Below are 121,896 nucleotides of genomic sequence, written 5' to 3' on the forward strand. Positions count from 1 at the left end.
GTGAGAAATGATGGAGGCAGAGATTTGAACTCAAAGGCTTCCTTGAATAAGCGCCGCAATATTGGAGACACTTCTCGCTTGAAGGTCGTGTAAAAGCTGCGTTAAGCCCGTCAGGGCCAACATACTTTCCTGGATTTAGGTCATCGATCGCTTTCTCTACCTCCCCTACCGAGATTGAAAGTTCCAAGCTAGCCTTTGTTTCGTCATCTAGCTGTAGCATGAAGGACAGGAAATTCACTTTTAAAACGGTCGCTACCTACCGTACCTAATGAAAACAAAGCACTATAATACTCGTAAAACGCTTGCTCAATCTCGTGTTTCGCGCTTGTCACGACACCATTATATACGATATCTGCTATTGTATTACGTTGCGCATAACCTTTTCCGTACCTAGCGCGCGCTTTGTAAGCCTTTTGGCGATTACCGCTTTCTCTGCTCTCGCTCTTACAATTGCACCTCGAAATCTTTCAATGTCTATCAACTCCAATTTTTCTTTCACCCCACGGATATCTGACTGAAAGGTACCATTCGTTAGATTATCTTCTTTGTCAAGGGATTGCAAGTTGGAAGGTAACAGTTTCTCATGAATTCGTTCTTCATGTTTAAGTAAGCTGCTCCTTTCTATAGCTTTCATTTCAATATTTTGCTTAAACGTTTCTCAGTTCGGCCCAATCTCCGAGTTATTGTCTTTGTACAGTTCTTGCATGCCCTCAAGTGCTATAGATTTAAAAACATCGTCATCAAGAAGTTTATTATTAATTTTCCATGACTCCCAGTTAAGTTTTCCTTTATTTTTTACTGCAAATGCGAAACATCACGAGGCAACGGTCAGTGAAGGAGAGAGGGGTTGCGCAATAATCCTTACACAGAGGCACAATATCCATCGACACATATGCAGGATTTAAATGTGCGTGACTAGAACCTTGAAAATGTGTGAATTGGACGTCATGCGCACTGGTAATACATTCTCACACGTCTCCAAAAGCGAAGTCGTTGATGACATCCAGTAACTTTACCGTGCTAGTCTCACGATGCGGCGTAGTGCTCGTTTTGTCTCGTGATGAGCATACACAATTAAAATCGCCTAGAAGGATGAGTATACGATCAGTGTTGCAATACTCACTAATGCGACAGAAGAAATTTAAACGCTGTGCAGCGTCAGCTGGAGCATGCAAACAAACCACGCACCACTCATTGCAGGCAAAAGCAATATCACAGACTACAAAGCGGCCCATTGGACAACTTGTAACCAAATGTATAACAATCCCTAAGGAACTATGTACAAATAGGACAAACCCTCCTGACTTCTCAACTGCATGACTGACGCACACATAATGCGCCGAGAACGGGCGCAACATGCCCTCGGTCTGGTCTTCACCTTCAACTTTTTTTTCCTGCACTGCGATTAACTCTAATTCTTGTTCCGTCGCAATACGATACAGCTGATTTTGCCTACTTTTAGCCGCTAATCCTCGGAAATTAATTGTCCCTACGCGCGGGGCCTTTCCAACGACATGTTTTTTCCTGCCGGACGAGACCGCCGGCAAGACAGACAGGACCTCATTATCCATCTCGGCGCTTTGTGCACTCGCCATAGTGGCGTCTAAAGGTTAGCCTCTTTGCCGCCCCTTGTAAGGGATGACGCTCGCGTCAGAACGGCGCTGCGAGGTTTCTTCTTCATCCCATTCGCATCCAGCGATGCTTCAACCTGTCTCAGACGCTGCTCCTGCGACACCGACACCACATCGTCATGGCGACGCTTAGCCGAGGTTGACTCCGCGCCCGTTATTACCACAGCACTTTCCTCGACCACTGGCTTTGTGCTTGCTACCTGCCGCGTCTGAGAGACGCTGGACGCGTCCATGGACTCTCGTTGGTTCCTCATCCTGAAACACCGGACCGACGCCGGCCGCGTTCACTGTAGCGGTCTCTTGGTGCACACCAGCGCTAGGCCTCATCATGGCCGACGCTTGCAGCCCGGAGACGCTGCCTTCCTTGACTGCTCCCTGATCGGTTCCGCACTTGTCAGCTGTAGCGGGTTCTGCAGCTTGCTCTGCCTCTTCCTCATCCATAACCAGCGCACTTTGGTCTACAACCGCAGATCTGCCAACAGCTTTGACATAGCTGCGAGTACATGCCTCCTGTCCGTGGCCGAACGCGTAACATTCGTCGCACTTCGGAACCCTACAATCTCGCCGTATATGACCCTTGTGCTTGCGACGAAGGCACAGAGGGGCTCGACCTGGCGCCACAATGAGCACTGTGCCGCTGCCAAGACGCATTTGGTGGGGCACGTGATGCAGTGCGATACCCTCCTTCGAAAACAATCGCACAAACTTAGTCAGAGTATCAGCACATTCGAAGCCCTCCGCTTTCCAGCTATCGTTGGTCACCTCCTTCACTTCACCATATTCACTGAATGCCCTCCGAATGTTATCGTTCGTGACATCCAAGCCACCCAATGCAACTTCAGATGCACCTCTTGCCTGTTGGGATCTATGACGATGCAAAGACGGTACGTCCTTGACGACCAAGCGTCCTGCTTCTATAAGCTTCTCTTTAGCTTCACCCGTCCGTAGGTTAACGAGCCAGACGTGGGACATCTTGTAGGCACCTGTCACAGCAACGTCCTTGATGAAGCCGGCGTCTTGCAAGGGCTTTAATTCGAAGGTCTTCATTGCGATGCGGATGACCTGAGATGCCGCAGTGCAGCATGACCGCACGCTTCATAGCTTCACCTGATGAAACATTGGGCAGGATAATCATGTAGTCCTTGGGCACGGAAAAATACAGGCTTCCATGGCCGTTGACGACCGCTGTCGCAGCTCGCTCAAAGCCAACCATCCTGCGTCCGCACACGTCGGTGACCGGAAGCAAAATGACGCCATGGCAGCTCTACGGTTCTGGTTGACTATAGATGTGCCTAGTACACGCGTCATTGCACACGTCACGTCTAAATGTGCGACCTAGTGCGTGCGTCATCTGGCACGTCACGGCGCAGCCACTGGGAAGGAGGTGGCGCCACGTCATGTGCATAAAATGAGTTTAAAAATAAAAAGGGTTTATGTCCAATTAAACGCCACTGAGTAATCCTTCAAGTTATGAACTTCTCACGAGAAGGCGATCATGTTGACACACTTGGCACGTTTTGATTTGGGCTTACCGGGGCACAGTTAGAACGCAAGCGAGAGCTTGCATGGTCAAGGAACGCGTGAAACAAAAATTAAAAAAATGAACATTTCACCAAAGCAATTACAATGCTTTCGAATTCTCACACGTAAGCAGTGTTAAGTGTCTCTGCCGACCCCCCCCCCCCCCCCTTTATCTTAACGACTTGACGTTTCGCCGCGCTGGTAGTTAAGCGCGCGCCTGTTCATAAATTTAACGGCTGGATTTCTGCACTCCAGACACGCTTTAACGACTCAGTGAGAACAAGCTGCGGCGATAAATTCTCGTTTCAGAGCGCTCGTTTTTACTTCGCAGACATCTGCGCGCCCATCGGCGAAGCGCCGCACGGGCGACTACTGCTTTTTCGTCTTTCTAATGACGCAGCACGTGTCGGCTTCGGAACGGAACGGAAGCTGCGAAACGCATCATAAATTCTCCCCACATCCGCGCGTCACGAAAGACGGCGACAAAAAAGTCGTGTCGTAAGCGCAGACAAGACGGAGTTTTCGCGTTGCCCGCGAGTGGTGCATATTTGCACGTGAGGCGGAACCCCACAAAGCTCCTGTAATCTTCCTGAGCACCAGATACTCCTTGCACCATTGTGACAATAGGCTGCGTTTCTTAGTTACGCATCGAAATGCTAAAGACTTTGCTCGTTTTCGATACAATTCAGTTTATTCGAACGTTATGTACAACATGCGCACGAGGTGGTACAAAAGGAGGCAAGCACTGCGTGCTTCCTGACAGAGGTCAACAACCCGGGTCAGTCAGCGGCTAAGCGAAACAACAGAAATATAAGAAGCAATGATATATATATAGAGAGACAAAATAATGCAGAGAAAGGCAGGGAGGTTAACCGGAGGTAGTTACGGTTGGCTACCCTGCGCAGGGGGAAGGGTTAAGGGGGATAAAAAGAGAAACAGAGTGGAAGGGGGAGATAGAAAGAAAGGGAGACAAGCACGAACAAAGCGCGTACACTACAGAGCGGTAGGGGGCGGCATTCTTAGAGTCTGTCGTGAAGCCCCGTAGACCGCAGGAACCTTAATAACGCGAGTAAGGCCTTCAACGCGGATGTTCCTTCGGAGCATTGGCCTAAAGCTTTCAGTTCTGATAGTGGACGATTGTCCAACTGGTCCAGTACTCTGCACATCACTTGTCTCTGAGCACTATATTGCGGGCAGACAAAGATAATATGTGCGAGCGTCTCGTCAATGTTGCATGTGTCGCACGTGGGGCTGTTGGCCATTCCAATGAGGAAAGCATATGAGTTCGTAAAGGCAACGCCTAGCCACAGACGGTAGAGCATGGTCTGTTCACGTCGTGGTAACCCAGGCGGGAGGTGCATCAGTATGTTCGGAGACAGCGAACGCAACCGACACATGGTGAAAACATTTGAGTCCCACAGGGGCAAAGTACACTCACGGGACATCAATCGCAGCCCAGCCGCAGCGTCTGTTCGCGAAAGCGGAATGAAGACTCGTTGACCACTTTCATGTGCAGATCGGGCGGCTTCGTCTGCGTGGTCATTCGCGCTGATGTTACAATGTCCTGGAAGCCAATGAAAGATTATGTTGTGTCCCTTGCCATGGCTTTGATGATATATGTGCCGAATTTCTGAGGACAGTTGTTCATTGGCTCCGTGGTGCATTGGGCTTCGTATGCACTGAAGGGCTGCCTTGGAGTCACTAAAGACTGTTGTTAAGAACGGCCAGCTGAAGTGCAAGTTTTGCCTGCCAGTTGCGACAGCAGCGGCAACCTTGTCTCGGAACGCCACCGTTACGCTCTAGCCTCGTCGCCATTGTGACTAAACGGGCTCGGCGGACCAACTATTGTTACTGATCCCGCGGGAACGTCTACTGAGACCCCTTCCCACGCGCCGACCAAGACACCAGACAATGGGCAGCGGCGGAGGCCACTGTGCGAGGTCCGCTCTGGAATTTAGAGGCGCCCGCTTGCGTCGGACGTGACCACCTCGCTACGGGGACGCAGGACAATGGACAACACGACGGCCGCGTTGCGAAGGTCAGCTCCAAGTGCAGTGAAAGTGCGTACGTGTGTGTGTAAACCGTCCCGCGGAGAGGCGGCTTGTTTACGATGTCGTCGAACGTTTTGCCTCACCTAGGGACCTAGGGAACACGAAGTGCTTAAAAACCGCTGTTGTGCGGCTGCTCAGGACACTCTTTCTCAATCAGTCATGTTAGACTGATGTACTTTCTCTCGCAGTCATGCTAGACTGATGAACTGCATGTAGATACTGTAAATAAACCCATATTCCTCGTTCTCGATGAGAAGCAGTCCTCTTCATCAACGTCCTCAGCGGGGAGAAGTTGGACGACGGCATGGGCCAGCTACCTCCTAGTTCATGCCGGGCTCCAATCTTGACAACGGGTTACGAGCGATGGGATTGAGCTCCCAATCCTAACACTGTCCATTGTTGCGGTGGCTTCTGCTCAATGAAATCAAGTGCAGCACGGAGCGACGCGAGTTCTGCACCCGTCGATGTGGTCACACATGAAGTTCTTAATTGGATTTCCTCAGATTTTGCCGGAATGATGACTGCAGCAGCAGAGCTGTTGATTTTTACTGAACCATCTGTGTGTACATGTTGCCGGAATCTGTGCACGTTGTGCATGTGCTCCAAATTTGCTTGTTTCAAAGCTTGCAATTGCGATCCAGCTTTCTTTCTGATTCCTGGAATTGTCAGTTGCACTTGCGGCCGGTGCAGACACCACAATTGATCTGACAATCGTGTAGCCGGCGTAAATTCTGATGGCAAGTAGGACTGATGTCTTACAATAGTTTTGGGAAAAGTTGAAAGTGGCCTTTTTGCTGGCAAGCAAGCAAGATGGTGGGAGGGAATCCGAGTCAGGTGTCGGATGTGTGTTGTCAGGATATCTGTATCAATGTAGACTGTCAAAGGAGCGTCTCTGGCTATGGCCACTGTCGCAATCGATGACGTAGTTTTGGGAAGACCGAGACAAGTCCTGAGTGCTTGGGCTTGCACGCTCTGGAGTTTGCGGATATTCATAGTGCAAGTATTTCCTAGTACAGGTAAGCTGTACCGCAGGAAGCCCAAAAACAGTGATTTATATAGTTGCAACATTGACGGTACTGTCGCGCCCCAGGACTTCCCGCCGAGAAACGCAAAAAGGTCCACAATGGCGGCCAAACGCTTTGTCATGTACGAGATGTGAGGGCTCTTCGATGAAAAAAGGAGCGTCCATACGAGGATCTCGGGAGCAAGGGGGCACAATGGGAATAGGTGCGCAAGGTGAATACGTGAGCGCTGGACCCGCGAACCTTGCGCAGTAATCTTCGGCTACCTCAACTTCTCGGCGTCCTTGATGTAGGGCTAGAGACTTAAATGGACGATGCTGTTGAGGAGCTGTTCAAGGTCCACGGATTGTTCTCCAGACAACCGACAGAGGTTTACGCGGGTCGAGAGACTCACAAAACGATTTCCAGCGTTGATTTTGCAGTACAGCAAGGCGACTCTGAATTTTCTTTTGAATGCGTCTGGCCTCTCGAAGGTCTTGGAACGATTTAGTCCGTCTGTACCGTCGCTCCGCTCGCCGGCGGATTGCACGGAGGCTCTGTATTTCCGAATAAAAAATCTGTGTATTTCTCTAATGGCCGAAATGAGCGCATAGCATCCTGCATAGCCTTGGCGATCTCAAGTTCTAGTGTGGACGAAATGCCTTCGTGGCATGCATCTTCCATAAGTGATTTAAACACGGGCCAATCGATTGTTTGTTTAAAATTTGATGGAACGGATTTGGTGAGGCCTTTTATCTTCAGGTAGGTAGGTATGTGGTCGCTTCCGCGGGTTTCTATATCTGCGAACCAATGGACGCAGCGAGTTAGGCATCGCGAAACAAATGCTAAGTCTAAACAACTACTGTACGTCCGGCCGCGCAGAAACGTAGGACTGCCATCATTTAGACAATAAAGTTCATGGTCGCAAGCAAAGGACACGAGGTTTCTTTCTTTGGAATTTATCGTGTTGCTTCCCCAAAGTGAATGATGCGCGTTGAAGCCCCCAACAACAATCCATGGACCAGGTGTCGCATCTATGTCACTCAGTCTCCGCCTATCGAAACGACTTGATGGAGAAAGGTAAGCGCCCACTAAAGTAAACGCAAGTTTTTGTTTTTTCACGGTCAAACACACATACTGATTACTGTCATGTGGCCGCACTGGATGAATACCGTAAGTTAGTTCACATCGTATGTAGATGGTCACTTTGCTAATGTCAGTACAAGTCGATGAAACATGAGGTTCATAGCCTGAGATCAGGACGGGTTTCTGTAGCTTCGGTTCACTGACGACAACAATGGGGAATCGATTGGTGAAAACATAATGGCGAAAATCAACGCGGGATTTCAGGCCACGGGCATTCCATTGCGTAATAGATGCTTCCTTGACTTGTCTGAAGAACGGCTGACGCGGTAGAGCCATTGTGCTTGCTACTCGATGCTCGCAAGAACCGGATCCAGGCCGTCCAGCACTTGTAGTGCACCTCGAGCCGATAGCGTCTGCATGTCATTTATCAACACGCGCATGACTTTCATTAGAGATTTTATTAGGGCGATTACTTGCTTGTCTTGACCTCGCACGTGATCTGTGCCCTCATTGGTGCGTCGGTAGTCCACCGTCGACCTTTGTTGGGCTGGAGGACTTAATGTCGGAAGTGCAGGCCAGTTGTTTGCAGTAGAGGTATTCACTGAGTCATCAGACACCGTGTTGTTAGTGTGGCTGAGCACCTTGGGAGCACCAGCCTCAGAAAGTAGCGTCTGTCTTGCGACGGTATCAGTATTTCTAGTAGACGAGGATCGTCTGCGGTGACGGCGGACGCGACGCCGTCGCACTTTGGCGGCGGCCTCTTTGTGAGTTGAGTTGTCTCTCACCATTTGTTACAGGACTTTCCGCTCTGTCTTGTGTCTCGGGCAGTCTTTCGACGATGCTTCATGGGGACCAGAGCAATTGGCACACTTGAAGTGAGTCGCACGGCAAGCATCAGCGATGTGCTGCTCGGAACATCTAGCGCACACAGTCGGATTTTTGCATATGCCACTGACATGCCCGATCTTCAAACAATTACGGCACTGAAGCGGTCTTGGAACGAACGGTCGCACTGGATGACGAAAAAATCCAATTTTCACGTGCGACGGCAAGCTACCTCCCTTGAAAGTTATCCTCACGCAGCGTGAACCTCCCAGGCGACGGATTTCAATAATAGTTGCATCTGCTGTGGCGGGTTTGACCAAAATAGGCAGACCGTTGTCGTCGATTGACTCATCGACATCATAAATCACACCTGATATAGTATTGCTGTCCTGTGGTATTATGGTGCGAACATTTATCTTGCCCAGCATTTTCACTGTACTCAGTATATCCAATGCTGCTCTGTTCTTGACATCAACCGCGAGAATGTTCTTACGGGATTTAATTCTCATATCCGTAATCTCATTTGGAACAAGAGCCTCCAGTGTGACAGATATGGCTTGCCTGTTTAGCCGATTCAGGTTGTCGGTCGGCGTCTCGGGCAAGAAGAGGATGGTATGAGCCGTGTCGTTGGCCCTTGCTGCCGCCGTCGTCCTTGTTGAAGACGAGGAAGCAGTGACGATTCTCCTCTTTCCTTTTTGCCTCACAACTGTCATGTAGTCGCCGTCATCCGACAGATCTTCTTCTGAAGCAGAGTAGTACAGCAAGGTGTCCTCGCTGCCTGTGTCGCTCATCAGGTGATTGCGCTTCCTCGGAGCGCTTGACACTGTGACGTCGGTCTCCTCCGGACATCTAGCTGGCTCCGCTTCCATCGCCGATGGTCTCGGGAGCGGCGCCTCCCGAAAACACGCAAAAATACTCGCAAAATGAGAGCAGTGGAAAACGGGGTTCCACACAGGAGCCACTTCTTCGTCTCCTAATATAGTAAGCAGTAAACCAGTTCAAACAAATAATAAAACTAGGGGAGAGAGAGCGAGAGATGCAAATGAGAGAAAGGCAGGGAAGTTAACCAGAGTTAGAGCCTCCGGTTTGCTACCCTGCACTAGGGGAAGGAAAAGAAGAAGTAAGACGGAAAGAAGAGCGGGGACAAAAAAAGAGGACGGGATCACTATACTTCCTCTAAAACTAGAGTGACTATATATAGCAAGATTACAATAGAATGGCATGCAGAAATTAATATGATGGATTTCATTTCGGACAAGTAGGATCGTTTATAAGAAACGTGTACAGGAATACATGAAATATATTGACTAGTACCTTTAAAAAGATAATACATTTAGTGGTATAGCAAAACTAAGCGACAATAAAAGTAACTACACGGTCGTGGGTCATGCAAGAAATTAACAGGGAACATGATGACATGAGGAAGTACACACACGATTCTATTACATGCTTCAGAATAGAATTAAGAAGAGCTCGAATTGTTCAACTGGGATCAAAAAATAGTCTCCCCTTTTTCCTTAGACTAAAACACAATTCTACATGCTTGAGACACGTTGAGTAAGAGAAAGAGAGAGAAAAAACAAAAAGTAATATGCAGAGAGGTTAACCAGATTAAGTGTCCGGTTGGCTACTCTGCACAGAGGAATGAGGTAAAGGCAGAAAAGATGAGAAAGCAAGAGAAGATAAAAAACAGGAAAGAAAGCATCAGCTCGCACACTATAGTTTTTCGATCAGTCCAGTTTTGTTTCTATTTAAAAGGACACTAATGCTTTTAAAGTACTTAGGGACGACGTCGGCTAGGACCATGCAGCGTCCAAGAATTCTGGCTTCCCTAAAAGGGTGGTTGTCAGTCTTGTCGAGCGTGGTGGTGGGGATTTCGCTTTGTGCAAATGAAATGACGACAATCACACAGAAGGTGCGTTATCGTCTCTTTGCACCGACAAACTTCCTATTCTGGACTTGTAGCCATTCCGATGAGGTAGCAGTACGCATTAGTAAATGTTACCCCAAGCCATAATCGACAAATGCGAGTTGCATCCCGTGGTGGCAAGTCGTACGGTAGACTGAACTTCAGATGTGGATCCAGGAAACAAAGGCAAGACAGGATACTTATTACGCAAACCTAATACCTGGTTATCGCTTGAATGAGCTCCATATGAAGTTCGAGGCCGTTCAGAAATGAGCGAAGTAACACATTGGTCGTGCTGCAGATTACGAAAGATGTACTCGTAAGTATTACTAGATGATTTAAAGTCCTGCATAATTATGTTACATATGTAGACTTCCACACGAAGTTTATAACATTCTGGGAAGGGAAGGATATGAACACTCTAGGTAGGTTGCTCTCGTGAATCGGGTATTTCCAGAGAAAACTTAAAATTCTGTTTCGCATGGCAATCAGACGATCGGAATCTCTTTCCTTACATGTCCTCCATACTAGGAGACAATAATCGAGATGAGAATGGGAAAAGGAAAACTGTAGTTGTGTTTTTCACAGCTGAAGGCAGGAGGATCTTAATGCGATTTAACATACCAATAGAAAAAGCTACCTTCTCTTTAACATCGTTTACGTGATCACCCCAGCTTGAATCGCTGCTAAAGTTCGCTACCAAAAATCGACATGAATTCGCGCTTAGAATTCATATATCCTAAATAAAAAATTTGTTGACATTATCATTAGTTGGTTTATATTTTGCACAAACAATTATGAACTGCGCTTTATTAACGTTTAATTTCATTTCATTTATATACAACCAAACTACAGACTCCTTAAGCGAAGCATGAGAACGCTATTGAAGTAGTTAAATTAACGTTTACTACATCATTGATATGCATAAAGAGAAAGTAGGGCTCCCAGACTAGGTCCTTGAAGTATGCCGTACTTCACTATACTAACGTCATGGTGGAAGTCATGTAGCTCTGTAAACTGCATGTACTCTGTTCGTCAAGTAACAATGTATAAGTGATTTAGCTACATCGTGAATTCTATAAGTATGTAACTTTTAAAGCAAAATGCTACTTCAACGGGATCAAACGCTTTGCAAAAATATTTTCAAAAGGTAGATTATGTAAAGTCTTTGTTAATTCTGTGTTCTGAATCAATGTATTCTTCATTTGCACAGCTTATCCTTATGAACGACACATGTTGCTAAATACTTAAAGGCCACGAGGATCGCGTGTCCGAGATGTCTGCTATCTGGTGCATCTCCAGAACAGCAGGATCAAGAAAAGATCAGGGGCGCGTCTGTTCTTGAATTTTCAGACAAGCACCGATTTCTGCAAGTGACAAATATTCGTCTAGAAGCCTTTATAGTCTTCTGCGTGCCACTATATAACTTTGTTGGGTAGAAAACTGCAACCTAAGGTTCCGCTGCTGCTCCCCAATATGAACCGTCCCTGCCATACCGGAGGAGTTGACGTAATCCCCACGTGATCTCCCTCTCTGCCACTCTCTCTGAATCAGCCAATTCTGACGACACATGGGAGCTGGCAATCATAGCCCGCTCCTTAACCTTCCCGGACACCCGTCGCGGTGGCTTAGCGGCTATGGTGTTTGGGCCGAAATGCAAATACGCCCGTGTTCCGTGCAATGGGGACACGTTAAAGATCCCTTGATGGTCAAAGTTAAGACGGAGTCCGCCACTACGGTGTGCCTCATAATCAAATTGTGGTTTTCGCGCGTAATACGCCAGAATTAATTGAACCTTCCTGGACAAAAGCGGAAGATCCGGAGCAGAAATGTACGCAAGCAAAGAACTTAATAAAGTGCTTTAACGTGCGTAATATGCATTTTTATGAAATAATTCACCTCAGCAGCGCTGCTATTACAAATAATCAATTTATTTATGTATTTATTTTTACATACATACTGCAGCCCTGTTACGTGGGTCATGCAGGTTCACTTTACTGGCATAGAAAATACAGAAAGCAAGGCAAGGAGGCAGAATATGTTAGGCAGATTGATGACGACTGCTACTTCATCATGTGTCCACACGTCTACTCACACTCGACGACACTCACGTTTCAAAATCATAACAAGGTCTTGAAATCGTACATTCGAAACTTCGAACAGGGGGTCCAAAGTAATAAAGTTCTTCTTCCTAACTTACGTTGAAAAAGGAAGTACACATTCTAGACAGTTAATCGCTGTGCTTTTTTGTAAACTGATTATCACCTGCGTCGCGGGCCGTTTCTTCCTTTGTGTAGAAGGGTCCAGCAAAAATGCAGACAGAACAACGTTTATGTGCTCGGAGGCAAGATGCTGGCATTGGCGAAAAGAGGCACTCCCGAGTCGCCAGCCAGGGGGAGCTGAGAGACCATCAAACTCAGGCCAGCAAGCTATTCGCGCTTTTTTTTTTTTCTTCTTACTGAGCGACCCAGCTGCCCGTGGCATTCTCGCTCGCGTATACCTTGCGCTAGCCGGTGATGTTGGGCTTCGCAACGCAAGTGAAAACTGAGGAAGGCACTATTTTCTTCTTTCTTTCTTTGCTTTTCTCTTACGGTGGTTTTCATCTTGCTCTGGTTTCGCAAATGAACGGCATTACAGACCGTCTTATTCTGCTTTGTCAGCATCCTCTTGCAAATATATCCTCACGGCTACGTGCCATACTTCTAGGACACGACAACATTGGTCTTTGTCGCATCAACTGCAAAGTTATTTCTACTGCTATCCAAAGCCTGTACACGTGCCTAAGCCCAAAGCAAGGTTTGAAGTAGTATCTAAAGCTTGCTACGCGTGTTGCGTGGAATAGCTGACGTCGTCGGGAGTTGGAGACAGTTTCTTTAGCTGAGTATCCGCTGATATGGCGAACGCACATGTGAAAGAGAAAGACGACTGAAAGAAGAAAGGCAGGGATCTCAACCAGAATGGAAAATCCGGTTTGCTATCCTACACAGGTCAATGGAGGATGGGGATGTAGAGATGTAAGATAGTAGCGAGACAGAGAAATAGGGACCGCTGACACATGGTCATACCTGGTCACGATCGCCGCACAATATCCAGCAGAGGGTCACGGGCAGCACAGAGAACACTAGTTCTGACAAGAGCCCTTCATGCAGGCCCATTGTCCTTAAAAACTGCATAGCAGTGTCTTGGGCAGGTCAACCACGTTCTCTGACCACACAGTGATGGAGCACAGATCACCAAAGTCACCTCACTAGCAGAACTTGTTGCTGGACGAGCTAAGGTATGTAGTACATGTTGAGAGGACGCTTTAGCTCGGGTGCTCCTATCTAAATACATGTAAAAGCAGAATTCATTTTTCTCGGCAACCACTACACCAAATTTGACAAGGTTTATTGCATTTAAAAGAAAAACTTAAAATTTAGTGACTGTTGGTTTTGTATTTTTGATTTAGGTCATCAATTTTTTATTAAAACTTGGTAAAAATCGAAACTTTTCAAAAACGATGCTATCAAGTTTACAACTCTGTAACTCAGCAACAAAAATTTATAATATAATTCCGTGAATTGCATCTAATAGTACATCTAAAGCGGACAAAATTGATATGTTACACATGAATGTCAAGAAATTTAATAATACGGAAATAGAGGTTTTGCAGAACCCTTGTAAACGACGTAACAAATTCACGTAAGATATAAAATTACGTATCGAATTTGTCCGCTTTCAATGATTTAATGGATCCCCTTTACAGAACCGAGATATCTGCTTTTTATGCAGAGCTATGAATCTGTAAACTTCGTGCTTCTATTTTTTCAAACTTTAGAACTTTTGAAAATCTTTTTAACAAAATTTAGGACCTAAATAGAAATTCCGCGACCAACAGTCACTAGAATTTAACTTGCTCTCTCAAATGCAACAAATTTCATTAAAATAGGTCCAGGGATTATCTCAGAAAAACGTTTTTTTTTTCGTTTTTACATGTATTTGAATAGGCCGCATTGGAGTTGGGCCCGAGCTAAAGCTTCCTCTTGAGAACAGCTGAAGGGCGCAAGCACATGTACATACAACCTATAGCGTACTCAAAGGTGCTTGTTTGGTGCTTTGTTTTGCGTTCACTTATTTTGTGTACGCAATAAGCTGCATGTGCATGTGTTTGCGCCCTTCACGCTGTCACCTCACTATGTCGAAACAAGTTCATTTGCTGATCTGCAATTGAGTTTATTGCGCTCAAAACTAGCGCTTATTGTTTTTGTTCATTGTTATTGCTCTATGTACAACGCACACTAACGGGGACAAGAGGAGCGCCGACTATAGGAAGGAAAAGACAAACTGACGCGAAAAACTGCAAACGCATATTTCGCTTCTCTGTGCTAATTCGTGCTTTCCTTCCCTGCTAGTGTGTGCTGTACAAAGTGCAAGAACAATGAGCGTGCGCCCGCTAGTCAAATTCATCGCTCCGCTTAAGCGACGGAACTTGTTTTTTTCTGCTCAAATGGTGGTAACTAAAATGTTTGTGGGCACATATTACAATGAACCATCCTACCAGCTTTTGCACGAGTGTGAGTGCGGTGGTATTGAATGTCTACTTCATGATTACGGGCTTCAGCCGAAATAAGCAACTTCAATTGCCGAAGAGACTCGCAGCATAATAGCCACTGCTTGCTACTCGGAACATATGACGCAAGAGGGATAAATTAAGTTACTGTAAATGTATGCCATCAATAAAATCTTCGAAAACTAATCTTGAGTCTTCAATAAAACTTTCTGGGCGAGTTGGTGCATACTTTATTTGAAAATTATAACAGCCCTAACACATTCAACCACAAAAGAACAAGGACGAGACACAAGCGAAGAATCTGGCCTTCAATCTATCGTCAAATGGAAGGGACGAAGGGGCTGCTGTGTGTCTTGAGTGCCTTGACCCATGGGACACACAAGAACTATATTTTTTCTCTATCTCGCACAAATAAACATACATACAAATGAACAATATAGGCAAGTTTCGTCAAACCTCGTCATCTCACAGTGTTATTTTATATAGCTATACAGCAACGCTGGTGATTGTGCTCGTAATGAGGTACAACTGCGATGCGGCTGGTGAAGTTCTCCATGCAATATGATCATTTGTCTATAGTAAAGTCATTACATCATGCTTGGCTGAATAAATAATTGCGTCACGTAGAATAAAAAATCTACCTTTCGTGAAAATATCCGAGAGCAAAAGAGCCTTGTGGTACAGACAGCTTGTAATAACGAAAACGGTCTTGAAGTGGACAGACACGTACGGCCTCATCGTAAGTATAGCGAGACGCTACGTGGAATCTGAGTGAACAAAATGCCTCCATAGCAAGATAAAAGCATGATGGTGTTGTTTGAAGGCGTTGCTAAAACACGTATGAAGAAAAAGAAAGAAATCTGGCTATGTCATAGAAACCAAACTTCACTGGCGCCGTCGGCACATCTAACTTACCGTCATCCCCTGCATGTAGGCATGTGAGCCCTCGCATTTGTGATAACCAAGCAAACAAGCAAACACAGAAACACAGAAACATAACTAACAAAACAAATATAGCAGTTACACATTATGCTCTTGTCTCTTGATCGAATTAGGTACAGCATAATTGCGATAATACTGCTGTTCCTCACCATTCTCGTTAATGCTTAACCCAAGAACATCCTGTCGAGAAAAACAAAACTGAATGTTTTTTTTTGGTCTTCCTTCTGTAACTAATTAATATTGAGATGTTCTCGAAGTTACAACGGAATAAATATGAAATCTTAATCTAATTTAATACTGGGGACAAGTCGGCCGCAAGTCTCGCTTTCTTCTGCATTGCTTTGTTTGACAGCTTTCAGCAGCTGGTATTGCTCGTTGCGCCTGACTCGTTGAAACAGGTGATAGCATATGCAGTCGTTCCAAACGTTACAGGCTGCACTTTTTTTACTATGTTATGCGAAGCTTCCTAATGAAAATATGACTAGATGTCAAATTGCCTGCGAGATCATACAGGCCAGAAGCTGCTTGCGCCTAATATTAAACTTAGAGACGCAGCAAATGATCGCACGCAAAATTTTTCACTTGACTCGCTTTGCAACACTGCTGTACGAATGCTGGCGCTCGCTGCCGTGCAGGAAGCTTCGACAGTTTCCAATAACATTGCGATGCACGCGAGCAAACTGAGAGCCTCGGGGACAGTTCAGATACTTTTTATTCGTGCCCGTGTATTGTTCCTGCTCCGGCACTTTTGCTTGCAGATCCGTACTATATTTTTGGCCGCGATTCTACTTCAAACGCACCTCGGGGCATTGCAATAATGAATCAGACACGTCTCCAATCCACCCATCCTTAATGAGAAAATTCTGTACCCTTCGCAGACGAGTGCCATCTTGCTTTGCCGTCTCGCCGAATTATTTTTTTTCTTCCCGTCCATACAGCTTCTCAGTCAGAACAGAAAGCGATGCCAGCATGTATCGCCCTTCTACGAATGCTGAGCAAAGCAGGCAGACTACAGAAGAATGTGCGTCGTGTAAGCTTCATCTCCAGGTCAGTGCTGTAATCATGGCTTGTCCATTTCGAGCCGTACTGTACAGAATTCATCTACGCTGTGCGACTCCTTTATACAGGCTGTGGCTTAGGGTAACCTTCCCAGGACCTCATCGAATAAATTGATATAATGATGCATACACCCTCTGTTGTTGAGAAGAAATCATTTACTCAATTGTTGATTAACTGATTTATTTGATAATATTCGAAATGTTCGAAACTTTATTCGCCGGCTTTGACTGCTCTGTTAATAAAATTGTCTTCACTTTTACGCAGTGAGGCTGTAAGAGCATTTAGAATAATGGCGACAGAAATTGAAGAGGAGTGCTGCTATGTTTGTTTTCACCGTCAAATTTGTGCGAGTGTGCTCGACCGTTTGATGCGGTTTCTTGTGCGCGCATGCATCTGCTAAGTACTAATAACTGTTAAGCTAATAACTGTTGCTTATTACGTGAGAGAATATGGACACCGTCTGACACTTTAAATACGTAGGTCTATGCGGGCTTGCTGGTACCAGCTGTCTTGCTCGTATACATGTTGCCGTTGTATACCGTTGTATAATCTCAACGGTACAGCAGCCTAGTCTTACGTGTGTCTTAAGCCTCTCGTGGGCGCACATCTCCTGTCGTACATGCTGCTCTCAAAGGGCTTATAGTCCACTTTGATTGTTTCTTTATCTCCTTGTCTCTCTTTCATCTCCTCTCCTGTCTCGGACATGCCAGGAAGCGCTAATCCCGTTACATCGGCGAGGGGACCCAAGTGTCTGCTGCACTTTCAAGACACATGTGCTCCTTGTAATCCTCCAATGGCCTGACTGCGCAGTAGCCGCACTTCCGGATGTTTTGCTTGCGTCCACGACGTCATTAGCGAAGACGCTTCAGCCTCGAAGTGAAATGCCACCGTCGTTATCCCGGGCAGTCCTAAAAGGCAAAACCTGCGCCGAGTATTAGTTGGTAAGAAGGTGCTTGCCTTCTCCGTAGAGTTCATCTGCCGCAGAATAGACCCTCCACTTCGACGCGGGGGACAGGATGGCCCAATGCTATTCCTTCTATTGACGGTGGTGGTATTAATGCGTTAGCTATAAGAATGTCTAAGTGGAAAAAATTTCATGGCCATCTATTCAGTTGCACTATATATATATATATATATATATATATATATATATATATATATATATATATAATACGCATACGCGCACGCGCATTGTGCGTTAATCTTAAGTATTGGGAAGAAGGTATACCTAATTTCCCATGATTGCTTGTAACACAGAGACATCTATTTTAAAATGACTTGACGTAATCAATACACCAGTAATTATAAATGTATACAAACTTTTTCAGCTAAAAATTCCGACCATTGATTCATGCAAAAGTGAAACCCGTAATCCGAAGCCTTGATAACCGGTTCCTGACGTGCAAAAGGGATATGTTACTCATTCCTGCTGAATTTAGCGAGAATTCGGGCAAATTTTACCCAGAAAACCGAGACTCAACCACCGAACGATGCAACTATTTTAACAGAGGGTCTTGAGTGACCTGACTGTTTACGCCTTGCCGCCAGGCGAGCGTTAGGCGAGCTTCCTTACCAAGCAGTGATATCGCTCGTGTCAGGCTTGCCCTATGGTGAGGCCTAAGCAGCACGTCGTCGTCTGTTAAGTCTCGTTCACACTAGGCCAACAGGACACCGCTTTCGGTCTGCCGACTGTCGCTGACAGCGCTGTTTCCTTCTTGTCGGCGCCTCTGTCACACTGTACCGACGCCGACAACCCGCCGACGGTTGGCGGAAAGCTCATCGTCGGTACAGAGTGACAGAGGCACCGACACGAAGGAAAGAACGCTGTCGCCAATAGTCGGCAGACCGAAAGTGGCGTCGTGTTGACCTAGTGTGAATGAGCCTTTACAGTTGAACTCTCCGACAGTTGACTTTCGGGGGAAGGAAGGGGAAGACGACGCTGTTCGATCTGTTGTCACCTCAGCTCTGTAATTTTTGCATAGCTTTTGCTATCCATTAAGTAAGTTATTTATATCCTTGGAAGACGGCCGCATTTTTAAGGCGACACTGTCCCTATGGGAAGGCTACGGCTGCTCCGGCGCCGGCATCTTCAAAGGGACAGCGCCATACGAAGGAAGCCAGCGTGGCGGAGGCGGCCATGGCCTCGCAAGGCGGGGAGCTGCCAGTCATCAGGGACGATTATCAGTCCAGTGCGTCATCATCGCTCAGTGGGGACGACTCAACTATCGTCGACCCTGACGAGGAAGTGGCTGATATGGCGGAACTGGACAGCGACGGCTTCAAGGTGGTGAGTCATCGGAAGCAAAGAACGGTCGGAATCCCAGTGGTAGCTTTCCCAACAGAGAAAGGTGTTGATTGTAGAGAGCGGAACCCTATCAGGCTCTTCGAAGCGATTAAAGTACTGCTGGGATCTGCTCCGATTCGCAGTCGCTTCACAACGCAAGGTGCTCTTCATCTAGATATCGCAACGGAAGAGCAAGTTGACATTCTTCTCCGGTGCTCTCAGATTGGTGACATAAGAGTTAAAGCCCGGTTGCCCCATTCCTATATGACTAACACCTGTGTTATTAGGGAGTACCAGTGTGGTATTCGGAAAGCGACCTTCTTGACTACATGAAACCGCAAGGTGTCCTCCACGTGAAACGTATGATGCGCCGGGTGGGCACTCAAGAAAAGGAATGGGCAGCGAAACCTACTAACTCTGTTGTGCTAACGTTTGCTCCTGACACCGAGCGCCTAGAAAAATTGACCTCGGTTTTACCAAGCATGCAGTCAAAGAATTCGTTCAAACTCCACCCCGATACATTAAGTGCCAACGCTTTGGGTATGTAGCCAAGGTGTGCATCAAAAATCAACGTTGCAAGCGATGTGGTGGCGCCCACGATTACAAAACCTGTAAGGCAGATTTTGCTTGCGCTAATTGTGGGGGTGACCATCCAGCGAGTTTCGGTGGCGGCTCCTTCCGTGTAAGCGCCTTACACCGTCGAGTGTCCTTCATTAGGGGTCCCAAACCACAACCTACTGAGAAGCCGATACCTGGAAGTGGCGAGTTCCCTGCATTAGAGTCGGAAGTTGAGTTCCCTAGGTTAGAGTCGGAAGTTCGTGGCGTGGTAACAAACAACGTCAGTGAGCACCTGACCCTAGCAAGACGGCAAAGTCCTCCGTGGGTGAGTCGGTTGTTCGATCTGCTGCATCAAAAACTATCCACGTTCCTCAGCGACCAGATCAAAGCCAGACTCGAAGACAAGGAGGACATTCCCTTGCCTCAAAAGAGATGGAGAAGCCAGATGCAGTGGCCAAGAGTGGGTCCCAGTCCGCATCTTCTGTTGAAGTTGTGAGGCAGTGCGTCCAGCAAAATAAGGAGCCAAAAAATCGGGATCTGTCCGACCTTCTGCGAGTTTTGTTTCAAGTCCTCCGTTCATATGTTCAAGCGATGCAGACTGGTACCCTGCAGAACTTTCTACAGCTCATTCTTTCCTTTGAGTCCATGATTACCGCTTTCGCAGCGAACTTTACCTTATAATATGGCTAGTTTTCTTCAACCTCGTGCAACCAAAAATCACCGAAAAGTGCCTTTTATTATGCAATGGAACTGCGCTGGGATTATAAGTCGATTAGTAGAAGTGAAATTATTTTTGAAAGAAACTTGTGTTCCAGTATTGGCCCTCTCGGAGGCTGGCCTACCAAGCGGGAGATCTTTGACTGGATATGTCGCACACAAGAATTGCAGCGTAAAGTCATTTCCCGCAGGAAGTGCCGCCCTTCACATATGAAGAGAGATTCCTCATGTAGCTTTGAACGTCACCGATCTTTGCACCGATAGTATTGAGGTAGCGGCTGTGAGGATACGGCTCGGCTTCCGAACTCTTTCTGTTGCATCCGTATACTTGTCTCCGCGGAAGATGGTAGCAATGTATTTGTTTCTCCAGCAGCTTTGTGACCGTTGCCCAGCGCCCCGAATTATCTGCGGTGACTTCAACGCCCATCACTCTTTCTGGGGTGACAGGAACACAGATTCCCGCGGACGCAAACTTGTAGAAGTTATCGACAGTTTGGACCTGTGCGTGGCCAATGACGGAAGTCCCACTTTCTTCCGGCCTCCAGCCTTAGCCACATCTATAGATCTAACCTTGCATTCAGCTGACGTCCGTGTGAAATGGTCAACTGCACCTGACCGCATGGGAAGTGATCACTATCCAATTTTAGTGTTTACTGCCGACTTCCATATGCGCGGCGCTAAAATGAGCCATGTTGTTGATTGGGACAAATACAGGGAGCAACTTGCAAACGTTTCTGGTGATGTGATAGACAAAATGATTTATGGTAAGATGGCTGCTACCACGGCGGTCAAGTTGCCTAATCATTTTCCGACTCCGGATTTAAAACTCAGGAACCTTTGCGCAGCACGCAGAAGGGCGGAGCGACAACTGATGCGGAAGAAGAACGACAGATCCTTGAAGACGACCTTCAATAGGCTTAACTCTGCCATTCGATGCCATACGAACAAGCTCTGAAGGTCGCAATGGGCGTCCTTCTGCGCTAGCTTGACTGTTTTCTCACCGATGACGAGAATTTGGCGAGTCATTGGTAGCCTTGCTGGTGATTCTCGTCCTAGTAAACCTTTCGAAGCGCTTGCACTGCGCAAGCAGAAACCTCTCGTGTGCTTGGCAGAGGAATTTGCACATGCATTTGTACGTGCAAGTTCAGGACTTCATCCATGTGCTCTGCCTGCAACATCTACGTCTGTTATGGACGCCCAGTTCACACTTCGAGAGCTACAGACATCACTGAGCAGATTGTGGCGTCGATGTGCACCAGGTCCTGACGGCATTACAAACCATATGATGCAGAGCCTACCTCTGGAAAACCGAAAGATGCTCCTAAGCTATCTCAATTGAGTGTGGGAGACTGGCGACGTTCCTCCTTCATGGAAGGTGGCTTGTGTTGTCCCAGTGCTGAAGCCCGGCAAAGAAATGACAGACTTGGCCTCATATCGTCCTATATCACTGACGTCGTGTGTGGCTAAGCTCATGGAGAAGCTGGCAAGTAAGCGTTTATCTTGGTGGCTCGAAGATAGAAGGGCTCTGCCAACATGCATGACTAGATTCCGCACAGGTTTAAGCACACAAGATAGCGTCTTGGACTTGATAAGCCACATTGAACATCAAAGAGCTTTCGGCCTCTCAACACAAGCTATTTTTCTAGACGTATCAAAGGCTTATGATAGCGTCCTTCAGAGCTCAATACTAAATAGTTTGCAGGCCATAGGCGTACAGGGCTATCTTCTGCGATTCATTCACTCATTTATCAGTGATCGTAAAATTCAAGTGCGGTGAGGAAGTACCATAAGCACCGAAAGGGCGGTATCGCGAGGTGTACCTCAGGGAAGTGTTCTTTCGCCAACGCTGTTTAGTGTTGTAATGGCTGGTCTTCCCGCTGAAGTGCAAAAACATTGCAGGCATATCCATATGTCGATATATACGGACGACATTTGTATTTATTTAACCGAATACCAACACAAGCGTTTAGCTCTGATAGCCCGACAGGCATTACTTTCAGTTCAAAATTACCTTCAAGTGTTGGGTTGACTCTCTCGGTGGAAAAATCTGGCTTCATCATGTTTCCAGGTAGAGGGAGACGGTATGCGCGAATGAAGGTAGACCTTGATCAATCTTGCCTTCGTCAATTGAAGCACAAGCGTTTTTTAGGTGTCATTATTGACTACCGTCTACAGTGGAGACGAGCTGTGGACTCTATTGTGACATCACTATCTCTGCGTCTCAATGTGATCCGTAGAGTTGCAAGTGACCAATGGGGAAATCACCCTTCTTCAATGATTAGGCTGTACGATGCACTAGTGACGAGTCAAATGATGTACCAGCTCCCTTTAGTTTCCCCCTCGCTATCACAGCTGGAACGACTTGAGGTTTTGCACAGAAAGGGCCTAAGGAGGGCTCTTGGCGTTCCGCAGACTGCTCCTAACAGTGCAGTACTTTATGAGTCTCTATCGAGACCTCTTAGCCTAGTCGCTTCACAAAGGTTATTGATGCAAATTGGCCACCTAAAACAGATGATAGCCGGGCGAGCCCTTCTACAGAGCCTTCGAAAGAGATCTGAGTCCCGTGCATACTTGGCCCTTAATACTCTTGGCTGCCTGGGTCTTGACGCTAGAGGTCGAACTAAGAGGTTGAAACCACCTTGGTCGTTCGCGAGCCTCGATTGTTCGTTGCCAATTCCTCACGTTCGCGCTAAACGGAGTTCTCGTTTGGTGGCAACGCGTTCGCTCGTACTGGAACATCTTGAGACTGAATATGCACGTCATCTTCAAATTTTTTACTGATGGCTCTGTGGACAAGGTCAGAGGATCTAGTGCAGATGATTTTCACATTCCCTCTTTGAAGTATGATTGGTCGGTTCGCTTCACTGCAGTCGTCTCCTCCACGACGGCTGAAAGCGTTGCCATTGAGGCAGCTCTAAAGAACCTACGGTTTTGTACGCCTCATCCTGTTGTCATTCTTACAGATTCAAAATCCGCCCTTCAAAGGTTAGAGCACGGGTTCGCTACTGATGCCTTATGTCTTAGCTCCCTACACTCGGTGCACAATCTCCATACCAAAGGCTTCTCCATACGTTTCCAATGGGTGCCCTCGCACATAGGTATCATAGGCAACGAGATGGCGGACAGCTTCGCCCATAGAACGCTGTCTAGGAATCCATTGAGAAAAGTGCCTCAAGAGGACAAGAGACCCTTCAGAGAAGCGGTGCTTCTCTGAAGAGTCTCTTCAGTTCTTTGTGGAGCTCACCTCACAAGCCATGTGTGACCAAGGGTCTCAAAAGAAACCAAGCCACTTTACTGCTCCGCATTCGCACGGGCTATGCTCGTACCCCTGCGTGGATGTATAAGACTGGCCTGGCGTTGTCTCCATTATGTTCAGCGTGTGGTGTGTGCGGTGACATAGAACATTACCTTGTGTGCTGCAGTCTGTATAACGCGGAAAGGAGTGTGTTATTCGGATCCCTCAAGAAGACAGGAATTCCTCACAGTTCTCTTCAGGACATTGTTTTCCCGCGCGGGAACCAGTTGTGTAGGAAGGAGGTTTCTCGCCTTCTTTTAAGTTACCTGCAGGACACGGATTTGGCTTCCACATGGTGACCTTAGGAGTGACTATTAGTAGTTGTGAGGTCAGTGTTTGATTTATGTGATTTATGTATTTTAAGTGTCGCTACGATGGAGCAATTGCCGGCAGCAACTGCAAGGCTAGTCCCACCAGTAGCCTGCAACAACTCAACTCAACTCATCTCAGTTGACTTTCGGTTTTCTCGGTCAAGTGGGCTAAAATTCCTAAAACCAGCAACGTCAGCCTTCTGCATGCACGTCTGAAACGTGGTAATATATGAACTCTTCAGATGACGGGATTCAAGTCTTGCATTAGAATCAATAGTTGACTATATTGGTTAAGAAGTAAATTAGTCTAATTTTGATAATTACTTGTGTAATTACAGCCTTAAATTATTCTACAATGCGTGTCTATATGGTAAGAAAAATCCGGAGAAAATCGCTAAGTATTGTACCCTCCCTATGCTTAAGAAATTTCGAACGCATCTTCTAAAAGAACACCCTGTATACCATAACGAGGTTTTTTCATGCATAAATATAGACAAGGCTAGTATATGCAGAGATATATTGACCTGACAGAAATATAACTTTGCTTGTGGCGTCTGTTATCCTCAAGTGAAGGGTCGACACCGGCGGCATTATTATCTTGGTGCGTACATTATAGTAAGGCTCCGCCATGCCAGTATAACTTACGAAGTAAAGAAATATAAGAGTCTGCAGAGTCTGCAGTTACCTGCAGAAATTAGGCTCCTATCGACGAGTAAAAAAAAAGTTCATAATAGCGGCACTGGAATGCCCATAAGCTCTTACAGAACGTAACTGCAATCGTGTGGACGGAACTACTTGATAAAAGGCACTTTTGAATCTCGTAAGTACCGCTTTTACTATATATGCACTTTCTCTTAGCGTGTGTTTATGGTTTTCTTCCACTATAATTATCCATTCCAAGAACCATTGCTCCGAAGCGAGCAGGATGATGTTTCATATGTTTTACGATTGATGTTCGACCCTGCAACCTTATGGGGAAAAAAAGCAACGCTTATAATAGTGACAACGGTATGCCTCTAATCTATTACGGAACGTAATCCCGATTGTGCGGACGGAAATAACATATTTTTTTAATGTTGTTATTGAGGCTCGTTGCAATACAGCTTTAACTATATATGCACTTTCCCTTGTCGTGTGTTTACTGTTTCTTTCCACTGTAATTATCCATTCCAACAATTCATTGTTCTGAAACAAGCAAGATGATTTTCATATGTTTTAAGGGCGATCCGCAACCCTGCAATTTTATGGTAGGAGGAGAGAAAGTAGCATAACCACGGTTTATTATAACCTTGACGGATGAGCTGCGAATGATGGAGAGGAGAACATCTTTTATTTGCTTTCGTTGCTCCCGGACCTTTTTTTTTTTCTCTCTCTCCCGCAACAGACGCCTCATTGCATACTACCTCACACTTGAACACGTAAGCTATAACCGCACATGAGAGTATTATAACCGTCCCGAACATGAGGCACGTGCGTAAAAGTTCATTTGTACCGGTGCGTTCTTTGCGTCTTGTATATGACATCACTAGACAGCAATGTATCACCAGCGAGCGCCTTAGGACAACACTGAACAAACGGCAATGAAAGTACTGTGCGTTCTAAGCGGGGCTAGCCTGAACCGAGCGAGCGCGTCATGAAGGATTTTGAACGACAACCCGGGTCCTCTATACGGCACCTGCTCACGCGGCTTCGACCACTAGCTCTTGCGTGGGTGCTGGTGTCGCTAGGAACCTCGCGATTCATCGAACGAACTGTGCACCCTTCGTGACGGCTCAGAACCTGTAGGACCACGATATTTCCTTTTGGACTCTCGGTCCCGACCTCTCACAGCCGATAGCGATGTTCCAAAACACGTGGTGGGGCGATGTCCAGCTACGTCCAAGCGACTCCTTCGAGCCCAAAGCCAGTCGTTTATAAGGCATATAAAAGGAGAAGCGTCATTAAAAAACTACCAGAATGTTGCTAACAAAAAAATATCACAGTTCATAGCTTTCCGCTTCGTTTCAACTTTCTATCCCGGAACTGGACGGAAGAGACTGGGCATTTCTTGATTGTGACGGCTATTTTCCGGGCAAAAAAAAAATGAACAAATGAAAAATCCCGCGCGATTGCCTTTCACCGTTCGCGCGACGCAAGCACGCAAACGTAAGAAGAAAAAAAAACGAGGCTCCCGTCGGTGCCAGTCACTTTCGTCGTCTCTCAAACGCACTCGCTCCTTGCTTCCTTCCTGTCGCGCATACACTTCCAACCACTCGAAAAGACGCCCCGCAAAGGCGAATGGTGCAAGACGCGCTCGACGCAAGCACGTCTCGGTCGTCCGCTCGTCCCGCAAGCGCGTCCGCAGCGTTCTCGGAACAACCCGCGCGATACATGCCTCGAGAAAGAGGTTGAAGGATGCTCCGAAAATGCTCGCGCGTGCCCTACCTTTTTTTTTTTTTTTCTAGCGTCCTCACGTTCTTCGTCTTCGTCTTCCTCCTCTACTTGCTTCCTTTTATTTATTTCTTTCCGCGGTCTATACGAGGAGGCAAAGCGGGCAGATGCTTAAATCTTGTTTCGTCGTCAATGGATGCCCGCCGCCGAGTCCTCCCGTGCAGTATAGATACACACGCGCGCTTCTTCTGCTCGGCCCTCCCTGACAAATGGCGGGGAGAAGCCACCACCCCGGCGCGTGTCTATGCGGCAACGTTTTCGTGTCGCGCGAACGGCGCCCTCCCTCCTAGAAGAGATAAAGCGGCGGGAAAACGTCGCGCGCCTTGTCTCGCTGTTGTTCATATACCGGTATTTCTCTTCGACGGCGCGCCTCCGTGGATAAAAAGGGTTGGGACCGCCGGGACGCGAAGCTGCGGACGCATACACGCATATATCGTTGGCCTTTATACACTTCCGCGTGGATTGAACTGCGCAGGAAGCGCTATTAGGTTAGTTCGAAAATTGGGTGCCATATATATATATATATATATATATATATATATATATATATACGGGGCACAGCGAGTTCAGCGACTCGCCCGGCAGCCTGCCTTTCGCGTACGTGTCTGCGCGAGCTTCGCGTGGCAGTCAGGCGAAAGAAAGCAACAAAATAAAACGGTTTGAGCAACGGGAAGTGAAAAAAATAAAAGAAACGACGACACGCGTTATTTCCGAGGCCTTGCGAAGTATGGGGTTACGTAGCAGCTGCGCAGGCTTCTTGGGGGTTGCTCGCTTTTAACGTCATCACAATGGAGTGTTTCTCTCGCTCTCTCTCTCTCTCTCTCCCTTTCTTTTTTTTTTGTTTTTTTTTTTGCTCCATCTGGTCTTTCGATATGAGCCCATTGTTGTGGCAGCCATTCTGTGCGACTCTCCTTGCGCGTAATGAATACTGTTGCAGAGGAGAAAAAGAAAACACGATGCATTGTCGAATTAATGCTTCATGTTCTCAATATACATGCCACGCGTCCATGCATTGTACTTGTGTTTCGATGCGACCTTATATTTGTGCAACGGTGCTCGAAGATGTGGCGCCCTTTTGAGCTTAAATCGGCAATTGTGAATGGTACGCTCGCTTATCCCGTAATGGCCTTTTCTTCCAATGTCTGCGATTAGAAAAATAATGGTAAATACTATTTTACGCGCATTATCTGTCTCAACTTCTTTTTTTTTTCTTTTCTTTTTTAGTTGCAGACATGCCTCGCGTTTGACTGCGAAGTTCGAATTGTCTAAACAGCTGGAATGTTTCACTTTAACAATTATAATCCTTAATTTGTTTAACCATATTTAAAGCTGTTTAAGGTATTAAAGCTGTTTAAAGTATTTAAACCTTAAGGCGGTTGACGTGCAGAGGCTGAGCAATATTAATCGTCTACCAGGACGTCTCGATTTTCAGCACAAATTTTGTATCGTTGAATCGGTTATGAGAAGCCACTTCTGGAAATTAGGGCATCAGTCGTCTACTTTGCCTAAGTAAGCTATAATTACTGAGCGCATAGTCAACTTGGAAACTACGGCTAGAACGATGTTTGTTTGTTTGATTTCAGTAAATATAAGGATAACTTACGCATTAATAATATTTTGGGACTTTACAGTGTTTGTTCTTTCCTTCTTTTTATCTCTCTCTTTCGATGTTCGTTGCTGTTTGGTTTTCATTGCAGTTACCTTATGTTCTCATAATACGCACTAATGTTTTCTGTGCAATATTAGTGGTTCATCTTGTATATTACCTATGTTTTGACTCTATTATTATTTTGTGCTTTCTTATTTTTGTATCATTACGATGTATAAGTATAATCTGTGGCCAATTGCCTGTCTTCCCCCCACGTACCCCCACGCCATGTAATACCCTCGTAATGAGGGCCTTTGGTGGTACCTTGAATGAAACAAATAAATATAAAGAGCCGACTCTTCGTCTACCTTACCGCACGTATACATGGCGAACTGAAATAATTTCTTTATCTGCTTTTTTTCTTTCTCTCGTTAAGAACAGGAATAAACAGTAACTTGATGAGTGGGTACTAAAAGAAACATTTGCATCCGCACAAGCTCTCCCATCTTTTACCTCTGGAACAGAGAACAATGCAGACTTCTCTCTTATCTTTCGCAATAGGCTTAATTTTAACTTTGTATGAAGGGTTCCGAAATAAGAGAATATAACCATGCACCGTGATGTTGAACATGGGTGCGCCATAAAATTTCTGTGGCTGGCGGGCCAGTGAGGTACAACCGACAATGACAGTGCCATTGAAGCAGCGCGCTTCGCCGACCAACAAGTACATCGCGTGCATTTGTATTCGTCAAGACCGTGGAGCGAGGCATCTTCGCGAACTTGCTCGTCGCACTCTAGATGGGAACAGCGAACGAGAAGAAGGAGAACCGAGGGGGCTGGATCTTTTCCATCTCATCAAGTCAACTGATAATGAAGCCAAAAAAAGCATACATAGGAATCCCTCCAGCCCACTTCATCCTCTTAATGCTTTCCTCGACTTCAGTGTCTGTCGACTTGACGTGGTTTCATCTTGCATTGCAACAGGGAAAATCAGTTTAAATTACCCACTCCCGCCTGCAATCTCTAGACCCTTCACTGCGCTTTCGACTGCCACCTGGTCTATCTCGTTGCGTGGCAACGTTACTGAGTCGCTTATTGTTGATGATTTTGCGTTCATAAATGCCTGCTGATTTCATATCGGCAGTGGACAGTGAGTGCATCTAACTTTTGCGGTTGAGACGAGACCACCAAACACGGCCCCCTTTACGCGACCTTCTTCACACGGCCTTCTTTTGATGACCGAAAACATTTCCTGCGTGATATTCTAGGCTGGTAGGAGGGCAGACCGCTCACAGAAGATGTCATGACCGGATCTAACGGTTATCCCCACACAAATCCAATATAACACTTTGGCGCGTTTCTAAGAGGACGGGGCTGTGCGTACACGACCGCCTTTGAATGCACAGTGAACACATTTATACATGCGCTCATGTGATTTGTTCCATGCAACCTTAAAAAATTTTGTCGCCGGTTAAAATAAGCGCACTCTCTTTCTCGAATGGCGCGAAGCCAAAGATACAAAAGGTTGTTCGAAGGTCGTATTGGGTACGGAATAAACACACCATAAAGTTTATGCCGAATGCCCCATTGTTTGAGCGAATTTTCATTCAATGCGAAACTGAGATTCGAACTCTGTTTCACCACGTTTTCTGTTGCATCTGGACAAGGCCTCTGCAATTTCCTGAACCTTCTGTTTTCTTCAGGCGATGCCGCCATGCCTTCTGGCAAAAGTAAGCGCAGCGCAAGACGGTGGCTAGAGTGTGACGCAAGTGCCCACCGGAACAATAAGACTCGGGCATCGATCGATCCATCCACGTTCTCTGTCGTCCGCTGGGTCTCCACTCAAGACCCCCGCGGGTCCACCTTCATGCCCATGGGCGTCGCGTGCAACCGTAGAGCTCGGTAAAGAAAGAGGCTCCAGAGAGAGCCTGGTGATTATGTTGACTTTGGCGTGTCATCTCTGCGCGCTCGACAACGCGGCCGACCGCTCGAGAGTCACAGCGTTGAGAGCAATGGCGGCGAGACCGCCGGAGGAGAGTCCCCGGTGCTCGCATATACGCTCGTCTCGGCCCCTTCTAGCGGGCCCAATGAGACGGCGGCGGTCTTTAAGGCTCTCCCGCCGGGTCGTTGTTTGCGTACCTCGTGCCGGAGAGCTAGGCACGGAGCGCTAAAACGTCCTGCATGTACCCGACGTGATCTACGGGCCTTGATGGACGGCGAGTTTGCGCTCGTGCGAATGTCGCGCAGGCTATATACGCACCGCGTGTGCTCGCGCGAGATGCAAGACAGACGAGAACGCCTCCGTGGCTCGCTACGTGCCACGTGCAGACTTGTTTTGTTTCGTTCCTGCGACGAGGCCTGGCGTTCTCGTATTACTTTGCCTCGGTCATTTCCTCCGCTGCGCCGAGTTGAACGGCGCGTCCCGGGAAAGGACGTCGTAAACACGTCGCGGTAATATTTTCCCGCCGAAGAAGTCATGGCAGGAATACATTGGCGCCGTTAGGCGTAGCCGGTATTGTCGCGTTAAGCTCTGCCATGCTGCAGGACCGACGACGACGCGGAACGTGTGTAGGCGTACTGAATTCCCGCCTGAAAGACTGGTCTGAATTAAGATATTTAGAACCACTTCACTCTCTGCGCTTGGGCCATCTGTACAGACGCAAATAGAAGGAAATTATCAGCGAGAGCTGGAGACTGATCACGTCTGTCTGTGAGTGCGGTGCTTTCAAACTTAGACCCCGAGAAATAGAAATTCAACTATCTTGAAGACACCAAATAGAGAGACAGAGAGAGCAGGATAAATGAAAGGCAGGCAGATTACCAGGCCTAATATCAGTTGGCTATCCCTGCATTCGGGACAAGGGAAAGGGGAGAAAAATACTAAGAGAAGGAAAGAAACTTCAGCGTTGACGTCGCCGACGTAGCGCAAATTCTCAACGCTGTATCACAAACGGACGCTCAGTCCGGTTGCCTTGAGAAATTGCAGCAGCGTCTCTGTGGCCTTCTGCAGCTGTGATATGCGAGACTATGGTCCCGAGATCTTGTCCAACAAGAAAGGTTTTCCGTTAAATGACCTAAAGTGGTGCGGAGGGTAAGCCTTTTATTTCGATGGACGGGCAGTAGCACTATGGCGTTCTACAGTTTTCTCGCCACCGCAGGCATTGCATTCGGCGTTCTAGGTCAATCCAATCAGAACTTACTGCCTGCTTACGAATACTGGCCTACTTGCGCAACTCATCCCCCATGGCTACAAGCTATTCCACAAGTAGTCACTTGAATTCCTGGAGTAGGTCGCTAATGTGATATGCCTGTGGTTGCGATAAAGCAATTAATTTTATCACCCCTTTACACAAAGTACGTAGATCGCATTCACGTTCATACCGATGGACCATGCTGGAAACAAAGCTCTACATCTGCCTTTTGTATATTTGCATACCAAGAGAAAGCGGCTTATATGCTTTGCCACTTTACACCGTCCACAACGGAAGAACCTTATGCAATACTTTCTGCTTTACGTTACATATGTCAACAGTCAGAACCACTTTGCTAGGTATTTCTGAGTGACTCAAACGCCTCATTGCTGTGGTTACATGAAATCAGCTTAAGAAAAGCAAACAGCACATTGACATACGAAATACAGGAGACCTACGCCATAGCGAAATTAGATCTACAACACGACATAACTTTCCTGTGGATTCCAAGTCACTGTGAAGTCATAGTAAATGTAACAGCTGATCACATGGCACATGCACAATGTAGAATGAATTATCACTACTTCCTGTAGCGGCGAGTGAGGCGCGATATCTATTGAACAAGCTATGCGGTAGATTGTCCAAGGAAACTTGCTTCATAAATGATGCTCACAACTCTCAATTATATAGTATAGATCCTAGAATAGAATTCAATGTTCCGTCTAAAATTAGTCGATCTGTTGAAACAACAGATCATAGGCTTCGACTAGGCACAGCCTATACTAAAAGCTTCCTGTATATATGATAAGAAAAACAGTGCTACATGCTCTTGTGAAGAGGCTTAAGAAGACACAGAACACCTTCTACACTGTAAAAATCATGATGCTCCCCGCAAAAACCTTTCGAAAAAACTACATGGATTGGATAGACGGCCACTATCCTAAGGCAAAAATTTTAGGTCCATGGCCAACAGAAAAACTTCAAACAATCACTGCGCGCGCCTTAGTACAATTTTTGGAGGAATCAAAAATATAAAAAATATACGAAGTCATACAATAGTTATTGCTCGCATTGTTATTATTAACAGGCACCCTTAACTTAGTTGGGTCTTCGTGTTCATGTAGCATTTGTATTTATTGTATTTAGAGTGCGGCATTCAAGTGCCCAACATCTTCTCTGTGAGCATCTTGGTCTTGTGGACATTTATAGTGTGTGAACTCATGTGTTGCGTGTGTGAACATTTCAGTTTTGTAAGTATTTATGCTATGTGAGCTCTTCTATTGCGCTAACATTTATTTATATTGCAGTACTGAGACTTACTACGTGAATTCTCGTTCATGTAGTAGTCCAGTTTGGAGATTCTCGACAATTTTCCGAAGATAACTGTCATATAAGAGGAGTAGCCTGCGCCACACATAGGCACCAACCTCTCCTTAACTAAATTAAAAAAAAGAACGAGTATGCATTGGTGAATGCTACGGCCGCGTGTAGGCGGCACAATACTGTTTTCTTACAGGCGCTGTTGCATAAGAGGGTCCAGTGAACGTAACCGATGGTGAGCAAAGTCAATTGTGTGCCACTTCTGCAATGTCAAATCATGCGCTAGCTTGCTTAAATGCTGGGCTGCATCAATCCCCGATCAAGGTTTTGAAGCAAGCTTTGTTCCTTCATAAGCTTTTTTGGCAGATTCCTCGGCGAGGTCATTGCCGGAGATATTGCAATGATCCGGCAACCACTGAAACATGGTCAAACACGATTTTCGCAAGATGAGAACAGGTGGTTTTTAAAAGGCGGAGCTACTTTTAATCTATACTTGAAGATAAAAATGGTGGCCCGGCAATTATGGTCTCATTTGAATTGCTTCCTTCTCGATTTGAAGTAATCAACGTAGTTAAAGTGACACATTTCTCAGAGATTTCATCAGCATATAATACTCAACTAACAGCTGCATTCGAATCTCTCGACTAGTAACCATTATTAACTCTGGTAACTGGTCACATTATTTGGAACAGCGATTGAACATTGAGGAGGAAAAAAACGGTTACCGAGTCATATTCAAACATGCATGCCGTATCAGCGTCTAACGTGTAGCTCTCACACCTTGCTCAGAAAGAGAGATAAGGGATGCAAAGGAAGGCAGGGAGGTTACGCAGAGGTGTAGTTCCGGTTGGTTACCCGGCGTGGGCTAGGGAGCAGAGGAATAAAAAGAGAAAGCGAACGGAATGGGGAGAGATAGAGAGAGGGAGGCGATCACAAACAAACCTTGTACACTATAGATGAGTTGGGCGCGGCCTTATTGAAGTCTCTTGTGAAGCCCTGTAGACCGCGGGAATCTTAGAAGCGCGAATAAGGCCTTCTGCGCGGATGTCGTTTGAGAGCACTGACCTAAAGCTTTTAGTTATAATACTGGACGGTTGTCCAACTGGTCCATCGCTCTGCACATCACTTGGCTCTCGGCATTAAAGCATAGGCAGACACAGATAATGTGTGCGAGCGTCTCTTCACAGCCGCATGTGTCGCACGTGGGGCTGTTGGCCATTGCAAAAAGGAAGGCATAAGAGTTATTATTTATGTTGTAAGGCTTCATTTAAGCTCAGCATCGGGACCACATCATAATTTCGGAGTTCTGAGTTCTCTAAGTGCGAAGCCGCATCGCCCGCAACCAAGTCCGAAGCGCCGCCCCTTTCACGCGCTAGAGGCGCAGCTACCGCGCACCTGGCACGGAGGCCCGCACTCATTGGTGCATTGAGTGGACACTTGGGCGCCACTCGCCACTCACCAGAGCTGCTCCTGCTCTCGCACTGCAAACATGCTTCAACCAAAGAAGCTAGGTGAGCGTTGCTTCGTCATTGTCAAAATATGGCGGCTAAGTTAATTGCACACTGCGAAACGGAAGGGGTGGGGCGACAACAAACCCACCCTGCGTGCGTTTGCGGGTGGTTCGACTGCTGGCCGGTGACAAGTTCCACTCCTGACAAACCAACGAGACGAGAGGTGATGTAAAAACAAGCGCAGGGGTTTAATAAAATAAGATTACGCGACCGAACATGAGACACGGAATGAACACATGCAATTGCCAAAACGTCGCTGAAGGCGTGAGGGTCACAAACCACTGAGCCAAAGACGGTACGGCATGTTCTGTTCACGTGGTGGTGGTAGATGCATCTGTATATCCGGAGACAACGAACGCAAACTACACATTGTGAAAACGCTCAGTACCACAGGGGAAAAGTTCATTCGCGGGACATCAATCGCAGGCCATCCGCAGCATCTGTTCGCGAAAGCGGATTTAAGACACATTGACCACTTTCATGTGCAGGTCGTGCGGCTTTGTCGGCGTGGTTATTCCCGCTGATGTTGCAATGTCCTGGAAGCCGTTGGAAGATTATGTTATGTCCTTTGTCATAGCTGCTATGATATATCTGCCGAATTTAAGAGACCATTTCTTTATCGGGTCCCTGGCGCATCGGGTTTTGTATGCAATTCAGGGCTGACTTGGAATCACTAACTAAAAGATCAATTTACTAAAAAGTTAGACCGTCAGAAACAACCGTGGTCATATGAGAGTGCCGAATGTCAACTCGACATTCCGCATATTCGCGCCAAGCGGCTTATACCTGTCGCAAAGGCAAAATATTTCGTGGTAGAATACCTCAACAAAATATATGACAGGCATCTCTAGTTGTACACCAAAGGCTCTGTTGACAAAGAGAATGGAACCAACGCAACAGCGTACATGCTGCCGACTCTAAATGTCACGTGGGCTGCTAGACTTCACCACAATCGTGTCTTCTAAGACATGTGAAAGCGTCGCGATTTCAGCATCCTTGCGGAAGCTCCGAGTCAACTTGTTTTTGTAACCTGGTGTTGTTTAGTCATACTACGAAGTGTTTCAGGACATATCGCGGTTTATAGGTGGCGTTCAGGCGGAGCAATTGCCCGCAACTTTTGCAAGGCTATAGGTCCGCCTGCAGCAAGCAACACTCCTCCTCCTCCTCCTCCTCCTCCTCCTCCTCCTCCTCCTCCTCTTTGTTTTTGACTACTGCGTCAGTGAATATGAGGGCAGAGGTGAACATACGTGCAAATCCTGGATGCTTGTTTAAAAAGCAACTTGACCCCAGACTTCGAACTTGCTGCAAATGTATTTAAAATGCACTAGTTATGCGACAACGTAATATAGATCGTACTAGAGCGCTCGGCGTTCGCAGACTCTCAGCTTCAGCCCTGGCGGGCTGAAGCTGAGAGTCTGCGGGATTCCGAGACCGCATCAACGCGAGAACCCGGAGCCGCAGTTAAGAAGCTAGACTTGAATCATTAGGGTCTGCAATGAGGCGGCGACGTCAAATGACAAGCAATGCAGTTTGCGTCGGCTGCAAATCAATTCAGTCGTCAGTTCGTGGTGAACAATTTGGGCCACGCCTGCAGCGCGTGTGAAATACTGCGCTTCTCATAAAAGTTATTGTTACTCATAAATGTTACGCTAAAGTACTACTCGCTAGAAACCAACCTGAATGAAATTTCCGTAGCATTCTACCAATCAATTACGACTGAACCATCCAGCTGCCATGAAGCACGAATGGCACTGTCGTGGAGAGCAATGACTACTTCCATGAGGAGGAAGTCGGCGAGTCTGTCACAGCTGAAGTTCTTCAGTGTAATGGTGTTGAAGAAATAGTCTTTTATTGGCTCTTTTCCTGATACGGACACTGACATGCTCACGTCTGCGCGTTCACCTGTCTAATGAAGCTATATCGTCGCTTCCGTTTCATCGCAACCTGCCTCTGACAGGAGAGACGTGAACGATGGCAGCGTCAACAGGAACGAAAAAAGCGAGCACGGAAACTATGTATATTTATGGTGTTATGCGCCAGTAAGACAGGAATATTCGATAAATTTTTCCTGCATTGAACGCGATTGAGGCATGCAGTCGTGACTCCAACGCAGCCGGCACCTCGGCATCGAAAAATTACAAAATCCTGCCACTCCACCTCAAGCGCCGGTTTCTATTGGCATCTGAATAACCTTTATTCTCGCTTTTAGTAGATAAACAAGCACACATGGCAATCTGCACTTAAGCCGTAACTCGGTTAGTGTATACTTCTTTATCTTTCTCCCGTTACTACGCTTTTCTTTTTCTCGTGGCTATATTTGTTTGAATTAATCATAAAATCATTCTGAATTCTGTCATCGCTGTCCGATTTCGACTGGTTGCTGTAGATTTAAAAATGATAATTCTACACCTTGCGTCACATCCGTACGCCCCCCAATTTTTTTTTAAATTCCCCCGTGTTTTATATGTACAGAAGAGCGTGAACAAAAATGTACACGAATTTAAGCACAGTACTTTATCTCACCTTTCTTTCTTTCTTTCTTTCTTTCTTTCTTTCTTTCTTTCTTTCTTTCTTTTTTTCTTTCTTTCCTTCTTTCTTTCTTTCTCTATTTCTTTCTTTCTCTATTTCTTTCTTTCTATATTTCTTTCTTTTTCTTCATCTGAGGGCTTTCGGCAATTGTTGTGGAAAGACGCTCCATGGAGCAAAATACTTCCAGCGGTTATGCGACACCACGCTATAGCAACATAGGACAGCAGCTGCCGCACAGAGGAAGAGGAATAAACATTTACTGATAGAAAAAAAAAGGAGGGGGAGGGGAGGCGGGAGGGAGCGGTGCAGAGTGGGTCCCTATTCCAAGACTCCAGTGGCCACCGCGACCCTCCGAGTTGATCCAGGAGGCCCTTCTGGGTCTCGAGGACAGCAAGAGCGAGGATGGCCTCCCAGGGCTCACAAAGGACTTCACACTGAGTGACAATTTAGTAGAAAACAGAGACGACGACCAGTCATTTACTTACTGAGCAAGCCGTAATTCATTGACGCATTATTCGGAATGGCTTTGAGCGGCTTCATTTTTAGTTACACTACAAAATAAACAGTACATATCTTACTCGGGCGTTAGTGCATTGTTTCATTTATGGCCCCAAATGTAAGCATCCTGCCTCCGACTTTAGCCAATATGTGCACAAAACAAGAGGTAGGTGCTTTCGGAAAAGGAAAAAAAAATGGAAGAAAACGGCGTGCGGTTCCGCCATATGCGCGCGTTCTGTGAAGCGTCATGTTGCAGCTGGCAACGTTCGAGCAACCCGTGCTCGTCGCGTCTCTCATTATGCAGAGTGCTGTAATAAGCGTTAATGAATGCTGCGTGTTGTTTGCTACGTGCGACGTTCTTTTCTTTAAGCCTGCATGTCATTAAGTGGGTAGGCCTGCAGCGCACATATAGGTCACGCCACAGGAGCGCATGTTTCCAACCAGCGAACTTAGCGAAGAATCACGCAGACCCCACGCACCATGGCAACCAGTGCAGTCGAAGCTTAGGTTGGCACGTAAGAAGAAAGGACGTGTCACGACAAGAAATGCGCAGCGGATTCTGGCGACGAAAGCGTTCCACAACAGTCTTCAGACACTACGGAGCTCCTTGGATAAACACAGCGCCGTCGCCGACCAAAGCACCTAACTTTCGGACGCCGCAAAGAAAGCTTCACTGAACATGGGAATCGCACAGGCCCTCTCCAGCCTGATTAACACAACTGTTTTTCTTTCAACGCCAGCTGACGCCAGCCAGGTGATGCAAAAGTCACTGCGTTTTCCACCCTGCCGTGCACATTTGGTATTTTGCACACACACACAATCTCCTTAGCAGAGTGGAATACCGTACATACAAGGCGCACAAGACTGCACCGACTAAACCCATCACTTCAACTCAGACCTCCAGCCGGTGTGCACCGGCGTGAAGCGTCTCTTCTGTGTCGGTTATGGCTTGGAGTGGCCTTCACGAATGCCTACTCAGCACTAATTGGAATGGCTGATAGTCCTGCATGTGATGTTTGCGCATGCGAGGAGAACATTGACCACATATTGTGCCATTGTCCTCAATTTCAAGCACAAAGACAGTATTTGTCCGACACATTGAGGAAACTAGACGATCGTCCTCTGAGTGAACAGACAATATTAGAGCACCGTCCCGACCGATCATCGGCTCAGCAGGCAGTGAAGGCACTTTTGTGTTTTCTCAGAACTTCTGGTTTGCTCGAGCGACTTTAACTGAAGTGCTGTCCGTAAACGTACCTACACCTTCTCTCTCCCTTCTTTCTCTTCCCCTTCTCCCTTCCCCCAGTGTAGGGTAGCCAACCAGACTATTGACTGGTTAACATCCCTGCCTTCCTGTATTCTTCACTCTCTCTCTCTTTGCTCAACCAACGAAAAGGCGACAGAGATGCCACCGGCGAAGATCGTCCGCGATCTTGGAAACCGAGGCTTCTCGTGTATGCATTTCAAATTGAGCGCTAAGCGAGGCCACCCAGTCGATGCAGAAGCCTCTTAACTACATCGCCACGTGATGCTACCCTTCTGTCACTGACGGACCCAGAGCTGGGGTCCCAGACCTCCCCCCACCCCCTGATGTTGAAACAGCCTTAGACAGTAAACTTGCCCCCCCCCCCCCCCCTCCTTTACTGTATCTGCTCGTTCCAGTCTTCTACGACAAGGGTTCTGCAATCAGAATGCGAACATAACACACTGGCTGTTCTGGTCTGTGCATGATATAGTCCGCAAAGAGACTGGAATTCTGCTACAAGTTTCCAAGTACGCTTAGGGGGCAGTGTTTTGGGTTTTACCCAGAGCTTAAATTATCCTGAATTAAAGACAGTTATGCAAATGTATTTATCCATAGAAGATCGAAGCCTGCATATCAACTTTAATAGACCATCTCTTCGTGAGCAGGCACAACTCTGTCGTACATGTGTTTCTCTTGGGCACACAAACTCTCAGCGATATTATTGCTACAGCAATTATATACACACCAAGCGCAATACTGCCGTTTCTGTTGGCGTCGCCGTGAGGTTCCGTATAAGTCCAAGGGCGATAAAATTGCCTTGCGCTGTATGCTGTATGTGCGAGTGAAAGCGCGCAAGGGTGAGCGGGGGAACGTGGCTCAATCTCGCGTGTGCGAGCGAGGAAGGCTAAAGGAAGGCCGGGCGGAAGCGCGCCCTGCCCTGTCGCGCGCGAGGCACGGGTGTGCGGCGAGGGTGGCGAACAGCCAATTTTTTTATGCGAATACTCCCTGGCACGCTTCGGCCTTCGCGGCCCCAATCCAGGGGCCGCCCTGCTTACAGCTTTGATCCCCCCGCTACCACTTGGGTGCCCTGGAGATCCTGCGCAGCCTCCTTTATTATAACCTCAGGTGCTCTCCTGAGGCCTCCGTTTGCCGGTTACATATGCCCTCCTGGAGCAGTGCTTGTAAAAAATTCAATCTATCGTCGCGACGAAAAAAAGCGACCGCTAATTATACAACACCAGTCAGAACCTTGCCCTCTCAGACAGCGATCACCAAATGGGGCGTTCGTGCTCATTGCTTCACCGTGCGGGCAGCCAGCGGCTGAGTGTAAACAAACTCGACCGCACTCCGCAATGCCGGCATATCTAGGGAACAAACGCATACAGCACACGCTAAGAAACCTCCTCCGTAGTGCCTAGGCCGAGTCACATATTCAAGTAGTAAAGGCCCCCAGATTTTCTCTCTCGCACCTGCTCTTACTCGCGCCTGCCCAGAAACGTCGAGCGCCGCGAGAAACGCCCCGCCCCGCTGTACCTACTAGCAATTGTGAAAATGTAAAAAGCGTAGTGCCGGTAGTTTCGTGTGCGCTATGCTTTCGATGTTACGTTCTCGTTGACCCGAGAGAATCACGAAGGTCAATTCTATCGCTGTTGCTGCCGCGATTCGTCACTCCAGCATTTTGACAGCGAGTTTTCCCCCCTCATCGAGCGAGCTGTGTTCATGTGCGCGTGACACCGTGCTTGTTAATTTAGTTAGTAATTTAATGTTTACAAGTTTATACGGTCGATAAAACTACTATCTTTACTTCGTATACCTATCTTCTGACTTGCTATCGCAACCGGTGCTTTGCCTTTCGGGCGAAACTGGGGCTTTTTTTAGCTTTTCAAGCGGCCTTGTAAAACTGTTCTATACTTCTGCAATGCTCCTGTCACACTTTTGCTACTCAGCATAGTATATCTAGGCTTTAATGTTCACGTTTGTTCCGACTCGTGACCATAACTTGATGTTGCGTTTTATACGGATAAGAATTGAGCGCTCAGTGAGACCTTCACGCGGGGTGTGCGCGTGCTTGTTCAGAAATATCGGTGTGCGAAGGGTGATTTTCAAAACCGAATCGAACACGAATCAAATAGTGCCAGAAGCGAATGGAATCAAATCGAACATCGAATACTTTTTCCAATAATGAACAGCCGTTACCACAATTGATATGAAACGATGTTCACACCTCAGTATTCTTAACGTTAGCAGGTTTCTGTCATTACATAGTACGTTATGAAGCGTTGTTTATTAAAAGCGCAAATGGAGCATTAAACGCAAACAAGTAGTTCCTTCGCATGCACAGGGCTCTTCAGATTGCGCGAATGATCGCTGTACAGCCTGTAAAGTATGGCTACGTAAGTGACGTACGTAGCCTGCTCCACGACACATGTTCTCATGTTTATATATACAGGGTGTTCAAAGTTAGACTTTCCGGGTTTTTAAAAAAAAATGCGAAAAGGTCTACACAGAAGCCATTTGTCTACCTAGGTTATGCGGCCAGGTGGTCGCAAACTGGGAGGATAACTGTCGTCGTAATGTCAGTATTTAATTAATAATTCGATAATTAACATTTCATTTGCTGCAGTTAGAATCTATGTTTATGTTGAAAATTCAGAGGCGGTGTCATTTGGTGACTATTCCATCTTGTACAATTTTAGTAGCGCGCCTGTGTCCCGAGATATGCACGTCTTAAATTTCAGCCCAAGCCGTCTAATTACGCATGCGAGACTGCGGCGCCGCTATGAGGCCCCTCCCTAGTGTGACGCAGCTGTTGCGTACGACGCTCCGTCTGACAAGAATGCGAGGTGACAGGCGACGGTGATTACTTTTCGTTCTTCACCATCGTTTTCGTTCGTAGCCAGCGAAACCGAAGGATGAATTTGCGTGGCGGCTTGGCCGAGCTCTTCTTTGAAGCAACGACTTGCAGAGTTGGCGACAAAGCGCGATGCCACTGTGCACGTACTGTGCAGGTGGCACCGCAGGATTACGATACTGGCTTTTTTTTTTTTTTTGCATTCCGGAGGCTCAAAGTCATGCGAGCGCTAAGCATGAAACAAAGGTGACAGCTGCCTGGCAGCACCTTAGTTGCCAGCGGTGTCCCAGGACGCTGTACCTGTCCGAAGTGCGTGATTTAAAGGCCCTGCATTGCCTACGCCTGAAAAACTGCTTTCAAATAGAAGGACGACTGTGAACTGGCATGAGTAGTGCACTTCATTGCCTGATAATTCTTTTTTAATTCCTCGCGGTTTTTCCAATGTGCCCAACAGATCAGACATGGCCTTGCAATCGCATCGAGTGAACACTTGAGCTTTGATTATGTGCATTTGCCTTTGCCATTGATTGCCTTGACTAAGCTGGGCCTGTTGAAGGAGCAAGCCCTGCGTTGGGATCTTCTGCGTTGAAAAATGGCTGCTTCGTCTGGGTCGAGGTACTATTCTACGGCTGAAAAAATTGATGTAGTGCTATCAATGGAGAAGATGACGGCAATGCCTCATTAGCAATGAGTCTGTACGCGTCTCGCCATCCGGATCGGCGAGTTCCAACCAAAGAAACATTTGTTAGCATTTTCAGACGTTTTCGCACAACAGGCTCAGTTCACCAAGAAAGACAGCCCAAGAAGAGCATCATTGATGAGCAGCTTGAAATTGACGTCCTTGCCTGCGTGCATGTAATTGCAAATACAAGCATCAGAGAGATTTCTAAACAATGCGGAAAAAGCGTGAGAACAGTGCACAACGTTCTAAAAAAGCACCAATTTCATCCATACCATGTGAGTGTTGATCAGGACCTAAGTGAGGCCAACTTCGAAAAACGGGGAGACTTTTGTAATTGAGCCCTAATAAAAATTGACCAAGATAAGGATTTCGTACAAAGAGTGATTTGGACTGATGAGGCTCGATTTTGCAGGAACGGCAGAGTGAACTTTTACAATGCTTACTACTGGTCGCAAGGATTTACTCACTGGCTGCGACAACACAACTACCAAATTCATATTGTCGCGTATACCCTGCTGGAGTATACAAGCTGAATCAAGATACAGGCGGTTGCACTTTACAAAAACGCAAGTGGCGACGCGCGATGCTGAGTTGAACCTCGTTCTCCTCTTCTTCAGTCTCTTGCTGCTCCACGCCATGTGGCATTACCCCCGCTACAAAAAAAAAGGAAAAGAAGAATGAAAGCATACATAGGCTTGACCTGAGAGCGCCGAGATGGTCTAGGAAGAACACATAGGCTATAGTCACAATCACTGTGGTGTGCGATATAGTCACAAGGCACTGATGGACGAGCAACCACAAAACTAACCGAAGCGGCTGAAAACATCGAATATTAGGGGCTATAGTACGGTTTCAACCGCACAACGTGCACAATCTCAGATTGCGGTTGTCGACGTCGGGGAGGCTGACTTCCGTCAGGAAGGACTTCGTAGTTCACGTCACTAATTCGCAGCAACACTCTGTAAGGTCCGAAGTAGCGACTCAAAAGCTTCTCGGATAGTCCTTTTCGGCGTACGGGAGTCCAGACCAAAACTTTATCACCAGGTTGAAACTCGACATGTCGATAGCGGAGATTTTAACGGTGCGCATCGATGCTCTGTTCTTGCTTTATGTGCACTCGGGCAAGCTGACGGGCTTCTTCCGCGCGTTGCACGAAAAGTTCGGCATCTTGGGCGAGGTCGAGATGATCGATGTTGTCGCACGGCAGCATTGCTTCTAACATAGTCTGCACTTCATGGCCGTAAACGAGGTAAAACGGCGTGAAGCGTGTTGTTTCTTGCGTAGCAGTATTATAGGCAAACGTTACGTAAGGGAGTATCTCGTCCCACGTCTTGTGCTGTACGTCGAAGACAGCATGTCAGTCATCGTTTTGTTCAGTCGTTCGGTCAAGCCGTTTGTCTGCGGATGATAGGCAGTTGTCCTTCCATCGGTCGTGCAGCTGAGTTTAATAACGTCTTCAATGAGCTGTGCTGTAAAGGCTTTGCCTCGGTCTGTGATGACGTGAGATGGGGCGCCATGCCGTAGGACGATACTCTGTATGAAAAACTGGGCAACCTCGGTAGCTGTGCCTCGAGGCAGCGCCTTTGTGTCAGCATATCGCGTTAAATAGTCCGTGGCGACGATTATCCACCAAGTTGCCAGAAGATGACACTGGAAACGGGCCCAGAAGATCCATGCCGACCTGGTCGAAAGGTTTGCCAGGCGGGTCAATTGAATTCGGCAATCCCGCAGGCTTCACAGCTGGCGACTTTCGGCGTTGGCATTCACGGCAGGCTTGGACGTACCGTTTAACACACTCAGCAAGTCTCGGCCAGTAGTAGGATTTGCGCACTCTATCAAGCGTTCGCGTAGAACCCAAATGGCCAGACGTAGGCTCGTCATGACAGGCGAACAAAACTTCGGCACGGAGGTCTGCTGGAACGACCAAAAGGTAGGTCTTGTTGATGGCAGCGGAGTTCTCCTTGTATAAGACGCCATGTCGTAAACAAAAAGACGACATTCCTCGAGCGATATGCCGGGGTATTGATGGGTTTCGTCCTTCCAGATGTTCGAATATAGGCCGTAGTGCGTCGTCTGCGCGCTGCCGTGTGGACAAATCAGTAACGCTTACGGCCCCAAGGAAAGCGCCGTCATCCTCAATGTCGTGGTCGGTAGTGTCGATAGGGGCGCGCGAGAGTGCGTCAGCGTCTTCGTGTATGCGGCCTAACTTGTACACGATGGTTACGTCATACTCCTGCAGACGTAGACTCCACCGTGCCAATCGTCCAGAAGGGTCCCGGAGATTTGCAAGCCAGCATAACGAGTGATGATCAGTTACAACTTTGAATGGGCGGCCGTAAAGGTAAGGTCGAAATTTGGCCAGCGACCATACTACGGCAAGACACTCTTTCTCCGTGGTGGTGTAGTTGGTCTCTGCACGCGATAGTGTGCGACTTGCGTAGGCGATCACTCTTTCAATACCTTCCTGCCGTTGTACAAGCACCGCACCAAGACCAACGTTACTGGCGTCTGTATGAACTTCCGTGTCCGCCTCCTCGTCAAAGTGGGCCAAAACTGGTGCGGACACCAGACGCTGTCGAAGCTCGGTGAAAGCTGTCTCTTGCTCTGAGGACCAGACGAACGATACATCGTTCCTCGTGAGGCGAGTCAGCGGCTCCGCCATCTTCGAAAAATTTTCGATGAAACGCCGGTAGTATGCGCAAGGGCCCAGGAAGCGTCGGATACCTTTCTTGTCGGTCGGTGTTGGAAACGAGGATACAGCGGCAGTTTTCGCGGGATCGGGGCTAACGCCTTACGCGCTGACCACGTGTCCGAGAAACATCAGCTCATTGTAGCCGAAATGACACTTCTGAGGCTTAAGGGTGAGGCTAGCCGATCGGATGGCTTCGAGAACTTGCCGCAGTCGTTTCAGGTGGTCGTCAAATGTCGCCGAAAGAACCTTCCACGTCGTCGAGGTAGACGAGGCAGCTTTGCCACTTCAGACCAGCGAGAACGGTGTCCATCATTCGCTGGAAAGAGTAGAGTGGAAAGAATAGAGTAATCGGCGCCGGTATCTACAAGTGCACTCACTTTTTTTCCGTCGATCAACACAGGTATGTCCAGTGATATCTTGTTCGCGGAAACTGGTTCTGGCGTCATCGTGTTTTCGTTATTCTGCGGTCGGCACGATACGAGGTCTTGAGCGCGTCGAGTATCAGCGGCCTCGCCACGGAAAGTCGCTGACGTCAGTTTTCCCGGCGTGGACTTGGTGATCGCCCTTGCGTCGTCCTCGAGGTGGTATCGCGAGCAGGGAAATATCGCCGTGGTGAGGGTGAGCGTGACTGCCGCTGCGATGGGCCCGGTCTGCGCTGCTGTTCGGGGAATTCTGCGATGTCGGGTGGCCTTTGGCCGAACCTAGGTCGAGGTGAATCGATAGAAAAACCCCGCAGTCCGAGTCATCGGTAGGGGCACTCCCGTACACATGACCAGCTTCGCCGCAGTGGTAGCACAGCGGTCGTCGATCGGGTGCTCGCCAAACCTCTGATTTCCTCGCGGGTGTTCGGCGATCGTCGAAATACGGTAGCGGAGTTGTCGGAGCGGCTTGCGCCGATTGCAACGCGACTGGCGGCGCCACATAAGTAGGTGCGAAAGCTTGGACGGGGCTCAGTAATGTTTCTGTGTACGTCTTGCGCCGGGATTCGCTTGGTAGAGGTGGTGCTTCACTGCTGGAAAGAGATGCCTGCAGTGCCTGCTGTACTTCGTTGCGTACGACGCTGGCCAGGGAGCTGACTGGAGGTGGCGACGTGCCGTGGTGCTTCTGCAGCTCATCGCGAACCACTGAGCGAATCAGCTCGCAAAGCAAGGCGACGTCGCACTCTAAGCCTGCCGGCGTATCCGGAGCGCAGGCGGCATTTACTTGTCGGTTGTACAAGTTCGACCGTTGCTGAAGGGTCTTCTCCATCGCGGTGTCTCCGGTGAGGAACTCCGCAACAGTCTTGGGCGTATTCCGAACCAGGCCGCCAAAGAGCTGCTCCTTTACGCCTCTCATCAGATGACGCACCTTCTTCTCTTCCGACATGCTCGGATCGGCACGCTGAAAGAGACGCGTCATGTCCTCCACGTACATCGTGACGCTCTCGTTGGGCTTTTGAACGCGTGACTGAAGTGCCCGCTCCGCTTCTTCTCGGCGATCGGGGCTGGAGTAAGTCTCCAGTAGCTTGCGCTGGAACTTAGGCCAGGATGACAGGGCACTTTCGCGGTTCATAAACCACGTGCGAGCACCGTCCTGGAGGCTCAAGTAGACGTTCCTGAGTTTGGCGTTGTTGTTCCACTCGTTAAACGCAGCCACGCGCTCGAACTCCGCCAGCCAGTCTTCCACGTCTTCAAATGTGTCGCCATGAAAAGCCGTTGGCACTTGGGGGTTCAGCAGCGTTAGATAAGTTGGTGTCACCCGTTCCATAGAAGTCGCAGTGGTCGCAGTCATCACTTTTTCCTGGAGGTTTCCAACTTCTGAGGCGAGGCCTCGGATTCGCCGGCTTGTGCGGTGAACTGGAGTCAACTCCAACTGTGGGGCGAGGTTCTTGCTGCCCAGTGGGGTCTCCTGCATAAGTTGAGTGTACCCAGCACCTCCACCAAATTGTCGCGTATACCCTGCTGGAGTATACAAGCTGAATCAAGATACAGGCGGTTGCACTTTACGAAAACGCAAGCGGCGACGCGCGATGCCGAGACGAACCTCGTTCTCCTCTTCTTCAGTGTCTTGCTGCGCCACACCATGTGGCAATGTGGTGCGGCATACTTGGGGACAGGCACGTACCCAGATTTTTTTTTTTTCGGGAGGGGTCCAAACCAAGGTAACTTTACTATGCAAATGAGGGGGGGGGGGGGGGGTTACCTTTACTAGTACAAATGTGAATAACGCCCACCATTCGCCATAAAGGCGTGTAAACCCGCGAAAGAGAAATGAAATAAGTTGTTCAAAAGTCTGTGCTACAGTTGATTTCACTGATGAAGTCATGAAACTTCACTATCAACTGAAGTGAAACTTGACAATAAATAGTTTCAGCGAAGCAAGCATTTAATTTGAGTTCAATAAAAAATTAGGTTTTCTCCATTCCACTATAATAAGCGACGGAAAACGTATAAAATTTCGCGCAAATAATTTTATTTTTGTGGTTACCACCTTATTTGGGCAACAGGAAAAGTTTGAAGTACGAATTATTTGCAGCCTCGAGGAGGAACAGTGGCTGGTGGTTATGAGGGCATGGGCGGAGCTTCAATGCAGGCTTAGGTTGTATCCGAGTATAGTAGTGTTTTTTGAATTAGCTCTGGAAGAATTATAGAGAAATATATATCTGCGGAACAATCATAGGAGGGGGGGGGGGGGGTCTTTTGGAGCCCTCATTTACTGCTCTATCAACTGCCAAAGCAGACTCGTATTGCTATTTGGGAAGTTACGTAAATATGCGTGGCCGCCAGTCCCGTACAACGGCGTAGAGTGCATGACGCTGCGGTTCTAGACATACTGCGCCCACCACGTTAGGTTAGAAAAACACCTACATAAGCACAGCAGAGAAGTGGCTACGTCAGGCGGCTCGACTGATAACTGTAGAAGCGTCATTCAAAACACACGGAATTGTTCTCCACTTCCGGCGGCGTTTTTTTCTACTTCCTTTTTAAGTAAAAAGACGTTGATCTATAAATATCTTCATAAACAACGGTTAAATTTGTTAATTTTAGCTTTTCATTCCTGTTTGGCTGTTGCCTCTTCTCTCTCCCTTAGTAGATCGCTTAATTTCTCAACTCCTTGCGACTCTTGTTTCCAGTTGTCAATTTTGCACGAAAAGTGCTGTACAATTAGGCAAAAAGCAGACGAGTTAACGGGTGACAGTCATATTGCTTATGGGTTTACTGGTTATTGCAGGGTTTCATGATGGAGGCTGTCTCGCACTATTTTATTTTCCACCTTATCTAATCCATATCGCGGGTATATGGTTTCGAGGATCTGCCAGCGTCGCGGCGAGCCGTCACTCGAGAAATTAATGAGGCGCAAGGAAAAGTTAAACGCAACTGGCATTTTCTCCGGCCACATACAGACCAGCTCACTACGAACTGAATCCCTTTCCTGGTCCCTGGATCAGTCTAAACAAAGAATGTTGAACTAACGGAGCTACAGCGATGCGCGGGACCATTGCAATAGATGGTGACGACTGAACGCACCTCGAGTTAATCGCGCGGGCACCGAATCAATGAGAAAATTTGCCTTCACAATCTAGGAGATGCTGATAACTACCGCGATCCAAAAGGAGTGAAAAGGGCACCAAACTGTTGACCGCTGAATAGGTGTCAATTCTGAACGTTGATTTGGCGGCGCTTTAGGAATATGTGGGAGGAGTGGTGGCATGGGCAGTGGGGGTGGAGGGGTATGCCGCTTATTATTAAGGGGGGGGCGCTCCCCCCCCCCTGGGGACGTGCCTGCTTGGGCACAGAATCATTGGCCTTCACTTCTTCGAAGGGAACCTCGATGGAAAGAACTATGCGCACGAAATTCTTGCTGGTGTCGTCGATAAATTTGCCTCAAGTCTCCCTCTCAACGAACTGCGGTAAGTTTGGTTCCAGCATGACGGGGCCACACCACATTTCTCCTCCACTGCAAAGAACTGTTTAAAGTGTAACTTTCCACGATAGTGGATTGGACGCGAAGGAGAGATGTTTTGGCCGCCGAGAATCTCCTGATCTCTCTCCACTGGACTTCTTTTTGTGGGGCTACGTGAAAGATCGCGTTTACGCAGTTGAGCCCACCGATGTCAACGTCATGAAGATGTGAATAGTTACCGCCTGAAGAAGCATCGACCCGGAAATGCTGCGCGGAGTTGTCGACTCGATGCGCGAGCAGTTCATGTAGTGTGTTGCGGCGGAAGGCAAGCATTTCGAACATTTCTTGGCGATTATCATAATTCTAAGTTGAGTAAGATTTCATATCACTCGAAACTCATATTGTGTAAGCAATGGTATATTTGAAGCAAATTTCTAAAGTGTGTGTATGTTTTGTTTCTAAGCAGCCCATCTAATTACAATGTACTTGTTGTTGTTGTTGTTGTTGTTTTCCCACTTCTTCCGAAGTAATGCCGGAATCAGACCTGTGTGTAACTAAATAAATATGAATTTGACTACGTGGGCACAATTTCATGCTCCGTCATGAGGACTGGTAGATGCGTTCTAATTTTAAAAAGATAACATAGAAAATATGGGCCATTAACCCACGTTTCCTAAGCGCTGACAATACAGGGTCGTAAATTCTCTTTACGCTTGTGCAAGGCGCCCTGGAATCTTTAGTGGTTAATAATGTGCTGTATGGCAGCTGACGCTGTCGCTTTGTCTTGTGAAATGGCATTAATTTCAAGCAATCTGCAAACAAAGCATCCTATTACTAAAAAGAGGCAGAGCAGTATCACTGCACCTGAGGCATACGAAGTCTTAAGTGGCGCGACGTCTTGTCACCCACTCTACTAGCAATTTCTCAAAGAAACAGGGCTCGTCCAATGTCGCCCGCACAGGCATTCTTCGGTTTCGCTGGCCAAGAACGGAAACGCTGGCCGAAAACGAAAAGTAATCACAGTCGCCTATCCCCCCACATTCTTGTCAGACGGATCGAGCGCCATACGCAACAGCTGCGCCACACTATAGGGAGGATCCTCGCATGCGTAATTAGACGGCTTGGGCTGAAATTTCAGACTTGCATATCTCAGGACACAGGCGCGCTACTAAAATTGTAAAAAATGGAATAGTCACCAAATCGCACCGCCTCTGAGTTTTCAGTATCAACATACATGCTAACTGCAGTAAATAGAAAGTTAAATATCGAATTTAATTAAATACTGACATTACGACGACAATTATCCTCACAGTTTGCTACTGCCTGGCCGCATAACCTAGGTAGACAAATGGCTTCTGTGTACTCCTCTTCGCATTCTTTTTTAACACGGCAAGTCTAACTTTGAGCACCCTCTATATCTATAATATGCCCGCAGGAGTGAAAATTTACTGTAACTTTGCTCTAATTTTATGTTTATTGAGGCACGGTTGATGTGTTGAAATATTCTGCGAGTATTCAAAAAATATTCATATTTAAGAACAGTCACTATTCGATTCAAAAACCGAATCGGACACCAGGCACGTACCAATGAGGGGGGGGATCCCCCCCACCCGAAATTAATCGGCATACCTCGCCCCCTCCCCGCCCCCCCCCCCCCCCCCCCCCACCACTCCTCAGACACATTCCTAAAGCACCGCCAAATCAATCTTTAGACAAAGACAGTTATTCGGCGGTCAACATTTTGTTGCCTTTTTCACTCCTTTTGGATGGCGGTAGTTATCGGCATCTCCTGGGGTGCGAAGGCCAGTTTTCTCATCGATTCGGTTCCCGAGCGATTAACTCGAGATTCGTTCAGTTGTCACCATGTATTCAACGGTCATGCGCATCCCTGTTGCTTCTTTAGTTCAACCTTCTTTGTTTAGACTGATCCAGAGACCAGGAAAGGGCTTCGGCTCGTAGTCAGCTGGTCGGTATGCTCGTGGAACGAGCTGCGGCCGGAGAAAACGCCAGTTGCGTTTAACTTTTTCTTTTGCTTCCTTATTTATTCGAGTGACGTACGGCTCGTCGCGATACTGGCAGATCCTCGGAACCATATAACCGCGATATGGGTTAGATAAGGGGGAAAATAAAATAATGCGAAACAGCGTTCATCATCAAACCCTGCAATAACCGTTAAACACATAAGCAATATGACTGTCACCCGGCCGTTACCTCGTCTAGTTTTTCCCTTAACGACACTTTTCGTGCAAAATTGGCAACTGGAAACAAGAGTCCAAGAAGTTGAGAAATTAAGCGATCTACTAAGGGAGAGAGCATAGGCAACAGCCAGACAGGAATGAAAAGCGAAAATTAACAAATTTAACCGTTGTTTGTGAAAATATTGTTACGGGGATGTTGGGAGTATAGAAGATTGTATTTACAATATATATACAAAATGAGTCAGAGTAGTTAAGATGGCTAACACCAACAACACGCAGTAGCCAGCGCCCCGCGATCTTCTTATTCCTCTCTTCTTTCATCCTTTCGTAACAGGACCCCCGGGTGGTGAAGCGCCGTCTCGGCGCCTGGTAGGCGAAGAATTGCGAGCGAAGTATGGCTTGAGCCGCGAAACGTGGACGACGTGAACAGGCGTTGGACTTGAGGATGCATCAACTGTAGTGGCGCAATCGCGTAATTTACATGGCTAACTTGACGTAGGACTTCGTAAAGCCCTGTGTAGCGAGAGAGAGTAGTTTCTGGGAGAGGCCAACCCGACGACATGGTGACCAAAGGAGCACCCAAGCACCTGGCGCGAACGTAACATCGCGATGGCACCGGTCATAACGTTCTTTTTGCGTATGCTGCGAGGCTAATAAACGAGATCGGGCGACTTGACGTGCCATGTGAGCGCGATCGATGACTTCACGAGCGTACTCAGTTGCAACATGTGGCACAAAAGGGAGGATGGTGTCAAACGGCAATGTGGGGTCGCGACCATACAAAAGATAAAAGGGTGAATATCCTGTCGTGTCATGTCGGGACGAGTTATACGCGAACGTCACGTAGGCCAGCGTGGCGTCCCAGCCGCGGTGATTGTTGGAGACGTACATCGACAGTATCTGTGCGATTGTTTGGTTTAGACGTTCCGTAAGACCGTTAGTTTGTTGGTGGTAGGCGTTGGACAGCTTCTGCTCAGTGGCACAAGGGCGGAGGAGGTCGTCGACAACTCTAGACAAGAACGAGCGGCCGTGGTCTGTAAGTAACTGTCGAGGTGCACCGTGGTGGAGAATGACGTCGTGGAGGAGAAAATCGGCGACGTCTTTTGCCCAACTAGTCGGCAACGCCTTTGTTATCACGTAGCGTGTCGCGTAATCAGTAGCGACGGCGATCCACTTATTCCCTCTAGTTGTCGTCGGAAAAGGGCCAAGCAGGTCAAGGCCTACGCGAAAGAACGGTTCAGAGGGAACTTCATTTGGATGGAGTCGTCCGAAAGGTGGCTGGGGAGGTTTCTTCCGGCATTGACACAATTCGCAAGTTGCGAGATAACGACGCACGGAGCGGTAGAGACCCGGCCAGAAGAACCGGCATCGTACGCGGTCGTATGTAGGCAAAATGTCAAGGTGTCCCGCCGTCGGTGAATCGTGAAGTTTTTCGAGAGCGACAGATCGCAGATGACGAGGAAGGACAAGGAGCAACTCAGGGTCGTCAGGGTTGATATTGCGGCGGTAGAGGATGCCGTCGTGCAGAACTAACATGCGGCACGTGGCGTCAGTGCTGCCAGATTGCACTCCGGCGATGATGGGCTGTAAGGATTCGTCGCGTTGTTGTTCAGCGCGCATGTCGGTCATGTCAGTAAAAGCCATCACGCAGGTCACGGGATCATGCGCAGCAGGATCAGGGGCATCCACGGGGTGACGAGAAAGGCAGTCAGCGTCCTTGTGCAGACGTCCGGGCTTATAGTTGACAACAAACGAAAAGCCTGCATCAGGCACGCAGTGGCAACAGTTCTCTTCAATATTTTTTAGTGCCCCGAGTCATACAGCCAAATTCTTTTTTTACTTCTTGTCTTGTAGGTCCAGCATGTGTGCTGCTTGTCAAAGGTTAAATTCAGATCTAGAAATTGAAAGCAATCCTCGCGCGGCAGTTCGAATGTAAACTGAAGCCCGCTGTGATCATAGTGGAACAGCCTGAGCACCTCGTCCTTACAGCCCTCAGTAAAGTTTGCTGCAGGTAGATAGACAAGGAGGTCACCTACGCACCTGAAACACCTGGTTACCTCTAATTTTTTTAGCGGCTCTGCCAGCTTCCAGTTTCCTCTGTCCAGGAACAGTTCACAGAGAACAGGGGCGATCAGGGAACCAAGCAAATGCCATCTTTTTGCAGGTAGGTCTTGTCATTGCAGCACAGAAACAGGGACTCTTAGTGGATGTGCAGGAGGTCGATAAACTTGTTCGACGTGCCATGGTTCCACATTGGTTCTAGAATGTTACATCATATGAGTCAATGCCCTCTTCAACTACCATGATGGCAACTTCCTGTGGGAGCTGGTAAAACATGTCCGTGACGTCCACAGAAAAATCACGTAAGGGCTCGCTGATCCTCAGAAAAGCTACAACTTCTTCAGAATTTGTGATCAGGAAAGGATCCTTGACCTTAAGCTTAACCAATTGTTTTGGAGGTACAGCCAGTACTCTGCCAGGTTCCAATGTCTTCCACAATCGCTCTGAAAGGAGTTCCTGTTTTGTAGGTTTTTGCGAAGAAGGATGGTGTCAAGGTTAAACCCTTACTTGCTCTGAGTGCCTTTTCCAGCTTCTGGACGCCTGCCTCTTCGCAAAACTTCGCAAACTCGTGGGCCAAGCAGGCAGGTGCGTAAATGACAGAATGCGAGAACATCGTTACAACTGTAGTCTGATACAAGAACCAGAGTACATAGCCACTCATTGAGCTTCATGCAAGTACAAGGCTAACTTCCACAAGACGGTAATGCTGCTGAAAAGTAGCAGCCAAAGAAAAAGAGAAGTCATGGAAGCATACAACATTAATATGGACTCACAGGGCTCATGTATCAGCGCGCCATCAATTTCACTTAGCAATAAAGCTATTAGCATAATCACTGACAATAGAGGGCGTAGGTAGACCAGGAAGAGCACCCTTGCGCATGTGTGTAGGCTATATTTACGCTACGTTTGCTGAAAAATAAACCAGTTAATAGCCTGCGATCAGGTGTCGGGTGTTGTTTTCTCGCTTAAGTCATGTCCCTTCGTCGCTCTGCGCAACAGTGTTAATTATCCTAGGTTAGCTTATCACTTCGCAATCCTCACAAAACTAAGAAATTTAGTTTTATTTTAAATTTTGTTAATTACCTACTGCATGTATTCTCATGATTTCTAGATATTATAAAGGTTAGTAGGTCAAGTGTAAGAATGTGGCATTATTTTGACAGATTTTTAAGTGGAAAATTGATTGTTAGGGTGAACCAAGAATTTGAAAATGACGTTGCGTGACCTTGCTGAAAGCATCCATGTAAGGCTTAGCATTAATAATGCGAAGCTGACAATTTGGCTCTAATACCTGAACTGTTTTTCTTGCTTAAGGTCTGAAATCCACGGTTTTAGAAAGGATAAAACGAGCTGACAAAATTAAAGATCTAACTCAGCGGTTGCACTCTTTAAATTCGGCGGATGTGTCCAAATAAATTTTCGATGGACAGCATTGTTTAGCTCCTGTAGGGGATATTTTTAAGGGGTATTGTAGGACTACATTTAAATTTCAGTTACTTATATTAACATTCATTTGCACTCTGCAATAAATGTTTGTTTTTCTTCATAATTGCACTTCAAAACATTCCTTTTCAACTCTGCACTATTATACATGATACTTTTTTATATTTTGGCCATATATTCAAGAGCTGAAAATGCAACATTACTTTGCAGCCGGGTTATATGGAGCAGCCAAGTGAACTTGCATGAGCCATTTCCAATTCCAGTGAGCTATTTAAAAAGATTTGTCTATTAAGCTAAGGAGCTTATATATGGTGTGTATTATCTTGAATAGTTTAAGGAATTTTAATGACAATGGCATCCTCCTCACCATGCTCAGCAAAACTTCCCGATGCGTTTACGTACGTCGAATAAAAAGTCTCGCAGTACTTTTTACAATGACCGCTTCTTCAATCAGTGCACTAATTGAAGGGCAATCATACATAGGATATGTGTGGAATATACAAGGTGTGTTTTTTTAAGTCAATACATTTTTTTTTTATAAAGAAACGTTGTAAGTGCAGCGAACCTTGCATTTTTGCAGAGGAGTTCCTGGGGGAACTGGACATACCTTGCCGCGAATAACGTGAGCTTCAGAAGACTAATTAAAAAAGATTTATTACTTAGTTTATTTTATTAGTGCCTTAGAGGCACGCTTTGCCTTAATTTTCAAGCATGTAAGGCTGTGTGTCGAGTCAGGATTTACTGCGTTATGCTACCATTCAGACTTCACTTTTCTTCTTCCTCATTTCCTCAATTGAGCTTTGGAACTTGATGATGAATATCTCTTATTAGGTGCGATTTTCTACAGCTTTAAAAAATGGGTGTGCATGAGAATGTCACTGCCTCCAAATTTGCCATTTAGACAACTCTTCCGAAAGCAACAATAAGATGTTAATTAATTAATTTTGATTAATTAGCCTTCTTGAGCTCACGTTATTAGCGGCAAGGTATGTCCACCTCGCCTAGGATCTCGTGTGCTCTAAAAAAACACCCTGTATGTGTAGCTGAATGACCAACCTTCGCGAGTTCAAAGTTTTTGTTCGTGCACGCGCCCTTGTGCTGCCAACTGCTATGGTGTCCTGTCTACTATGCAGTTGGTTGAACGGACGGCCACGATCAGGCGATGGTCCTGGGTTAGACTCTAAAATTTGGAAGTATTTTTTCCTTGCCTACAAAGTTTGCTTTTTGAGACATGTGCATGTTTCCTTAGTAGCATAATGATGAATAATCGGGAAAACAGACTCTCGAACGGAAAGCGCGAAACTTCGTGTGCCGCTCATCGAAGTTTTCTAATACACTACTGTGAAAAATGGCGCAAATGTAAGAATTCAGGAATCACAGATTGACGCACGTCGCATCTAAACGATGAACCGCCTCATGCTGCAGAGGACATTCAAACAGGCTTCGCATAGCCATTTTCAGTCTCAAAAACGTCAAGTGAAGTTGTGTTGGCATTTTCGCCCTGCAAGTATAATCTCTACATGTCACACTTTCCGAACACTAATCCCATTCTGGCTGCTTCGTTTTTGGTGGCTTCCGTTATTATACATACTTTAACAGGTAATAAATAGTTAAAAAGGTTAATAAAGAAATAACACTGGACCTTATCAGCCCCGTCAGCATCATCAGTCTATAGAGACGTGCGGTACTTTGCTCCATCCCTTCATAGGCATCAAGTCATCGGCAAGTCTCCTGTAACTCACGTCTTCAGTAAAACACTTTGTCCGTTGCACATCTAAGTCATGTCCTGATGTCCGTGCACCGTTTCGGAGAAAGACAGGACATCCATTGGACGTCCATTTTGGGGTTATCGGCCACTACGGACGTCCCAAGGATATTGCACAAGGACCTTTTTTTTTTTTACTTACACTTGAATAATTGTCCTCCAAGAAGCTTTGTACTTAAGAGGAAGCTTTAGCTCGAGTGCTCCTATCCAAATACATGTAAAAGGAGAATTCGTTTTTCTCGGCAACCACAGCACCAAATTTGACGAGGTTTGTTGCATTTAAAAGACAAACTTAAAATCTAGTGACTGTTGGTTTCGAATTTTTGAGTTAGGTCGTCAATTTTTTATTAAAAATTGCCAAAAATTGAAAATTTTCAAAAAACGAAACTATCAAGTTTACAACTCTGTAACTCAACCACTAAAAATGATAATACAATTCTGTGAATTGCATCTAATAGTACATCTAAAGCGGACAAAATTGATATGTTACACATGAATATAAAAAAAATTTAATCATAGGGAAATACAACTTTTGCAAAACCGTTGTAACCAACGTAACAAATTCACGTAAGATGTAAAATGGCATATTGAATTTGTCCGCTTTGAATGATTTAATGGATTCCGTTTACAGAACCGCGATATCTGTTCTTGATGCAGAGCTATGAATTTTTAAACTTCGGGCTTCTACTTTTTTCAAACGGTCAAATATTTGAAAATCAATTTAAGAAAATTCAAGCCCTAAATCGAAATTCTGCTTTCAACAGTCACTATAATTTAACTTTCTCTTTCAAATGCAACAAATTTCATCAAAATCGGTCTAGGGGTTATCTCATAAAAACGTTTTTGCGTTTTACATGTATTTGAATAGGCCGCGTCGGAGTTGGGCCCGTGCTAAAGCTTCCTCTTAAAGGAGCCCTGAACCACCTCTAGGACTTGGTGAAATAACGTAGTCCGCAGGTAGCATACGCTACCCGCCGTGGTTGCTCAGTGGCTATGGTGTTAGGCTGCTGAGCACGAGGTCGCGGGATCGAATCCCGGCCACGGCGGCCGCATTTCGATGGGGGCGAAATGCGAAAACACCCGTGTATACTTAGATTTAGGTGCACGTTAAAGAACCCCAGGTGGTCGAAATTTCCGGAGCCCCCCACGACGGCGTGCCTCATAATCAGAAAGTGGTTTTGGCACGTAAAACCCCATAATTTACTTTTTAGGTAGCATACGCTGCGGTGAACATCTCAGCCTAGTTTTGCTGGCGTACGCGGCGCGTGGAGCTTGCAAGCAGATCGCGAAGTCACCTTTCTCTCAAACGCTTTCTTTTCAAAAGAAGGTCCTGTCCTCACCCTCTTCTGGACGCACTGGTTCATCATCGGACGCACTATTTCGTCATTTCCTTAGACGGCTGCTATTGGCCGATAGCTGACATCAAGCTGCGGTCGGCTACATGGCGTAGATACTGCCGCCGCCGCCGCGGGATGCCGCCACGAATTCACTGGCTAAGCGCACTGCGGCTCGCTGAGGAGAACCGCGTTTGGCTTATGTTTAGCGCGTCGTAGTCACCAAAGGCGGAAGTCGTGGCGACTACGCTAACATCCAAAATCAAATTTCAACTGCGCGCCACGGTGAAACTGCGCCGTAGCCTTCGCAGTGCAAGGCATTGAAGAAGGAACGGGAGCACAGCGGAGGCCGTGTTTGATTGCCAATAACTACGCTTCTGCTGAACGCATTGAAGTACTTTTTGCGGCAAAGTATTTCTGAAATAGCCTATTTTCATTTCAAATGCATTTCTCCACTTCGATTGAAAGTGGTTCAGGGGCCATTTGAGTTTCCTTGTAAGAGAATTATGTTTTATCGTGGGCTCGAATTACTATCCAATGCTATTTCTGCGGCTCATGTGTGTCTAGTACTTGCGAGCTTTCTGACCCAATTTAGTTTGATAACTTCATTTAGTCCAATAAGCCACTCGTGCCTCAGAAAGGTGAATGAGGAGCACACTGCACTTCCGCGCGCGTGCACATGCACGCGTAACGTGTGCACGCAATGCAGCTATCTTTGCTCTATGGGTGCTCTGCCCGTTGCATCAGCCACACAGAATAGTGTGCTGTGAATTTCATATTCATTATAGCAAGAAATACGCAAAAGGCCTTGACATGTCGTTGAATTGTACGCAGCATGTTCCCACGATGTTCATGGCGGACATGCAACGAATGTCCGCAGGACATGGAAAGTACTTGCGTCCAAACGCCCGTGCGAGGGACGTCCGCTGGATGTAACCGATACATCCCTAGGATGTCCATGTTCTGACAGAAGACATCGACAGGCTCTGCCCTGCCCGTCGTTGCAGCGCGACTGGCGCCGCTCGAGGCACTTTGCGTGCATTGGCGGGCTTCTTTCACGCTCGGGAAAACACTTTTATGTAGCACGCATTGAGCAACAGAAAGCTGTATCGAGAGTTTCTCATGTTGCTGTACAATTTTATCATTGCCACTTTTAATCTAATTATAATATTTGAGAAGTTGCATAGTTAAATAAGACTAAATTATGCAGTTAAGCGGATTGCACAATATAATCTGGGTATCTTCAAGCGACGGCAAACAATATTACCTTGGTTCTGTCCAGCTGCGTGGTATTTGCATATTTTTAAAATCTTGGTGCATAATAGCTGAGACACCCTGTATATAGCATCATGCCGCCAGGGTTCCGTATCAATTGCTGTGGCGAGAAATCGACGGGATCTTGGCAATCTTCAAAACTATTAATGTATGATAGGTTTTTGTTTATTTTGTATATTCAGGGTTAAATTGTCGTGTCTATTTTATTGCTAGAGTAAGCAGCGCTAGTTAGTTTCGTCACTAATGTGAACGATAGCTTTCATTGGACAGGATAAGAAACAAAGCTATACGCTACTGCTACAAGATGAAAAAACATGCCCAGACGACACAAAGGCACCATATAGGATGTCTAATGAATATCCGGACCGCTGGGGACATCCTAAATATATGTACTGAAATAATTGTGAAAAATTCTCAAGTGAAACACTAAAAAATATCCTATTGATGCGCCAGTTAGGCCTTTATGTATTTTTATTTTTTTAGATGTCATTGGAACATTAGTTGGACGTCGATTCCAGGCATAGGATTTTGTCTATAGATGTTATTATCTTTGGTTGATGCGACCCTGTGGTTTTACAGACTTGTATGTCGTGCAGAGTCCCTGTGAAAGTTTCAAATTTTTGTTGCAACTTCCTGTATTACAATATGTCAATTAGTACTACAGCATAATATAACGAAGCGATATATCCCTAATTTTTTTACAAATATAACGCAAAAGCAGAATATAGTATAAAACCGGCTGCGTATGTCAGTTGCGAGTACTCGACGTGGAAATGTGCATTGTAACACTGAACGCTACTCATTGCATCTATATCAGATATATGGGGTGCTTTTGTGTGCGTGTGTTTTAAACCATACGGAAGTTTTAAAAGCCTCCTGTGACAGATAACGCAATGGTAGTCCTTGAGCTGGATTACTAGTAGCAGCTGAATATTGTCGCACGAAAAACCAAAATACGTAGCCGACTAATTCACAAAACTGTATTAATTAACATTAACAAATCCATTAAATTCTACACCACTCTCTGAAACAGAATCATACAGGTATCTTGGAATCATCGTGAACAACAAACTAACATGGTCTGAGCACATTGCAAAACTTTGTACAGATGCTTCTAAGTTGTTTTGGTTTATCAGACGATCCCTCGCTTTTTCACCCCGTTCTGTCCGTCAACTCGCCTACGTAACTCTCAGAAGGGTTTGGGTGCGAGCTAGTTGGTACGGATCATCCATATTTAAAACAGCGCCAAAAAACACGGACAAGGGAGGACACAGGACGAGCGCTGTCCTGTGTCCTCCCTTGTCCGTGTTTTTTGGCGCTGTTTTAAATATGAACGTAACATTCATCCATTCGAAACTCGAAGATACCTCGGCGATCTGGAATCCCCATCAGAACTATCTAATCGATCAGCTTGAAGCCGTCCAAAATCTCGCGGCCCGTTTTATCACATCGCAGTATGACAGACGACACAGTATAACTCTTATCAAGGCATCCCTTTTTCTTCAACCCCTGGCACTTCGGCGTAAAATTTCACAGCTTTGCCTATTTCACAAATTGTACTATACCTTCCCACAGCTAAGAAATTCTGTATTACACCCGCCGCTTCGCACCTCACGCCGTCTTTTCAACTCTTTAAGTTTGCAGCGCATACATGGCTCCACAAACTCATTTAATAAATCTTTTTTACCTAGCTCCATTACATTGTGGAATGACTTACCCGATTCCATAGTTACTGAAATAGAACCTAATAAATTCAGGCATTTATTAACAGTACATTTCAAGGGCTGAGTTATTTTGCCGTGTTTTTGAATGTGTATGCGTGTTTTGTTTTGTTTCCAAGTTGTTCTTGAGCCGCTGTGTCTTAGTGTTGATGCTTCTGATGATGTAAATGTTGAACATGAACCCTGCACTTTGTATTGCTTTTTTGTTGTTACCGACCATTGTATATGTAACGACTGCTCCCCCCCCCCCTTATGTAATGCCCTAAGCCAAGGGCCTTTAAGGGTAAATAAATGATGATGATGATGATTAAATTAATTATCTAGTCACGCATATTGCAAAGTATGAATCGTAGCAGGTGTGTTTACAAGGCACATCCACTTGGAACGGATTCTAAGGATCACACGGATTTCGAGATATGCGCCCTGAGACTTGCGGTTAAAATGAACTATTGTTCCACTTACTTTTTTCACCACCCTTTGATGAATTGAAGCACGAAAGTAACTGGAACGTCCATGTGTTTCGTCGCAAGCTTTGGGAAGTAACATTTCGAAACTGGTGTGTGTCATCCCGAAAATTCGTTCCAAATAGATACGCCTTTCCAGGTCGCGGGCTACAATTTATAAATTGCAATACTTGTCGTAAATCAATTAATTAAAAAGGGATTTAGCGCATTTCAGTTGATTAGTCGATTATGCATTTCGATTTCTCGTGCAAGTAACGTCCGCCCCAGCCTGCAAGAAAAAAAAAAAAAGAGAAAATGGTGATGGAATAATAGGCGCGGCTGCGTTTCGAGCGTGCCCATTTGTATCTATGCGAGTCGGGCCAGGCCTCTTTTCTAGGTGGCGTTGGCCTGCCTCCATCTTTAGAGTTACTGTATATGCTACCAAAGGTAGCTTTGGTAGCATATACAGTAACTTTATCCATCTCACTCTTACAGCTCCAGCCGATCAGCGGCGGTATAAATGGACAGTCCACGAGATGTACGACAGTTCCCTTGAAGTAACTGATGGAGATATCGAAGACCCATGTTCTCACTTATTCCATGCATTTGTGTTTTTCTTCTAACATTCTGAAAGAAATGCATTTAAGGCAGAAAGCTGGGCTAGTTGGTGGTTATTCGTATAAGGGGCATTGCACTAGCGGAACATGAAACACACACACACACACACACACTCTCTCTCTCTCTCTCTGCTGCTCTATTTTCGTTCAAATTTTTGCTGCAAAGTTGCATTTTATCGCCTGAATCGTTCAGTATAACACCTGGCACTGTTACTTGTGTGATTTGAAAGAAATAGCCACGAATATGCCTTCGCGTGCGCAGCTTGCAGTGAATAAACTCAGTGAAATGTTTAAAACAATGCCGTTACGTCAACTTTTGAAGCCATGCCATGTTTACGACTCTGGAATCGCTTTCGCTCCATGCAGCTTACGAAAGCTGGGCTTTTGCGATCTGTTTTTGGAAATCTGAGACCTTATCGCTTGATAGATTTTGACGCCCTGTCTCTGGACGATAACGCAAATCTCGAAGGTCATGCTTTTGTTATTTCCATCACTCCAAGAAAAGTTTACGCGCCTTGGGGCTTATCTTCCCAAACAATAATCGTCAACTGCCCTGCTTGCGTTTCTTCGTTTGAAAACTCGGCGCTCGCTACATAGATTTAGTATAGTTAGTTGGAATAGTAGCTCTATGGCTCGCTACTTTCCTGTCGAAAATGCTGTGTTACAGTGTACTCGTACACTGTAGCTGTGTCAAGCTGATAACGCGCAAGCCGTTCGTGACCAGGAAGTACCGGGCTCGCAGCGTTAAGCAAAGTAAATGTGGGCACGAAAGATGACAATTTTTGTCTGGAGACAAAATACAACCCAAAGGGGGGTAAACTTATTTAAAGTGATGCGTCAAAAGCGAGCGAGATGTCAAAAGGACGTCATAGCTACCATATTTAATTTTATAAATGCTAATCTTGAAGGCCATGCTTTAGCTGGTTGTATACGGCGGAAGTCATTTTGGGAGCCGTGGTAAATGTCGGCTTCTAGACCCGCTTATTATGGCTAGGGATCTTGCTGCAGCCGCGGCTACGACTGAGGCTAACGTCGCCTGTTCTTGTTTTTGCATTGTTTCGTTTGCTCAATGCTCCAATAAATTCCTTTCTGCAGCTGGTACGAGCTAGCTTGATCCATATTAGCTTGTTCCACTTTCTGCATTAAATGTGTCGCACATGACGTTAGCTATCGCACATAAAAGGAGAACTTGGACATCTTTTTAAACGCTTACCTGCGGCAGTGTCATCATGTCTGCCGCTTTAGCTTACACGACAGCGCGTCGTGTTATTCCGAGGTGCTTCGCGGGTCGGTTTGCAGTTCCCGGGCTGTCACTGCGCTACTGTTCAGTTATCAACACGCTCCGCGTCAAGCAGGAAATCGAAGAAAAGCGCAAAGCAGCTTTGCTCGGCGGAGGCGAGAAGCGCATAGCTAAGCAGCATGAAAAGGTACGAAAAAGAATCCGCCTTATGCATATGTTGTAATGAGCTGTATGAAACACGGGCTTATGCTTACTGTTCTTCGTTCTCCCACAGGGAAAGTTGTCGGCGAGGGAGCGCTTATCTATCTTGCTCGATCCCGGAACGTTTGTTGAGTATGACATGTTCATGGAGCACACATGCAGTGATTTCGGCATGCACAAGGAAAAGGTAAGCATGCGTTCGACGCTATGGAGTTATGCGAGCGTAAAAGAAACTAAAAATTGCTTACCGTCGCTCATCTTGCAGTACTCCGGTGACAGCGTCGTGACTGGGCACGGCGAAATTCACGGCCGCCAAGTGTTTGTGTTCAGCCAGGCGAGTACTACATAATACATCCCTCAAGCACATGTGCGTAATTTTGCATTCTTGGACTCTTTTAACAGGACTTTACAGTCTTTGGCGGAAGTCTTTCGAGTGTACACGCCAAGAAGATATGCAAGGTAGGTTTCGTATGATACACCTGAGGTGGTATTCTCGGACGATCGCTTTCGGCATTACTATAACTTTCGCGTGACGTAGTACGCGGCATATTGGATGATTCGAGCGGTTTTGTTCAACCAGGCATTCGCAGTGTAAGTAATATCTCCAAAAGTGATCATCTGAGAACACTTCCCTGCTGCACGCACAGAGTTTTGGGGCATACTAACCCGGTCATACTAACACAAATTACAAGAGGGGAGGAGCACGAGGGCGGTGGGCCACCCCCATGGCTACGCCACTGGCCGCAGTTATTGGGGTTCACGATCAGATTTTATGTTCTGTAAATTACCCTATGTGATTATTAAGGGTACCAAAAAGGGTGTCCATGAATAGAGCAGGTATAGAAATTAGCTGCATATGTGTATCAGACATCCATGCTACAAAGAAAAGCCAGATGAGCTGCTTGTGCACTTCTATGCCATTATTTAACGTGCCTGTTCCATTACCTTCACCTTTACCACACAGACAGCACTCTATGCTCAACTGTTTGTAACACTGATTACTGTGTTTTCCTGCTCATTTTGTGAAAGCTTTGATTGGCAGCAGCTACATTTTGCCAATAAATAATATGGTCCTACCAAATGAGGTTCAAACACGAGCTCTTGATTCCTAGACTAACGTGCCAGCAGATTGAGGCTTAAAGGTCCCCAAACGACACTGAGCGCAAAAATTAGTTGCATGGTGGCTGATGTGTACTAATCCACTGTGAACATATTGCCGCAAGAATGTTTTGAAATGGTGCAGTATAATAGTAAGTGTACAGGTGTTTCGTGCATGAAAATGCGACTGCCGCTGTTTCTCGCTCTCCTTCGCCACCCTTCCCACTCTCTCCCATTTGCTGCATACGCTTTCCAACTCCGCGCAGTGCAGCATAAGCTACAAGTTGTGCATTCATGCTAGAAGAAAGGTACCTTCCTTTATAGGCCACCCCTAATTACCCTCTGTGGGAAGCTCACTGAATGGAAGCTTCATAAAAAGTACAGTGGTGCAGAATGGGCAAGCCCTCTTCCGTCCTTGGAACACACAGTTGGCTCTGGTCATGTCGGCACTGTCATTCCTCAATGACTGATCAATCGAGTGGTTTTACTCCTGGTGACATCACCGGAAGCATCCTATCGACATTGCAGTGCACAAAGGACGCACCGGAAAGGCCAGGAGAGGAGCACGGGATTGTTTTTTGAATTCGTGCCATTCCTGCAGCGTGTGTCGCTGCTGCCTTTGAGAGATATGATGGTAACGGCATTCTCCATGGGATGCTCGCATTGTTTTAAAATGTAAAAAAAAAATTTACATTTTGCTTCGGGGCCCTTTAAAGGTGCAGCGCATTCAGTAGAAAAAAATAGTGTATTATGCTAAGTGTGGTCACACACTCTTGCCCATAGGTTGACAGAATAAGTTACTCAGTCACCAATATTTTTGTAGGCTATGCACTCACTCATATTTACCGTATGTTCACTCACTCATCGAAGCTCACTCATGCTTCTACTAATGCTCACCAATACTCACTTGTGTTCATAGTGTCTTCCATGTGAACTTACCAACACCCACTCATACTTGCCTGAATTCCCACTATCGCTCAGGTCTCTCCTCAAATCCTGAATTCCCACTCACCAGCACTTGCTCGCATACATATTCATATACACACCCACTTGCTCATAGTCACTCACATTCATACTACCTTTAAAACTCTACCACCGACTTTTGTTCCTACTCGCGTCCACTTCCACCTTTCATCGCGAACGAATGCTCTATTTCACGCCTTTGAAGTGGATGTGGAGTGAGTTCGAGAGGCAAGTACGTGAACCTTTGTTCTTCACAGTGATGACCAGCAGCCAGCTGCTTTTGCCTATTCAGGTGTGTAAATTGAAGCTATGGTTATTCTGACTGAGCACACTATTTATGAAAGTCGTAAAGATTGCAAGTGGGTGACAATAAGTTCCAGACTGAGCCAGCTTTTCACATTTTTAGGAGCATCACTTGGAATTGATAACAAAAGAAAGAATAAGCTTGAATGCTTAACAGTACAGAAAAAAACAAATTGTGGCAGCTACTGAAACAGTGCGTACATGTCAAGCAAGAAAGATTGGACATCGTAGAACTCCGAAAGGAGAAGCTTGCTGCTTGCACTGTAAGCTTTATCAACACTGATGGGAATTTTTCATCCCCTGCTAGGTTATGGACCAAGCTATGCTTGTAGGAGCTCCTGTGATTGGTCTCAACGACTCGGGGGGAGCAAGAATCCAGGAAGGCGTGGAATCTCTGGCTGGCTATGCCGACATCTTCCAGCGTAACGTTCTCTCCTCCGGTGTTGTGCCACAGATCTCCGTGATTATGGGACCCTGTGCTGGTGGTGCTGTTTACTCTCCTGCCATGACAGACTTCATCTTCATGGTCAAGGTACGCGCTCATATAAGTAGAATAGGGGCCACTGTGTAGTCATCTGCTAAAGTAGTACTGGCATATATATGTTAATATTTGTAGAAACAACCACACGCTTCTCGCATGGAGTAGGATGGCACATAGCAAGTATGATTGTTGGAAAACATAAGATATATTAATTTGATCCCAAAGGTGGTCTTGAAACTCTGCACCTGGCATCATAGACATCGTTATGTAACTACATGGTAGAATTTGCTGATGTCATGTAACAATAAGGCTACGTATGATGCTGTTGCTCACAAAAACATATTAACAAGAATGCTGCATGCTTAATTTCGCTACGTTTACATGGAGCAGGCATAGCGATCGCACAAATTAAGCGAACCAATGTATTGTGATGTGATTCATCCATCTATCGAGTACTGAAACTGAAACTGGCTCATGTAGCCAGGTATTTCAGTAAATTATTTAGGGTGCTCTAATGCTTGCAGTATGTTTTCATTTTCGCATCTGCACCTCCATTTAAAGCAAAAAAAAAAAGAGAAATATATGTATGTCATGTCAAAACTCATGTTAACTCTTTTCGTACCGTGCCCATTGAGCATCATTAGCCCATTGAGAATGGTTTGAAATGCCGCTTTCGAGACCTCCTGCGCCGCTCACGTACATACGGCATTATCGGACATGAATGAGGAGAACCATATTTTTGTCTTCTAAGCAGTTCGCTTTTTTCTTCCGGGCGATGATTTTTGAACGCGCTTAGAAGTTTTCGCAATTGTCGAAGTAGAAAGCAGAAATGGCCACCCGCTATCGATGGTTTGAAATGGCACTTTCGAGACCTTCCATGCCACTCATGGACACTGCACCATAGGACGTGAAGGAGGAGAACTATATTTTTGTTTTCTGAACAGTTCACTTTTTCCCCACGAGGTGTTAATTTTTTAACGTACTCCAAAATTTCGCGATTGTCAAAGTAGAAAGCGAAAATGGCCACCTCTGAGAGCAGCGCACGCTTCGAAAGATCAAAGATCTCGCGATTCCACTGCGTCTGCAGTTTATTTTATTGATGGCTTGCGCAAGCCAGCCCGGAATGACCGCAGCGCAGCACACTAAACTGTAGTGCTTGCACTTCAGTTTTTGTAGTGGAATTCCTGTTAAGAAAAATGTTGAGTTTTTCGGAGATAGTGCCTATTATGCGGCAGTACATTTTGCATATCTCATAATTTTTTTTACATTTCTTTCTTAGAAGATATAGAATATAGCGTGTCTTTACAAACTTTGTTCAATTTTATCCAACAATCTTGATTCTGGTAATCTATATGTGTTTTTAGGACATACATCTAATTAATAAATTTTTTGTGCATGAAAAGTCCATTCATTCTCTTTTTGTTTATGTATTACATAAAATATTGAGTGCAGTAGTTTCTTGAGAAAACAAAATCTGGCGTAACCTACAAAGAAACTAATATTTTCACCATGGTAGGGAAAGATTTAAATGAATAGTTAACCCAAATACTGTAATCTTCATTTCCTGACTGCATTTATACTGTCAGAGCTGTGGTTGTTTGACTAGCACTGTGATAAACAAAGCAAGCAGCAGTTGTTTAATTTTAAATTGGGTAATGTTGCTACATTTGTTTGAAAGGAAAAACGGGCTGAGGGATTGAATTGAAGGGATCAATAAAAGGGAGTGCGGAATTTGTTCGGAGAATTTGAGGCTATTCAAATGAAATACAGTACAGATAGTGTGGTATTTTTTATCCATGCTGAAAGCATAGCATCCTTGTAGTAAATTATTGATATCTGTTGATGAAGAAACAGTAAACTAGATTGGAATATAACGTGTATGAATAGCTGTATGAGAAATTTTTATTAGTTGAGGGTGTTACAAAAGAGAAAGCGACAAAATATGCAGGGACCTTTGTGGCATTGATTAAAAAAAAAATTTGTATCAGGTCCACTCATCCAGGTCATAGCATCAGCTGACACAAAAAATGTTAGCAGTGGGTGTTTGCAAGGAAACGATTTCATGAGTAAAGAAATGATGGAGCATTTATTACATTTGGGCCAAAACTTTTGTATAAGGCAGGATTGATGGCCAACATTATACAGATACAGCTAATAAACAAGAATGTTGTTGTATGTGCCATTTCATAGTTTTTTTTATTTCTGAATAGACCGTAAGTTTTCACAGCGCTTACCTTAGTATCTGCCATGTTTGTGCTAGTTACAGAACAAGACCACTTCATCAAAATAAGTAGAAGAGAATATTCATTGTTGGTACAGTGACTTATTTTCACTGGAGCAGCTTAATGTTACATTTAGTCTTTCATGCACTGTCAATTCTAACTTACGTCGCCTTAATCTACATCCAGCTCACATCCGCAGAACACTTGAAGATCTGTCTAGAAAAGAGAGGGGCTTTTGCATACAAGCTACTTGTCTTTTATGTGTTCTTTTTCAATTTTTCATTTTTGCACAATGCACTTTTCTTATGCCATAAAAATGGCAAACCTGGCCGTCATTATATCCAGAATAAATTTAAGAGCATTGAGTATACAATATCATAGGCAACAAACAGTCATCATAATTGACAAACGTTATGAGTGGTGTCAGTTACTATACATTACCAAAAATGTCATGTGCTCACTTAGTCAAGGAATGATATTCTTGACCAGCCCATTTCATGGGCACTGCTTTTAGCATTTATCACGACAAATGGAACTTGCAGGCAGATGCATTTCTCGTCAGCATTATTTTCACATTGCATCCTTGTCAGCTTTAAGTGAGATTTTACAATGAAGCCTTGAGCAAAATGAGAAGGTAAAAGCGGGAGCCAACGTTTTGACAAATGGACTTGTCTTTTTCAAAGCGACATACGCTTTCCTCGGCACAGTACACAGTATATATACTGTGCCGAGGAAAGCATATGTCGCCTTGAAAAAGACAAGTCCACTTGTCGAAACGTTGGCTCCCGCTTTTACCATGTTCTTGTTTTGCTCATTGTCTTGCATTTCCATCTCCCGCCTTCCCTGTGTTTTCACACTGAAGCCTTGTTACTACAAACACCACGTTAATGAACTTCTCAGATTAACAAGCTTTTCAGAAATCCCCTGCTGACTGCTTATAATTTCAGTGTAAAAATGTTTCAGTACTAGGAACTTCAGAATACAGAACTTTCCAAAATAGCGATTGTTATTCAGTTTTTATGTCATGTTAACACCTCAGTACTACAAATTAATATTCATAAATCTGGGGGTTCTTAGGTTTCCGTCACGGCAGCTGGAATGATAAGCTAGCAGAGACAAGGCGCAGAAAGTGGATGCCGTGGCGCATGGGTCCATAAAAGCTGAGATGGCACCAGAGGAGAAAAACATCGAGTTAGCATACTAAGTCTTAATGAAAAGCTGGGCGAAAAATGGGGCAACCACAATGGTGCCGCCATGTTGCTACATCTCATTTTTGTAACACTACAGATATTCAAAATATTATTTAAAAAATTGGCTGAAGGCTTAGCTTGGTTAAGCTTGGAAGATTGCGAAAGCAATACCCTTGGCTGCGCCTTGGTTCAGCTGATGGTGTGGACATGGTTGCCCTTTGTTAAATTTATGGCTATACATCATCCGACATAGCGCAAGGCAGCGCGCCGACCTCTGCGAGGAGCCGAGCTGTAGCCCCATTTATCCTCCTAGCGTGACGTCACACCAGCGAGCGCTCTCTCTCGGTAGCGCCGCAGCAGCACCGCGCAAGGCTTCGCCTCCACCATCGATGCCGCGAGCTGGGGCCCCGTCTCTCGGTCTGGCGAGACGTCACACGGTCACGTGACGCGCAGCTGTGTAAGGAGGCGCCACGACCACCGATGGGCCGAAAGTGCAAGCAGTATTGCTTTCGCAATAAAACAAGCAATAACGCATAGCATGTACGTATGCATCAAAAAAGATCGCTCCATATATTTTTCACAGAGATTTGGTGGCTGTTCGGAAACATTTGACGTAGAATTTACAGTGCGTGAAAAGGATGCGTTTGCAGCTGCCTGAGCTAGGTGGCACCACCATACTGAGAGATGCTTGGGATCGCGTTGATTGTACATCTCATCTGAACTGCATATTGTTGTCTGTGCCTGCACAGAGTAGCAACATGGCGGCACCCTTGCAGTTGCCGATTTCAGGGCATGTTCTTTGGGGAGCTTTGCCTCTAGAGTTGTTTGTTTGTTTATTTATTTATTTATTTATTTATTTATTTATACCTCAAACACCATATTTGGGGTTTTACGTCAGGGGTGGACAAATCTAGTAGGTTATATTTTTGATGAATGCTTGGAAAGATGAATGACTAGAGTGGTGCACTGATTCAGCAGGAAGATGATTCCATTCTTTCACTGTTTAAATTAAAAAAAAGTTGAAATGTGTGGCGGTGCAAGCTGGAGAGGGATAAACTCTATAGAGTTGAAGGGGAATAACTGTATAGAGAAAAACATGGAAGGGACTCTTTCTTTTTTCTTTTTTCCGCTATTGTGGAGGCGACGAGGCATCAGGTTTTGCTAGAGCATGCTCCGCTCAAGCAAGTGTATCCTAGCAATGGAAGCGCATCTCTTCCTTCTTTCGCCCTTCTGTCTGTGCATGCCTCTTCTTATGCACTTTTTTCTGTGGCCGTACCAACTATGCGCGGGGAGAAATGTAACCTCCGGGCTCTCTGGGATGCCACACAGTTGCACTTTCTGGACCGTGTCAAAGCTTGCGCTTTGAAATAGCGCAAGTGTCCGCCCAAAGCGAGATAGTTGCAGTGTCCATGGGCAAGGAATGTCAAAAAGAAACATTGCGTTTTGAAGGTAACATAGAGCTTCCTGTTTGTCGGTGGTTCTATTCCCGTCAGCGTCTCTCTTGCGCATGCCACTCTTACCGTATTTGCTCGCTTAATGATCACACTTTTTTTGTAAAAAAAATTTACGCAAACTCGGGGGTGTGATCATTACGCGGGTTAAAATTTTCGCAAAAGGAATTTTTTAGCACCGAAGATGCAAAAGGGCAAGTTTCGGGTGAGAATTCTTACGATGGTGGGATGACCCACTTATGGGGGCAAAGGTTCGTGTACTCAATGTTTTAACGGTTCTCTTAGGCGGAGCCTCCGAGAACCCAATTGAGGACAAAGCCGTTGGTTTGAACACACACACAAAGACTTTTAATCAAACTAAGAAAGGCTTAAGATAAATAGAAGAAAATAGAAAACATGCCTAAAATAAACATTCAAGAAGACATTGCGGCAAGGAACACTCATAGGGCTTGCATGAGGTTAACGGGTGCGCGAGCCCAGGCTTGCCACGAGGGCGGGGACGCGTCACAGTCTCGACGCGGCGACAAGCTGGCGAAAGGAGTGGCGTCGGTCTCACCATAGGTCGCGGTGTAAGCTGACCGACCGGGCGACCGGAGTGCGCCCGCTCTGGCTAGGCGAGGAAAAGTGGGCGGCTTGGTGGCAGGAGTGGACGGCGGCGGCGTTCCGGCCGGGCAGCTGGATGTAGAGCTTGGGCCTGTAGCCCGACTGCTCCTGTCTCGCCCATGGGCACAGAAGCTCGAACGCTGGCCTCGGGCAGCAGGCGGCACGACAGACGGGGTGGCGTTCTTGCCGGGCAGCTGGCGTATAACTCGGGCCCGAAGCCCGACTGTTCTCGTCCTGCCCACTGGCGCACAAGCTCACCGGCCTTGAGGAGCTGACGGCACGCTCAGGTAGATGGGCGACGGGCCCGAGCTCTACATCCAGCTGCCCGGCCAGAACGCCGCCGCCGTCCACTCCTGCCACCAAGCCACCCACTTTTCCTCGCCTAGCCAGAGCGGGCGCACTCCGGTCGCCCGGTCGGTCAGCTTACACCGCGACCTATGGTGAGACCGACGCCACTCCTTTCGCCAGCTTGTCGCCGCGTCGCCGCGTCGAGACTGTGACTCGTCCCCGCCCTCGTGGCAAGCCCGGACTCGCGCACCCGTTAACCTCATGCAAGCCCTATGAGTGTTCGTTGCCGCAATGTCTTCTTGAATGTTTATTTTAGGCATGTTTTCTATTTTCTTCTATTTATCTTAAGCCTTTCTTAGTTTGATTAAAAGTCTTTGTGTGTGTGTTCAAACCAACGGCTTTGTCCTCAATTGGGTTCTCGGAGGCTCCGCCTAAGAGAACCGTTAAAACATTGAGTACACAAACCTTTGCCCCCATAAATGGGTCATCACAAATTGGCGTCCGTGACAGGACAAAGCCGTTCGTTTGGATCTTTTTTCTAAAGGCTAGGAACTATGGCTGCTAGCACACGAGATCTGTTAGCCCTAGCCGAACGCATGGGCCTATGAAGGTGCGGAGTTGAGGGCATGGTTGAACGAGCAGGAAGTGCGGCGCATGAAAGACAACAAAAAGAAAAGCAACCAATTAGAAGAGACCACGGGGCGTCGGGCAGCCAATCCGAGAATGCCAAATCGGCCGGACCAGAAGAAAAAGCGTGGTGCGCTGGCAGAACGGGGGGACACGCAAGAGGACACGCAGGGAGACGACGGGGAGACGCCAGGAGAGTCCCAGGAAGCGACGGCAGGAGGAGGTCAACCACCAGAGCGGGCGTTGAAGACGGGCCGTCGGGTTCCGGACCCGAGCCCACCAGGACTTCACCCGACCGGGGCCTCCTGCCAACCTGTTCCTGTGCGTCGCCCGTCTACCTGAGCGTGCCGTCAGCTCCTCAAGGCCGGTGAGCTTTTGCGCCAGTGGGCAGGACGAGAACAGTCAGGCTTCGGGCCCGAGTTCTACGCCAGCTGCCCGGCCAGAACGCCACCCCGTCTGTCGTGCCGCCTGCTGCCCGAGGCCGGCGTTCGAGCTTCCGTGCCTGTGGGCGAGACAGGAGCAGTCGGGCTACGGGCCCGAGCTCTACATCCAGCTGCCCGGCCAGAACGTCGCCGCCGTCCACTCCTGCCACCAAGCCACCCACTTTACCTCGCCTAGCCAGAGCTGGCGTGCTCCGGTCGCCCGGTCGATCAGCTTACACCGCGACCTATGGTGAGACCGGCACCACTCATTTCGCCAGCTTGTCGCCGCGTCGCCGCGTCGAGACTGTGACGCGTCCCCGCCCTCGTGGCAAGCCCGGACTCGCGCGCTCGTTAACCTCATGCAAGCCCTATATGTGTTCGTTGCCGCAATGTCTTCTTGAGTGTTTATTTTAGGCATGCTTTCTATTTCTTTCTATTTGCTTTATGCCTCCTTCTAGTTTGATTAAAAGTCTTTGTGTGTGTGTTCAAACCAACGGCTTTGTCCTCAATTGGGTTCTCGGAGGCTCCGCCTAAGAGAACCGTTAAAACATTGAGTACACGAACCTTTGCCCCCATAAGTGGGTCATCACAGATGGCTATGGTAAACATTACGCGGGTTAAAATTTTCGCAAAAGGAATTTTTTAGCACGGAAGATGCAAAAGGGCAAGTTTCGGGTGAGAATTCTTACGATGGCTATGGTAAACATAGCCAAACATAAAAGTTGAGTAAGGCTTACCTTTGTAATAAACGCACACATTACATAGGCACTACATGAATTGCACATTGCCCTTTTATTTTTCTAATTGAATAAAGGGCGCCTCACTTTATTCAGAGTCTGAATCTTCACAGTTATCGCTGTAAGCTGCAATGTTGGAACCGGCAGTGTCGTCGCTGGGGGCACCTTCGGAGTCCCACAGAAAGTCGTCTTCTGTCCCTTCCAGTGCGTTAGATATGCCGGTCTTCTCAAAGCTCTTTGCCACTACCTCGTCGGAGACACCACTCCACGCTTCGACGATCCAGGAGCAAAGCACCTCCAAGGTCGGTCTTCTGATTTTGCCGCTCGGCGTGAAATCATGTTCGCCTGCCGCCATCCACTCTGCGTACAATAGTCGAACGTTGTCCTTGAACAGTTTGTTCAGGGACACATCCAGAGGCTGTAGCAGCGACGTGAGACCTCCAGTGATGACTGCAATTTCCGTGCCTCGCTCCTTCAGCTCGGCTCGAACACTATCCACAATATGGCCTTGGAAGCTGTCCAGCACAAGAAGCGAAGGAAGCAGAAGCGCTCCTGGTATTCGTCCCCAAACAGTCTTTATTCAGTCGACCATAAGTTCCGCTGTCATCCATCCTTTAACTTGAGCGCGGATGTGGATGCCACGGGGAAAGTTTCCCTTCGGAATAGTCTTCCGTTTGAAAATGATGTATGGTGGAAGCCTCTGCCCGTCTGCCGTCACTGCAAGCATTACAGTACATCGCAGTTTCTCAGCACCCGATGTCCTTACGACGACGCTCCGAGCACCCATCTCGTTTACTGTCGTGTTTCGGGGCATGTCGAAGGTCAACGGAGTTTTGTCAGCGTTTCGTATTTGCGATAAGAGGAAGCCATTCTTCTCGCGGATCCTCGTAACGAAGTGATGGAAGTCGACCACCTTTTCTTCATACGCGGATGGGAGCCGCTGGCACAACGACGTCCGCTGCCTCAGTGAAAGTCCGTTTCGTCGCATGAAGCGAGTCGTCCAGCCCGAGCTAGCGCTGAAATCCTTTGCGTTGATTCCCAGCTTCCTCGCAACAGCACGCGCCTGTATCTGTTTCATTTCCAATGATACAGCGCAACCATCTTTGCGCAGGTCCTTCACGTATTTAAGGACCGCCTCCTCAACGTGAGGGAACTTGCCGGTTTTGGGTCCACGGAAAGCCCGGCGCGTCCTATCGGTAGCTATCAGCTGCTCACGCTGTTTTTTCCAATAGCGTATTCTGATTTCGTCGACGCCGAAATGCCTGCCGGCAGCACAGTTGCCGTGCTCCAGTGCGTAGTGAACAGCTTTAAGCTTAAACGTAGCCGTAAAACTCGCATAGTGTCCCATGGTGAAACGGCACCAACACAGAAAAACCAAACACAAAGCCCACGGCCACCTTGCAAAATGCAGCAAACGCAGTGTCCATTGAAACGTGTCGGAACGCGTTTGCTGCGGGATGACAACACGTCAACCAACGGGCGGCTGCTGCTGTAACAGTGCAGGACATCAAAACAAAAATGGCGACTGACGGAGCAAGCTGAATGCGATTTTTTTTTTTCGCGTGAGTACATTACGTGCATTGAAACAGCTTTTCCGTATCAGTAATGAGTAAGATCATTAAATTGGCAACGATTATAAAGCGAACAAATAATAAAGCCAAGGCAAGTTTAGTTGTAGATCTTTTTTTGTTCTTGAAGTGCAGAAAGTGATGAAGGGAATGAAATGGGGCATCTGCTTAAGAATCTGTTTGGTGCGTGCAGTCCGCTCGGTAACATTTGAAGAGTCGTTTGCGCAGCATTCGACAGATGGTGAGCGCGATCATCATTAGCTAGATTTGGCACACGACATATCGCTGCGACAAGTTCAGGGTGCGATCATTACGAGGGAAATAAAAAAATCTAATTTTGACGACAAAATTAAGGGGTGCGATCATTACGCGAGTGCGATCATTATGCGAGTACATACGGTATTATATGGTGCTTCAGTGGTGCATGGCAGCAGAATCCATGGAAAATAGCAAACAGCACAGGCCGAGAGCCAACAGCAATGTTTTCATGTATAGCACAAACAGTGGCAACTAAAAGGTTGATGGGTGGAATGGTTAATTTTGGGGCTTTCACTATAATGACCTTTTAGAATAACAAACAATTTGCCGTGGACCCATGAAGTCCGATACATATTGAGCTTTCACTGTACTTGCCACTCACTGCAATGAGGTGCTAGGCATTAAAACATTCTAGAGCTGCGGATTTCAGGGTCACTGGTTCGATTATGCCAGTAACAGCCACATTTCGATGGAGGCAGAATGCAAAAACACTTGTGTAATTTTATTTAGGTGAACGTTAATGAACCCCAAGTGGTCAAAGTTAATCCAGAGTTTCCCACTATGACGTGCATCATAATCATATTGTGGTTTTGGCACGTAAAACCCCAGAATTTATTTTTAAAACATGCAGAAGTAAAGCATTGACCTAAAGTGGTTGTTTGAAAGCCTGCTCTAATTGCGTACTCAATCAAGATAACTGAACTTTTTAACTCTTTCGGTGTCACTGCCGTACCAGTACGTTTTTGTGTTTCTGTCCTGTCTTGTCACAAACATCAGATAGGAATGTGAGGACCATACCAAGAGGGCATTGGCCATTATCCATGTCATCTTTTTCCCTTCTGCATAACCAAAAAATAAACCATTGTGTTTGTTTTATAATATCAAAGAAAAAATGAAACTGACACTGGAGGGGTATCACCTCCGGAGAAAACCGGGCACTGAAAGTGTTAAGTAGCTAGGATTACTTCATGTGCTTATTTCTTGAGTATTTTGAAGTTCATCTGCGTGTAACTTTTCTTCCCTCCTTTTTCTGCAGGACACTTCCTACCTTTTCATAACTGGCCCAGAAGTCGTAAAGGTACGTAGCAGCATCTCTACATTTTACTGCCATCATTTCAGTTCTCACCATGCTAGGGATTTCTGTATATATTTCCTAAAGGGACCCTGAACCACTTTCTATTGAAGTGGAGAAAGGTATTTGAAGTGAAGACGGGCTATTTCAGAAATACTTTTCTGCAAGAAGTTCTTCAATGCGTTCAGCAGAAGCGGAGTTATTGGCAATCAAACACGGCCTCCGCTGTGCTCTTGTTCCTTCTTCAATGCCTTGCACTGCGAAGTCTATGGCGAACTGGGGCGTGCCCACAACTCTCCGCCTTCTAAATGGCACTGCGGCGAGGAAATCAAATTTCATTTTATAAATTAACGTAGACGCCACGACTTCCTATTTTGGTGACTACGACGTGCCAAACATAATCGAAACGCGAGCCGCAGTGTGCTTAGCCAGTGGACTCGTGGCAGCACCCCGCGGCGGCCGCGGTATCTACACTACATAGAAGACCAAGCTACCAGTAGCAGTCGCATATTGAAACATGCTTTATTACGAAGTAAAGTGTCCAGAAGAGAATGAGGAGCAGGCTTCTGTTGAAAAGAGAGCGTTTGAGAGAAAGGTGTCTTCGTGCCTTGCTTGCGTGCTCCACGCACCACGTATGACAGCAAAACTTGGCCGAGATGTTCCCAGCAGCTTATGTTACTCGCGGACTATGTTATTTCACCAAGCCCGAGGGATGGTTCAGGGCCCCTTTAAGCTTTTCAATGAAGGAACAGGGGTAGAAGGCGTAATACATAATTTGTTCCACACTTTTTTCAAGATGGTGTTGTCGATTTTTAATCCTGTTAAATACAGTTTAGAAGGTTTGGTGGCTAACCCAGCACCTGCAGCTGTGGAGACCTTTTCAGTGATTGCAAATTTGGGATCTTTCAGACATAGATTTAAATCTTGAAGTGCATGGTAGTCGCAAGGAGCCAGTGTGTCGAATGCTTAAGCACTGAAAATCATAATTTTGCTGGTTTCTACTGCTGGAGAAATTATCGTGTTGTGCACTGAAGCATAATCCTGAAAGAACAACTCTTTTTAAGCATTTGCATGTTAAACATCAATTTGTGCTAAGGTCACTTCTCTAAAGGTATCGCTTAGTAACCTCTGATGACACTCACTTCTTTCTGTGGTTAGTTCTCAAGAAATATCCCACCTTTATTTCAAAATATAAATGCCATCACTTTGTTGGCTGATCTCAGCATCCGAAACTTCTTGGCATGTGGAGAGCTGCGTTGCAAGCATTCCTTATTTTCTCCTTGGTCTCTGGGTCAAATAAGATTCAGGTCTCATCCAGGGGCACTGTGACATAAAGCTATTCCAAACTTTTCGATTCCAATTCTGTAATCCGCCATCCACGATGGGTCAAAAAATTTTCGGGTCACTCCCACTTTGCCTGTCTATCACGTGACTTCACAAAAACCGCGAAAACGCCCAATATGATATGATATGTGCACACTGATTATGCATGATTAGACCGAATGAAACAAAAATAATTTCTGATTTGATGCCTTTTTAATCATTAGCCCTCTGCAGTACTCAGCACTTTGCCTGTCTGCCACACAACATCTCAAAACCGTGAAAACTCGCCACAGCAAAGGGCCGTGTATGCGTTAAAGGGAATGTCTAAGGTGTCAGTATTATCGTGAACAGGGTGCTTTTACAGTGTGGCCGAGTACAATGTGTAATTTTCCAAAGGCAGAAGAGCATGGGGCTGAGAAAAAAGAGATTTGGGGATAGTCAAAGCAGCCGGAGTATTGCCAGTAACCAGTGCAGATGGCATGGGAGGCAAAGCGTCGCATAGTGATGGTTGTGATTGCTGCGTGAAAAACTTGCAGTGTCAGGTGTTGCTATCACACACTGCTTGAACATCATAGCCTCGAATAGGTGCGAGCTTTTGAGAGGATGACAGGGATTGCAGAGCATCAAGAGCAGTTTTCGTCTACAGCTATGGAAATAACACTCTACTGTCATTGACATGAACTTAGATCTTGGACACTGCCATGTGCTGTCCTGCAATGTGACGAGGGTTTATTGTGGCGCTTTCGCCAGAGCATGAATACAGAGTTGCGCCATCTATCAGTCATGCTGTGGTCCCAGATTGCTAAAAGAATAAAGGTTGTTTTGCCGCACCGATTCTTTGGTTAATGTGCTGGTGGCTACACAGGATATGTGCTCAACTGCCGAGTTATGTGGATTTGTAGAATAAGGACAGTTCCTGTCATATGCTGTGGCCAAACAGTGAGGTAGACACGAATCTCTGGGCTCTGATGAGACATTTGCAGGAGGGCCAGGTACGCAACGCACTTGTGGCAAAGAAGGAAAACGAGCACGAGGATTGGGCTGGTCATAAGGGCATCTGAATGTCTGTGAGATGTTCGTTGCTTCCATCTCCCGAGCTGAGATGACGCATACTGTGGCTTGGGGTTAGAGGGTCATTAAAGGAAGGTGTGAAATGCACTTGCTTTTCCCAAGAGGGAGGCTGTGCGCAGCATGGAATAGCCAGGGGTCATTCATGGAAGGAGGGTGCTTGACATTTTTGAGGAACAAGGTGAGGATAAATTGAAGCTACGCCAGAATGTGTGAGGATGGTGTGCTTTATAATGGCATATTGGTCATCAGTTGGAGCTCCGAGAAAACTGTCAGTCACAAATGGCTGTGAAGACAGCAGTCAAGAAGGGCAGCAACAAACCAGCTCACATGGTGCCGCTTGCCTTGGGATGCAGTGAGTCCAGAATATGCACTTGGATCTGCAGAAACCATAATTCTGGGTCGTAGGCATAGTAAGCGAGCGGAGGGGCTCGCTGTCTGAGTTCATGGTTAATGAGGTTGCAGAGGTTCTACATCATGGGTCACCACTTGAAAGGGGATGCTCTTCATTTATTTGGGCCCTGCGGTAAATATCTGGCCAGCATCAGCTACTGAACCCTGATGTGGAGACCTAAACGTGGCACTGGGGCTTGAGTTTAGCTTGAAGCTTTCATTGTTGTGGGGATTGAGGTTTGCGTTAGCACCATTGTGCAGGCACTCACCTGTTCTGCCATCCCTACGCCTCACCCCCTTCCCACTCGTGACCAATTGTCAGTGGTGGCACTCCACCTGCGATGGTTTGCGGTGGGGGCGGGGCACTGACGTCACGGCGCAACTGTGTTAGGCTGCTGATGGCGGGGAGTGTCTCTTACCGCCGGGACTTCACTTGGTACGTACGTGCTTCCTCTCATCCACCGACACATTTGTAACTAGGACTTGAGCTTGCGCACAGTGCCTTTGCCTGTGTGGGGAGCACGTACTTAGTGTTGATCCTTTCTGGACACTAAGCCGAATAACGAATGCCTAGGGCTCGTGCGAGGTCGTACCACGCCAAGCTGCACTTGTTGTCGACCCAAGCCCTATGAGATTGCTCGAGGTCTTGCAAGTTGGTCCATTGGTTATCGCGAGCGCAAGTAGCATTCCTAGTGGTGTGTCCCAGCTTGAGCCTGTGCTCTCATAGCGATGTGCTATAGGCACCCCTGTCTGTATTTTCACCCTTGGTGCGGCACCCCTTTCGTTCCCATGCCGCCCTGAGACCAGGCATTTTTCCAGTGTTCTGTGTCACTAGAAACAAAAAAACGTTTTTCGTCAACTCAGGGCAATAATGTGTTCTTGCGTGCATCGCTTGGTAGCCCCTTGTGGCCTGAGCTCACACTATAGGCGACGGCTTTCTCGCTAAGCTCGAACCCATGGTGGCCGGTACTCCTGTGAGACCCTAACACTTGATATTGTCATCTTCTCATTAATCACACAGGCAATGGTTGTGCAGCTACAGGCTTATGGCAATTAGTGCCGCACATGTTTCATATATTTCTTAAAATTTAAAACATGTTGCAACGACCTTTTAACTCTACTTTTGTTAAAAGTATTTGAGTGCACATAGCATAGTAAAGCCTAAACACCCTTTCTTGATCAGTTTAAGCTGTCAGCTAGTCGACGAGTGCTATCAAATTTGGTAGCTTTTTCTTTTTGAATTTATAGAAATCATGTGACCTCAGCTAGAGGTCCTTTCCGTGTGTACTAGATTTTAACGCGACAGCGTTAAGGACCCCGTGTCGCAGAAAATCTGGTGTCCCGCGTCAGACATTGCATTGGCAAAAAGATTTTCGAACCACGTATACCCAGGCCTTCCACATGATGCCAGCAATTGACTGAACTAATAGAATATCTCAAGTTAAAATGCATAGAAAAATTGTAAACTATGACTGGCACACAACCTACAGACATGATAGCTCTCGGATTGTAATTTGACTATACGAGAAAACAAGCCCTTTCACACACACAAACCGGCCGTGGCTTCCACCATTTTGCACACGGCAGTGCAATGGGTGTCTTGGGGGCCAAGGAGTAGCATGTTTGGTTCTTTGCATTAACTCCAGCTGGCGCTCGCCTCCGCCGCATCGTGGCCCATGCAAGGGGCCGAAGTTCCACCACAAAACTTGCCTTCGTGCATAGCGTTCGCGGCAAGCGTTTCGAGGTAAACATTACAGTTACGTACGCTCTAGTTGCCGGGAAGTGCGAGAAGCAGTCAGGGATCTTTTAATGCTATCGAATTCCACTCTTAAAGGCTAAGTTTAAGCATCCTCCAAATGTTTATCTGCTTCCAGTGGAATGATATTTCGTCGGGATTGCGATCCCTTTATCTCCTTCGCAGGCTGTTACAAATGAAGATGTCACTCAGGAGGAGCTTGGTGGAGCCAAAACTCACACAGTCACGTCCGGTAACTATATCCCTTGCCTTTTAAGATTTAACCTGTAGTTTCATGCGGCTGCACTGTCGGAGCACCTTGCACAAAAATTCACAGGGTCTTTTGTGTTAACTCTAAGGCGACTTGAAAGTGAAAGCCCAAGTGCCAATGCATTAAAGATGGACACATGATGTACACGTCCCCCTTAATTTGCTTATTGTACTTTGCTTAGTCATCCCTCTTAATTCCAAAGGTCGAGGGTTTGACTCCCATCCAAGGTAATGGGTTTGAGTGCCTTGACTCTATCTTAATTAACTGCACCTTATTTAACTATACCGTAATTAACTGTGACTTAATTAACACCAATGGTTGGGGGTTCAACTCCCACCTATGGTCGTGGGCTCGAGTGCCTTCATTTACTCTAGCTTGATTACATGTGCCGTAATTACCACCAAAGGCTGAGGGTTCGACTCCCACCAAAGGTCGCGGGCTCGAGTGCCGTAATCCTATCATAATTAACTGTGCTTGAATCAACGTCGCCTTCATTAACACCAAAGGTTCTTGGTATGACTTCCACCAAAGGTTGTGGGTTCGACTCCTGCCAAAGGTTGAGGATTCGTAGCGTTTTTGTACCTTTCATGTCGTCAACGCATTTTCACTCAAGGTTGACTGACTGATGAGATGTATAAGGCTTTCACCTTAATAAAGGCCTAGATAAGGAGTGAAGGCTCCATAGTAGATATTATGTAGTGGTCAGTCCAGGTTACCAGTCAGAGAATTTCATTAAAACCGAGTCGTGTGGTTTGCTACCAAACGTCATTTTCACTTTTGATATACTTACCGCATTTTCCTTATCTTATTCATATGACAAAAATGTGACCCAAACTTACGGACATGTTCATTATGCCAAGAACAGACTCCCTTAATAGGGACATTTAAAGTCCAAAATAATTGTGTCTACCCTAACACTGAACTGTTGTTAAACAGTAACAAATATCCCAATATAGCTACAAGCAGAAGCAGAGTTTCTGCAAAAAATTAAATGGCAGAACTGTAGGATACAAGCAACTCCACCATATACGGGAGAAATATGAAGCCTATAGTACATATTATTTAGCAGAAAAAGCCTACTAAACTGGTGTGTGCATTAAAATTGGTGTGCCAAAACAAGTTCCCGCTAGCCACATTCTGCCATCATAGATGTCAAACGTGCCCTGCATTAAGGATGCATTTTGCACATGCAGAGGCACCACACGTGCCCCGCAAAAATGGCACAAATTGGCGGGAATAACTGTACTGTCAGTGCCAATGCAGCTCCTGTTGCATGCTTCCTGCAAATGACATGTTGATGAAAAGTGCCTCGCTGATATTTGTTTTACCTGCAAATGCTATGGCTGGTTACTATTCAGGGAGTAGTTTGAAGGGGTAATTGATTACTTACCGATTGATGTTCCAATTGTCAATCTAAGCTCGGCTCTGGCGGAACCACGTTTGATGCATGGTGGATAATGCATGGTAGGTTTAAATAACTCGCATGCGACTTAGAAGATGCTCAGGATGCGAATTCTGACAGTTTGCGTTGTGTATTCTTCATGTTCTGTTTTTTTTGTTAGCTGCAGATGTGAGAAAGGGCTTCTCCACATGAAAAACGTTTCCTGATCAATGCTGTTGCATGCATATAGCACGCAAAAGACTGTACAAGTACTGAAATAGCAAGTGTCCATGTGTGTGTCTGCACATATTTGCTGGCGAAAAGGTAGATTTACTACAACTTATGATAGCATTAGCAATGCATTTGATGGGTGTGCTGGTAGCAACAAATCTTCCGGTCCTGCTGCACTACTCTAGGAATCGCTCAACTGGTGTGCCACTTGTTGCAACACAGCAGCAGATGGGATGGCTGATAAACGTGTCACGGTTAAGCGACGATGTGATAACCTGTTTGCAACTGATGACAGATAACATCGTTGGAGCCATCCTTTGATAGGACGGAAAGGAAGCTAAGATTGACAAAGGCAGAAAGGATGAAGAGCCTGCAGACAAATCAAGAATTCTGACAACAAGGAAGGCAATAGCAACATTGAACTTTCTGTAGCTGTACCTTGTATTGCTACCGGGTTTTGCTAGGGAGCATGCCATAACTTCGATATCATAGGGTCAGCTGTGCCGCTGTTTTGTAGCAATGCCTGTTTTGATGCTAATGCCCTTTCACGCATTTCACATTTGTAAAGGGCCACATTCAATGCTCTGCCTACAGCGGAGCGTCGCTCTGAAAACTCACGAACACGAAAAGTGTGAAAAGCATTGGCATCGAAAAAGCATCGCTACAAAATGGTGACCCTGTAGTTGCACATTGTCGGATGAAATCTGCATATAAAAATTAGTGACTGCTTCCACTAAGTATCTCTTGAATTCATGCTAAATATTTTCTTTTTCTGAATGCTCTTGGCCTGCTCTACTGCAGATAACATTGTGCATGATCTTTACAATGCAGTGACCTTATAACAAAAAATTTTGAGGTGCCAAGTGCATCATTAGTATAAAGATGTTTGTCTATCTATTGTTCTGAATGATGGTCTAACGCAAAAATTCCAGCCGAAATTGTGCATTTTCAACCTATGGCTGCAGGAATAGTGCTACTATCCAGTTCATCACCTCTACCGGCATTTCCAATGCTTTAATGGGGCATAAAGGTTAAAATAAGTTGAGCTTTACTAATAAAATATTTTATACTACCACAATACTAAATAAACCTTCCATACCATGGAAAATGCTTGGTAAGCCATAAAAGGATGCAAAAATGAAAGGTGGATAGCAATACCACATTGAAGTTCCTGCAACAGCTCACCATGACATGCCTTGTATTCTAAAGAAGCCAGAGAATGAACTTCACAAATTTCAAGAACCTTTACTGCAGCTGAACCACTCCAATACGAGAAAATCCATATAAATTCATAACATCACATAGGCATATGGGGGCTGGGGTTTCAGTGCAAAATTCTTTATAAATTTGAGTGTGGCCTGTATTTTTTATTCAAGTGATTAGACCCTTACCAGAAAGTAACAAAAATTGAGTTTTGCACGAATACTTTATTGTCCCTAGGCTTAAAATACAGCTCTTCTTTTCTGCTTTCCAGTCCATAAGGCACTGCCCATTTTCATTGTTTTGTTCACGCTCAGGTGTGGCTCACAAGGCATTTGAAAATGATGTGGAAGCCATGATGGAGATGCGTCGTTTCTATGACTTCATCCCGATGAACAACAAGTCTGGGCCCCCTGTGCGGAAGTGTTTTGACCCCTGGTGAGTGCGGTTCGTCAAGGAAAGCACTCGTAATTCATCCTAGAAATATAGTCAAAGCTATAGACAAAATAATCATGAATAGTCGGGCAAGGGAACAAGAGTTCAGTATCGCCAGTCAGCCTCTAGAGCCTGTGAAACTCACAGCCTAGGTCAATTAATCACAGGGAACCCTGACCTTGAAAAGGAAAGTCACAGAAGAATAAAGATGGGTTTAAGCGCATACGGCAGACATTGTCAGTTCCTGACTGGAACCTTACCATTATCATTCAAAAGGACAGTGTACAATCAGTGCATTTTACCGGTGCCGACATATGGGGCAGAAACTTGGAGACTGACAAAGAAGCTTGAGAACAAGTTAAGGACCGCGCAAAGAGCGATGGAATGAACAATGCTAGGCGTAACGTTAAGAGACAGAAAGAGATCGGTTTGGATCAGAGAGCAAACGGGTATAGCCGATATTCTAATTGACATTAAGAGAAAAAAGTGGAGCTGAGCAGGTCATGTAAGGCGTAGGTTAGATAACCGGTGAATGATTAGGGTTACAGAATGGGTGCCAAGAGAAGGGAAGTGAAGTCAAGGATGGCAGAAGACTAGGTGGCGTGATGAAATTAGGATGTTCGTGGGTTCTAGTTGGAATCAGTTGGCACAGGACAGGGGTAATTGGAGATCGCAAAGAGAGACCTTCATCCTGTAGTGGACATAAAATAGGCTGCTGCTGCTGATGATGATATACAGCAGAACCCTGTTCATGCATTTTAGGAAAAAGAAACTAAAAAAGAACGTAATAACTGGGTAAACATACAATTCGAAGCTGCACATTTGCAGTCGAGGGGTTTTCTGAAATGAAATATACCCTTAAAAAACATAGTCCCCGTGGACCATGTTTTATTTTCCCTGTTTCATTTTCCCTTCACTCTCTCCCCTCCTCAATGGCTCAGATGTGCTTTACAACAGATTTTGTCTCTTATCTCGGTCAACGGCTGAATTTAACAGAGCCAGTTTACAAACTGTTTTACAAGTTTTTATGCCTGATGTACCGTCATACCAGAAAATTGCTGCTTGTGAGGAAGGCTGTTTATTTATTTGCTGCTTCTGCAAGTAAACGGTGCATCTTGTTGAAACCTGTACAGCTTATACTGGGAGGACGATGGCCTTGCAAGAAGAATAACCCAGTGAGGCCAACAGAAGTTTTAAAGGGGCCCTGAACCACCCGTCGGGCTTGGTGAAATAACATATCTCGTGGGTAGCATATGCTGCTGTGAACATCCGAGACAAGTTTTGCTGTCGTACGCAGTGCCTGAAGCTCGCAAACGGATCACAAAGTCACCTTTCTCTCAAATGCTCTCTTTTCAACAGAAGGAACTGTCCTCACTCTCTTCTGGACACTTTATTTCATCATCGAACGCTTTATTTTGTAATTCCCTTAGACTGCTGTTATTGGCCGATAGCTGACATCAAGCTGCAGTCGGCTACATGGTGTAGATGCCGCCGTGGGGTGCTGCCACGAGTCCACTGGCTAGGCGCGCCGCGGCTCGCTGAGGACAACCGCATTTGCCATATGTTTAGTGCGTCTTAGCACCAAAAGCAGAAATCATGGCTTCTGCGTTAACATCCAAAATGAAATTTCAACTGCATGCCACGGTGACATATAGAAGGCGCAGCGTTGTGGCCACACCCCACTGCGCCATAGCCTTCACAGTGCAAGGCATTGAAGAAGGAACGGGAGCACAGTGGAGGCCGTGTTTGATTGCCAATAACTCCGCTTCTGCTGAACGCATTGAAGTACTTTTTGCGGCGAAGTATTTCTGAAATAGCTTATTTTACTTCAAGTTCCTTTCTCCAGTTTGATAAAAGGTGGTTCAGGGCTCCTTTAAGACGCCTAAAATATGGATAGCTCAAACTTGCCTTCAGTTTCACAGTGCACATAAACACACTGATGGTGATGCCATTGGTGCAGTGTACAGTGTGTAGTAAAAATATGGCTGTTCTTGCCGAGCCCACTGACAAAACATTTTCATGTGTGCGTGCCCTGAATTCAATGTTTGCATTCTGCAGGGATAGGATTGTTCCAAGCCTGGACAGCGTGGTGCCCCTGGAGACGACAGCTGCTTACAATATGCTTGATGTCATTCTTGATGTGAGTTTATAGTGGTCAGCATTGTTGCTATATCTACTAAAGAAAATGCCTCTGGAACATGTCATATATAGTGGCCAAACGGTTTTTTTGATGCAGCATAGGCTGCAAAAATAACTGAATGATCTGGTTGTCCAAAAATGCAAATTTCTAGATATATTTTGTTTGTTTTTACAACTCCATCTGCACAGAATATTTATTTACAGAGTTTTGTTTGGTGCTGTAGATCAGTCAAGTAATATCAACTTGAGATTTCGTGATGGTTGAGGACTCAAAGGCATGCACAAGCATAAGCTTGCCGAAGCGGCGAAAACAACAATGCATGCTTCAGGCTACCTGTGCCCCACCAGCTTAGCGCATATCGGTGTCTTGTATTGCAACATTTTGCGCAACACTTTGCATTCTGTAGATGTCAACTGCAGTTGAGTCTGCCAAATTTTTTAGTGACTTTAGATCACCGCACCTTTTCCCTGTTGGTGCATATTTCCTTGAGGTGTTCTGCAAAATGTTTGAACCCGGCGGCGCGGGAGGATGCACCCCACGACGTGGCGGGGATCAATGTCTCGAAACTTTTCTAATGATGCAACCTGCGCACAGAAGGCGCGGTTCACCACCTGATCTACCTTTGTGCGTGCCAGTGCCACGTGCAGAGTATGAGTAATTGAGGACATCTGAAAAATAAATCGGTGACTATCTTCTGCCTGGTTGTTTTTCTTTGTGAAAGTTGATTTCGTGTATCCATTTTGCCCTGATGTTTTTTACTTGGAGTCATCTTATATCTCTGAAGTTGGTTTGTGTGAAAGTACTCTGACTTTCTTCTGTGCAGGTAGTAGATGACCGTGACTTCTTCGAAGTTATGCCAACATATGCAAAGAATCTGATTGTCGGATTTGCTCGAATGAACGGCCAGACTGTTGGCATTGTGGGCAACAATCCTAAATCAGCAGCAGGTGAGTTCAGGAGCACAACCTCTCATTTGTGCTACAAAGCAGCTTACATTCTTTTAAAAAGACCCATCCATGAAAATAAGTTCCCAAATCTCGGAAAGCAAGTAAACTATGGCTGCTGGCATTGGGCATCTGGGTAGAAATAACTGGTCGGTCTGTCTGTCTGTCTGTGCCCGCGTGCGCTTGGGAAGAGGAATGCTGTTGTCAGGGCACATTTCAGAAATTCATCAGATGTGGACATTGTTGGCGTAGGGAGGTGTATTCTTGACAGTGGAATGTTACACTACCGAAGTCATCTTTCTCTGTGCACTTCTTGCAGTATTGGGCATGTGTCTTGTGGTTAAGCTTGAGTTGAGTAAGTTAGTAAGCATCCATGGTACTGAAAGACAGATGTGCAAACACAGGCACAAATAGAATGAAAAGAATGGCATTTGTGTTTTCATTCTACTTGTGTCTGTGTTGGCATGCCTGCCTTTCAGTACAGTGGCAGTTAGGCAACTGACACTAGTTTAGAAAGGTTGCCAAGACATTACTGGATGGACAGTGATTTGCAGATGGTTCGCCAGCTTTTGAAATAAATACGGCAAGAACCACTGCTACTTTGGTGAACGTGTATTGTGCAAGTTATTGTCATCACTGCTTTTCGACCGCCGTGGTTGCTCAGTGGCTATGGTGTTCGGCTGCTGAGCACGAGGTCGCGGGATCGAATCCCAGCCGCGGCAGCCGCATTTCGATGGAGGCAAAATGCGAAAACACCCGTGTACTTAGATTTAGGTGCACGTTAAAGAACCCCAGGTGGTCAAAATTTCCGGAGTCCTCCACTACGGCGTGCCTCATAATCAGAAAGTGGTTTTGGCACGTAAAACCCCATAATTTAATTTTTTTTAATCACTGCTTTTGATGTTGACTTCATTAAACATGCCAGCCAACAGCATGTGACTGTGAAAACGTCCAAAAAATTGGGCACTACAAAAAAAAACAAGTGCATGCGTTTTACTACCTTCCAGGTCTCAAATCACAACAGCCCCATCAGAAATAGCTCGGAAGGCCTGCCAGTACGCTTATTAGGCATCTCGGTACATGTACAGGGAGGGGAGACGGCGGGTTTTCACATTTACGATTATAAGTGACCTGTGATACTGGCCCCTTTCTACTCTTTAAATGCTTCACCACAGAACTTTGCACATGCTTGTCAAGGAAAATTGTGTCAATTTGTATGTTAATATCGAGATTTGAGTGTAGGTCATGAAGAAAAATAGCCACTTGTGTTTCGCAAGTTAGTCCCTTGTGGAATTCGTTCTGGGATTGGTTAAAAAACTTCCCATCAAGGAAGTTAATTATATGGGTGTATATGACATGTTCCATGATCTTGCAGGGCATCGACGTGATGGAATGAGGCAGTAGTTCAAAGGCAAGCCTTTATTGCCCGATTTGTAGACTGAAACGACCTTGCTCACTTTCCTCTTTTTTGGAAGGTTTCCGGAAGACAGTGACTGTGAAAACAACAATGTTAGACATGCCACAGAGATGAATTTAGTGTTTTTTCTAAAAACTTCAATGTGACTTTGTCGAAACCTGCAGATGATGAAAGTTTAGTATTGGCTATTATATTTGAAATTCCATGTACCGAAATAGGGATAGCAGGCATTGTAGGCATAGAAGGGGCAAGAAAGGAAGGTAAACGTGCATCGGATTTTTTAATAAACACTGAAGAAAAGCAGTATTAAATGTGTTAGCAGTGTCCATGTCTGATAAGATTTCACCCTGCTCATTCGGTAAGGAGATAGTGCAAGATGGCTGTGGGTTAATGATTTGCCAAAATTTCTTTGGATTTTCACTCATCATGTTGGCCAGGTCGAAATGAAAGTAAGTGTACTTGCGTGCGCGGATTGCTGTTAGATATATACGTTCTGCTTCATAGTACTTGTTCCACGAGTGATCGTAGGTGTAGCACAGTGAGGCAGTTTTTGACGGCGTGATACAGTAAAACCTCATTAAACTATGCCCACTTAAACTGTAGTTTCGTTTTAAAAGTAGTAAAGTCAAATCTCCGACTCTGCGATCATCGAATGTAATGCGTTTTGTACCCACTTGAACCGTAGCAGCTTATTGTGTACGTATCAGTTAACACATAGTGTTCAAACTTTTTGTCGCGCAATCACGACGGTGCGTCATCCCCATCGGGCAGCCTGGCAGAACAACAAGCCTCAGAGATCAGAACATAAGCCTCCAAGTGCCCTGTGAGTTTGCACATGAGGCCACATCATCATCATTTCGACGCCATCCCAGAGAGCATTGTGACATCATGCAAGCTAAGACTCATGTCATGCCGAAGCTTAGATAAAAAACACTAGGTGCTCAGCATAGATGAAAAATTGGACATTGTTCAAGCTATCAAACATGGCATGAAGAAGTCAGCGCGGGCACGCGACAGGGATCTACCGTTGACTACGGTGTGTGACATTTGGAATGCAAAGAAGTTGCTCAGCAGCATTGCTGCGACCGTGAAGAGATGTCAGCTACGAGGTTCGCCTTTTCGCCATAGTTGCCTCTGTTGCTGAAGTGTCGCCTAACGACAGTGATAAAGCGACAGCACGGGCGATTCATGCCCGACAGTGGCAGAAGCTGCGCATTAGATCAGCCTCATAAATGCAATCGTCACGACGAAAGCAGCAACCCGCTATAAAACAAACTATGGTTTAATGAGGTTTCACTGTAGCTGTGTTTCTTCTTGGACACTTTGGGATGACTCGTGAAAGACATATCGCTTCAAGTTGATGTGCAGTGTTTTGTAATGAAGTGAATAAGGCATAGATTTTTTTGTAAAAGTGACAATGGTTCCGCACATTTTGAACCTGGCGGGAGTAGTCTTCATTAATGTCGAAGGAAGTACCCTTTAATTTGTGGCCATTAGATAAAACTGCTTCTTTAGTTTTGAAGGAACTGAATTTAATGATAATTGTGCAGTTTCAGCCTTGGATGTGTCTGCCTAGTCGATGTGCACATTCAATTAATTGAGGGTCTAATGTGAATTTAAGGTACTCAGAGTAATGGCGAATAACTATTTCTTCGGAACACGCAAAGGATTCTTTTGGGTCAGAAACACTTGTCGGCAACGCTTTCGGTGCTGAGTCGCATGAAATTTCGCAAAAGTTGAAGTATCTCCCAAAGTTATCACCCCAAAATACTGCTCAAAGAAAGCTCCGTCTCCTCAGACGGCGATAAGTGAACTTCTTTTTTGAATTGATTCCTTAAATAAAAGGACCATTTCTCTTCATCTCGCGTTACATTTGCGGTTTGATTTTATTCTTTTATTTTTTATTTCGCAATCTCAAAGGTCGACCCTCGCGGTATAATCGTAGTCGTGTTACATTCGAGTAAATACGGCATGTCCGAAAATTGGACGTCCTAAAAGTAGGTCATTGACTGTACATAAATGTGTAAGCAAGAGAGAGGGGACCAAAAGACCAGTTCTGCTTTTTGTTTTCTATCGACATTGTGTCGCTAATTATTTAATTCTGTGTGTACATCTTGCAGGTTGCCTTGACATCAACTCATCCATAAAGGGTGCGAGATTTGTCCGCTTTTGTGATGCATTCAACATTCCCATCATCACCTTTGTGGATGTTCCTGGGTTCCTGCCAGGTAATTTAGTTTATTTTGATACAGCAGGTAAATCTTGATATAACAGACTGATACAGTAGAATCTCACTAATTAGACTCCTGTAATTCAATATTTAGGTTAATTTGATTCTCACCAGAACCCATGCATTTCTAGGAGTCCAAACTTTCATTATTTCTATCCTAAAATTAATCTTCACCAGTCAGCATGCATGTTCCTGACCTCTACGGTGACCCCGATAGCAACCCCTTTAGTGACTGCATCTGTCTCAGCGCAGCTGGGGAACAGTGAATGCGTTGAACACTTCATTGTACGTTGAAAACGCCATTTTCGGCCCGCCCTAGGCAGATTTCCAAGCAATTACTGTAGCTCACACTGTCCGATTACAGTGTTTACCCGGTTCTATTGTGCCATTCTTTTTTTTTTTTTCTTTAAAGAAAATTGGACCGAAAGTTACCTGCGTAGTGCAATCGGACAAGAAACCAAAACTGCTTTTGCAACGTTTCTATTCTTTACCGCATAACATGAACGAATTGCGGCAAAGGTAACGTTAAGAATCTTTGTGGTGGAGATAACTTCAGGAGACTGGCTGTCATTGTGCAAGAGTATTTCTTTCTAAAAAATCAGATGCACATTAGAGTTCTTCTTTGTTTAGGAGCTTTAATGTCATTTCGACGTTAGTGTTCTACTTTGGACCCATCGGAAGTTGGCACGTGTTTGATTCGGGGGCATGTTAGACTCGGGGGCAACTAATGCCAATGTATCAGGGGTGTGTTGTGGCATTTTTTCTGTGTCTTTATTATTTTGACCTGCCGGTTGGTGTCTGTCTCTTTTTCTAGCATGGCCGTGGCTTCATGTGGCTATCAGTGTGGCCTGTTTTAGATGTAATCTTCCGCTTGTGCAAAGACAGAGTGAGCTGAGATGGTGTGGCATCCACAGTCATCTCACACGTTTAGTGCTAGAGGTTGTGTGATGTCGAGTTTGGAAGACGCATTAAAGCTAGAGGCAAATAAGGCATTTTGCGCCTCGCTGCCGGCGCTTTTCATGATAGTGTCCCACTGCCACGGGGACGGAGTGAACGCGAAAGTGTGGCTGGCTTCGCTTCATTTCACCGACATGAAGATGTGGCATGAAACTGCATCTTTTGTCGCCGACTCTAAAAGTACTACAATTTTTTTTTTCTTATTGAAATTTGCTTTTTCCAATTATCCGTTAATTTGGAAAATTTTGCGGCTGCTACCATCTAAGAAAAATCTGTCAGATGCTGTACTTATTTGCATAAAAGATAGAATTTCAATATAACAGAATATAGATATACTGTAGCAAATTGCCGACTTTACCAATTTCATTATATATTGGTGTTTAACTGTATGTTCTTCTCCTTCTTTCTTGGGCTTATACTTGCGGACAACTTTCTGTGGCTATGAAGGGAAAGCTATGGGCACGTGGCTGCTGCACATGTGTTACCACACCAAGTGGTCCGGCAGTGTTAGACAGTGCTTTTGGTTGCTTGGAACAGACACTGAATCGGTGCAGCTTCCACGTGCAACAGTTTTGCGTTTCCCAAGATGCAAAAGGGAAGAACTGCAAAATAGGTAAACCTTTACACTCAGTGGTGTGTTCTGTCTTATTTAACTGTTGCTAATAAGGTGTTCTTGTTTTCTCTTTCCCAGCCTAAACTAACGTGGATTAAAACGCAACACTCTTTTCTTTTCAGAAGCGCTCTCACTCATGCACGCTTTGCCTCCATAGCTTTCCCTTTATAGCCAGAGAAAGTTGTCCGCAAGTATAATCATGTTCATTTGTGGGGCCAGCTCTTCTGGATCTCAGACTCCGTTTCTCTCGATTATCGGCTTTGTTTGTGTTGAATATTGCAGCAAGTAGATAAGTGTGTAGTGTTTGCCCAGCACTGTTTCAGCTAGCCCCTTAGATGCTTTTGAGGCACTTCGAGGCTGTAGCTGATGTGTGCAGGCTAGTCAGCATCTAATCGGAGTATGTGGCCATAACATCTAAAGCAGGCTTCGCACCGGCCCGCTTGTATTTTGTTGCTTATTTCTGTTCCCCATCTCTAAAAAATCCTTGGAAAAATGCTGCTTAGTCAACTCTTTTCAAGCATCTATGAAATCTTCTGCCAGAGAGTCAATTTGGATCTCTTATGGGGGATAGTGTTGTAAACTTGAATGTAAAACATGCCCTTTCTGTTTCTACGATGCGTACCGTATTAGGCATGAGTGCACTCAAGTTGAGCTCAGCTGTAACTGCAGGTATTTATTGGGAAAAATCAGATCTCCATTGTGCATAGTTTAACCAGTTTCATTTTCTTTTCTTACACTTAATAGCATCTAGGAGTAGCTCTTAGTGGCAGTCATGACAGGAGGGCCTGCGAACAATGGAGCTTCTCTTCTTGAACTATACTATAGTCACTTTTTATGAAGTCTGGGGCAGCTCCTTGAGTGAAAACATCTTTTGGCTGCTCTCCGTCTCTGAACATTTCCAAAAATATACTTTACAACTTGCACAGGTGCATCCAAAAGGCACCCTTGTGACTCTTCTAGCAGGAAGCAAAACATGTCACAGTCACAAATATGCAGATAACTAGAAAGGGCTGCACTGAAAAAGCAGTGTAGGAGGAAAAAATGGCCGCTGCACAAATGTACACACAGAGAAAGTGGCACCATAGTATGGGACAAGGCAGCAAACATTCAGATACGCAGCCGTGCGTCATGACAATAGGGGTCACAAGGGAGAAACCAACGTTACTAGACTACTTCGTCAGTTTGCAAACTCCGCTGGGATGCGACGGCAAATGTGGCCCCCTTTGGTTCCCGCTCGCGAGATGGCGCTTCTGACACCATTGGCTCGGTCGCATCATCGTTACAGAGCTTGTGCGCTGCGTTAAACGCAATTTACGCAGTTATGTGTAAGGGGAGTTATTTTCGAGGTAGTGAGCAAACGTCGTTTCCAGTTCACTACTAGAGTGTCGTTTGAGCCACTAGAGCAATGCCACTCGGCAGAGGTGAGACTGAGAGGCCTGAATCTAGCTCCTGGTATGCGGGACACCTATCTATTCAGCTGTGAGGATTCATTGGTTTCCTGTTCTTTTTAATTCAGTTTTGTGTAAAATTACATGTTAGCGGTGAGCCACGTAAAATAGGTATCTGATGCTGCCGAAAATACTGAAACCTAAAGCTTAGAACCACCCTTTTGTTCCAGGAATGCTAGGATACGCGTTTATTAAACACAAGATACTGAACTACTTCAGTGAACGCTCACCGTGTTTAAGGCTATAAAACGCGAAATATGACTAGAACAAAAGCCAAATCCAAAACAATTTATTGAATGAATGCAATAAACATCAATTGGCAACCACTTTTCAAGAGCCAGAGTTACAAGAGACGCACTTTTTTGTTTGGTATAGCCACCTTTTCCTTGCTTTCTAACCGATGGTCACAGTGACAAATTCTTGTCACAGTGATTCTTGTCGCAGTGACAAAGTTCAATATATGGCATGGGAATATCTGGCATTTCCAGCTTGTGCACCACAATTGTAGTGCCAACAACCTCATGTGACCAACCCTGCAACTGTTGGCCTGCTGCTGCCATGCCACACAACTCATTGAAAAGCTGTATGTTGTTCTCCAGCACAACAGTGCTGTCAATGTCACCACTGCTTTCCCTAGAAATGCAGAAGTTCGACATCACCGCTTCTTAGTCGTTCTCTTTTTGCCCTTTCTGACGCTTAGGCTCAGGCGGTGGACACACGGTTGGAGCCTTGAGTTTTCGCGCCGGCTTCGACAAGTATTTAGGGCAATCGGGAAAAATTTGCGGCACAGCATCTTCCTTAAGAGCCCACTTGTCACACGGTATGACAACTACGTCACCATGAACTTTGTGAACAAAGTCTTTCACAATATCTTCCTCGTGAAAGCGGCGGTCGCAAACAGCGCATGAGCTGGACAGCTCCTTATCCAATCTGCATGTAGCCCGTGGCGACTGTTGAAGGCGGAACTCATCAGCGGGTGGCTTAAAAAAATCTTTTTTCAGCTGTGGATTTCGTCGAATCGTAGCCACTTCAGCAACTAGTCACAAAGCAACGAGCCATGTTTTCTTACATTGAGGACATGTCACAGTCAGGCACTATATATATGCACTTGCGATAATCAACAGTGATCAACCGTAGTTGCAAATTACATTGAGAAGCTGTTCTTGCCTTGATTTGAAGCGAGCAAGTCGAGCTGCATCGCACGATCCGCAAGACGCACAGCTCGGGTGCAAGGACGCCTCACGTGGTCGCAAATGTAACAAGTTGCAGCGGGAGCACACGCCGCACGAGCTGCGTCGATAGATCTCACTGGCACTCACAGGGATAGTGATCACTACACAACACAGTCGAAGGCAATGAAGAAACACGCGGCACGGCGCCAAGCCTGCGTTGACTTCGCCAGAGCAGTTGCAAAAAGAACAACACACCCACAACACCCGCCGAAACCACCGTCGCCCTCGCTCAGAGGTACATGCAAGGGTGACACCCGCGGCGCGGGAGTTTGCAAACTGAAAGAGGTAATCTATTAACGTTGGGAGAAACTGCACAGTCAGTTAGCATCCAGAATGCTGTAGAAATGCATGCACATGTGCTCAGTAACATGTGCTAGCAGGTGCTGTGTAAATGAATATTGCAGAGCCAGTGTTATAAGTTTACATGCGCCTAAAAACAAACACATGGCAGGATAAAGAAAATCGGCAAGAGTAATTGGCCTGCATGCAAATACAAATTTTACTTTAAACTTAATTTGCTGTTTTAGCTCATAAATGGTCTAGCTACATATCAATAGCAATGCCCAACTTCTGGTGGTTTTTATGAGTTGCCCTATTACTCACTGTTTAATATGTGATCCCATATACTGACGACCTTTAAGTCCATTATTTCAATAGAGAATGTACTTGAGTTGTGTTCATTTTTCATAAAACCCAGGAAGCTGCATGCACCACAAGTTCGTTAACAGCTTTCTATTTTATAATACTATACTCTTCTTTGTTCTAAAGAGCAGTGCTATCAAGGGCCGAAATTTATAATGCAACTTGTTTAGGCTATGTTCTCATTCGAACCTGCCATGCAAACAGCTTTGCTCTTGTCTTTCTTGTCTGTAAAGGTACTGCTCAGGAATATGGAGGCATCATCAGGCATGGGGCCAAACTTCTTTACGCCTATGCTGAAGCGACTGTACCAAAAATAACCATAATCACCAGGAAGGTGAGTATACCCCTTCACATAAGTTCTAAATATTGTAAGGGGCCTTAACATTTTCCTGCCCATGGACAAAGCAGTACACTTGAACCTCGTTATAATGAAGTGAGATATAACGAAATAATGAATATAACAAAGTACATGGATCCCCATAGAGACCCACGTATTTAAAACCTCATTTTAACGAAGTGAAGTTGTCCTGCCAATGGATATAATGAACTAGATTTGTTTCCGTAACCAAAAAATATCTGACCATTGCACGCCCAGTACATAGCTTTCCATGGGGTTCGTCATTCATTCGCCACAGCAGTTCAAAACTTCCACATCCCCGCATCGAATACGTCGTCAAGCAACACCGGTCTTTCTCACCGCGATGCGTAGTTGCGCACCTGCGCAATGAGCAGCTCACTGTCACACTTCTCCACTTACGTCTCTCTCTAGTGATTGCCTGGCTGCGCGAGTCGTGTCGTGCTGTCTATGTGCGGATGTGCAAAAGATTAGTGTGTTCACTTCTATTAGGCAAACGTGCCACGCTGGCAGGCGTAGTTGGCCATGGCCTTCAAGATCTCTCCAGCTCAATCTCGGTGGTCACATGCAAGGCTGCTCTATTGGGCCATGCTGCGCCACTACGCAGAGTGGTCTGAAAGGTTAGCGCATTCACTTCTCCATGGTGCACCACACCGGAAGCCACAGCTGGGCCTGGCCTGGGAAATCTCCCCAGCATAATCTCAGGGGTCACATCCAGGCCATGCATTCACTTCTCCCACTTCCTGCAGCGCGCCCTGTGTGCTTGCAGCTGGGTGTGGCCTCTGAGATTGCGTTGGCATCGGTGCAATTCCAGAGCCCACGATCCAGCCGAGCCTAGCCGGCACGGCGAAGTTCGCTTGCTTCGTCGGTCACACAGCAGAACGCTGATGAGACGGTCATTTCAGGAATTGCCCGACATTTGTGTGCAGGCACGAGTAAAAGCATGTGCAAGAGAGAAAATATGGGGGTTTTTGCTCCTTGAACATCTGACTTTGCCTAGGTACTACAGAGGAGAAGTTTTGTGTGCGTTTGTCCCCAGGCGTGCTGGCATTCAATGCAAAGTATCTGTGCAATATTCCAGCACATCTTGACTTTCTATGGAGAGAATTTCTTCAGATATATAAGAGAATGTTAACAGGGTGTTGCACCAACCGGGAAAACCGGGAATTCTCAGGGATATTGAGTAGTGTGGGAAACCTCAGGAAAAACTTAGGGAAATTGTGCCTCTATCAGGGAAAATTAGCTGTAATTTCATTGAAAGGGTCGAAAGTTGCGGTAATGCTGGCTCGACTAACAGACAGGAATTGTAATTAATCGTCTTTGACGCCCTATCGCCGGCTGGAGGAGTTGCCAGTGTACAGTCAACGACCGACTTTCTGGAATCCCGATAATTTGGACGATTTCGCAGCACCGCCGCGTACCCCATAGAGTCAATGTATCAGAACGCTTGAAATTTCAGACGCAAGAACTCTTCGCCGTCCAATTTTCTGGACGTTTTGCCGTGACCGCAGGTCCGAAACGGCAATAATCAAAGCCACTACAGCTGCCATTTTGATAACCTCGCCGCCTCGAACCGGCGCTCTAGTACGCAGGTCCGCTGGCAACCGTAGCCACCACAGTGGCAACGCTAGGCCTAGCTGCTTCGACGTTCACTATGAAGCTTCTCGCCGTTGGGTGCCGGGTTTTTTATTTAAAGAATTCGCTGCATTTAGCAATGGCACGGACTCCGCCTTTGTGGTTTTCGCGATTGGCTTAGAAGCATGGAAAGCACAGTGTGCTGCATAATGCCGGTTCCCAAAAGTCAGCTTCACCTCTATACAGAAGTGTTACTTGGTGAAGCATACGCTAAAGTATTGCAGTGAAGCATAAAAATCGTGAGAAGGGGCTGTCGGCACGGGACACAGTCATCATCATCATCATCATCAGCCTAGTTACGCCCACTGCAGGGCAAAGGCCTCTCCCATACTTCCCCAACTACCCCGGTCATGTACTAATTGTGGCCATGTTGTCCCTGCAAACGTCCTAATGTCATCCGCCCACCTAACTTTCTGCCGCCCCCTACTACGCTTCCCTTCCCTTGGAATCCAGTCCGTAACCCTTAATGACCATCGGTTATCTTCCCTCCTCATTACATGTCCGGCCCATGCCCATTTCTTTTTCTTGATTTCAACTAAGATGTCATTTACCCGCATTTGTTCCCTCACCCAATCTGCTCTTTTCTTATCCCTTAACGTTACACCTATCATTCTTCTTTCCATAGCTCGTTGTGTCGTCCTCAATTTCAGCAGAACCCTTTTCGTAAGCCTCCAGGTTTCTGCCCCGTAGGTGAGTGCTGGTAAGACACAGCTGTTATACACTTTCCTCTTGAGGGATAGTGGCAACCTGCTGTTCATGATTTGAGAATGCCTGCCAAACGCACCCCAGCCCATTCTTATTCTTCTGGTTATTTCAGTCTCATGATCCGGATCCGTGGTCACTACTTGCCTTAAGTAGATGTATTCCCTTACCACTTCCAGTGCCTCGCTACCTATCGTAAACTGCTGTTCTCTTCTGAGACTGTTAAACATTACTTTAGTTTTCTGTAGATTAATTTTCAGACCCACCCTTCTGCTTTGCTTCTCCAGGTCAGTGAGCATGTATTGCAATTGGTCTCCTGAGTTACTAAGCAAGGCAATATCATCAGCGAATCGCAAGTTGCTAAGGTATTCTCCATCAACTTTTATCCCCAATTCTTCCCACTCCAGGTCTCTGAATACCTCCTGTAAACATGCTGTGAATAGCATTGGAGATATCGTATCTCCCTGTCTGACGCCTTTCTTTATTGGGATTTTGTTGCTTTCTTTGTGGAGGATTACGGTGGCTGTGGAACCGCTATAGATATCTTCCAGTATCTTTACATATGGCTCATCTACACCCTGATTCCGTAGTGCCTTCATGACTGTTGAGGTTTCGACTGAATCAAACGCTTTTTCGTAATCAATGAAGGCTATATATAAGGGTTGGTTATATTCCACACATTTCTCTATCACCTGATTGATAGTGTGAATATGGTCTATTGTTGAGTAGCCTTTACGGAATCCTGCCTGGTCCTTTGGTTGACAGAAGTCTAAGGTATTCCTGATTCTATTTGCGATGACCTTAGTAAATACTTTGTAGACAATGGACAGTAAGCTGATCGGTCTATAATTTTTCAAGTCTTTGGCGTCCCCTTTCTTATAGATTAGGATTATGTTAGCGTTCTTCCAAGATTACGGTACGTTCGAGGTCATGAGGCATTGTGTATATAGGGCGGCCAATCTTTCTAGGACAGTGTTCCCACCATCCTTCAACAAATCTGCTGTTACCTGATCCTCCCCAGCTGCCTTCCCCCTTTGCATAGCTCCCAAGGCGTTCTTTACCTCTTCCAGTGTTACTTGTGGGATTTCAAGTTCCTCTAGCCTATTCTCTCTCACCTTATCGTCGTGGGTGTTACTTGTACTGTATAAATCTCTATAAAACTCTTCAGCCACTTGAACTATCTCATCCATATTAGTAACGATATTGCCGGCTTTGTCTCTTAACGCACACATCTGATTTTTGCCTATTCTTAGTTTCTTCTTCACTGCTTTTAGGCTTCCTCCGTTCCTGAGAGCCTGTTCAATTCTATCCATATTATAGTTCCTTATGTCCGCTGTCTTACGCTTGTTGATTAACTTAGAAACTTCTGCCAGTTCTATTCTAGCTGTAGGGTTAGAGGCTTTCATACATTGGCGTTTCTTGATCAGATCTTTCGTCTCCTGCGATAGCTTACTGGTTTCCTGTTTAACGGCGTTACCACCGACTTCTATTGCGCACTCCTTAATGATGCCCATAAGATTGTCGTTCATTGCTTCAACACTATGGTCCTCTTCCTGGGTTAAAGCCGAATACCTGTTCTGTAGCTTGATCCGGAATTCCTCTAGTTTCCCTCTTACCGCTAACTCGTTGATTGGCTTCTTATGTACCAGTTTCTTCCGTTCCCTCCTCAAGTCAAGGCTAATTCGAGTTCTTACCATCCTATGGTCACTGCAGCGCACCTTGCCGAGCACGTCTACATCTTGTATGATGCCAGGGTTCCTCAGAGTATAAAGTCGATTTCATTTCTAGTCTCACCATTCGGGCTCCTCCACGTCCACTTTGGCCTAACCCGCTTGCAGAAAAAGATATTCATTATCCGCATATTATTCTGTTCTGCAAACTCTACTAATAACTCTCTTCTGCTATTCCTAGAGCCTATGCCATATTCCCCCACTGACTTGTCTCCGGCCTGCTTCTTGCCCATCATCGCCCATCAGTATACTGTATTTTGTTTTGACTTTACCCATCGCCGATTCCACGTCTTCATAGAAGCTTTCGACTTCCTGGTCATCATGACTAGATGTAGGGGCGTAGACCTGTACAACCTTCATCTTGTACTTCTTATTAAGTTTCACAACAAGACATGCCACCCTCTCGTTAATGCTATAGAATTCCTGTATGTTACCAGCTACATTCTTATTAATCAGGAATCCGACTCCTAGTTCTCGTCTCTCTGCTAAGCCCCGGTAGCACAGGACGTGCCCGCTTTTTAGCACTGTATATGCTTCTTTTGGCCTCCTAACTTCACTGAGCCCTATTATATCCCATTTACTGCCCTCTAATTGCTCCAATAGCACTGCTAGACTCGCCTCACTAGATAACGTTCTAGCGTTAAACGTTGCCAGGTTCATATTCCAATGGCGGCCTGTCCGGAGCCAGGGATTCTTAGCACCCTCTGCAGCGTCGCAGATCTGACCGCCGCCGTGGTCAGTTGCTTCGCAGCTGCTGGGGACTGAGGGCCGGGGTTCGATTGTTGTATTCATATAGGAGGTTGTGGCCAAGTACTGCACCAGGGTGGCCAATCCTGCTCTGGTGAGAGAGTGCGTTACCGGTTCTGGTCACCGGGATCAGGCCGCACTCTAGGCCTGTTTGTGCAATTTTCTCAACACACGGTTTTTTTGTATTTTCCGGTGTAGAATTGTGCGCCACCTGGATTTGAATCACGGTACTCTTGCACGGGAGGCGGATACTCTACCGTCCCCGCAGGAGTTAAATTAAATATTAAATTATGGGGTTTTACATGACAAAACCACTTTCTGATTATGAGGCACGCCGTAGTGGAGGACTCCGGAAATTTCGACCACCTGGGGTTCTTTAACGTGCACCTAAATCTAAGTACACGGGTGTTTTCGCATTTCGCCCCCATCGAAATGCGGCCGCCGTGGCCGGGATCCGATCCCGCGACCTCGTGCTCAGCAGTCTAACACCACAGCCACTGAGTAACCACGGCGGGTCCCGCAGGAGTTGTACGCCTCATTTAACCTACAATGGTGCCCTATTTGATCAGTCAAGGTAGACCAATCTGAGCTCGGTTATACCGCATGGATGGCACTCAGCTAGAGAACCTGGTATTTATGACCTGCACATGTGTGGCCATACATAATTGAAGATATATATCCTTCTTTTTTTTTTTTAGGAGGGTTACCGTACAGTGGTAAAATAAAGGAAAAGACATTAAAAAGAAAGAAAAAGGGGAAAGGAAAAGGAACATAACAGGTGATTTGAATTCGTGACCGTTGGATGTTGCCCGGAAAGATAGCTCAGTCAGTTGGTTCGTTAGGCCCCAGGTTACTTTCAAGCGCCATAGCTCCTGCTCCGAGCCTCATATTTACGTGGAAAGGGACTGATGTTATCCGCGATAGTCGGTTTTTGCTGATTCCGAGTGGTTGGAAGGCATATTTTCTTGGAAAAATGGCCGCCCGAGGAGAAGAGCGAACTCGAGCGGCATTAGAGATTAGGAAAACTACCTTAAAATATTTAGATTTGAGGGAAAGCTTCGTTTACAAACTATAACACGGCAATCAGCACTCGAATACGACGAGAGAAATTATTGAGACGTGGAAAATTCCCTAGAAATAAATATGGTTTGCATGCTTGTAAGTATTGAACCTCTTAAAAGATTGGGGGGAAATATGCGCTCACCGAGAGGGCATCGTCCGCGCGAGACCACCACCAGGCACCTTACTGAGACGTGGAGGGCTCTGTGGCCGGAAACAAAGCCTCCCCTCTCCACCGGCCAAGAGGGGAAAACGCGCTTTCCGATCGCTCAAGGTTGCGCGGACATAGTATAACTCTAGCGTCTAGGAACAGCTTAACCAGGTGCGAGGGCGGCACGCATAGCGTGGGAAGCTAGCCGCCAGAATAACTATCTCAAGGACTGCTGCTGATGAGGGCCAAATACCTTCGTGTAATTATAATAACCCTAATAGGACTACTTTCGAAAGAAAAAAAAGGAAACGGCCCAGAGGGCTATACTACGAGAGCTATGACTGATAATTTTCTATATATATATTCATCTCATCTATGGGATCGCATGCGCGCGCTGTTGCTTTGTCTCTGCGTGTAGTAGTTAAGAGAGCCAGTTTAAGGGCGGAGAAGAAGGAAGGAAAGTAAAGCAAAATTGCAGCGCCGTGGTTCTAAAGCGCACCCGTGGTAGCGAAACGGAAGGTGATATAAGTGTGCGTGGCCATGATACGCACACGTAAAACTGCCTTAAAACATTTAGACTTGAGGGAAAGCTTCGTTAACTAACGATAGCACAGCAATCAGCACTCGAATATAATTAACCCTAATAATAATTGTAAATATTCATCTCATTTATGGTATCTAATGCGCGCGCTGTTGCTTTGTCTCTGCGTGTAGTAGTTAACAAGAGAGCCAGTGTAAGGGCGGAGAAGAAGGAAGGAAAGGAAAGTCTCTGAAGCAAAATTGCAGGGGACACAGTATGTATTCCTTAATTATACAAGCCTGCACCCGGTATTTCCTGTCACAGTACAAGCACCGATATGCCTAATACGTGTACCGACAGGCCTTCAGAGCGTTTTCGAATGTGCCTGTGGTGGTTTTGGCCCCTAAAGGCAGTAAATGACATGCATTTTTTTTCAACTGGCCGATTTTTCTAACGTTCTCACGGCCCTTAGGGAGCTTGAAAAATTGGACGTGAACGGTGCAACTGACCAAGAAGATGCTTCAAATGGTCCGCGGGGCGAATGAGTGGCGGAAGGAGGACAAGAACAGAAAGGGCCTACGCATTGAGGAATGAACGGGAAAGGAAGCGTGCTGCCGCCCTTTTGAAGGACCTTGAGCTCAAAAAACAGTGTTGGCTGATGCCGAGATGCAGGTGTCCTTCATCCAAACCAGAATAAACTCTTTAAGGAAGTGAAACACAACACTGAAATGTCGTGCGCGGGCTGAGAGTATACCTCAACTGTCCTGCCATATATGTCAGGACAGTTGAGGTTGACTTACGAGCTGTTGAGAGAGAAGCTCAATTGTAACAAAGTTCGGGCCTCATACCACTGAGCTTGCTATCAGTTGATAGAAATAGTTCATATTAGAAAATGCTTCTGTATGCATCTCCTTTTTATTCATATTTGAGAATGTCCGACCTCATTTGCAATTTTTTTCGAAGACATTTTATTTGCTGTGCATTTTACTAACCCCACCCCTCTTTTATTCTCTTTTTAAATAACATAAACACTACTCCTTAGTATTCAAATTGGATTAAGTTTTTTTTTTCATATGCTTACTAGAGTGACAGCATCGTGCGATTTGGTTTCAGCCCGTGTTGACATAAAGCATAGTTCTTCATCACTTAGGGAATTTCGCAAAGGCACTCGGAAAACCTGTAAAACTCTGGGAATTTGTAAATGTCAACTTGTTAGACAACCTGGTTAAGCCTAGTGACTAGCCCCAGCAAAACGCTTAGGTCAGCTCCCGGGTGTCTTTTAGTGCAAAACTTCCTTACGTGGCCATTGGCAAGCGATCCCGCCAAAATGATGTTTACACCCTGCAGATAAGAACTGTGACTTTTAGAACACACAGGATTTTCTTGGTCATTGTGGCAGTAATGAAATTGTTTGCAGAGAAAGCAAAACTTTTACACGGGAGACAACTTTGGTTCGTCAAATTTTAGCACAGTGCTGTTGCCATCGTTCAATTCGTAAAAATTTTACATTTTCGTGGAGGAGTGGCATGCAATGTCAATGCCATCTTGTGAACTTTAATTGCTGATCACCTCAATTTTGGAGGTGCATAACCCATTAGGGACCGGTTTCTTTTTTTTCTTGCTGTGTTGAAATAAATCTAATATATTAACTTACCTTTGTACTAATAATTCACATGCAAAAAATTATTACTCTTGCCTAATTAGATTTTGAAATATAGCCCGTGACCATATGGTCACACTGGGCCCTTACGTTACAGCAAAATACGCGAATTGAAAAACATTTATTTCAAGCTATGAAACATCACAAAAAACATACATTGCGAATAGTCGAGCACTTATTTAGTGTGATATGGTTTAAATCATGGAATACACATGCGTCGTCATACTTTGTGCATTACTTCTTCTGAACACGAGCGTACCTGTCTGCAGATGACATTGGCTCTACGCCGTGAACGGTGCTTACGATCGTTACTACAGAACTGTCCATCAAGCGGATAGCAATTACCCCATTGTCGCTCAGCACGGGCTCTTTGTGCCCGCGAGGTTGGCGCTTGACGAATTGTGGTCGAGCGATAGGGCACTCTTCGGGAACACGGTTCTGCTTCACTGTGCCTGGTGCCTTCGTAGCCCTGTGCCTTGAGATGCCTGAGTAGCGGCATGCCTGTGAATAAATTATCCAAATAGAAAAAGAAAGGAAGGTCGTGCGTCTCTGCTGCGAGTTCATCCACCATTTGAAGAAGTGGAGCCGCTGCTTTTCCGAAGTTCTTTTCATGTTTTTCAGATGTTCCGGGATCCCCTGCTTGCCTTGATACACTTTGAAGTTTGCAAGGTATCCGTTCTTGGCATTTAGGCACCATACTTTATACCCGAAGCGGATAGGATTTCCGCGTATAAACTGTTTACAGCCATGACGACCATAATACTCAATCATACTTTCGTCATAGCTCACGTGACGCCCAGGTTGAAAGTGCTCCAGAAACCTTGTTTTCAATAGTGCCATCAATGGACGCAACTTTGACAACTAGTCACTAAGTGTTAGGCTTGCATTTCGCTCAGTGCAGGAGTCGCATTATCTGTACGAAGCGATTTCTTCGCATAGCATTCTAGGCCATCGTGTTGCACATATCTGTGCCGCTGTCCCAATAGCACTTTTTATCTGGCAAGCGGTTTTAGCCGGACAAAACAAGTACTCCAAGAAAACTTACCTTGATTCTTCTTTGGTAACCTCCGGATCAGGCATATTCAAAATAACGTTTCTTATTTGTTCGACTAGCAGTTCCACGACGGCTTCGTCAAAAAAGATTTCGAACAACTCAACAGGTGAAAAGTCTCTGTAAGCAGCAATGTTTGGGTAGGGAAATATGCCAAGGCTTTTCTGGAGATCACCGTTCGTCCACGTAGAAACAGTGGATAATTTCGCAGGAATGGCAGCATCAACTACAGCAGAAGAAACCTCTCATGTTCCGTCACCTAGCCCGCCTGGGTCGTCATCGTCGGAGTCGGATCCACCAATGCGGCGTCCTTCAGAGAAAACAGTTTCAGCGCCGGCTCATATCTGCCGCCCGATTAGATTGTCAATGAGCCCGCCTGAGTCTTCATCGGCCGACTCTTCATCCAAATAGGTGCTAGCGTCTCGCGGTCGATATAAATCACTGACACGTCGTCATTGTCTTCTTCGAGTATCTTCGCTATTTATTCCAACATCAACCTATTCAGACAATAAAATAAGATATAACTACTGCGGGAACATGCCAGCAGTCGTGCAAGAGATGAGAATGCAGTTTTTAAAAAAATAAAAAGTTAGGTAGCCTAAAGGTCCAGCGTGACCATATGGCAACGCGCAAGATAACACGCTCGTTCATGGATAAATCAAACATTAATCTTTCACAAATGCTCATCGAAGGTCACATATTCAAAGAGCAATATGAAGGTAAGGATATCCGACTATTGCTTAAGTAGTGAAAAAAAAGAACATTATCCCTTGGAGTGATGCATGGCGACGCTACTCGCACAGCAACAATTATTCCGGCCCTTGCGAGGGGCTCCCACAAAACGACGGACACCTGCTGCCACATGGTATCCATAAAGGGAACCCTAATCTGTCTAACGGCATGTCAAAGGCGATTTTGGTGGCGTTTTGCTAATCTTAATTAATTGAAATTCACTGTGCAGACTAACGTGACCATATGGTCACGCTGGTCTTTAATGGGTTAAAAATCACTCCTTGGCGAAAAAAGGAAACAGAAAAGCCTAACTGAAGAAATAGCTTCTCTATAATCCATTAGATGGCACTAGCTGTCAGCCAGCAACAAAATAAGAATTTACAACCATGTATAGTAGTCTATTGATGGAAATAGGCGTGGGTAGAAAAGTGGTAAAAGAGCTAAACATTGACTTTCGAAATACATGTATGAGCCACGACAAACTTATTTTTCATGTTGAAGCTGTAGCCACTTGCTGCTGTTCCTCATTAGCGTTGTTTGCTACTCCCAATGACAATACAGCCATCAGTGTCATCACCCTTGGTGCTGCCTTTTTAAAGCTAGCCAGCTCTGATAACATTTGAATGGAGCACTTCGCAAGTACTTTGGGAATAATCTCAACCAATGGCCGCAATTGTCCTTTGTGACAATGTCATGCTTTGAAGGCCCAATTTGTTTTCAGAAATATTGAAGCTTCCCTCTACTCTGAGTTTTCTATATGCTTCAAAGAACAATACTGCCTGGTACCTGAGTGGCACCAAGCATGTAGAGGCAGTTTCGCCCACAACACCACTGACATTGTGAGCAGCTGATGCATGGACACTTTAAGGCCTCAAATGGCAAGAAAATTGACTAGAAACGGTGTGTATGAACCAAAGCAGATGCCAAAGCTTACATTGTGGTTCAACACAAAGCTGGTTCTGCTTGAATGCCATGGACAAATGAATTCCACTTGAGGTCATCATTGCACATAGATCGGCCAGCTTAATTCAGAATGCACAGTATTCGAAGAAAGTGTTTAGATGACCATATATTCGATTCCTTATCAAGCTTGGAATAGGAACTAGAAAGAACTTGCCATCGAGGAAAATGTACGATCCAACCTGACTAAAAATTGGAAAAAAAAACCGAAGATGCAGCCATGCTAGTGGCCAATATGCTGCGACGGTGAACTGGCCTTTCCGACCGTAGAACGGCTACTGCTAAAGATGTGTGCGAACTAGATGGTAGTTCGGCCGGCACACCATTCTCCGCCCTACCGACAGGCCGATTGACAACTGCAAAGCTGCATGGCATCAGCGCGAGCTCATGGCCGGGACAGTCAACTCTAGCGCGTCTACACCATCGGTGACACACACACCAGCTACAGCTTCTATTCCAGGCAAAATATGATCTTCTCTAGATGAAGTGATGTATAAATTGTACATTTTATGAAAAGTGTTGTCGCCTGTCAAACGTTTAGTACAATTGAGAGTTTAGATACTTGTCGAGCTCAGCTGCAAGTGCACGGCTATCGACAGTGCACGGCAAACCAGCTGAACAGTGCTCGCATCGCAGCTGATGGCACCACGAATGCATCTCCAAGTGTGAAATCATTGTGAGGAGAGGATAAAGCAGCAATAATAACAAGGCATAGCAGCTAGCAGTTGTGAGCGTCAGCTACAGCTCCGAAGTGAACCAGAAAAGGCATAGCGATGACATCAGTGCTGCCGAGCAATCAACAGTGGTGAGACTGCCAGCGACACCAGAGCATAGCCATAGCATAGAACCACTCCTCTTTCATTGATTCGCCACATTGCTGTGGGTCTGCAGCAAAAAAAGAGTCCCAGACCCATCGTCCTCTGCGTGGCAGGGAAATCTAGCTGTTTGTGATCAAAACGGCTGGTGGCCTGCGAACAGCAAACGGTGTGCAACGAGCTGCCATGTAACTAATGTGGAGGAGGCAAGAGAGTGAGAAGGTACAAGATGCGCGGGCGTTTGCTTAATCCTGGACATATCTAATCTTTTGTGGGCACAGTAGCTGACCCTTTGAAAGGAGGAGTTCCTTTTCCACACACTGCAGACCGCTTTCTGCATTTGCATTCGTTTTTCCACGAAAGTGAGGAAAGCACACCACATCTAGTCCAGCGAGAGCCTCGGCGAAAGTAGCCAACAAGCGCCCGTCGTCGTCTTCATCATCATTTTCGGCTGATTGTGCTTCATCGCCTTCATCTCGCAGATCTATGCCACGCTTTGTGGCTTGCATGTCGGGACATGGTCATCCTACGTGCAAAATCTGCAGACAGGCCTTGGTCACATCTACCTCACATTGTCGTGCCTTTTCTTGTTTGTACGTTATCTAGCAGCGGAAGAACATATACAATTGCAGTTTGGCGATCTGCTGAACATTGGGGCTGAATAATCTCACTTTCCAGGAATGTATATTCCCCACAGGAAAGCTGCATAACTGTATTGGTTCATCTTTAGTGCTCTCTATTGCGAACATTGGCGCCGGGAAATCGTGCTAAACAGGAACGAATCACAAAGGCTCTTCTGTATTACATAAATATTTTTCTACGGTTCACCTTCGTTACCACCTACAGAAAAAGCATGACCAACTTTTGATGTAAGGTGCACAGCCAAGTGGTTGTGCACTACTTTCCAGGGTGCCGTGCAGCAGCTAGCCACCTGTGCATAAAATGGGGTAACTGGTGACATGAAGCTATGTCAGGTAGAAAGAAAGTCTCCTTTGTTGCTGCTGCTGCTGCTGCCCGAAAGGCTGTCCTTCTCGGCTCAGAGGCGCCATCACCGGGCCCCTGCCTTTAAAGATACAGAGTTTGTGACTTTAAAGTGCAACGAGGAATTGAGCATGAGCATTGAGTACTTGAAGGTGAAGTTGTCAGGTGGGAGGCAAGAGAAGTGGTAATGAAAGATGATGCAGGAAGAGGGCTTTTGACAAAGGTTGGCTTGAGACGGTCAAGGAACACAACAGTGTCACAACTGTTGACAGAGATTGTGAGCGTCTTCTGATTGCGAGCCAAGATGACATAAGGCTGGTGTATGATGGATGTAAAGAACACCGAGTGGAGTGCCCCAGGAGAAACCAGTAGGAAAGAGTCTCGAAGATCGCAGAATGTAAAGGGTGTGCCATATTGCCGAGCTCTGTCAGTGTTACACCAATAGTGGAGAAATAAGTGATCGTAGTTGAAGGTCAAGAGCAAAGAAATTCAGCAGGCCAACACAAGGATGTGCTGTACCCAAGATGGGCAAGAGAGATCTTGTTTGATAACTGTGCGAAGCTCCTGCAGGACTAGGGCTGCAGTAGTGACACATTAATTAGGGACAGTGTGAGCCACAAGAGCAGCTTCACTGCCTTTGGAGGACAATGAAACTGCTCTACTAAGCCATTGCTTTGCGAGTGGTAAGCCATGGTCTTGACATGGCAAGTTTTGAGGTGGCTCGTTAGCTGGTGGAAGAGCACATGATAGCAGCTCAACACCATTGCACTATTGCAGCACTGCCACCACTTGGGCAATCAGTGTTTCATCCTTTGCACTAAGTTAAAAAATGAGAGGGAACACTGGTCTTGACATGCCACATGCGCCCATTGTATGATGACGCAGCGCATTCATTCTGTTACTTGCTTGCCTTCTGGCACGAATTTGCACAGAAGTGGTGGGAATGCCAACAGTTGAGCTTGTTACAGTCACCTGATGCTAAGGAAAGCATAGGTGAAATTAAGTGTTCTTTTAAGTGAAATGTGAAAAGAAAAACGAATGTGAGCACAAAAAGAACTTTAACTGGAAGAAGCCGAATTTACATCTCCTGCCTTACACATGCGATCCTTTCAGTTGAGCCGCCTCTCTTTTCCTGCCTCCACTCCCCTTTCTTGTGTATTTGTGTATGTGCGCAGGATTTAGCCCTGGGAGTGTTAGCCAAAGCCGCTCACAGCTATGACAGTGGATATGGAACATCGTTTCAGCATAGTGGAAGTCCACGGTGCAGAGACCGACAGAGACAAAGGAGGCACCTTTGTCTCCGTCGGTTCCCGTGCTGTGGCCTTCCACTATGTTCAACCAACAAGCCCAACTAGTTAATCTGCTCAACATCCTTTCAGCCATACAACATAAGTGAGTAGGAAGTGATATGTACTGTGCAGTGGTGGAATACCTGCACCAATTGTGCCAAACTGCGCCGAGAGCAGGCCTTTGCACCATCCTGCGCCAAAACAGCATTTTAGTGGAAAATTGCGCCGAGCCTGCGCCAAAGCATGCATAAGTGTGAATCCGTCCTTCTGTCGGTGCTTCACAGATAGCAAAACTGAAATGAAAACCTGCAGGACACTATCATCATCATCATAGAAGGAAGCAGGGAGGTCCGACCATAGACTTGTGCAGGGTGTCTACCAACCGGGAAAACCCGGAATTCTCGGGGATTTTGAATAATCTGGAAATATTTGGGAAAACTCAGGGAACTTGTGCTTCTATCAGGGAAAATTAGTTATAATTTTATTGAAAGGGAACAAAAGTAGCGCTAATGCTGGCTTGAGTAACAGAGCAATTGTAATGAATCGTCTTTGACGCCGTGTTGTCGGCTGGAGGAGTTGTAAGTGTACAATTAATGACCAGTTTTTTGGGGCGCCCCATTTTTTTGGGAGTGCCTGATAATTCGGACGGCTTCGCGGCACCACCATGTACCCCATAAGGTCAATGTTTAAAAACGCCTGAAATTTCGAACCACAGGTCCGAAACGGCATTAATCAAGGCCACCACCGCCACCATTTTGATTATCTCGCCGCATGCCTCGAACCGGCGCTCTCGCACGCCGGTTCGAGGCGTAGCCACCACCGTGGCAATGCTAGACCTAGCTGCTTCGACATTCGCTATTAAGTTTCTTGCTGTTCGGTCCCGAGCTTTTCATTTAAAGAATTCGCCGCTGTCAGCAATGGCACTGACTCTGCCCTTGTAATCCTCACGATTGACTTCGAAACTCGTAAAGCATGGCGCGTTGCATAATGCCGGTTCCTGAAAGTCAGCTTTTCCTCACTACAGAAATGTTACACGGTGAAGCATACGTGAAGTATTGCGGCGAAGCTTAAGAAGCGTGGCACGGGGCAATTTTCACGGGACACAGTATGTATTCCTTAATTATACACGCGTGCACCTGCCATCTTCTGTCGCAGTACGAGCACCGGTATGCCTAATAAGCATACTGGCAGGCCTTCCGAGCTTTTTCGGGCGTGCCTGTGGCGATTTGAGCCTTTAAGGACAGTAAAAGACATGCATTTATTTTTTCGGACTGCCCGAAAAATCGGACGTTGACTGTATAACTGACCAAGAGGATGCTTCAAATGGTCTGTGGGGCGAACACACAGCAGAAGGAGGATGAGAACAGAAAGGACCTAAGCATTGAGGAATGAGCCCTGTCCCCTTGCGCTTGCGTTTACCCTAATACCGGACTCGCGAAACGCTATTGCGTTAGTAATCTTCCAGTGTAAAGTGACGGTCGCAATCGCACAAATCCTGGCAACAGTCGGATAGCGGCAGTCCGATGCGCTGCAGCCAGTCCGCTCGTCTACTGGCTTGCAGAGGGACACGATGTCGCAGCTTGACATATTGCCAGTCGCTACGTTTGCAGTCCACAACGCAACAGTCGAATCATAGCACTCGCGAAAAGACAAACCGACACTAACAGTTGAGCTCTCGTCAAAGACTGAGCACGTTGTAACACAAGCAGACGACACTTGCTGTGTGCCGGAAGTGCTTAAGTGTACGGAAAAATTGTTCTTGTGCATTCTCTTTGGTACTTTCTTTTTATAAAAACAAATTAACTAACATTCCAACTATTACGAACATCATTTGTTTACCATAAAGTTGGAAAAATTATCGATCACGCGCCCTGGTCAGCCAATCCGATAGCTCACCCCACTGACATCATATGGGTGATATCGGTCATATGGGTAGGGGCGGCTTAAAATTCCGCTGAGCAGTGCACTGCGATCGGCAGCAATGTGCATTTTTAAAACCTTATAATAAATTACACGCTTTACGCGGAGCACTTAGATGTGTCAATTAATGATCAGAATTACCTACTCTAACGACTCAGTACGTTTGTAGAAAATTGTCAAAATCGTTTCAGGGTCCCTTTAATACTGCCAGAGCCACACTGCACTTATGGACAGGTCATCATTTTCACTGCACCACAAGCTGAAATTCATGGACATTTCCTATATTTTAGCATTGCTGGAGAGGCACACTTGTCATTGGTACTTATTTACCATTGTAAAGCAGGGGTACCAAAACATAACAGATCTTTAAAACGTTTTCTTAGTTTTATCATTGTAGCATTTCATTTCCAGTATAAAAAATCAAAGTCCCAGTCAACCTAGAACAGCCCTTTCCTCACTTATCACAATACATGTGCAGGCATATGGAGGTGCCTATGATGTGATGAGCTCCAAGCATCTCAGGGGAGACACCAATTATGCTTGGCCCACGGCTGAAGTTGCTGTCATGGGAGCCAAAGGTGCCGTTGCAATCCTGTATCGAGGCAAAAAGGATGTGGTGCAGTACGAAGAAGAGTACATCCGCAAGTTTGGCAACCCTTTCCCGGCTGCCATCCGAGGTGGGTAATGAGTCAGTAACCATCAATTGGACCTGCCGATTCCTGTAGTGACTTTGTAAGGTACTGCAGTTGAAAACCTTACACAGAATGAATATGCATTCAAATTGGCCTCCTTCAATCAACTGCTAGTACACTCTAAACAATGTTTGATTCCATTGCATATACTTTGAGCAGCATGTCAAGCTATTCCATAGAAGTTTTGTAATCACAAAATAAGTTTTCAAAGCACCCTGGCACTGTCCTTAGAATTGTGGCTACCTGTTGGCTATAAGTAATGAACAGTGAAGGAAAATTTGTGGTAGTTAAAGGCAGACTAAAAAAAAACTGAGATATTTACAAGCTGCTTATTCTCAGTAATTAAAAAAAAAACTTTTTGCAGGCTTTGTTGATGACATCATTGAGCCACACATGACTCGCAAGAAGATTTGCAAAGACCTAGACCTGTTGCAGACCAAGAAACTGAAGAACCCCAAGAAAAAGCATGGAAACATTCCTCTATGATTCCATTTGCAACATTCTTTGTTGCTAGCCACCAGACATTTTTCAAGCATATTCTATTGTGTCCATAGTGTGAGGAGTGTATCTGGGGCTTTCCAGTGCATGTGCGCATTTCAGTTTGTACAGTGTTGATATCGTGGGTTGTCTTTCTGCTGAGATATTGTGGAAAGCATGCAAAAGAAACACAATGTGCAACAATAACAGAAGTCATGAGAAGCTGCTGTGATTAAGTCTATTTTTGAAATGTCACATATTGCATATTGCTAATTCTGGGATATGTATATGTGTGGCTCTTACTCTTTTTCTGATGCCGCCGAGTTGTTTCTATGTTAACTTTACAGTTGTGTACTCTCTTCCAGGCTTGTTCTGAGCGCAAAAGAGGAAAGCAAGAAGCTTGCTTTTTTGCTTTTTTTTATTTGTTTTACATTATCTTGGAGAACTTCGTGTAGTCTTTCAAGCTTGTCATCTGCACCAGGGGGGAGAAAAGCTTGATTTCACTGTATGTTGCATTTACTGCAAAGCAGACTCAGTTTCCTGAGATACATTGGCGTATATTTTTGTTGTCTCACTGTAGTCGTGTCATTTGTGCTTTTTTTGAGCATTTTATGTGCTGACTGCTGTTCATGAAACCATTGTTGTTATGTGGCACTTTGCATTCGCAACATCCAAGCCCAAGGCTTGGAGAGTAACTGAGTGAGATTTACACATGTTAATTTTTTTTTCTGAGGGAACATTTAAAGAGTTGCGCGTCATGTTCCATGAAACATGTCTCAAGAACTGCAGTGTGAAATCTGTATACAAACTGAACATAACATAAATGCTTTACCCAACTCTTTGTTTTATTATGTTTTATTTGTTTGCACCTTTCTTGCACTGCTAACTCTGTTTTTTTGTAGCTAGTGAATCTCGCTGGTGCTTTGCGTAACCCAGAGATTGCATTTTGTGCCCCCACTATTCCTGCCACTCATGCATGTTTTAAGAAACAGTGATGGTGCATGCACTGCACTCCTTTTTCGTTATTTCAAATTTTTTTTTTCAGAACTTTCACAATTTCTTTTCCTTATAATTTGCGCATACATGCTGCTTGCTATGTGCATTTTTACTCTATGTGCTCCCACTTTTGCCCAGTGCTGTTTTGATTATATTTTGCCATACATAACCATAACAGAATTTAGTGAAGGTAAATGCCTTTTGTGCTATCCAGAGTTTCTGTGCAATTAGTTATGGTAAACATAATTACTTGCCATGAATCTTGAGATCACCAGAAGGCCCAGAATGTTTTTGTTTTTTTTTTTTGTTGAAATTTTGCTTTTTCAGTGCAATGAATGGCAGAGTCTTTAAGAAAAGTTTACCTGATATCTGATTTGCTGCTGCTTAGTAGATTTGTGACTCACTGGTGTAATGAGACTGCATATAAGTCAGTTCTTTAATTAAATGGAGGCCTTCTTATTGTATTCATGTTGTTTTGCTTTATCTTAGAGTGTCTATGCTCATTCCACACTGGTATTATATTCTAATGAATGCTCTGAAAATATTCTTTTATTTCCCTGTTCCTAGCAAATACTTTGTCATTTGTTGCAACAGAAGAATGTGCCAAATGAAGTCTTTACGAACCTTCTTGTGCATTTCTTCTACGTTTTGCTTTACGTTTGTGTCATCATCCTTTTCTAACTTGAATTTGTCTCTGAGCCTGAATGGTTCCCAACACCACTTTTATGGGTGTCTTTATTTTTGGCTTTTGACAGAGTACCCACAAATGTAGCGGAGAACTTGCACAGTCGCATATCGTAGACACAAGTAGGTTTTATTGCAACTGGTTGAAGAGCTCACCAAATTTTGCACCTTCAAGTTATTGACGTAATAGCCATGATTATGGGAATGTGCAACTTGTAGGCAATGTACAGGAACACCTGAATAGGGTGTTCTGACATGCTAACCCTTGCATACTCGTTTTTTATGGGTAAGCAAAGTAAGCCCCTGAAATGAAAAAGAAATGCTACCACTAGCAGCCATCGTCATCCTCCTCGGCCGCCTTTTATATATGGCGCTCTCTGGCACATGTGTCTCGTGCTTCATGCTGTGAGGTCAGAAGAAGAAAAGAAAGTTTTATTCAGCTCCTGCTATCGGTCCAAACAGTTCTCAGGCCTTTTGCTCGCAGACTCGCACATTGTTGTAGTGAACCTAACCTTGGTTGCTATAACGTGGTGACCTGGACGTAATTGTACGGCGAGCACGATGTCATGGACAGGGCCACGAACGAGAAACTGATGACTGCACTGTGTCGAGGGCCTCGCCACGGTGCAGATTCATCCACCGCCCTTTTGGCCTCAAAATCCTGCAGCCTGGTTTACTCGGGTGGAGGCCTTCTATGGCCTTTGGCGTATTACCTCGCAGCATGCGAGTTTCCTCCATGCGACCTCAGTACTGCCTGCAGAGGTGGTTGAGGAATTCTAAGATGTGGATGCACCCCATGACACCACCCCCTATGACCACTTTGAAATGACAGTGCTGCAACGAAAGTCAGTGTCTGTGCACAGGCACCTCCAGCAGCTTCTCAGCGAAGAGGATCTCAGTGACCGTCAACCGTCAGAACTTCTACGTTGTATGTGGCGGCACCTCAATGACTGTAGGCTGTACGCAAATAACCCACTGCTGCCCGAACTGTTCCTTCAGCGCCTGCCTCAGAATCTGGGACCCACCTGGCAGTCTCGGAGGCAACCCTGTCTCGGCGCCAAAAGATGACAATGAGGTGTATGGTGTCCTGTATCTGCCTTTTGAACATAGCTATGTATTATAAATGACAAACCTTCAGCGTACTAGAAATTACAGCTTGAGTGATACTGTGTACAATAAGAAGAACTCACAAGCAATATTTTTTGTAACTTGTTTAGCCAGCAACTAGCCTATGTAATGCGGTCTTGTACAAAGGGTTGGGGGCCAGAGACCGCATTTTCATAAGTTTTGACTATTTGCCTGAATGATCTCGTTCTGTTTGTGCAACTTGGCGAGATAACGGCTCTGGCTTTTCACTCAAAATCACTTGAAGTTCACCGACAACAGGAGCTAAAATAATTTCATGCTTAAAAGCGTTTCTGCATTTTACATGTATCTTACAAAGTTGGGCCCAAGCTAAAGCTTCCTCTTAACAGGAAGCTTTAGCTCGGGCCCAAATCAAATGCAGCCTATTCAAATACATGTAAAATGCAGAAACACTTTGCTGAGATAAACCCTAGACCGATTTTAATGAAGTTTGTTGCATTTGAGAGAGAAAGGTAAATTCTAGTGACTGCTGGAAGCAGAATTTCTATTTAGGGCCTGAATTTTCTTGAAAATTTTTCAAAAATTTGAAAGTTCGAAAAAAATAGAAGCACGGAGTTTACAAATTAATAGCTCTGCATCAAGAACAGATATCGCGGTTTTGTAAAGGGCATCCGTTAGATGATCATAAGCGGACAAATTCAGTATGTCAATTTGTTCTTGCATGAATTCGCTACGTTGTGTACAAGGGTTCTGCAAAAGCTGTATTTCCATACTACATTTTTTGAGATTCATGTGTAACATCAATTTTGTCTACTTTAGATGTACTATTAGATGCAATTCAAATAGTTGTGATATAATTTTTCATTGCTTAGTTACACGAGTTGTAAACTTGACAGTTTCGTTTTTGAAAATTTGCGATTTTGTCAAATTTTTAATAAAATATTGACGGCCTAAATCAAAAATTCGAAACCAGCAGTCGCTAGATATTGTTTTTCTTTTAAGTGCAACAAACCTCGTCAAATTTTGTGCAGTAGTTGCTGAGAAAAACTATTTCTCCTTTTACATGTATTGAGATGGGAGCATCCGAGCTAAAGCTTCCTCTTAACCTGTCTCGCTTAATGAGGTCAAGGGAATACTTACTGGTCTGTGTAATACACGATAGAACACTTTCCTAATTCATAAGGGCACATTTTTTCCAACTCATGGTGGCACCAGTCATTCAAGTTAAAACAGAGTGCTATACTCGCCAACAACGTTTTGAGTGGCGAAAAGGAAAGTACGGAGGCAAAGCGCGCACAAGTAAGGGCGCTTCTGAAAGATGTCCCGTATTCTCATTAGTTCGTACTAGGGAAGAAAAAACGTAAACATCATATTTACAACAACAGCGATATCTGAGGGTTAAATATGACCACTGAGGATTAAATATGACTTTTCTGCATTTTTCTTCCACGTCTGGGAAAATGTGAAACCATTGCACGTGGACGCTACGCTGATACCAGCATCTGCAGGGTGCCTACCAACCGGAAAAATCGGGAGTTCTCTGGGATCTTGAATAGTCTGGAAGTACTCGGGGAAAACTCGGGGAATTTGTGCTTATATCAGGGAAATTGGGTGCAATTTTTTTTTAAGCACGGAAGTCGCGGTATTGCTGGCTCGAGTAAGAGAGGAATCGTGAAGAATCTACTTTGACGCCGTGTCGTCTGCTGGAGGAGTTGCCAGTGTACAGTCAACGACCGGTTTTCCGGACGCCCGATAATTTGGACAGCTTCGCGCCACCATCACCTACCCCATAGAGTCGGTGTATAAGAACATCTGAAATTCCTCATGCAAGAACCCTTAGCCGTCCGATTTTCCGGACTTTTTGCTGTGACCGCAGTTCCGAAATCGCATTAATCAACGCCACCACTGCCGCCATCTTGATTACCTCGCCGCCTCGAACCGGCGCTCTTGCACGCAGATCCGCTAGCAGCAGTAGCCACCACCGCGGCAACGCTAGGCCTAGCTGCTTCGACATTCGCTACCAACCTTCTTGCTGTTCGACGCCGTGTTTTTCATTAAAACAATTCGCCGCTATCAGCAATGCCATGGACTCCGCCTTATCATCCTCGAAATTGTCTTCGAAGCTCGGAAAGCACGACGCGTTGCATAATGCCGGTTCCCGAAATTGAGCTTCGCCGTAGTACAGAAGTGCTACACGGTGAAGCATAAGTGGAAAGGAGCAAATACTGGCAGGCATTGAGCTTTTTCGGATGTGCCTATGGCGATTTGAGTCCAAAAGGGCCCCTCACCAGGTCTGGCCATTTAGGGCTGACAAGCGCAGATCATACATTGATAACAGTCCTGTTCGCAAAGTATTGCATCACTACGCACTGCGGAAAGACCTGAAATTTCAAACCGAACGCTGTTTTCCGTTCTCCTCGCGGCCGCCGCGTACCAATGACGTACACGTGCTAGTGCGCCTACGTACACCTGTTTGCACTGTGACGTCACTCGTGGTGACACGTCACTTCAAGAATTATTCAAGGCAACATCTGTTGGTTGTGTAATATGTTGCTTGAATAGACGAATTAAAGCTTAGAGAAATAACACAAACTGAATTTCTGCATGTTTTTGTTTTACTTCCTACCTCAGCAAGAGAGGTGCACTTCCGTTTCATCTACTTGTTCCCACGTCGTGCAGTCGCCCGCGCAGACACCGAAAGCGCGGGATCATGCTCTGTGATCCGCTTGTGTCTGCCTCAGTATTCCTGTAGCACTGACTTACATAGCTAGTCAGGTGTCCTCGTACACAGGGTGCAAAATCGTGCGCTGCGCGAAACGGGACAATCGCAACAGCTCGCGCCCAACGCCGTCAGCGCAAGTGCGCAGCGTCACACAAAAAAAAAGGTGGGGGTGGGTGGGGGGGGGGAGCGAGGAGAAAGAAGAAATGAAGCCGGGGCCCGTGTCGTATGAGTCGCGCGCTCCTCGAGCGCCGGTGGGGGATAACGCAAGGAATTTCGCTTGCAGAGGTTAGACGGAGCCAGTGGAGAGAGTGTCTTGCTTGGCAGTGGAGCTCACCTCCTGAAATCATGGGTTGGTGGCACTAAAATATTTCCATCTCGGCTATTAATGAGCCGATTTCAATTTTCTTTTTTTTTTTTTTTGCAGTAGAACGCTTTCTAGAGGACACGTAACAACTTCCAGCGTACAACAAAAATTTGCTATGTGGCCTGGTGAGGGGCCCTTTAAGGGCAGTAAAATGCATTCATTTTTTCGAACTGCCCTATTTTTCGGACCTTAGATTTAGGTGCACGTTAAAGAACCCCAGGTGGTCGAAATTTCCGGAGTCCTCCACTACGGCGTGCCTCATAATCAGAAAGTGGTTTTGGCACGTAAAGCCCCATAATTTATTTATTATTTTTCGGACGTTTTCGCAGGAGTGCGAGAAATCGGACGTTGACTGTGCAACTGACCAAGAGGATGCTTCAAATGGTCTGTGGGGCGAACGCGCTGCAAAAGGAAGACGATAACAGAAAGGGCCTACGCATTGAAGAATGAAGGGGAAAGGAAGCGTGCCACGGCTTCTTTGAAGGAGCTTGAGTTCACACAAAAAAAAAAATGAAATGTTGGCTGATGCCGAGATACAGGTGCCCCTCGTGCAAACAAAATAAACTCTTTAAAGCAGTGAAACGCAACATTGAGGCGTTGTGCGCAGGCTGAGAGTATGAGAACAGTTGAGGTTTGCCTAAAAGCTGTTGTGAGAGAGAATATTACTTGTGAGAAAGTTCTGGCCTCATACGAATGAGCTTTCTATCAATTTACAGAAATAGCTTATATACTATATTTGCTTCTACATGCATCTACTTTTTATTCGTATTCTAGAATGTTCAAGTCGATTCGCAATGGATTTTACCTTTTGTTTTTTCGAAAGTATCTTATTTGCTATGCATTTCACTAACCCCTCCCTTCTGTTTTCTTTACACTACTCCTTATTATTAAAACTGGATTAAGTAGTTTTTCTTTGTTTTTAAGATACTAGAGAGTGACACCATGTCACCCCGTCTTGCAATAAAACAAAGTTCTCTCACTCAGGGAAAACATGGGAAACTAGGGGAATTCGGAAATGTCAACTTCGTAGACACCCTGTATCTGTTCCAAGAAACCAAAAGTTCTGTCAAACGCTGCTGGACTACTGGCGCAGTAACTTGTGCAGACGTTCAGCCCCCATAGCTTTCCCTTCTTTGCCACAGAAAGTTGTATGCAATTACAGCTGTACATGCCAAGGAAGAAAAGAGGTAAAAGGCATAGAGGTTAACCAGATGAAGTGTGCGGTTGGTTCTGCACAGGAGGATGGGGTAAGGGCAGAAATGGGAAGATAAAAAAAAAGGAGCATTAAATCCCACATTCCATAGTTTTTCGACTAGTCCAGCTTCCTTTAAAGAGCACACTGGCTGTTTTAAAGCAGTTCGTGCCACGTCGGCTGGGAGAAGGGTCCAATAATTCTGCCTTCCGTAAGGGGGCAGTTGTCAATCTTGTGAAACATGGTGCTCAGCATTTTCTGCATTGAAACGACGACAATCACACAGAAGGTGCGCTATCGTCTCTTTGCGCCCGTAAACTTTACAATTTGGACTTGAGGCCATTCCAATGAGGTAAGAGTACGCATTGGTAAAGGTTAGTCGACATATGAGAGTTACCTCCCGTCGTGGTAAGCCACGTGGAAGACAGAGCTTCAGATCAGGATCCAGGGAACAAAGGCGCTTGTTTTTAAGTCTACCGAATTCTATTGGGCCAACGTAAGCTCGCGAGCAAGCGCACGGAGCTTTCGCGCTGCGTCTGTTCTTGGCAGCGGGATAGCGGCGCAATCTGCACTGGTATGTGAATATCGAGCGACTTGGATACAACAATGACTTGGCAACCATTGAAGTAGGATGTCATGTCCTTTCTCAAATGCCCGACGGTAAATTTCATGTGTGTCCGCGAGAAGTCGTTCGTGTGGTTCACGGCGTAATGCAGAGAGCAAACTCTGGAGGGCGGCCTAGTAATCGCAGAAGATTGACCATTTCTGGGACGTTTCCTGATCGGTCAATTGAATTGCCACACGCAAAGCTGCAAGTTCAACAACCGTCATTGATTCTGAATTTTATCACTGTAAATTTTGCTGGGGCAAATACTGCATGCAGCTGCTAAACTTGAGTGCATGACTGGCCCATCGGTGTAAACATGTAAGTGGTCACTGTGGACCTCATGTAATAGCAATAATGCTGTCTGCTTCAATGCTGCTGACGGCATTCTGCCTTCTACTTGATGCCTGGAATGATAAGGCATACTCGTGGTGAATGCAGAGACCCGGTGACAACGAAGTCCATGCTGCTGGGACGTAATGGGTGGTAGCGATGATCCGTGAGTTGTTCGCAGGCAAGCAAGTTGGTGAAAGGGTGTCATGCTGCTATAGGGTGGTCCTGCGCCATGGCGATTTGGCTGCCGCGGCTGCACAGTTACGGAGGCTGAGGCACGTCGGTAGAGCTTGGGCTTGTATACTCTGGACAGTGCAAAGGTTCGTTTTACAGGTGCTTCCCAGCACGGGCGGGCTGTATCTCAGGAAGCCCATAAATAATGCATGGTATAGCTGAAGCAACGGTTGCACAGATGCGCCACAATACTTTTAGTCAACAAATTTGAATACATAGGCTGTGCACTGACTGTCAGCCTTTTTTTCATATAGGAAATATGTGGCGTCCAAGACAAATCACGGTCGATATGATTCCGAGGAAACGGTGCTTTGTTTCGTAAGCAATTACTTGTCCGTTTATGCGCATAGCACATGTAGTCATTGTTTTTCGTGTAAATTCGACAAATCGGAACTTTTCTGGCGAGTGTTCTAGGCCTTTCGTATGCAGGTAAGAAGACGTTTGCGGGACGCCTTCTGCAGCCTCGCTCGTGTCTGCGGACGTGTCACGCCGGACGCTGTTACGATTGGCGTGTCCTGTGCAAAAAGGCCGATCGAAAGACTATGCCTAATCGAAACGGAGGATGGATCCCTAATTTGCTATGGGTGTCTCGAGAAGTTGCCGGTATGGCGGGCGCCACGCAGTGATTACGGGCCCCTTTGTGTGTGTGCGTGACAGGAGGGAGGGCCGCCTTCCACGAACTGTACGACTCAAGGGGAGATTCCTTTCCGCGAACCAAACTGGACCCTCGGGTTGCCGCCAGCGGAGGCAAGCGCGTGCAATGTCGCCGAGGAGAGGGAGCAGCCGCCCATCACCGACCCGACTC

At 45.9% G+C, this 121,896-nt stretch overlaps 1 protein-coding gene across 3 annotated transcripts; it reads left to right on the forward strand.

Moving 5' to 3' along the window:
* Nucleotides 1-62,053: 62,053 nt before the first annotated feature.
* LOC126542189 (propionyl-CoA carboxylase beta chain, mitochondrial-like) lies at nt 62,054-114,499 on the forward strand. 3 transcript variants are annotated; one of them, XM_055077064.1, is made up of 14 exons: nt 62,054-62,443; nt 62,531-62,644; nt 62,723-62,791; nt 62,860-62,916; nt 65,129-65,353; nt 75,705-75,746; nt 80,446-80,512; nt 83,660-83,780; nt 85,836-85,917; nt 86,741-86,864; nt 90,399-90,506; nt 91,913-92,078; nt 95,634-95,734; nt 112,186-112,274. In XM_055077064.1, the coding sequence occupies exons 1-13, from the start codon at nt 62,246-62,248 to the stop codon at nt 95,695-95,697; spliced, it is 1,437 nt and encodes a 478-aa protein (XP_054933039.1). In that variant the 5' UTR covers nt 62,054-62,245; the 3' UTR covers nt 95,698-95,734; nt 112,186-112,274. The 3 variants fall into 3 exon arrangements, with proteins under 3 accessions (XP_054933039.1, XP_054933040.1, XP_050045094.1); XM_050189137.3 differs by lacking the exon at nt 91,913-92,078 and adding an exon at nt 112,764-114,499 and having other exon boundaries at nt 62,055-62,443; nt 112,186-112,384; XM_055077065.1 differs by lacking the exons at nt 95,634-95,734; nt 112,186-112,274 and adding an exon at nt 92,201-95,623.
* Nucleotides 114,500-121,896: the final 7,397 nt, after the last annotated feature.

The sequence above is a fragment of the Dermacentor andersoni genome, chromosome 2, assembly GCF_023375885.2.
Source record: "Dermacentor andersoni chromosome 2, qqDerAnde1_hic_scaffold, whole genome shotgun sequence".
Taxonomy (NCBI): Eukaryota; Metazoa; Arthropoda; class Arachnida; order Ixodida; family Ixodidae; genus Dermacentor; species Dermacentor andersoni.

Bases quoted from the DNA above. Each gene is read 5' to 3' on its own strand.
- LOC126542189 (XM_050189137.3), top strand. From the start codon at position 62,246: ATGTCTGCCGCTTTAGCTTACACGACAGCGCGTCGTGTTATTCCGAGG. The intron at 62,645-62,722 runs GTAAGCATGCGT...CTCATCTTGCAG, and splicing joins TCGGCATGCACAAGGAAAAG to TACTCCGGTGACAGCGTCGT. The intron at 62,917-65,128 runs GTAGGTTTCGTA...ATCCCCTGCTAG, and splicing joins ACGCCAAGAAGATATGCAAG to GTTATGGACCAAGCTATGCT.